Here is a 144,179-nt window from a genome sequence, read left to right on the forward strand (position 1 = left end):
CACTACAAGCCTGACTGTCCAAACCAGAAGTACGGAAGAAGAAGGCCTTGAAGGCAACATGGTCCAAGTCATCGGGGAGAGTCAGATGACTAAGAACACAAGCAAACAAGCTTCCTCACTCTACCAGTACAAGCGTACATTGCCGAAACCAAGTTCGAGTTAGAAACCAACAGCGAATCAGAAATCAAGTTCGAGAGAAGCCATGGATCGGTATCTATTTCCGAAGGGCCTAATCACATTGTAAGCTCTCTAATTTCTGGTACTAACGTAGATGACTTACAAAATTTAGTTTCATATTTATTAAGAAAGTTGGCCAAATCCAACATCCATGTTAAGTCACTCCAAAAGGAGGTAATAGTCCTTAAGGAAGTGACTAACTCGAGTCCTTTGACTGAGCAAGTTAAGGAAGAGAATTTCAATTTAAAAACTCAAGTCAAAGAACTCAAGGACTCATTAGAACGGTTCACTTTGGGTTCTAAGAACCTTTACCTAATTCTTGGAAAACAAAGGGTCGTATACAACCAAACTGGACTTGGATATAAGGCCAAACAAAGATTTAGATCCTACTTATCATTAGTAAATTGATCAAATAGAATCTTAGTCCAAGCATAGGTCCCCAAGTCTAATCTGATTAGTCAAGTTGGACTCAATCAATATTGGATTCCCAATGATCAAATTCATTACCTTGATAAACCTTATCGAGGCTATGATCCAGGGGGAGCCAATAAAAAGATCATTTTTATTATAAAATAGAATTATCTGATGCTTGATTTACTGCTTTTTATTATTCATGCTTAGACTATGATAAATAAGGACTTAGGCTTGATCAACACTTGACTAATTAGACCTAGGAGTTTTAGAAAAGAAATTAAATATTTAATTTCCTTGAGAGACTTTGTCTAGAAGTGGTGGATGATCTCATACCCAAGAAGGCCTAGTACCTCGTCACAGTTTGGAAGTCAATCATTGAAATTGATCCTGTCCGAATCGCTGAACCAACGGACGCTGGGCACGTAGCGCTCCCCTGCTGCTGCTGTGGATCTCCGACTAAATGCACGATGCTACGACGATCCTGCACAGAAGTCGGGCCGGGGAGGTTCCCGGCGACGACCCTCCGACGCTCAAGTCAGGCAAAGCTCACAGCAAGAAAGTGGCTCCAAGAATTATAGAATGCGTAAAAAAAAAACCTCTCTCCGGCGAAGGTCTGCGAGCTCTTATATAGAGCTGGGAAGGAGTGTGTGCACACTGATCGAGGCACACACGTGTCCTCAGCCCATACCCCAGTATGGGCTTGTCAGTGAGCTTACCTGACCCATACTGCTACAGTACCAGCATGTCCCTGATGGGACAACGGAACCTCCTGACATAAGATTCGGAGTATGGCCTGAACATGTTTGCTGTCAAAGAGACGTCCCTTGTCTCTCTCCCTTGCTCCCGACATGGAGTCCGGGCGGCCGGCTTCATAAGAGTCCGGCCGGCCGTATATGGTGATTTACTTGGGGGATTCTTAATAGCGTGTTCTGTGGAGACCAGTAGCAGTATGTTTCCTTGTCTTTGGCCGAGTGTGCCGTCCGCTCGGCCCTGCAATCTGTCCACTGAGCGCCGGAACCCTGACTTCCGTCAGGGCGCCTTTGACCACCGGCCCGACACCGGCTGGCCGGCCGGTCGGACCTACCCTTCTCCGGCCGGACACCGCCCCTTTGACTTCCACGTGGCGTTGACTCCACCGGATGGGGGTCCCCTGTTCTTACCACCGGATCAGAAATAAATATTTAATTGACTAACTGTTAAACCTTAGTCTAATTCAAATATAGATCAATTCTTAGATTTGAATTTAAATTGAAGATTAAATTAATCATCTCATAAAACTATTAAGGTTCCGTGATTGAAAATTTAGAAAATGGTGAGATGGACGTAGGTTTAAAAAGTAGTTAACCAAATCCAAATTAATTAAACTCAATTCAATTAAGTTAACTCAATCAAAAGCTTAATCAATTTCAAAACTATAATAAATTACAAAACTTTAATTAATTTTAAAAGTTTAATTAATTTCACAAGCTTAATCAATTTCAAAATTATAATTAATTACAAAACTATAATTAATTTCAAATGTTTAATTAATTTCAAATGTTTAATTAATTTCAAAAGTTTAATTAATTTCAAAAGCTTAATCAATTTCAAAATTATAATTAATTACAAAACTATAATTAATTCAAAACTATAATTAACTTTCACAATCTAATTAATTTTCAAATATTAATTAACTTTCAAATCTAATTGATTTTCAAATTATAATTAACCTTTGAAATTTTAATTCTTTCCAAATGCTAATTAATCCTTAAATTTTAAATTTACACTTATATTTTAAAATTTAAAATTTGAACTTATTCAAAATCCAAACTTATATTTCAAAATTTAAAATTCAAAGTCATTCAAAATTCACACATATATTTTAAATTCTCAAATTCAGTATTTTTTTTAAAAAATCTAAATTAAACTTAAATTATGTTTGAAATATCATAAATATTTTTCAAAATTATAGATAAAATCATCTTCAAGATTAACGTAACTCCATCTCACACAAACTCAAGGATACCTAGAAGGGATGAGATGAAAAATTAGGAAAATAAATAATAATTTTTATGTTTTACATGCTTGAACTCTAGGATACCTTAAAACTCAAAACACTCATTTTTTGCGTTTATCTTTGAAAGTTAAAATATTCTTTTTCAAATTACAAGTATTTTTAAAAAATAAAATTCAGTTTTTATTTTTTTTTCTCTTCTTTGTGTTTAAATAAAATTATTTTAAAGCTAAAGTATTTTTATTAAAAGTTTTTTTAAGCTAAGTGCTTAACTAAGTTTTTTTTAACTAAGTATTTAACTAAGCTTTTTTTGAAAATCCTTTTTAATCTGAGTATTTAATTGAGCTTTTATCCACATCTCTTAAAGTTAAGTACTTAACTAAGTTTTTTTTTTTTAAAAAAAAAAAGCTAAGTATTTTTGAAAACATTTCTAATTTAGCTAAGTATTTTTCAAAACAATAATTTTCAAAGCTTAAGTTTATCTAAATTTTTTTTGAAAAGCTAAGTCATTTTCAAAAACTAAATCTAGCTAAGGTTTTGGTAAACCCTAAATCACTTTCAAAGCTTAAAAATTTTCTAAGTTCTTAAATTAAAGTCTACTTTCAAAACTACAAACTTGCCAATATTTTTTTTCTCAAGTAAGCTACCTTTCAAGGGGAGCAAGAATTCCTTATCTTTATATCCTTCTCTCTATTTAGTATTTTTGATATATGACAAAGAAGGAGAGAAAAGTGAAAGTTAAGTAATTAAAAAGTGAATAAGTGATTAAGGGGGGAGCTACAACAAGTTGTTCTAAATATTGCATCTTTTTAATTGCACTTGATATTGAATCTTGATATTGCATCTTTTTAACTCGTACGCATTTATGTTCTTATAATCAAGTTATGTTTTACTTAACTTTGAATTTTGTTGTCATAATCAAAAAGGGAGAGATTGTTTGTGCGGGAAGCATCCGACAATGGAACCTGAGTTTTGATAATGGCAAAGGGTTCAAAGTTAATATTATTTGTGGTCTAACAAGTTTGAATGATATTGTAAAAAAGTCCTAAGGGTTCTTAGGCAAAAGCCCTAACTACGGTTAGGCAGGTGGAAAATCCTAGGGGGTGTACTGGCAACCCTAGGTCCTAGGAGGTGGGAACCCTAAGCGGGAAGTCTTGGTGGGTCGAGAGATTCGGGTAAAATCCTAGAGTCGGGGACTCTAGGTTGAAATCCTGGTGTTACGAACCGGGTGGAAGTCTAGGCGGGTCGTGGAGCGGACGTCCAACATGAAGACAGGAAGCTTCAGACGCTGAGTAAAAGTCCAATTGGTATGAAGGATCAATCTGCCAACAAGTAAACTCTCCTGAGAGGAGTAGGTGAGAACGCATTCCCTGTTGAGGGAACAGTATGCGTCGGTTCGACCTAGGGTTTTCGAAGGAAATATGAAGTCAGAACTAGATAGTGCACAGGCTGTCAACTTAATTGTTTAATATTATTTTCTCTATTTGCCTAACTCTGTTTTGTAGGAAACTAATAATTTTGTAGGATCGGATTCAACCTTGATTGGTCAACCGAATGACCTGATCGGACGACCGAACCCCAGTACACAAAGGATCAAAATCCAGCTTTTGGTAAAGGGTTGACCAGAGGGATCAGTCGACTGAACCTCGGAATCGGTCTACTGAACCAAAGATAGACGAGCGAGTTGATCGGATCAGATGAGGCAGAGACCATTGGTTGATCGGTCGACCGAACAGAGGGATTGGTCGACTGAACGCAGGTGCTATCCAGAGAGGCTGCGTTTGGACGGAAGGCCGGGCAAGTTCAGCAGGTTCGGTCGACCGAACCAGGGGATCGGTTGACCGATCCGAGTCGAGTCAAGGCTTGATCCCGAAGATCAGGGGATCTGGATCAGGCTTGAAGCTGCTATAAAAAGGAGTCTCGACCAGCTACTTCAAACAACAATTCTACAAGCAATTTTCGAAGCTGCGCTCTACGCGGAAATGACTCAACGACGCTCAGCTACTGTTCCAACAATCGACGACTACTTCCATAATCTTTATTGTCAGTATAATCTTTTTAAGTTCGGTATTTGTAATTAATCCTGTAAAGATTTCTCGAACTTATAGTGATTGTTCGTCGAAAGTACTCTCACGTGCAGACTTGGAGTCGGAGTCGCCACAGGCTCCGAATCAAGTAAATCATTGGTGTTTGTATTTTGTTTGTCTCTCTCTTATTTCCGCTGCGTATTATTTTGAGTTTACTCAAAACGAACAAATTAACCACGAGCGCTATTCACCTCCCTAGCTCTTTTCAATCCTACAATATATTTTTAAACTTATTAATTTTATTTAATGAGTTATCTAAACGTATTATTTAATTGGCATTTAACTTTTACTAAGTTGATTAAATTCATTTAATGCTTTGAAAGAGAAAAATAATTAAATAGGAAGGGATGCATTTTTTATTACATAATTTAACTTCCATTTCGAAATTTTATATTTTATAAAAAATAAAAACAAATATATTTTTATATTTCGAATCCAATTAGAATCCTATAAAATTCTGCTAGAAATTAATGATTTTGTTTTGTTTTTTTTTAAATAAACTATCTCTTTCAGCAAGTTTTATCTTCAATGTAAACATTTCATATTATAGAAAGACCTTTATAAGTGATACAGTGGTAAAGAGGGATCCTATCTCGTAGAGATACCCCGATAGAGAGGAAAGTTAAGATGGTAAATGTTTAAATATCATCGGCCGATCGGGCGAAGATATCTTGACAGGGAAGAAAGATGCCCATTCCAACCTCGCCTCTGACTTGGATATATGCGCCGAACACCCAACGCTTAATGAAGTAAGGGGCGTCGGACGGAGGAGAAAATGATATGCAGAAATCGGCCCGAGCATAGTAGGACTTGGCATTGGCATAGCGGAACTTCGGCCGAGCGACTATCCTACTCAGCCAGACACCAAGATTCGACATTGGCAGAGCAGAACTTCGACCGAGCGACTATCTCGTTCGGCCAGGCGGTAGGACTCGACATTGTCACATTGGATCTCTGGCCGAGCGAACGAGACACAAGGAATAGTGAGGGGACCTGCCGAGCAGACAACCCGCTCGGCCTAGCAGCATACTCTCTCTGGTATCTAGCGACATCCTTTTGGGAGTTAGTGCCGCCAACACCGAGCATGGACAACCAGAATATCGTACGGCGGAAACTTCCATTATCACTTCAAAGATATGCTCGGCCTGTCAAGGAAAACTTGGGGAAGTGTAATCGCTTTCAGGAGTGTGCACGCGCTACAAGAACTCTATATAAAGGGGAGTCCAAGCATCAACGGAGGTACATGATATATGTAATATTCACGGTTTGTGCTACAGTATTCTTGTTGCTCCGCCTTATACTTCATCGTCGGTGACTGACTTGAGCGTCAGAGGGCCAACGCCGGGAACCCCGTCCCTAGGTCGGCACTGACATCATCTGTATTACAGATTAGAGTGGAGTTTATAAGTGGTCAATGGGAACGTCACATCCTTAACTTTCCATCTCTTTAACTTTTGAACCTGATTAATAAGCATTCCCTTTCAAGTACTCAAATTATTAGCATATTAGTATTTTTTTTGTTATTTAAGAATAAGATACAATCAAATATAAAAATATTATTTAATGTAGTAATTAAATATTTAATATTTCATTAAAATATTAAAATTTATGTTTCTCTAAATTAACAAAGAAAGAGAAAAATTAAACCACTTTATTTAATATTCTGCCTTTAGACTTCAATGACTTTATATCTCAGTAGTTATACATTGGTAGCTTAATTTTTAAGTAGGAGAATACTTAGGATGCGTTTCTGAAGATATAATCAGCCTTGCAATCAAGAGTATATTATAAAATTGATTATTTTATTGAGTATACTTTTAAATCTTTAATATAATCTTTATTATAAAAAATAATAAATTTTTATAATCTAAATTAAAGAATAATAACATGTAATCTGAATTATATTTTAATTTAAAATTTAATATATTAAATATACCCCTAATTTATTTCTTGTACCAATAAATCATCGTCCGTGGCCACGTCTTGATTATAGATACACAAACTAATATAATAATATAATATTAATTAAATTATATTACATTATATTATAAATTTGATTGCATTATTATCACTAAATATCAAAAAATATATCTTTTTTAAAAAGATAGATCCACTCTTTTGGTATCGATCCTACGATAAAGAGAGATAAATATAGATATCCAAACTATATGTACATAATAAGATAAACAGTAAGTCACCCATTTATGAGAATCGACCCCTACGTTACACTAAAAATATCAAACATTTACTATCTGCGCTACGGCGTGCGGCTAACTTTCTTTGAAAAACAATAAGACTTATTCTCGTTTATCTAAAAAAACAAACGAGTACGGAGGAGATTCACACACCAAACTCACATGAACACCATCCACACTACTACTGTTATCCATGAGGACTAGTGTTCAATAAGCAAGCAATTGTCATGGAGACTGAATGACCAGCAAATCCTAATGATCTTGAATCTATTCATCAAACTCCAAGAACATTCTATAGGCGTCTCTTTCTGGGGAGTAGTATTGCTGAATCAATCCATCCATTTGAAAACCAAGCTTTCTGTAAAGTAAAAGAGCAGGACTTCTAGCAGGATCAACATGAAGACAAACCCTCTGGATCTTTCTTGTCCTGCACTTTTCAATGGCTGCTCTCAGTAAAAGCTCTCCATGCCCTTGCCTTCTGTAGTTGTCCTTCACTGAATAATCAAGAACAAGCACCAATGCCAAAGCAGACATTTTGATCCGATTTCGTAAACAACTGTTGCTTAGATTCTCACAAACACAAACCAAAACATCATTTTTGGGCCAGAAACACCTACCAGCAAGTTTGGTGATGGAGGCAGAGAGGGAAGATATCCAGGAGTACATGGCGTAGCCAATGATCTCTTCATCTTTGCCCTTAGAGATCTTGAGGTAGATGAGTCCGTTGTTCTTCTTCCGCAGTTCGTCGTGGAAGGATTTGGAGAGGGATTCGTGCTTGGGGAAGATCTTTCTCTCCAATCTGGCGATCTCCTCTACGACAGAATCCGCGTCTTTGCGGGGATCGAAATCTGAGATTTCTGTCACCGCCGCCGGCGCCGGCGCCTCCATGCTAGGCCAGCTGAGTTAGAACTCGTCTTCGACGGGCAAAGAGCCGGCGGCCGCCAGGCCTGCCGCCCACTTCTACGCGGTTCCGCGCCCTAGCGGTTTATGCGGACATGGGTCGTGTGATCCAAATTCCAATCCATATGTAAACAATTTCGGCCCAATTGATGGATTTTGTCGAGTCCATATATTTTGTATAAATTATTAGTAGTAAATATTTTCGTAAATAGAAATCATTTGTAAAATGTAAAAGTTATATTATTTTACTTAATTTGTAATTTTATTAAATCATGCACTTGAATTTAAAAACATTTTACATTTATTAGAGGTGTAATTATTTTCTAAAATATCTCATCCATTTATTACGATCTCATAATTAAAATAAAATATTTATTTTATTTGAATCGAATTCATAGGAACTTCTAGTCTCTTCTCTCCTCTCCTCTTTTGAGTTTCACTAAAAAAATAAGCCTCCTATTAGTCGGATTGAAAAGTTACCATCATAGTTTGTAAAATTGTGATCCTATGTAAAATCGATTTAGAGTCAGAATCGGATCGTAGAATCGTACGATCCTACCAAAACCTCTTAAAATCTTATCATACATGATTAATAATTAGAAAAAATACCTAAAAACTCATTTACATATAAATAAATAACTAATTATATATATATATAATCATTACTCAGCACCTTAAATTACATTACTACATGTATAAATTCAACTGTCATTCTCACATAGTAATAATATTTATATTTTCATATTATAGAATGAAAGAATATAAAATTTCTATTAATACAATAATAATAACAACACATTTAATGTCAAAAATATTTCCTTGATTTATAAGATAATTCAATTTAAAAGTCAACAAAGCACTTAACGTATATAACAGAAACTATTGAATCTTTTGATTCAAATATGAAAACTAACTTAAAAATAATTAAACAAATGTTTAAATAATTTAAACCCCTAATAAGATGAAAAAAATAAAAAAAAAAACATAAAATCTTCTAGACATCCTAAAAGGATTTAAATGATATTTTTTAGGTTTGGAATATGATGGTTAAGGATAAATTTTGAAATTTATTAAAGATCTCTGAATGAGCTTTGATTTGATATATTATAGGTCTCGTGGTTCAATCCGAGTCAAAAGTTATGACCTTTCAAAACTTTCACCGATCCTGCTCCGATCCGGTTCCGATCCTACCTATTCTGTTCCGATCCTACCGATCGTGTTGCGATCCTACGGCAAAAACGATTCTGCACAATCCTGGATCGATTTTGGGCTTCCGGATCGTAAGATCCTACGATCCGGATCGCGATTTTGCAAACTATGGTTACGACCTCTACAAATATTTTTTAAAAAAGTACTCCCGATTATCTAATTGTCAAAAAAGGATTTTTTTTTCAATTTTTTTTTTAAAAAAAAAACAAATAACATACCATATAAAAATAAATAAATTCAATCGAAAACAAATTATATATATTAAAAATTTCTTTATTAATTTATCAAAATTATTTAAACTTCAAAATTATTTTATAACGATGAAAACCAATATAAAATTATTTTAATAATGATTAATTAAGTATCATAATGTTGTAACACTATTATACTGTTGTAATAGGTCAATTAGTTAAGGGCAGAGTCCCCTATTGTCCTACGCAGGTTTTAGCTTGGGTAAACATGTGAGAGAAAGGAAGATAGCCAGGTTTCAATAAGCCCAGGACTATAACATTTCTAATTTTACCATTGCAATTACGGGTTGCTATACAATTTTTTTATAGTAAATTTCACCATGTTAAAACAATTTTAATGAAGTAATTTTAAATAAGTTAGTAAAAGTTGACAATTGTTATAATATGAGTCTAATCTTTGATAAGATGCGTTTGTATACCACATAAATAATTTTTTTTCCATACTAGTCAACATTATAGTATAGCGTTTACTAGATCAATAGCTATTACATGTAATTATAAGATCAATAACTCCTAAAAAAAAAAATTCCTTCCACTCAATGGTCGACTATAAATTGGTAATATAATTTACCTCATTGATATAGTATAGGGGACGGATTATAATCATTTATTATTATAATAAATATTAAACAATTATAGCAATTATCTCTAATAAATACTAGTCAAGATTATTATATTGTAATAATTATAATTCACAAATACTATAATATAAATAATTTATTTTTATTAAAACTAATCAGTATTATATTATATAAGTTATATGATCTTAATTATTACCATTATACAATTATATAGTTATAGTAATTGTGAAATTATAGTTACCATATATACAGAATTGTAACGGTTATGATAATATTAAAAAAAATAAATTGAGGTGAAATGCGATGTTAATTTTATAATAATGTGATTTTTTATGATATTTTTAAGGGTATTAATCCTAATAAAAGGAAACTAAATGGACCTTTCCTTCCTCTTTGAATAAGGGTCTCGCTTTCCATTTCCCTTTTTCATCTTTGCTTCGGGATTTCCGCTTCCAAGAGAGTGCGAGAGAGAGGGAACACAGATGGCGGTCGCGGAAGCTTGGGAGACGGTGAAGAAGGCAATCGAAGCATACACCGGTCTATCGCCGGCGATCTTCTTCACGGTGCTGGCGATAGCCTGGGCGCTTTACCACTCGTTGGTGGGGTTCCTGGCGCCGCCGCCGCCGCCGCCTCGCTCGAGGGAGCGGGAGGAGGAGCCCCTGCCGCCGCCTCTCCAGCTCGGGGAGATCACCGAGGAGGAGCTCCGAGTCTACGATGGATCCGATCCTAAGAAGCCGCTCCTCATGGCCATCAAGGCTCAGATCTATGACGTCACCCAAAGCAGGTTCGTCGCTTGCTCGATTTCTTGATGTGATTGATATGGTCTTGGTGGATTATTTTTCGATCTTGATTGTTGCCCCTTACTTCCTGAGATTTCTAGGGTTCGAAATTTTACTACCTAACTATTTATTTCTTTTAGGGCATTAGATGTTGGATCAATTGGATGACATAGAACTTCAATCTTAAACGGTCTATTGTGATCGTATAACTATCATGGCATGTTATTGTCGACTCCTGCGACTACCGTAAATACCGAATAAAACTCAATAAATGGCAATAGTGATTTTGTATGTGGTTGTCTCGTCGAGAACTTTGGCACCCAAACCGATGGGAGTATATCGACTTAGATATGCGGCATGGGGTTTTATTTGAGCAATGAACTGGATAATCTGGACAATTGAACAAACATATCCGTGCTAGAACTTCATTATTAACTCTAACCAGGATTTTGCATTATGGAAATTGCAGGAAATTGTATCCTACTATGCAAATCAATTAGTAGAATATTTTTTTACTAAACGCTAGTTTTGGAGGTAAAACCACAGTTGGATTTCATAATCAGCATCCATACTATGCAATGCTAATTCCTATGTCTTTTTTGCGATTCCTAAATTATGGAAACTTAGTTTGGACGCCATTGGGTGAAAATATATCTCTACTTGTTGAAACAATCTAAACCGTTTTTTTTTTTTTTTGCGTGTGAAAAAATGATGAATTTTCAACTCAAAATTAGTCTTTAGCTATCACGAACACTGTGATGATTTGCCTGATTTATTTGATTTCCTATCCCGCTTCAATTAAATTCTTTTTTACATCATTGCATCACATCACGTCACAAATTTTCACACCATATCACATTCGATTTTAGTGCATATTGTTCTGGAACTCTATTCTATAGGCTCAGTGCATGAAAGACTAAGTTTATGCAGTTTGTCGAATGTATATTCTTTTCAAGACTATACTTTCCCTTCACAAGTCACGACTTAGTAGCCGCTTTCTATTCCCTCTCCAAAATATCAGTTCACTGTATCTTTGTTGCTTACCATTCACTAAAAAACCAACCTGAATTATGTTCAAATTCTTTGACCGCTCCTTTCGGTGTAGAAAATGACTTTTGGTTCTTAGTTGTTGCATGTTTTGCTAACCGTGAGCACTAAGTAGTAGCCTTTGGCCTCCACTAACCCAACCTTGTGTTGCTCTGTGGCTAATCGTATCATCTGAACCAACACATTTAGAAAAAATATTCACTTTTCTGCTCGCTTCAACAGGATGTTCTATGGGCCTGGTGGGCCGTATGCTTTATTTGCAGGCAAAGATGCAAGTCGTGCATTGGCAAAGATGTCATTCGAACCAACAGATCTGACCAGTGATATCTCTGATCTAGGTCCTTTCGAGCTTGAGGCTTTGCAGGATTGGGAATACAAATTCATGAGCAAATATGTGAAAGTTGGGACAGTCAAGAAGGCAGTCCCTGAGTCTTCTGACTGTGGCCCTTCTGAAGTAACTGAGGGCACACAACAGGATGTATCCTCTGAAACAGGTGTGAGCAGAGAGCTGCCTGCAGAAACCAAGGAGGCTGATCTTGACGCAGAGCCACAAACGGAGAAGGTTGTGAAATCAGATCATCATGAAGTCGTGGAGCAACTGGCAGAAGTGAATAGATCTGAAGCTGACGACGGTCATGTAGAGGTGAAAGAACTCGGTAGCAGCAAAGATGCCAAAGATTGATTCCCTTCGCCGTTATATTAGCTCTTTCGCGACTCCCTCCACCTTTGCACTAGCATTAGACAACTTGTTATTTTGGGTGCATGATTTTTCATACAATCTTGTTGCAGTTTCCGTGTTGACTCGTATATGCTCTATTTGCGAATAAATGTTGTCTAGTTGCTCTCTTTTCGTAGTGGAATTTGAATGCCGTGGTTGTTCCTTTTTGTTTTTTTTCTTTCGGCTTTGGAGATCAAATAAAGTGCACTTGTTTCTGCTTGGATCCGTAGGTTCAAGCCTGGAATACCTGCAGGGAAGAGCAAAATTGAGCTGGATAAAATGATCCAAATAGAAAAAGTTTGTTTCGTGTCATAGTAATGATTAATTTTGAAAAAATGTTATGTATAAGGGAAAAAATTTAATAAAAATTTTAAGGATGAGATAAAAAAAAAATATATATATATATATATATATATATATATATATGAAATGATGGGTCATATGATTAATTTTGTGCATATGATGGCTCTTAATTTTGAGAAAGTGACGGCGTAGCACGCCAACTAAAGTATTTTTTAAATGTTAGCTTCCTATTAAAACCTCTACCCGCATGGTATTTTCTAAACAATCTGTATTGGTGCGTCATATAGAAATGTACGTTATTCGGAAATTATGCTATTGACTTTTCTCTGTCATCGAACACCGCACCGACTGCTTGCCTACTTCTACAAGTGACAAGCAGTAAGTAAAGGAGTAGACAGTCACTTCCATCCCGCATGGATTTATTTACTCGTCGCTTTCCTTGACGCCGACACAGGCACTCCACAGTAAGTCCAAGCAGAGCACGTTCAATGCACGGGGACAAAGGCCGGTTCGAATCGTTCGACCTTCAGTTACTCCCTCTGAACCAAAGCTTTTTCTCACATTCAATGCGTCAACTCTGCGCTTAAAATCTAGATTTAGCGTTCCAAGGATCAATGAAGAGATAGTCCAAAGACAGCAGCATGTACTCTGCTGTGGAAAATATATGCGCATTGATCTTGACTCTTGAGAGAGCGAAAGCTAACAAAACTCATCATTTCACTTGTTCAGTTCAAGTGCAACGGAGAAGACAAAGGGATCATTGTCATTTATTGACAGAGCAAGAGCAAGAGAGTGCAGTATCCAAAAATGTTAGAGCAAGATAAACAGTTCGTATGATTTTTCTTTTATATATATTTTTCATAAAGTAATCGAAAAAATGTTGTAGAAATAGAATTTAAAAATAAGAATGTAAAAGATAGTTACTAATATAAATAATTTTTTTTATTTGGAGCCTTTAACGACTTATACTCTAAGAACCACACTTTAAGAGTACTTTCGTTGGATAATTACTATTAGTTTGAATAAAATTACATAATTGAAATACAAAAATTATAAAGTAAAGTTACTGACAACAAAGAGAATTAAAAGAACTTGATCGTAGGTTGTCTAAATAGCATTTGAGCGTCGTTGAGAGCTTTCAGAGCAGCGCATAAGTATAAAAGTCATAGAAAATTGTTATCAGATATCGTTGGCCGAGACCCTTTATATAGCACTATTTTGGGTGCATGGACCACCTCCAGACCCCTGGACCGATATGGATACATCTCGGCGAAAGCTTATCTCTGAAAATTTATCCAACTCCGGGCGATTGGAACGGTCCGGGCGCCTGGACCTTGATGTGTATCGACCAATTAGTGAACGCCACCTCAGCTAGTCGCCCGTTGGTTCTCCCGGACGTCAGGGTGCCTTGATTGTGTCTGGGCGCCTGGATCCCCTTTTTACAGCCTTTTGATTTCCTATATCACAAGGTTGACACAACAAGTAAAACATTATAATCGAATTTGACATTCTCGGGATTGTCCAATTCTGACTTTCGGATTTCCATGAAACCCTAAGTCGGACCGACGCCTGCTGTTCCCTCTACAAGGAGCGCATCCTCACCTACTCCTTTTAAGAGAGTTTACCTGATGTCAAACTGGTCCTCCAGACTGTTTGGATTTTTGTTTAGTGATCTTGGCTTGGGAGTTCTGTTTGACGTCCGATCCTCGACCCGTCCAGACTTCCGCCTGATGTCCGTAGCCTCAGAGCTTTCACCTACTATCCACGACCCATAGGATTTTTCGCCTAACATCCTCGATATGCTAAGACTTCCGCTCGGTCCCTCAAACCATGACTTCCTTGTCTAACCACAACTAAGACTTTCCACATATTTGCCTAAACTCACATAAGACTTTCTTGCACACTCAATTAGACTTATTAGAACTAAAATAATCTTTAACTTTAAATCTTTTGTCATTATTAAAACTTGGGTTCGATTATCTGATACTTTCTGTACCAATAATCTCCACTTTTTTATTATCACAATACAGTTCAAGATTAAGTAAAATATAACTAGTTAAGAATACTTGAAGACCTATACAAGAAATAATTTCAATTACATTTTCAAAGTTTAAAATTTCTAAATATAAAAATAGAACTTAAAAAATGTTCATACGTTCAAAGTTAAAATTTCTCTCTAACAAAATTTTAACATTAAGCGAAAAACTTTTTTTCTTTTTAAAAAGTGTTTAGCTTTGAAAATACTTACTTACTTTTGAAAAACTTTTTTTCTTTTTGAAAAATACTCCGCTTTGAAAATACTTAGTTTTTTAAAATAATTTAAACAAACTAACTTAACTTTTAATCTTTTTCAAAGTTTTTCAAAATAAGTTAAACTAACAACTTAACTTTTAATCATTTTCTCCCCTTTTAACATATATCAAAAATAATTTATAAAGAAATATAAAAAAACTATTCCTCAATTAATGCCTTAGTTAAAAAGAAATTTAAACAATTTGAAGATACAAGTGCTTAAATAATTATTTTGTTTAAGAGAAAGGAAAAAAAATTACAAAAGTAAAAATTAGCTAAAGTTAATAGCATGAGTATAACTTTAGAGTCCAATCATGCAAAAATCAAAATAATTTTTGTTAAAAAAATATTAAAAATAATCATTTACTTTCTTTAAAATAAATGTTTAACCTTTAGCTATTAGTTGTTTACCATAAGATAGCAGTGTTCACTTTGTTAGTCAAGTCAAGTAAAATATCCAGTAAGTTATCGACTTAGAAGGATTTACAAAATTTGATCATTATTAATTGGTATTTTTCACCCAAATTTTATGTTGATGCACTATATAAGTATATGAAAATATAGTCAATACCTTAAGCATCTCACACCATTCTAAGTGTTCTCAATACACAATCAAAATAATCATAGTGTGCTTGTGAGATGATAGTTACCTAGAACTATATGTACATATCCCGTAGTAGTTTTTGATGTGGTCAACCTAGTTAAGTTAAGTTTGTGTATTTGATTCTTGTGACTAAGTGTGTAGGAACTTAGAAATATAAGAAGATGAGCGGAAGACTCAACTATTGAGAAGGGTGGCATTGGAAGGGAGTCGACAAATTTGGTGTATCCGAGGGATGAGGTGCTATGGAAGAGTACACCGATGGACGAGAAGGACATGTGCAATGTTCAAGGGACGAGAAGCTGAGAAGGAAGGCTGCTCAAGGAGAAGGTCGGAGTTGGATTTGAGTGACCTCAACTTCGGTTAGCCGGAGCATTACCCATGTGAAAAGATCGTCTAAGGCGCTGATCTGCCTCATGGAAGGCGCCTTCGATGAACAGTATCGAAGGGCCTTCTAGCCTATGGAAGGCGCCTTCCAGTGACCGTTAGCTGAAGATAAAATCTTATCTTTAGCGATAAGATTTCTCTGATTGAAAGCGTCATAAACCTAATTAAAGGCGCCTTCTATCTTCGGATAGAGTTTTCCAAGGATTATAAAAAAACTCCTAGAGTTAAGAAATATTCAACAACTCTTGTATTTATTTCCTAGCATATTTCTGAGCATTCAATGAGTATAAGACACTTCTCCACCTTCAACAAAGGAGACTTTATAGTGCTTTCATTTGTCTTGGATTAACAACCACGTAGGTTGTAATCAAGTAATTTTTCCGCCTCTTTCATTTTTCAGTTGTTCAATTAATTTATTATAATTGTGCTATTAATCTAAGTTGAAAGATCGGGAAAGACTCATTTTTTTTTTATGACAATTCACCCTTTTCTTGCCGACCTACATGGGTTAATAAGTGATATGAGAACCCAATCGCTTCAGAATGACTAACCGTTGATTGAAGCATATAAGAGATGGTCGGAGCTAGCATCTACCCACCAACATTCGAGGGGGAGTTCACGTTTTGGAAGAGACGAATGGAGGTATTCTTTAAGATAGATTTTATATTTTATTAATAATGAAATATAATTTCGAAGCACCAAAGAACACGAACGGAGAAGAACTCGAAGAATACCTTTGGACCAAAAAGTAGCGTGATGCATTTATGGCAAACAGTAAGACTGAATTTCATCTTATAAGCATACTATCGGTTAAGGAACTCTACAAAATTGGCAACTACAAGAGTGTAAAAGAACTTTGGGAAAAGTTCTTGAAGTTCTATGAAGAACCAAAAGAAGCCGAATCCAACTCCTCGATGAACATCAAATCGTCATTAGAAGAATCAGAGAACAAGGAAATTGCCAGAATAACACTTATAACCGAATACCTACCTGAATACAAAGAAAGCTTGTCTGAGATGAGCATGATAAAAGGGGGAGTATCCAACTTCGAACTGTTGGACCCTGTGGTTGTTTTGATGTGATCAACCAAGTTGGTTAGCTCCTGCTTTGTGTTTGATCCCTGTGTCTGAGTGTGCAGGAACTTAGGAGCGCAAGAAGTTGAGCGGAAGACGCAGCTAGCGAGAAGGACGACACGGGAAGGGAGCCGACGGGCTCGGTGCGTCTGAAGGATGAGAGAGATGCGAAAGAGTACACCGGTGGACGAGAAGAACGTGCGTCACGTTCGAGGGACTTAAAGCCGGGACGAAAAATTGCTCGAGGAGAAGGTCGGAAATTGGGTTCGGGTGAGCCCTATTTCGGTTGGTCGGAATCACCCAAAAGAACGGAACTTCGGAAGTCGAAGCAAAGAAGCAAGCTGGAAAAGCTGCCAACTTGGAGGCGCCTCCATAAGGCATTGGAGGGGCCTCCAGCTTGAAGGCGCCTTCAGTCCTTGTTGAAGACGCCTTCAACCAGGTCAAACTGACCGTTTGCATTCGGATAGAGTTCTATCTGATCACTCACTTGGAGGCGCCTTGGACCTTCGGGATAGACTTTTCAGGGGCTATAAAAGGACCCCTGGACCTAGGAATTAACAATCAATTGTTCTTTCAACTCTGTAGTCATTCCTAGCAACTTGTCTGAGCTTTCCATTGTATAGAAGGCTTCTCCGCCTTCAGAAAAGGAGATCTTTTCAGAGTCTTTTCTTCTGCCTTGGATTAACAACCGTCTTGGTTGTAACCAAGTAAATTGTTGAGTTCTTTTTTCTTTATTTCTGTTAAGTTTAATTTTTAATTATTGTTATCTTTTTGAGTTGAAAGACGAGGAGGGTATACTTTATTTTTTCAGACAATTCACCCCCCTCTTGCCGGCCTCCGCTGCACCTACACGAATATGATATGGTAAGTGAGGTATGTCTTCTACCTCTTGATCAACTTATTCTGGAATAACATTAATGTCAAAATCCTTATGTAAACTAAAATTTAATAATAATAAATTTAAAACAAAAAGGAAAATGATGATTTGAAAGGAAAAACAGTTAATGCATGTCCATTAGAATTGTTTGATAAAATTAAATTTAAAAATAATAAATTAAAAGAACAAATCGAATCATTGAAAAATAACTATGGGGTTTAACTCCAAAAGATTTATGAAATTTAAATTTTAGAAATTATAAATGACTCAAGTGGTAAAGCAGGAACTATAGGGGTCAAATTAAAAAAAAAATTGTATAAATTATGTTCCACTAAAATTATTGATTAATCGCGTAGGAAATAATTTATATTAGATTCTTAAATCATACTTAGGATAACTTAAGTTAATTTTATACATGCTTTAAAATTTAATATATTTTATCTTTCATATTATTTAAACCAATTATTTAAATTCCTACTTTTCATATTTAGAGTTGGAAATTTTTACTACGCTATTTGATGATTTGATCTAATTTTTTTTAAAAAAAATTTCGTTAAATTATTTTCTATAAATTTATTAATAAAAATGATATTTTAAAATTTTAAATTATTTTGTACACTTATTTTTAAAAATTTTATTTTTATATTATAAAACATGATATTTTCTATCATAATAAAATTTTTTGATATTTTTTGAATTTTATTTTAATTATTACAAATTATTTTCTAAAAAGTGAATTTTTAATATTAAAAATTCAGAAAAATAGAAATTTAGGAACTTTGATTTTTTGTTAGTATTATACAATATGTTTTTCATTTCCAAGAAAATTAATAGAATTTTTAGAGCAGAAAAATATATTTTTAAATTTATCTTCAAAAATTCTGTTGTTTTGATAAGATAAATTAATTTTGTTCGATAAACAAATTTTTTACTATAAAATTTTTTCTACTAATATAGATTATTCTGTTTAAGTTTAACAAAAATTTTTAGGATTTTTTGAAATCGTAAAGTAATTTTGAAATTATTTTTGTCAAAATAGAAGAGTAATTAGTAATAATAGAATATTTTTGACAATTATTTCTGAAAAATATTAACCAGCTAGTAATTCTTATAATGTACCCCTAGAAAATTATTGTACAATTTTTTTAACTATTTATTTTATTTTTCTCAATTTTTTGATGTGGCCAAAAGGTAGAAATAGGTACAAATTAAGGGTGAGTTAGAGATAATATTTTGAAATTTTAGAATTTTTATCCTTGTACTTAATGAAGTTTTGCAATTTTTTTTTATAATTTCAATTTACTTTATATAATCATGTTATTATATTTTATTTAACTCTAACTTTAACTTGGATTGATGTACATCAAAAAGGGAGAGATTATAAGTATCCCTTGGTAGTTTTTGATATGGTTAACCGAGTTAAGTTAGGTCTTATGTATTTGATCCTTGTGTCTAAGTGTGTAGGAGCTTAGGAATACAAGAAGTCGATCGGAAGACGCGGCTGGTGAGAAGGGTGACACGGGAAGGAAGTTGACAGGCTCGATACATCCAAGGGACGAGGTACTGCGGAAGAGTATACCGATAGATGAGAAGGACGTGAATGACGCTCGAGGGGCGAGAAGCCGGGAAGAAAGCCTACTCAAGGAGAAGTTCGGAGTTGGGTTCAGGTGAACTCAACTTCGGTTTGCCAGAGCATCACCCACGCGAAGAGATAAGCTAAGGAGCTGATCTGCCTCATGGAAGGCGCCTTCCATGGCTTGGAACGCGCCTTCGATGAATAGTATCGAAGGCGCCTTACAACTTATAGAAGACATCTTCAAGTGACCGTTAGCTGAAGATAAAGTCTTATCTTCGACGATAAGATTTCTCTAATTGAATGCGTCTTGAACCCAATTGAAAGCGTATTCCATCTTTGGATAGAGTTTTCTAGGGACTATAAAAAAATCTTTTGCGTTAAGAAATATTCAATAACTCTTGTATTCATTTACTATCATATTTCTGAGTATTTAACGAGTGTAAGAGACTTTTTCTCCTTCAACAAAGAAGACTTTATAGTGCTTTATTTGTTTTGGATTAGCAACCACCTAAATTGTAACTAACTAATTCTTCTGTCTATTTTATTTTAGTTGTTCAATTAACTTATTATAATTGTACTACTAATTTGAGCTGAAAGATCAGGAAAGATTAATTTTTATTTTTCAGGGTAATTCACCCCTCACTTATCGGTCTACTCGCACCAATACTATAAGTACATATTTTCTAAGGAAAAACTTAGTCTAAGTCTATATCTCAATTTAAAAACATTTATTTTGGAGAGATAGAGTTTAAAGTTAAGAACATATTAATTTTAAGAACAAAAATTTTGAAAACATATTTTTAAATTAGAAATTAAAGACTTAAAGATAGGTAATTTATAAAATAACCTATACTACTATGTATATTCCTAACTATTTTTTAAGTGTACTGAATTTAAGTTTCGGTAAGAATTTAATGAAGATATCTACTAGGTTTAATTTCAACTTTAGCCACATGAGCACAATGATATATTGGATTTTTTATTAAGTTGATTGAACTTTTATTATCACTTGATGCTTTTGTATTCTAATTGATAATATTTTAAAGTATACATCAAGTTGAGTTATACATTCCCCTATAATTATTTATTCTACTTCGGTAATGAGTAATGACAACATAATGTCCAAGCTCATTAACATATAAATTAATATAAATTAATTATTTCTATTTAGTTTGTATCAATATAGTCCGGTCGAACTTTTTTTAATGACATCGACTAAAATTAATTAGTTTTAATTAATGGAGTTGTTAAGTGTAATCAAGTAACTTATGTAAATTGGCTAACTATTTTTTAGTAGACTTTTTAAATTAGATCGAATAATTTTAAGATTTAGGTTATTGTATGACGTAATTTGGTTAGATAATAATAATAATAATAATAATAATAATATATAAAGAAAACATAATTTTAATTAAAATTACTGGCATTTATTTTAATTCTAAAAATTATGAAATGCTGGCTATGGGGTTCGAACCTTAGTTTGTATCAATATAGTCCGGTCGAACTTTTTTTAATGACATCGACTAAAATTAATTAGTTTTAATTAATGGAGTTGTTAAGTGTAATCAAGTAACTTATGTAAATTGGCTAACTATTTTTTAGTAGACTTTTTAAATTAGATCGAATAATTTTAAGATTTAGGTTATTGTATGACGTAATTTGGTTAGATAATAATAATAATAATAATAATAATATATAAAGAAAACATAATTTTAATTAAAATTACTGGCATTTATTTTAATTCTAAAAATTATGAAATGCTGGCTATGGGGTTCGAACCCATGCGCATTAGAATGCAGAAGATCTTAAGTCTTCCCCCTTAACCACTCGGGCAAACCAGCAACTGTGATTACAGAATTAAAATATAAGACTTAGTAATATTTTCTATAATTGAGAATATTAGTTTTTACCCTTCTACATTAAACAAATTAAATTAAATTGTTAAACTCTTTCTCCATCCCTACTTTAATATTGTCAACAAATAATTGTTTTTTTTATAAACATTTTAATTCAATTATAATTTACATGGAATTTTTTCATGTATAAAAAATTGATAATTCCACATAATTAAGCTAAAAATTAAGATTTATGCTTAAAGGGATTCACTTTGTCACGTTTCTTTATTTTTATTTTTATTTTTTTACTCCGAAAATATGGTGCAGTGGTAAGGACGCTCAGTTGTTTTTCAAACACTCATGGTATTCCCAACTACGACGTATTCTTAATTTATTTTGGTAATTATTGAAAAGTTTTCGTGAGATCAGATTAATCATCTATATTTAACGTTATTCAATCTGATTAATCATTATATTTTATTTTTTTATCTTTGTTTGCTTTAATTTCTTTTTTTTTTATTACTTTTGCCTTTTACCTTGCCTCTTCTTATACTCTACTAGCTTTTTAAAGATGAGATAAAATTACTTTAATCTTTTAAGATGAGATGAGTTCATATTTATAAATCTAATTATGTTTTATAATATTAACGCCGATAATCATGAATCATCTCATGAGTTATTCATTGATTAAATTGTTTATTTAGTTTACAATGTTTTAAAAATAATTTATAGTACATCAGTCGGCATTTATGAATTAAATATACGAGGAGAAAAGAAAGCACTTTGCTTGTGACTGTGCATCCTCTAACAGCAACTTGACTTGCAAGATAAATTGCCAATACACTGAAACTTTTTTCAACTTCAATTATTTCAATGACAAATAATTAAAATATATCGTGCCACACTACTGATGATGGTTAAGGAGGATCTATCGAAGTTGTTGGCTGGAATATTCCTACAAAGAAAAAAAAACACAAATTTCTGTTTCAATAGAAATTATTTAGTGGTAAGTTAGATTATTTAAAGGATTTTAGTATAACAACATTGTTAAAAAGAAATTTAAACTTGTCACTCTCGAATTACTTTATGATCTAAACTCGACGGTCGTATCTGAGTGTGGTCTAGATCGAATTAGTCGATTCAATCGCCTTCGACTACATGGTTAAGAAACCCTAACACTGAAGCATCCATGCAAATGCACCACCACACATGGACAGAAAAGGTGTCGTTTGAAAGGAACACAAGGCGTGGGAGGAGGTTGTACTATTGCTTTACATGAAGATGAATAATTGAAGGCCTACACAAACTATAAAATCTCTCTTTTGAAAAGGAAGAACAACATCACATGGATACAGAGACAAACACACATGGACTCTGAATTAAGCACATATATATTTCTTCCACTTTTAATTTGTATCTGATCCAGGGGCATGGCTGTTATCGAATCGATGATCAGTAGTAAAGGCTTTGAAGTTATTGTCAAAATTTTGGATAGGGTTTGATTATTCATGACTATCTTTATATATATATATATATATATATATTATATTTTATGAAGAATTCCTGAAGCGATCGACCACCAGCATATGACATTTTCTAGCTCTCCACCTCACACTCGCCCATCAGCCTCTCTACCTAATTACAATACAATTCGTCAATTCTCACTCTATCTTCTCTTCCAATTTTTCCACCTTCTATCCAATCTCTCGCCTCCTCTCCTGTGAGTGACTGAATTATTATACAAACATCAACTAACTCTTTCAGATCTGCCTCTCCTTTTTCTCTTTTAATTTGCCATTTTTTACTCCAAAACATTTCACTTTCCTGGTCGCCATTGCTTGCTCACTTCACTGATCTCCACCAATGAAGAACTGAACAAACCATACCGAATCAAACATGTTCAAGGCTGCAGCAGCTCGATGGAGAAGCAACGACAAGAACAAGCTCAAGGTCGTCTTCAAATTCCAACTGCAAGCGACCCAAGTAAGCGCGGTCGATCGGTACTTTATCAAATTCCTCCTGCAATTCTGGCACTCACATTGTTGAATCGTGCTGTTAGATTCTAGTTTCCGGCACTGCAGCAGGGCTGTCGGTGAGCTTGGTGCCTCTCGACGTCGGGAAGCCGACGTCGGCCGTGAAATCGGAGAAGGTCTCTGGGGGGTGCTGCAGGTGGTCGAGCCCAGTTTATGAAACAGTGAAGTTGGAGCGTGATCCCAAGAGTGGGAAGATCCACGACAAGTTCTATAAGTTTCTGGTTTCTGAATCTGTATGAGAGATTGTTTTGATCATCATTAATTTTTTAGATCGGATCTTTTGGCTCCTGATCAGTTTTCTGCTAATAAACCATTCTTTTTGTGTTTTTTTCAGGGATCAACCAGATCTGGACAGCTTGGAGAAGCCATTGTTAACCTTGCAGATTATGTTGAGTTCTTTAAGCCTTGCTCTCTTTCCCTGCCTCTCAAGGCCGGAACCCTTTTGCACGTAAGCATTTATTGAGCTTTATGAGCAATTTGCTTCTCAGTTCTCAGGTCGTCATAATTATCGTCAAGTTGCATTCATTATATTAATTCCAACTATTTTGGGATGACTACATCGGCATTTGCGGCTTTAGTTTATCTCTTAATTAGTCGTGTTCTTCAATCTTTTCATGAATTTGGTTTGCTTGAATGGCAGGTTACCTTGCAGAGAATGCAGGGCGAGGGAGAAATAAGGTGAAAACAGTCTAAAGAAATTATTTGCATACAATTTTTTCATCTTTAATTTGACAGGCATTTTTCTTCTCTTGATCTTCTTCTTTTGATGATTAGGGAAGCTGAAGAAAATGGAGATGCAACATCAGGGAAACAAGGAAGAACCATGAAGAACCAATTGATCGAGGAAGAAGTCAGAGCTTCTAGTCGCAAGAACGATACTGAGCCCATGAAAGAAAGGGTGAACCTGTCGCGAGATCTTTCATGTCCTGATTGCGTTTCTGAATCAGTCACACTTTTATCTGAACTTGACTTTTGTTCTTCACTGCGATTTTCAGTTTCAAACTTACGATGAGTCTCTCAACCTTGACGCTGCATCAGTGGCTAGTTCCGAGAGCAGCTCAGACCTCATTCATGGAAGCATCCATCGAGACTCCGCGGTGCTCAAGATCAGCTCGGGCGATTCGTCCGGGTCGGCAAACAGCTCGAGCGAGTCAGGATTCGACACCGTCGATAAACTCCGCAGAGAAGTCTTTCTCTTGACGAGGAAGGTGGAAGTGTCGGAGCTAGAGATTCAGACCATGCGAAAGCAAATCGCCAAGGAAAACAGAAGGGCGCAGGAGCTTTCTCAGGAGATCAGCAGCCTCAGAGAGGAGCGAGACGCCCTCAAGTTGTCGCGAAAGGAAACAAGCGAGCCAGACCTTGATGTAGAAGAAGATCCCCTGTCCATGGTGGAAGAAATCAAGCAGGAGTTGGAGCACGAGAAGAATCTGAACTCGAGTCTTCGCTTGCAACTGCAGAAGACGCGCGAAGCTAACTCCGAGCTGCTACTTGCAGTTAGGGATCTCGACGAGCTGGTGGAGCAGAAGGATCGAACTACTGACACCAGCCTCGCATGCTCGCTCAACGACGAGATCGAGCTATATAAGCGAGACCGTGAAAACTTGGAAATGCAGATGGAACAGCTCGCTTTGGACTATGAAATTTTGAAGCAAGAAAACCATGACATCGCTTCTCATCTCGAGCAAACGCGGCTGCGGGAGCAACTAAGAATGCAGTACGAATGCTCAGCGCATTCAGCAATCATCGGCGACCTCGAGTCCCATGTCGAATGCTTAGAGAGGGAGATTCGGCAGCAAGCCGAATCATTCGAGTCGGATGTAGAAGCCATGGCGAACGCGAAGACTGAAGAAGAGAAGAAGGCCCTGCGAGCGGAGGGAGCCCTGCGCAAAGCGAACTGGAACGGCGCCCGAATAGCCGAACGCCTTCGCGAGGAACTCACCCTGCTGTCTTCGCAAGCTTCGTCTGTGTTCTTCGAGAACGAAAAAATAGTCAGGAAAGCACTGGAAGAAGTGAGTGAATTGCAGTCGCAAAGAAGGAATTTGGCGAAAACGTTGGAGAAGAACAAGGAAGATTCGGTATCTCTACAGAGACATTACCAGAGGAATCTCAGACAGCTATTAGATCTTTTACGTTTCAAATCAAAAGAAGCAGAAAGACTGCAGTTGCAGATCAGGAATAAGAAGGAAGAGTTTGAAAGTTGTAACAACTGTCTTGAATCGAGTTTGGAGGAGATTGAAAGGCACAAGACAATGCTTCAAAACCAGAATTCAGAACAGGAAATTCTAAAGAAGGAGATTTCATCGTTGAAGGAAGAAATAATAGAGGTGAGGAATAGAAGAGATGAAAAGGAGAACATGATTGCGATGCTGAACCAGGAGCTAGAAAACCTTGGCTTGAAGCATAAATCACTGTCTGAAGGAGAATTGAGCAAGATGGCTACCGTAGAAGAGAAAAATAAATCAATGGAAGCTGATCTAAAGGAAATGCAAGAAAGATATTCTGAAATAAGCTTGAAGTTTGCCGAGGTGGAAGGAGAAAGGCAACAGCTGGTGATGACAATTCGAACGCTTAAGAATGCCTTGAAGAATTAGATTATGATTTCTCTTTTCTTGTAAACTTTACCAAATGAGTGTTAATAGTGTTCATTGAAGAAGTCTTTATTTTTTTTTTTGAAAGTCCAATTGATTCTTTTGTTGGAAAGACTTTAGATTGCCATTTGGTTTGCTTAAATTTCATGAAGTTGTAATATAGATGTGATTGACCTTTGTTTAAGTGTTTTGCTTAAATTTCACGAAGTTGTAATATAGATGTGATTGACCTTTGTTTAAGTGGATTTTAAAACTCCTGATTTATGTAGGCGTCTATGATTAATAAACTTTGATTAAGGGCACATAATAATAGGTTACAGAAACTTACCTCAATGCCTTTGCTTATTTGTTCGGTTATCACATATTCACATATAAAGATATAAACGTGTAAGCGCCTGCTCCACAGCAGCCATTTTTTTTATTATCCTCCTCGGCTCCACCAACCTCCTCTCGCGCATTCTGTCGAGCACCTCCACTGCTTTACCCGCCCCCCCTTTCAACGCCAGGACGACTCCGATGCCGGCGACGACGACGGCGATCTCATCCATACGGATTCAATAAATGGCTAAGATTCCACTTCCTCCCCATTCCTTCCCCTTCCGCTCTTGTAATCCCAACCGCCTCCTCTTTGCCCCAAGAATCCCACTCACACCCCGCGCTCCTCACATCCTCTGCTCCAGCTCCGATCCGCCGACCGATGCCGAAGCCCCCTCCCTCGTTCGCTTTCTCCGCTCGTTCCCTGACTGGACCGACGCCGTGAAGGAGCTGGGCGTGCGGAAGCGCCGTCACCTGTACACCCCCGACGACTGGCGCGCTCACCGCAGCTCCAGCCGCCACCTTCGCCACCTCCTCTCCAGCCTCTCCTCACGCGTCATCCTCTCCCTCATCCCGCCTGTCTCCGTGCTCACTGCCGTCGCTGCCGCCGTCACTCTCTACAACTCCGCTGTCGCCAACGCCTGGTTACCTCCTGGGTTCTTTCCCCAGCTCCGGTCGTCCGCGTTGCCGTATCAGCTCACGGCACCCGCCCTGGCGCTCTTGCTCGTCTTCAGAACCGAGGCAGCCTACTCGCGGTTCGAGGAGGGGAGAATGGCGTGGATGAGGATCATGGCCGGCGCTAGCGAGCTAGCAGGGATGGTGATGTCGACTAGGGGTGCGGAGGAGGATTCCATAGTGAAGCACTCCTTGTTGAATTACATCATGGCGTTTCCCGTGGCTCTCAAGGTCGAATACTCTATACATTATTATTTCTCTTTCAAAAATGGTATCTTTAATGTGTTCGAATACTTAACTACCACCTTTTCCACTAAATGGACATACTATGTTTGCACCCATATCGCTCAAATCAGAACTAAAGTTATAGACATGGAAAATTTAATATTTTTTGTTCTTTTTACAAAGAATGATTAATTACACTCACTGATTGCAGTATTCTGGGTTATGTGAATTTATTGTTTCCTTTGCTTGCCTGAAGATCCTGCGTCGTCTTCATCTGAACAATAAGTTTTGTTCTGGTGTTTTCGCCCTTAATGAGTGGGCAGCGACTCTTAGTTACTCGTTTTTTTTTTTGGAAAACCCTTCTTAGTTGCACTATGCTTTGTATATGTAGGATTGAAGTTATTGTATCAAACACCTGTACAGACTTCATGAATCATGAGTTTCTTGTTGATGCATGCATTCTAAGGATTTTCTATTTTACTATGGTTAAGGCATGGGAGGTCTCATGGTAGGTAAAGAAGGCCAATGCCCAGTGGTGAAACTGAGATTTTTTCTTAGATAGAGCCCTAAATAAATATGACTAAGTTTATCTTTGCAGTCAATAGGTTCTTCACACCCTCCAACTTGTTCAGCCTATATAGAATATTCATATCTAGTTCCTTGAATACATTCGGCTCATCACTCTTTTGAATTGTCTAACTCATTTGATCCTTTATATATTGCTGGGCCTGCACATGTCTGACTTGTTCTATTTGTTTGATGCATTCTACCCATTGGGTTTTTTGAACCACTACCAATCCTAAATCACTTACACTAGAGTACTATGGGTCCCTTGCCTTTTATTATCTATTGTTGATGAGCATAGTTCTATTGGTTGTGGTTGATATTTTATAATTGTTGAATCTTGCTAAGTTCCTAATTCATATGGTACAACAACTTCATCTTTGTGGCAATGCTTCCTTTATGGTAATTCATTCACCACGTCAATTGGCTTAAACAGTTATTTGTGTTCATCAGCTAATATGTCTGTGAATTTATATTTTACATACTTCAGTTTCTAATATTTCATGTTTATTGGGATTCAAAACTGTCGCTTTCCCTGTCCAAATAAATAGATTCGCTCAGCTTAAGTTGACATAATCATACTAAATTTAACTTAACACTGCAGTGTCATGTCATTAGTGGCTCAGATATCGAAACGGACCTGAATAATTTACTCGAAGTTGAAGATCTAGCTGTAATTTTGAGGTCAAAACATCGTCCGCACTGCATCATAGAGTTTATTTCACAGAGCATTCAGGTCTTACATATTGAAGAACAAAAACGCAACCTCTTGGTATGTTCTTGTTCAAGATGTGTTTGTTATCCTCATGGGGAAGCATTCTTGATGTAATCACCTAACGTATGCTATGCTGTTAGTGATAACATATTTAATCTATTAATGAGGGGAGAACAGTATCTCCTCCCATCGCTCCAACTATCGTACTGCCAATATTTATGTGTTTTTTTTCTTGTTTAAAAATTTATACCGGCGTATGGTGTGTCGTTATTCTTTTATCTCTGTTAATAACTTCATGTACAGTAGTGAGTTAACATGGTGCAGGGAAAATATAGTCACCAGTTCTCATACTATAGACAATAAATTCATAATTGTCTCTTATTAATGTAGGAGTCAAGGCTCTGCTGTTTCCATGAAGGGCTTGGTGTTTGTGAACAGCTCTTGGGTATTCCTATTCCTTTATCTTACACGCGGCTAACATCAAGATTTCTGGTCCTGTGGCACCTTACACTTCCTGTGATACTTTGGGATGATTGCCAATGGATGGTTATTCCGGCCACCTTCATAAGTGCAGCATCTTTGTTCTGCATTGAAGAAGTAAGCGACACATCCTCATGAATTATAGTTTCAATGATCTATGGAAGTGATGATTAGAACTTTCATAGTTAGTAAATTTGAAGTCATTGTGCCTGACCTCTTCTCAAGTTAAGGTTGCATCTTAGTACCAATTAGAAATGTGCATTCTCTTAGGACACAACAAAAGAAAAGTAGCAACTCTTACCATCAAATTTGAAATACCATTACAATGCTGATCAGATTTCATTGACTGGCTGAAAGGGTTTTATTTCAGTCTCTATCAGTGTACTGTGTGTCAATGAGTTGGTGTTGACGATACAAATAACGAGGGGACGAAGAAGACAAGGAAATAGATGAAAGGAGAGGAAGAAAAGACACCTAGGATTCTGATCATCCATTGCTCCTTGAGAACTTTGCTTCCTTGTGCTATGTCACAGGGGAGGCGTCCTTTCTTCCTGCAAACTTGTACATTGTAGCTCTGTCGCTCTGTGACGTGCTTCCAGATGCGTTTTGGGTTGGAGCCATCGTCTTGCTGAGGTTCCATATCTTGGGACTATGGTGGAAACAATAATTAGTCCATGCATGCAATCAGCCAGGGTTTCATATGATATGAGATTATTAAGAAGCATCTGATTTCCAAATAGACACTATATATGATAATATATGGCTTAGCTAAAATTCCGAAGGATACAACAATGCATGGAACGACTAAAAAGCTTCTACTAGTAGCATGTCTCTACTATTATCCACAAGATGATGCTATAAAACCAATAGAGGTAGTCCTCGAAGTTTATTTGTGTCAAATTCTTGTATATTCCAAACCAGTTAGATGGCATTAGGTTCAAAGAGTGACGTTTTTTTTCCTCCTGTGCCATTTTTTCGAAGTTCCTGCTGTGGCTCATATTCATACTTACCAGGTAGAAACTCTTTCAGGTCGGTGTGCTTATCGAAGAGCCATTCCCAATGCTCGCACTCGACGAGTTATGCAAGCAGCTCCAGAACCGCATCCGAGAAGCAATAGCCACAGAGAATTCTGTACATGAACGACTGCTCTGCAAGACAAAGGGCCGTCCAGACGGGCATTCGGTGAACGGATGGCCTAACTCCAAAAACGAAGAGGGATGAGAGCAGGAACACGGCGGGGTCGTCTGTAACTATTCACCCCAATCATGGATGCAAAAGTAGATGGCACCTACCATTCAATGACACATTGAAAGCTTTTTCAGGGCTCGCTTTATAACAACGCCAGTGGTCGTTATCTTTTTCAAGTGTTCGCGCATTGGAAAAGGATGAGAAAGCCGGGTTGATGCAATTACCAATGGAAGAAGCTTAGCTTGCAGGAACACAAATGATGGAATGACAAATTTCAAACTCCTCAAAAATCTATAGGACAAGAGGTGTAGACAGTATATGATAGTTCGATTGCTAGAATATGGACAAGAGTGTCCGTTCTACCCTAATTATGGATCACAGGTCTGTAAATACTCTTCTATATCGAACAAAATTTCAAGCTGTTCTACTTCTTATGTTTCTATCTCATTTCTCTTAAGATTTTGGTTTGTTCAGCTTGTTCAATCCGTCCCTTATTGATAAAGACTGGCGCTATAGTACGAAATTAGGCATTTTTCTTGATTTGAAAAAAATAAAATAAAAACAGACTTGCAGAAAAGTGTACAAACACATGCGAAACGCTAACAAAGGTCTTTCCTTCTAAAATTTTACCTGAGTAAACAAGGAAAGGAAAGGAAACATCTTTGAATTATTGCGTCTCTTTTCTCCCTTGTCCTGGTAGGTATTTTCTTTCATTCACGTGACCTATAAATTGTACACAAAAGTACTTATAAAACAAATGATTTTTGACTCATTTAAAAATGTTTGTATAATTTAAACATAAATTATCTAGCCCGGGTTAATGCAATTCGGATCCTCTGTCCCGAAATTTCTTTGTCCCCATGTCCCACTGTCGATTAGACGGTCCAGATTATATCTTAAGGATGTCTTACACATCACAAGGATACTGCACACATTTTAAAGATACCATGATGTCTTGAGATGTAATCTGGACCGTCTGATCGATAATGAGACATGAGGACAGAGAAATTTTAGGACAGAGAATCCGAACTAGGGTTAATGATAACGATTTTTTAATTTTCAAATATTTAAAAATTAAGTTATATTCAATGAATTAATATAAATTTTTATTAATGACGGTCTAATAACAAATAAATCGGATTGATAATTTTATAGTTAATTAGTATAAATTAGATATATATTGAACGTCAATTGAAAAATAAAATAAAAAAAATAAAAAAAACATAAGTAATCTAGTATTTTTCTTGACAAGAAATCACGATGACGTGGCAGATGTCCTCAGAGTCGTAGCCAGCTCCATTATTGCGTTCCCGTGCGGCGGAAGTCCGCTGTCTCATTCCAGACAGCGAATACCGTGGCAACCAATGATTCATTTGTTTGGAAAAATATCCCATATATATTATTTATTTTCTTTCCATATTGTGGCATTTTATTTTACGGGAAAAAAAAGTTCGGTAATTATCTTATCATCACTCACTGTGTCCACCATTTTGCCTCCCTCACCCTCTTCTCTCGGTAGAAGTAGAAGAAATTGAAGCAAATTTGCGAGCAAGAATGATAAAAATGGCGACTTTTTCTTCTCCTTTCCAGTTCCGCCTCTTGTTTCGACGGAGTTCTCGTCTGATCTGTGGACTGTGGGTTTGATCGCCTCATTTATGAGTTATGACTGAATCGAGCTCTGCCATCTGTGGCTACTGTGACCACTGCTCCGCACAGAGAGAGAAGCTGGGAGGAGAGAGTGAGGGAAGGCGAAGACACGGAGGTAAAGCCTTTCGAGTACCGCTGGGGTCTTAATTGCGCCTATCCCTCTTCCTCTGAAGCTTGCATCGATCCCTTGCGGCTTCTAGGTGGGCTGGTTCTCCCTATTCGCCCCCGGAAAAAAGCAAATTTTGGATGCTTTCCCCCCTCCTGCTATTAAAGAGGGCTGACAAAGTTTGAGAAAGGTGAGGCCTTTTCTTGCTTTTAGTGATCCGGACGAGGGCGAAATGGCATTGAGCTAGGGTTCCACTTCAGGGCTCGCCTTTGTTGATATTTGCTAGGTTGATTGGAACCAGGAGATTTCGGCATCCGTGGTGTTATCTAAAAGCTGCGTTTTTTTTTTTTTGGTTCATCTATGGATGGACGGGAGGCCATGGCGATGCCCGGCGTGGTGCCGTATTACCTAGCTCATAGAGGAATTCCTAGTTCGCTTGCAGCCTCGCAGCCTGGATTGCACTTGGCGGCACATAGTCTGAGCATCCATTCCTCCGGCGTCGGTTCGGGGGCGTTTCAGGTGGAGTCTCCGCCTGCGGCCTCGGCCCACGGCGGCGGCGGCGGTGGTCTGGGCGAAGGTGGAAGCCAAGTGGAACCGGTGAAGCGGAAGAGAGGACGGCCAAGAAAGTATGGGCCAGATGGGACTGTAGCTTTGGCGCTATCGCATAGTTCATCGTCTGCTCCCTCTGGCCCCGTCGGAATCGGGCCTGGGTCAGCTCCGGGGTCTGGCACTCCGGCCCAGAAGCGAGGGAGAGGGCGGCCGCGTGGCTCGGGGAGGAAGCAGCAGTTAGCATCGTTTGGTGGGTTGAAAATCTAAACTTGCCTTTCCTAAATGCTAGAAAAAACTAGCTTTAAGTTTCTGTCTTTATGATCTATGAACTTTTCTCTTGATGTTATATAGAAATATAGTAGAAGAAAAAAAGTAAAGTGTTTAGACAGCTTTTGATTTACTTAAAGTGCTTGAAAGGCTGATTATTTTAATCGTTTCACTAAACTCAAAAGGCTGATTATTTTAGTTGTTTCACTAAACTACTGTTCAGAATTTAAAATATTCAAGTTGAGATTATAAACCTTTGTTTTGTAATGTTTAGAAAACAAGTGCATTTGTTTAGCTGCTGAACTATGACGATTATATCCTAATGGACTAGCACACAACAATTTGATTTCCCCCTCACTATGTTCTTCACTTGTGCATTTAGTTTCATTTAGTTGTGTGGTTGGAGATTGGTGTATTGTTTCACAAACTGAGAAATTATCTCCTCGGTGTGCGGCAGGGGAATGGGTTGCTGGTTCAGCTGGGATGGGGTTTACTCCGCATGTCATAACTATCGCAGTTGGAGAGGTATGCAATTTGGAATGTGGTTTCTTCTCGGGTTACTCCGAAGTGTAGTTATTGCTAGAAATGACAATATTACCATTTTTTTTTTGTCTTAGCAGCATACTACTTTGACCATGTAGGAGTACTGTAACAATTCATTATTATGCCACTTTTTGTTTCTAAGTTGAAATGCTACGAAGGTCACAGTGAAAGATCTCTTTTTCACTGAAACAATGAATTTCTATGCTACATGTCAAATCTATCACAGTCGGAGAGGTATGAAATTTGGAATTGGGTTTCTTCTTAGGAGTCACCAATGGCATATGGTTCTGTTTGTGCATCTTTGTTGCTGTAAATCGACACACTACATATGTTTTTCTCAACGGCATATTACATTGACCATGTAGTACTGAAACAATACATTGTTGTGCCTCTTTGTTAATTGACATGCTATGAAGGTACCTGGGAATGCTTGCTTTTTCCACTGAAACAATTAAGCTGAATCACATCCTATTAAGGATTAGCATTAAATATTAATTATGTATTTACAGGTTACACAATTACAGAATGTGAAACTTATTCTGAGATGTTTAAAGACTAGGCGTCTCACTGTTTTGTAAATTAGAAGCTCATATGTCATGGCACTACATTTCCACACCAACTAACTGAATATTATAGGCTGACATTTGTTAAGAAGCTGCAATATTTAATAGTAATCTCTGATGCACTATGCAGGACATTGCCACAAAGATAATGTCATTTTCACAGCAGGGACCAAGGGTTGTCTGTATCCTCTCAGCAAATGGTGCTGTCTCCACTGTGACCCTTCGACAATCTGGAACTTCTGCAGGCACAGTTACTTATGAGGTTAAAAAAAAATTATTTTAAGAGTTTTTTTTAGCTGTTTTCCAGATTGCAGTGTTTTTTTAGCTTTTAACATTGTTGGCACCTTGAATAACTGATTCAAACTTAAAATATGTATTTGACTAGTCTTTTTCGGCTATATACTTGATCTTTTTGTTCAAAGTAGAAATATGATGAATTTGTTTGGTATTCATGATGGTGGTAGGATGATACCAACACCTTATGACACGGCTAGTCAGTCCCCTTGTCGACTGAGCTAGCTGTTACCTAATAGTGCTGATAGAACTTCATACAGCTACACTATACTCATTTTTCTATTGACATGAAAAGATAGTAAACTTTATGTGCTGTCCACACTGGAATAAAATATTTTTATTTCACATATTTAGATTTGAATGGTTAATTAAGAAAACTAATTAATATTTACCCTTATTTTTACAATTCCACATGCTTCAGTAAAACTTCTTTCTCTGGAGATATCAGCTGAGGTACATTAGATATGTGGTTTTAGAAAGTAGTTTTTTGTAGTTGGTTAGCATACCATAAACATGGTGAGTTCATCCATGAGATGCTGTAAATTGCTCGTGTCCTCGGAGCCACCTTTGCTTTGAATTTATTACTCTCCATTTGTTGAAGTGTAATGCAAAAGAAAGGGCATTCGGGACCTGTGAGCATTCAAACACTAACAAGTTTCAGAATGGCTCTTATGAAGGTTCTTGATAACTTATTATTAAACTTATTATAGAATTAAGATTGAACTTAATGATTTGGCGACTTGTCTTAAGAAGACGTTTGATCACCTCAAAACAGGAGATTTTGTACTGTCAGAAACCCCAGTCTTTACTAAGACTTTTTTTTTTGGCTAAAGCAAACCTAATTCAGTGGTTTGAACCTGATCAGGGCCGTTTTGAAATACTTTGTTTATCTGGTTCATACATGATGACTGACAATGGAGGATCACGGAGCAGAACCGGTGGACTGAGCATCTCTCTTTCAAATACCGATGGTCGGGTAATTGGTGGCAGTGTAGCAGGAGTACTTGTAGCTGCCACCCCCGTACAGGTTTTCCTTCTCGACTAATAGTTTTCACAATAACAAACTGAATTCATCTCATGATGGTTTGCTTAACTCATCTGTCTTCATCAGTTGTTCTATTACATGATTACATATGCTTCTTGTGTATCTGGAAATTAAATTGCTAGTAGTAAGTTTTCATGCTCATGTCAGTGCGGTTCTATGCTCCGGATGTTTGTTCCCTTGTGCTTTTCTTTCCACACTGTAATTTTCAAATGCCGTCCAACGGTTAACACTTTTCTCAATATGCTCCTCGATGTTTTATTAATGTCAAAATTCCCCTTAAATCTAAAACATGAACCTTGGGGGTAGGGGCATTTTGATGATACAACAACAACAACCAAGTCTTTTCTCACTAGGTGGGGTCGGCTGTCGGGGCATTTTGATGATAATAGGATAAAACCACTCGTCCACACATGATGTAATACTTTTTTTTGCCTTTTGCAGGTAATCGTAGGAAGTTTCATTTATGCAGGACCAAAGGCGAAAAAGAAAGCAAAAGCTAGCAGTGAAACAAATCCTGAAGTGGATCAAACTACATTTGTTAGTCTTCCTAATCCAAATCTTACGACTTCACCAATCATCAGGGGGTGGCCTGGGCCGAGGCAGTTGGATATGAGGAATGCTCACATCGATATCGACTTGACTCGAGGGTAGATTATCGTAATCATTGTGGCAATATGTTGTTAATACATGTTGTCAAACAATGAATTGTTCATTAGACTTAAACATGGAAAGAGATTCGTAAGGGTTGCTAACATCATCATGTCTTCAGTTCCATGGATTGCAAATGTGGATGCTTTAATATATTAGAAAAGTTTGTTTTGCCTTTGGAGTTGTATTTAAGAACTGGTTATATATTACGATGTAATGAGTTGCAATGCTCGTTTAGTGATTATATTTATGTCCATTTAAGACCTTGTGTTTAAAGATACTAACACTGTTGAGTTAATATCTTTAGAAGATTGTTAAGGACATCTAGCCAAATATGCTGATAAAAAGAAAGAAAAGAATTTGCAAGTCCACTTGGTACTACTCTTTCAAGCTAAAGAATAAAGGTGTGATGTTCAATTTTATTAATATTAGAATGCCTCATAATTTTTTTCATTTTACTATTAAAATATCGCTTATTTATTGACAAATGAGTAATTTATGTGATAATTTTAAAGGGTAAAATAGCTATTTTAGTTTTAGATAGAGTTATTTGGACAATAAAATACAAATCTGGGGTATATTTGAAAATTAATAAAACCTTAAAGATGTTTCAAACAAGATTTTAAAAATTAGAAGCGTTTGAAAATGGCCCAAAGAAAAAAAAATAGTTAAAATTTCCATAGTATTAAATATTAGGGTAATTTTTTAAATGGCCCAACTTTAGGATTTTTTTTTTCTTCTGAAACTCCTTTCGTTAGAAAATCCATCTTTGTTATTGATCTTGTCCGGAAGTTGAGTCGGATGAAGACGGGTCTTATTGTGCGGAAAGTTGACGAAAAGTCGCTGAAGAGTTGAATCTACCGGGTGCCCCTGGAAAGGTTCGCACGGGCGGCTGATAGAGAAAGATGACCAGGAAGATGACGCTGTCGCTCTGCGCACACTCAGACGAGTCCATGCACCAGTCGTTAGAGACTAGAAACCAGGAAAAAAGTCCCCGGGTCAGGCCCTCCGACGCTCAAGTCAGGTACTTTTTCCCCAGAAATCAGAGAGCAAGGACGAAAAGTAAAGACTAGTGAGAAATGACGAGTAAGCGTACCTGCGTAAGGGACAAGACATCCCTTTTTATACTGCAACGGAAGTTTCTGGGCCTGACGGGTGTCAGGGAATGTCGGCTATCAGACTTTGTCTAGCGGTGGATGACAGGTGACACCTTTTCATAGGCTGGCGATGGAATCAAAAGGGGTAATGAGCCCTGACTGTGAGAATATTCTCTGACATGCTGATTATTTTCTGACATTCTCTGGCAAGTGGTTACGATTTCTTGGGTTGCTTGTCTTGTAGCGTCTGGACGACAGGTTTGTAGTTTGAGATCTGTTCCTCGACCTACCCTTCCTGATCTGCACGTTAGGTCTGTGTCCAGACCTGCCTGTATGCCTGTAATCCTTGGCTTGTATGTTCTGACCTGCTCGCCAGGTCTGTGTCCTGACCTGCCTGTATGCCTGTAATCCTTGGCTTGTGCGTTCCGACCTGCACTCCAAGCCTATGTCCAGACCTGCTTGTATACCTGTAATCCTTGGCTTGTCCATCCCGATCTGTACGCTGGGTCTGTGCCAGACCTCTGATCGTTGGCTTGGATATCCCGACCTGCACTCTGGGTCTGTGTCCAAACCTCTGATCCTTGGCTTGGATGTCCCGACCTGCACGCTGGGTCTGTGTCCAGACCTTTGATCCTTGACTTGGATGTCCCGACCCGCTTCTATTTGTTAATTTTCCATGGCTTGTGCGTCCCGACCTGTACGCCAGGTCTGTCCCAGACCTCTGATCCTTGGCTTGGATGTCCTGACCTGCACGCTGGGTCGGTGTCCAGACCTCTGATCCTTGGCTTGGATGTCCCGACCCGCTTCTATTTGTTAATTCTCCATGGCTTGTGCGCCCCGACATGTACGCTAGGTCTGTGCCAGACCTCTGATCCTTGGCTTGGATGTCCCACCTGCACGCTGGGTCGGTGTCCAAACCTCTGATCCTTGGCTTGAATGTCCCGACCTGCACGTTGGGTCTGTGTCCAGACCTCTGATCCTTGGCTTGGATGTCCCGACCTGCACGCTGGATCTGTGTTCAGACCTGCTTATATCCGCTGTTATTCATGACTAGTACTTCTCGACCTGGTCCATGGGTTGGATCCTTGACCACTATCAGGGCCAGTCTTTGTCCGACATATTATCCCATCTGTTGACCGTCCCATTTGCCGAGACTCCGACCCTATCCATGCAAGCCACTTAAACATATTGTAAAACATCAAAAATGAGGAGATTGTTGGTGCAACTTCCCCAGGGTCAAAGTTGACTAGGTTGATTAAGCTTGAGTTGGCTCAAACTTGAGTCTTGATCCTTCAGTTTTGATGTTTGATAATATATGGAGATTGCTGGTGAATTGTCCATATAGGAGATTGATGGTCAAAGGTTGACTAGAAGTCAAGTAGATCCAAGTTGATCGGATACTTGACTAGAAAAATCTTAAATAGAGGTTAGACAAGGGCAAGACCAATGAGATGGTTGACAGAAGAAGAAAAATCAAGTAGAACATGGAGGACTAGACACTTGGTGTGGAAAGTTCTGGTGAGTGAAGTCAGACAGATGGAAAGTCTTGGTGAGTGAAGATAGACAAATGGAAAATCCTGATGAGTGAAGCCAGGCAGATGAGAAGTCTGTTGGGGATCGGACGGCCGGCTTGAAGGGGGGTTGGATAGACGGCGCCCCCAAATCGTTGCTTCCTACGTATTCGTTAGCACAGCGGAATACAAAGAATACAAATACGAATACTAAAGCTAATCTAAAGACAAGGAAAGAACAAGCAAACCAATGACACGTTCGTTTAACGTGGTTCGGAGATTAGGGCTCCTACTCCACGGCTTGTCCTTGAGGTGGACGATCCCGATCCTTCGGTGGATTACTCCCCGGCAAACTCCGGCTAGCTCACGTAGCTCCTTGTGGGTGGAGAAACCTCACCACAACCCTCACAAGAACTCTTTTGACGCTAGGGCACAAGTAGACTACTAATAGAGATTAACCACCTCTATTTCGTCAACTCAAACCAAGCTCCCAAGCTTTGGTTTTATAGGCCACGGGTTGGAAAACCCCGCCTACCGGTCGATTGCTAAAACATGCAATCGACCGCCCTCTGTGGAAATTCGACCGTTACATCCCAACGGCTCGATTCCACACTTACCGATCGAACAGAGCCATTCGACTGCGCAGTCGACTGCTAAAACATGCAGTCGACTGCTACAGTACTGCTACAGTAACGCTACAGTACTGCTACAGTAAAACCCTAAAAACTAGGATTTTACTCCGAGTACAATCTCTCGTGCACTCGTACCCTCACCCTTATGACTCACTTGATTCTTCCTTTGCAGCTTTGACCTTTTGCCTTCAAGCCTACTTCCTTTGGCTCTCGTCCCTCGGATGCATTCAAGCCCGCGGCTCGTCCCCAATGCCATCCTTCGCGTATGCCTCGAAGTCGCTTCCCTTGGCTCTTGTCCTCGCTGTCTTGTCCACGGTCCCTCGGATGCTCCATCCTTCACCGGACCCGAAGCCATCAACCTGAGTCACATGTGTATCCTGCACAACTCAAATACACATATCAAATACAAGGGTGAACCTAACTTAAACCCTTTGCCCAAACACCAAAACACATGGTCCCGTGGACCATCGGGATTGCTCCAACAATCTCCCCCTTTTTGGTGTTTGGCAATACGTTTAAGTTAGGGAAAACAAATAGCAAGTAAACATGCTAATACAATGGACTTACGATGCCAAGGCTACACACTTGGACTTACTCCGCCGAATGGACTTACGTTGCCAAGGCTACACACTTGGCAACCGCCGAAACAATGCACAAGGCTTTTTAAGAACCTATCCCAAGGCTCCCCCTACACCTAAGCTCCCATTGAGCTAGGATTTTCCACATAAGGCTTTTGAAGGACCTATCCCAAGGCTCCCCCTTTACCTAAGCTCTCCATTGAGCTAGGATTTTTACAACGGGCTTTTTAAGAACCTATCCCAAGGCTCCCCCTACACAAAGGTACTTTCAGGTTTTCCTAACTAAACCTTACTTCTCCCCCTTTGCCTAACATCCAAAAAGTTCTCCAACAATATCCCAATTATTGAAAACTTGTCATCCAAATGACCCTAAACTCATGTATGTATCACCCATGGATCCCATACATCTATATGAGCTGACCCGGTCAAAATCTAGTGCTGAAAACACTTTCAGACTGGTATCAGTCGACTGCAAGAAGTACCAGTCGACTGCCCCCATGAAAACGAGCTTACAGAGACATTCTGTGCTCGTGAACAGTGTTACCAGTCGACTGGTAACTGTACCAGTCGACTGGTACACTATTCATGAAAAAATCAGCCTTTTCTGGCCAACTTCAGAAATGCGCCAGAAATTCCACAGACCTCCAAAAATCCCCAAATTTTGTGGAGAGGTCTATTATATCAATATCTACTTGGGAAAAATATATATAAAAATATATCTATCACCAATCCCAAGATTGACACAAAACACAAAACTAGCTAAAAAGTTCAATTGAACCTTGACCTAAAGTCCTAGTTTTGGCTTCCTCTTGATGTATTTGCCCATACCAACCCACAATGCATCCCTAGCATTGGTTTATATGGCATCTATACTTCCAAAACCAATTATCATGCAATATGACCTCAATTGTCATATTTCATGCATGAAACATAAACCATGTGTGCCAATTCCCTAGGTTTGAGACTCAAGTCCGTCTCTAAACCACTTGGCACACTCCATGGCTCCTCTAGACCCCCAAGTAGAACCCACCTGAGATCCATTGGCCATGGGTCCCAAATTGACTCTTTGAGCTCCCCCTAGAGCTCTTAGCCTTAGCCACCTCCCTAGGTGACTCTTCCACAATGGCTAGGCCACATCGATCCACCCCCGGTGACACTTGGCCTACAAACGTAACTTTCTTAACCTTGGACACCTTGTCCTTGGTTAATTTCTTCTTACCATTAAATGACTTTCCCTTGCCATTAATTGACTTCTCCTTGCTATAGTCATATGCAACCCTAGCATAAGACTTTCCCTTAGCCTTGGAGACCTCTCCCTTGCCATGATCATTTGCCACCCTAGCATATGAACTCTCATTGGCCTTGGAGGGACTAGATCGGTATCCCAAGCCCGATCTATCATTATTGGGTCTTTGGCTACCCAACATCATCCTTAATTCCTTAGATCCAACATTGAATCTCTTAAGGAATTGTTCCAACTTATCAAGCTTTCCCCTTAAAGCTTGATTCTCCTTCTCTAGGTTTCTAACCCTAGAGTTAATTTGTCCAAATTGGACATTCCTAGACCTACCCTTCCTAGGCATGTGTCTCCCCTTCTTGGGATTAATGCCTTGGGTCTCCCTAGGTCTATTGTTTCTAGATTTTTCATGCATAGATTTCCTAGGGTTTTGATCTACATTAACCCTATTCCTATCATGATATTTAAATCCAAAATTTTGCATGGGTAAATTATGAGAATTATTCCTAGCATGCATGGAGGAGTTTAAATTTGACTTCAAATTTAAATTAGGGTTTACCTTACCCTTTACCTTTGGAGCTCCCCCTTGACATGAGCCTCCATTCTTCCTCCACTTCTTCTCCCACATCTTCAATTGCGCAAGCTTCTTGATCTCCCTCTTCTTGGGGCATTTTGTGTGGTAATGTCCCTTCTCCCCACACGTGAAGCATATGATACGCATCCTTTTTCCTTGGATTTCTTTATTCCTACAACCCTTGTTAGTGTTTAAATTAACTTGAACGGGTTTAGGATTTACCTTCTTCTTTCCCATAGGACATCTACTCTTGTAGTGTCCTTTCTCATTGCACCTGAAGCAAATGATATGGTCTTTTGACTTCACTTCGGTGGAGGTGCTTGCTAGGTTGATTTCCAAGACTTCTTCTTCTTCGCTTGTCTTGGATTGTTCTTCAACCTTTGAGGATGTCTCCTCATCCACACTAGTGGATGGCATTTCTTCATCCTTCTCCTCTTTCTCCTCGGAAGTTGAGTGCTCTTCACCTTCCGATTGCTCCTCCTCTACTTGAGCTTCTTCATCCGTTTCTTCGGATTTTTCTTCTTCTTGTGTATGCATAGGTTCTTCCCATTGAGCTTTCTTTATCTTGCTCCATAAATCGTGAGCATTCTCGTATTTACCTACAAGGCTCATTACGTCATAAGGCAAAATATCAATTAATATAGATATTACCTTGTCGTTTGCCTTTGACCGAGAGGTTTGCTCCTCCGTCCAATGTCGTGGTCGGAGCTTCTTCCCTTTCTTGTCCTTCGGGACTTCAAACGGCTCTTTGACCACCATCATGGTGTTCCAATCCGTGTTGAAGAAGACCTCCATCTTCATCATCCAATATGTGATGTCCCATAAGCTTCTACCTTCAAGCTTTGGCGGTTCAATCAAGCCGGTCATCTTTGCTTCCTTGGCGGTTAGTCCAATGGAGAGCGGCCTCGCTCTGATACCACTTGTTGGGGATCGGACGGCCGGCTTGAAGGGGGGTTGGATAGACGGCGCCCCCAAATCGTTGCTTCCTACGTATTCGTTAGCACAGCGGAATACAAAGAATACAAATACGAATACTAAAGCTAATCTAAAGACAAGGAAAGAACAAGCAAACCAATGACACGTTCGTTTAACGTGGTTCGGAGATTAGGGCTCCTACTCCACGGCTTGTCCTTGAGGTGGACGATCCCGATCCTTCGGTGGATTACTCCCCGGCAAACTCCGGCTAGCTCACGTAGCTCCTTGTGGGTGGAGAAACCTCACCACAACCCTCACAAGAACTCTTTTGACGCTAGGGCACAAGTAGACTACTAATAGAGATTAACCACCTCTATTTCGTCAACTCAAACCAAGCTCCCAAGCTTTGGTTTTATAGGCCACGGGTTGAAAACCCCCACTGCTAAAACATGCAATCGACGCCCTCTCTGGAAATTCGACCGTTACATCCCAACGGCTCGATTCCACACTTACCGAGCGATCAGAGACATTCTGATCGCTACCAATCGACTGCTAAAAGATCGACTACTATAGTAGCGCTACAAGATCGCTACAGAACGCTACAGGATCGCTACAATGAAACCCTAAAACTAGGATTTTACTCCGAGTACAATCTCTCGTGCACTCGTACCCTCACCCTTATGACTCACTTGATTCTTCCTTTGCAGCTTTGACCTTTTGCCTTCAAGCCTACTTCCTTTGGCTCTCGTCCCTCGGATGCATTCAAGCCCGCGGCTCGTCCCCAATGCCATCCTTCGCGTATGCCTCGAAGTCGCTTCCCTTGGCTCTTGTCCTCGCTGTCTTGTCCACGGTCCCTCGGATGCTCCATCCTTCACCGGACCCGAAGCCATCAACCTGAGTCACATGTGTATCCTGCACAACTCAAATACACATATCAAATACAAGGGTGAACCTAACTTAAACCCTTTGCCCAAACACCAAAACACATGGTCCCGTGGACCATCGGGATTGCTCCAACAAAGTCTTGGTGAGTGAAGCTAGGAAATTGGAAAGAATCGGCGAGTGAAGTTAGGCAGTGAGTAAGTCCTGGTGAGTGAAGCCATATAGTAGAAAATCTAAGTGGATCAAAGGATTGACCGGACACCTGATGGAAAGTCCAAGTGGATCAAAGATTAACTGGACACCTGATGGAAAGTCCAAATAGGTCAAAAATTGACCGGACACTTGGAACGAGGAGAAAAGTCCAAGTGAATCAAAGGATTGACCAGACAATTGGTGGAAAAGTCTCAGCGGGTCAAAGGTGACTGGATGTTAGGCAAGGAATTCTAGGACTCAGGTTTAGGAACTAGGGTTGCTAAATCGATTGGGACAATCGATTTAGCAGATCTTATGTGATTAAGCTCTAGCTTAATCGTTAAGGCTCAAAATCACGAGAAGAGAAGGGTGCTGAATCGCTTAGAGTAAGCTATTCAGTAGACCTTAAGCGATTAAGGTAATCGCGTAAGAAACTTTCAATTCAAACAGAAGCTAAGGTAAGCAATTAAGCAGGGAAGCTTAATCTCTTATAGTGTTTCTCGTGATCGAGCGGAAGGGAGCGAAATCAATCCGGCTAATCAATTCCACCCTTCTTAAGTGATCAGGGTGATCACTTAAGGTCCTTTCTATGAAGAAATAGAAAGGTTGGTAAGCGATTAAGCAAGGTTGCTTAATCGCTTACGACCCTTTTGTAATCAAACAGAAAGGGGCGTAATCGATTACACCCTACTTAAGTGATTGGGGTAATCACTTAAGGTTCAAAAATATAACTATTTTGAGCAGGTTGCTGATGTGGTAATCGCCTAAGAAATCCTTAAGTGATTAAGGGAACTTGAAGAGCCCTAGAAAAAGGATTGACACGAGCACCGTTTCAGAAGTTACACACACACCTTCTCACTGATTCTCATAACCAATTCTTGAGAGCTTAGGGTTGAAGTGCTGCTACATTTTCAAGCTTACAAGAGGCTTCTACATCAACAAGAGACTAAGCAAGAAGAGTTTTTTTCACTTATAATCTTGTATTTACTTCTTGCATTGTATTGTATTCTTGTTGAATGTGTTGAGAGTGTTGTACGAGATTTCTCCACCTCCAGAGTGTTTCCGAGAAGGAGTGTTTTTGATAGTGCAGAGTATGCTTATGTGTGGATCATTAGATTAGTCACCTCATCTTGAGGTAGATACAAAGTAAATTCTTTTGTTAGTATTGGTGGCGTATATGCTTCAATTTTTCGCTGCAAGATCATCATCAACAAAGGGAGCAAACTATTCACCCCCTCTAGCTCCCAGAGTGTCCTAACAATATGGTGCATAATAGAGGAGCCCTATACAATGGAAAAGTCAATAGTCAAGGCAACATGACGGTTAAAAGTAAAAGATGGGTGGTGGTCAAGGACGGGAAAATCTTGGCCTGGTCCAAAAATGAAGTAACAGTCGAGGTCGGGAAGTTCTTCTGGGACTTAGTTCTCCCACCTCATATGCACAACTCTTGATATGCTCATTTCCTCTTGGGCACCGCTTCAGTCTACACCTAGTCGATTTCTTAGGTGGCCAAGCCCCCAGGGCTTAGTCCTCTCATTTTCCTCCTGGGCACCACCCTAGCCTACACCTGGCCAGCTTCTTAGCTGGTCAAGCCCCGAGAATTCAGTTCCCTCATTTTCTCCTGGGGCATTGCCCTAGTCTACACCCGATCGACTTCTTAGCTGATCGAGCCCCAAGGCTTAGTCACCTCATTTTCTTATGGGCACCGTCCCAATCTACATTTGGTTGGCTTCTTAGATGGTCAGACTATTGTCGTGAGACAATATTGTTAGGGAATCACAACCACTTGTCAGAGAATAACAACTATCCATCAGAGAATATTTTAATACTTTGCCCCCTGCATAGCGCAGAACCTTCCTTTACCCAATAGAAGCCCGCCGTACTTCAGCTATCACCTAACATACCCCGACACCCAACATTCTTTGATGCTTTATCATCACGGAGGTTATGAGAGGCAGTATAAAAAGGGAGGTTCTCTCCGTTAGTTAGGTACCTGTATATATACACGTCTACTACAATACTACTGTTCATTTTCTTCTTTCTGCATTTTTCACTTTGTGCTGCTCTTGATTTTAGTATTGAAGGATCTGCGCCAAGAACCTCTTCTTAATTCTAATTCTAACCCCCATATCCTTTTTCTATGTGTATATAAGCTTACGGGTACCATTGGCTACTTGTCCTCCACCCCACTACGTTAGGCGGGCTGTCAAGTCAATTGAATAGTTAATTTGGTTCAATTATTATTTCAGTAGTTCCTTATTAACGGAGGAAATATTTAAATAACATTCATAAATATTCGAGAAGATATTAAATATTAGGGGGCATCATAAACTATCTTTATTATAACATTCTTCTTTCTTTCTCATCTTATTAATAATAATAATAATAATAATAATAATTAAAAATGAATTTATTTTTATTATGATTTAAAGAATAACAAATTGCCTTAAAAATCTTGGTACGTAAACTCAACTTTTTCATGAGTCACTACATTAGTAAAAATTTATTCTTATTCTTTTATATATTTTATTTATTTTAACTTTTTAATATATACCGATTTATTTAATTACTCTCATTTTTTAAGTAAAAAAAAATTAAAATAAAATATAATTCTTTTAAATTCAACACAATTTAATTAGAACTTAGTATATTTTATATCAAGTTGATAGTTCTGATCAGTTCTCTATCAAGTTGATAGTTCTGATCAATTGAGAACTGAAACCCTCATTGATTTTTTATAGTTATAAAAAGTTTAAATTAAGATATAATTTCTTCTAAATTTAGCATCATTTAATTAGAATCAAGTATATTTTTTATCCAATTGAGCATGACTAATTTTCCTCCCACCAATTGATTGTGAGTTGTACCAATTGATTGAGAGTTATACTAATCGATTGACTTAGGCTGAATCAATTAGAGTTAAGTCAATCGATTAATATAAGTTCTCAATCGATTGGTTAGGTAGAAAATAGTTGTGTACAATTTGATAAAAAATATACTAGATTATAATTTGAATGTGGAAGAAATTATACTTCATTTTATACTTTTTATATTAAAAAATGAGAATAATTACGTAAATTAGTATGTATTAGAAAGTTAAAAGAGAATTAAAGTAAAGAAAAGTTTATATATAGGGAGTGAAGATAAATTTTTTATAACAAAAGGGCTGAAAAGAAAATTAAGTTTATATATAAGGAGTTTAGGACAATTTATCCGCCAAAGAACATTCCCTTTCAAAAAAAGAAAAACAAATAAAGCATGTCTTATGTCAACAACTTTGACCAAATTCATTATACTCAATTCGTAGTAGGCATTAAAAATACCTTCTTAAATATTTGACTTTCTTCCGAAAAATTACTGTGCGTTAAGATAAAATATCCTTTATGATTTGTCTATTTTCAACTTTTCTCCAATTATAATGTTAAACAAAACTGCTTATAACAAACTTGAAATTGTTATATATGAAATATATTTATATTAAAATATTTATTAATTTAATTAACTTCATTAAAATTATAAAATTTTTGATCCAATTATTTAAAATACAAAAATAAAAAATATTTTTGAAAGACAAAATAGGATTATCTTTTTATTTTTTTATGAAATTATTATTATTATATTTATTATTATAGACACCGGCAATATCAAGTGGTTCCCACTGGCCATTCACGTGGAAGCCGAGAAAGAGCAGCGAACCCTCGTCGAGGCTTCACTCCCAAATCCCCGATCCCTTCTCAACTCTGGCAGGATTTCATCTCCTCGACGACTGATCACCGCCGACGCGCTTCAACCCTCGATTCTTTACTCGGTGTTTTCTCCTTCGGTAGATCTTCTCCTCGCGTGCATGCCCCAGATCACCGGTTTCACTTCCCCCGAAATTCCATATCTTCCTCTTGCTTTCCGTGGTCTTGTTTGGTCCCGGCGATATTTTAATCTAGAAAAATGCTTCCTTGACCCGCTCGTAGTTTTTTTGCTCTGTTTTTGGCTTGAAACCCTAGGTTGAGGATATAGAAAGAGTTTCGTCCCGAACAGAATCGGGTCTTTTCCTTCTATTTGTTATGAGATGCCAATGGATTCGCACGCTTTTAAAGTGCACTGGCTTCGTGTCGAGTTTTTTTTTTTTTTTTACCCCTTTCTCAACTGTGATACTATAGATTTACGGCTTTAGTTTTCTTTTGTAAGGAAATCAATGCCCGTGGTAATTGATGTGCGGTGGAAGCTGTGATTTCCCATCACATTTCTGCAGATTTTCCAATGAGCGCTATGTTGAACTAGGAACGATTAGGTGCTTATTTATCTTTTGGGATCAGAGGTATTACTGTGGCAGAAGTATTGATATATTCTGGCGTCACATTTATCTTGTGGAACATTTTAAATGGTTATCTTGATTTCTATTGCCAATGTTTTTTTTTTCTTTTTCATGTTCTCTAGGCTTTATCAGCTTAATTTTAGTTGTCTCTAGTTCCTTATCCGATTGTGAGATTTATTTTCCCCTCAAAGAAAGGGACTATAATGTTATGCTTATTTGCGTCTAATGAGAACTAAGATTTCTGACAATCATCTATCTGTATGAATATTAACTCAAAACTTGGAATTGAAAATGATCTAGGTGAAAGCAAAACAGTTTAGATGATAATAACTTTTGTTTGGTTGAGCTGTACTTTTTTCTTATCCACCTTCTTCTATAACACTTACCTTTTATCTTTAAAAGGTCATCATGGAGGATGTGAATGCAAGCTTGCAGCCAGAGGAAACAACTCAACCGAGTGAAGTTTCAGCTTCTGAGGTGCAGTCTGCAAGTGTCTTTAATAATATGTTTTACAGACTGAACAAGATCATTCGTGCCATTGATATAATCAATTGCAGACTTAGAAGCAGTAGCAACTCTGAACATCAAAGCTTAATCGTTAATGCAGTGTTTATGTGCTCTTTCTATGGTAAACTTTTATGCACATTCTTATCCTGATTTTTGCAGTTTCACAACCTTACCCTAAGGTTGGAGGCCCTTGAATACTCAGTACGCTATCTAGAGGATAATATGAGGACCCGACTTTCCGCTATGGAGGAGAGAGTGGAGGTGTGGACTGTGGATTTCACCTGTTAGTTTTATGTGCTGAGTCTGAACCATTTCTGATCGTCTTAATATGTTTGTTTTTTTGGTAGGAACTGATGAGAAGGATGGATGGGTATAATGCCCTACACAGGAACTGGTCACAACATGTATCATGGGATGTGCCTACTGTGGCACTGAATCAACCAGGAACCCTAACTTCACCACTTGCAGCACCAAGGCAGAGGAAAAAGAAAGGAACCTTGATCGCAAAGAGAGTGATTCGCCGGTACCGGAGGCTTGTTAAGTCCAGTTGGGATAGTAAGACTTGCATAAGGCGTCTCATCAAGAAGATACATAAAAGACGATGTCAAAGAAGTTGAAGGATGCCCCGAACCAGTCATCATCATCATATTTGTTCCAATTATTTGCGATTGGCTACGGGAATACTGCCTGCGATGTCTATGTAAGACTATACCGCTTTGGATATCCAAAGTATACATATCGGCCATGCTAGCTGTGTTTCCCTTCTATAGGATGTTGTTTGATTCAACCTCTAATTTTGATGTGCTGTCTTGAATATAGACAAATCAGTGAGTTATTGACATCAGCTTAGGGTTTATTATTGATCCAACTTGTTCAAAATTTATGATTATTGTATCTTTACTTGCACATGCCTACATCTAAGAAGACTAATCTTGATCCTTGTGGAAGATGATGAACAGCAATAGCTTGTACAAACTCATAAGTCGCCACTCATGAGTTTGACAGTAGCACCATCTAGGATGTCATCCAAGTTGACTTGTTTGATTCTCCTTACTCATTTGGTTTGGTTGCCCCTTTCGGCACCTCGGAAACCATTGAATTATCTTTGCCCGATCAATATGGTCTATTTGTTTGATTGGTCCAAAGTATTTAACTTGGTTTTAGGCTTTAGAATAGGCATGAGATATTATGTGGTAGAAGTGGAGGTAGTCTCGTTCCCACTCATGCCATAGAATGAATCACATGAACTCACCATTCCATTTGAAGAATCATTTTGTCCAAACACTGCATTAGATTGTGCTAAGAATGACATTCCTTTCAACAATCATAGTCTAAAAAGTTACGGATCCATCACAGAGAATGACAAAGAAGACATTGTTATTGTTACAAACCTTGGATCTTATTGTCAGGTATAGTATGCAAGAGGAGAGGAATTAAGAAGAATGATGAGCCCTTCCGATATATATATTATCACTCCAGAATGATGGAGATTGGACTTCTGACCACACTCCTCGTCGGAGAAACCCATCTCAATTGTCCTTCGACAGCCGGTGGCGATGCCCCATAGTCATTCCGCTTGAAACTGATCCTGAAGCTCTTCTTCTCGTTAACCTTCTCGAAGGTTAAGCTTCTCGGAACTACACGTGCAGAAACCACATCGGGCACGTCCAACTTTGCATAGTAAGTCGTTGTTGCCTCGCCGACGTTGGTCACGGTCCTCGTGAAGGTCACTGTCCTTGCCTCGTTCGTCGGCAATCGGACGGTGATGGAAGGATAGTTGAGTTCTCCTTCTGGGATGCTCTTGATCAACGAGCAGTTGACTTTGCGATGGACGATGACCCTCAAGTCGGAGACACTATAGCCAAGGCCGCAAAGGTATGGATAATAGTCCGTCGGAGAGATGTCGTAGACGAGTCCTGGGTTAAGGACCTTTAGAGGCATGACGTGGCCGGCTCCCACCGCGAAGAGGTCAGCTGGAAGGTTCCTCTCATCAGAGATGGGGTTGTTCGTGTTATCTTTTATGTAGGTCGTCGTCATTATGGCGGATTTGATAGCTGCGGGTGACCAGTCGGGATGGACTTTCTTGATAAGGGCAGCGATGCCGGAGAGATGGGGGCAGGACATGGAGGTGCCAGAGATGACATTGAATTTTTGTGTGTTCCAAGCGGCGAGGACGCTGACACCGGGGCCAGTGATGTCGGGCTTGAGGATCCCCGGTGTATTTTGGCTAGGCCCACGGGAGGAGAAGGAAGTTATTGCCGGAGAGTTGGGCACATGGGTAATGGTGCCTTTGAAGACGATGGTGGCCGTCGGGAGGGAGGATGAGTTGATGTAAGCCTTGATCTTAAGTCCAAAAGCATATGGAATGTGCGATGCTGGTAGTGCGTGGAGATCGGCAATAGTACTATAGCTGTCTTTCGGTGCATTGACAAGCACCATGCCGGCACCACCGGCTTGCTTGACTATTTCCCCCTTCTCGATTCGCCCGTTGATGCCGCGGTCGCAAAGCACAATCTTTCCCTTCACGTCAATACCGTCGAGGGAACCATTGAGACATAAGGTTGAAGCACCGCCAGGGAACACGAGAGGATACTTTTTCAATGAGAATCCCTGCGGTTGGTAGATGCTCTCGCCACGGAACTCGCTGCCGTCACCGAGCTTTACGGTGGCCAAGAACTCACGGTCCATAGTGCTAGCGGCCACCGTGAGTAACCACGGTGCCTCATTGGATAGGGTGGAATTAGACGGTCCCGAGTTGCCGGCCGAGCAACTGACGAAGACTCCCTTGCGCATGGCGTTAAAACCACCAATCGCAACTGGGTCACGGTAGAATGGACTAGGGTCACCACCAAGTGAGACTGAGAGCACATCGACACCGTCCTCCACTGCGGCGTCCATCCCAGCAAGAATGTCGTGCCCCTGACACTTGTCATTCGAGCAAACCTTATAAATGGCGAGATGCGCGAGGGGGGCCACTCCAGCAGCCAGTCCCCTGGCTAGCCCGTACACGTTAGCGCGTTTCACAAATGCACCGGCAGCGGTGCTAGACGTGTGAGTACCATGGCCGTCGTTATCAATAGGTGAATCCGTCGATCCGTTCTGGGACCGATTATAGTTGACGAAGGACCGGGCGCCGATGAGCTTATTGTTACAAAATTGCTCGGCCGACAATGACGACATGTTCATGAAGTCGCAGCGGCCCTTCCATTTGGCTGGAGGAGGCGACATGCCATGGTCACTATACGAAGGGTGGCCAGGGGTGACACCGGAGTCGAGGACGCCTATGATGACGCCTTCCCCCATGTTGGTGGTGTTCCACACGCTGTGAGTGCGGTGGCGCAATCCCAAAAATAGGGGCGTGTGGGTGGTCAACGGACGATAAACCAAGCTCGGAACGGCACGCACGAACCAGTCGACCTTCGACATGGCCGCCACATCCCTCTCCGTCAGCATCGCCGAGAAGCCAGTCATAACATTCCGGTAGGTGTGTATAACCCGTGACGCCGCATCATCTTCTTGGATCTCTAATGTTCTAGCTAGAAGGAAGGTGTAGTAGTCTCCAGAATCATACGCTGAAACATCCGGTTGAACTTCGACATGAACAATGTAAGCTTTAAGCTCTTCATCGTCGGCCGCCCCTCTGGTGGACAAGAGAAAAGAAACAAAGAGAAAGAAGAAAAAGATGGAGGTCATTGGTGCAGTAATTGAACGTCACTCTTGTCCTTGTGGATGATTTACAAAAGAGAATAGGTGATTATTTATAGTATCCAATTAGCAACGATTTAGTGTGTGATTTGTTATTTTTGGTTTAATTTGACAACAAATTAGTAAAATTTACTGTAATTGTCAAAACCGACATGTCATTTTAACCGTCATTCTTGTCCTTGTGGATGATTTACAGAAGAGAAGAGATGATTATATATAATTATAGCAACCAGTTAACTATTCATTGAATGATTCTATAATTTTCTTCGATTTTGCAACGATTCATTTTATAATTTGTTATTTCTATTTAATTTGACAATAAATTAGAAAAAATTACTATTAATTAATTGTCAAAATTGAAGCATTATGATCTGTGGGTTTGAAAATAAAATAAGAAGGATTAATTAGAGTACTTTAGAATTTAACTAGAGTACTTTTCAAACTTCCTCATGGTTTAGTTTTCTTTTTAAAATGTGCTCTTATTTTTTTAATGAGTCAGGTGTGTAAATTTTGCTAGATTAATTTTCTTAGTTCACCTATTAGGTAAGTCAAAAGCACAATTTATCTACATTTAGAAGTTAATCACTAAGTTATTTATCTCATTTGATATTTAAGTTATGTTCCTCTAAATGTTTTACTGCACCATATATTTTTTAATTGTTCTGACAATAAAAAGGGAAATTCATAGTCACATTTCTTGCCATCCATCTAGCAAATTGGACTGAAACAGCCTGGTTCAAATCAATCGATCTGCAACTCACAATATCATTCCATTTTTCTTTTAAAAAAATATAACCCAAAATAAAACCAAATCCAAAACAGAATTAAAACGTAGAACCAAAAGAAAAGAACTAAATTCCATAACACAAAATTCAGAACCCATAATTAATAAAATCGTAACATAGAGACTAAAATTTAAAAACTCAAGAATCAAAATACAAAATCCAAAATTTAAAATACAAAATTAGAATCAAAATAGAACTGAATCCGAATATTAATATTCGAGTTTTCTCATAACCTCATGAATTCTAGAATTTTAAAAAAATCGAACAGTGAAAAAATAACCTTAAGCACAAAGATTTAGTTTTATCATATCCATGGCATAACAATTAAAAGAACTGAAAAGTAATAATGTAATCTGAATGCAGCATAATAGTCATGGTTGGTTGTAGAGCGTTGTCCTCTAGATCTCGAGATCGTGCGGTTGTAATTTGCCCTAAAAATGGATCAAACATGATAAATTTCCTCCAAAATATTTGTGGTTATCGCCGTTTTTTTTGTATTCTTCGGAGAAATACGAAAACTTAGAAAAACAAAGTCTATCCTAGGTTTTCTTTCGATCCTTAAGGATCAAATATTATTTTATGTTAGCAAAATTGAATCTAGCATAAAAATACTAAATCGATGAAAAACCTAACTTCATTGCCATAGCATATCATGAAACAACCGTAGCTCTAATACCAATTGATAAGATTAGAGTTTTTTCCTAGCCATAAGAATTCTAGAAATAAAAAAAAAAACTCAAACAAAGAAAAAGCAACCCTAAGCACAAAGATCTAGTTTCATCATATCCATGGCATAACAAGTAAAGGAACTGAAAAACAATGATGGCTTGCTAGAACTAGAGTTTTCTCCTAGCCATGTGAATTCTAGAAACCAAAAGGACTGAATAGAGAAAAAAAGCACAAAGATCTAGTTTCATCATATCCATGGCATAATAATTAAAGGAACTAAAAAATAACAATGGAATTTGAATGTAGCGAAATAGTCATTGTTGTAGAGCATTATCCTCAAGATCCTACCATAGAAGGAGGAGAGGTCTTCCGGAGGAGCTAGGGCGATGAGGTCGCGAATTCTTAATGGTAAATGAGTTCTATCATTATAACTAATTCAACGTGGATCAATTTGATATATAAAGGATCTGCATCCATTATCAGCCTATCATTAATAATAAATGTGGGTAATGGGTTCTACACCTACAAATCCACATCTAATAGCCAAAACCCGAATTAACTTAAGTCAGACCACTTAATGAGTTTGAATTCCTAATGGTATAAATCTGCATGTCTCAAATCACATGTGAGTCCACTAAAAAGAAGATAAAATCCAACGGTTATATCATGAAAATAAATAAATATAGACATGTATATACGTATTTGGGATGATAAAACTAACTAAATAGATTAACATTTTGATTTAATTTAACTCTGAATAATAATATAACTAATAATAATAGGTTAATGAAAATGTAAAATAATAAATTATGAATGGATAAGAATATTTTAAATTTTCTTGTAATTTTTGGAATTTAAATTAAATTTATGGATATTTTAATGGGATCATTCCATTAGGATTTTAGAAAGTATGTTTAGCTACCCTATTTAAGTTGTGAGATTGAATCAATTTATCTTAATTTCATAACCTAAGTTTTCAGCACTCACATCACCCATGCTCGAGCGTTGTTCTGCCACATGCCTAACCCGGTGTTGCCAACCGCTTACAGGCAGCTGATGTCGACGTTGTGCTTTCCCTTCCTTCTTCATCTTCTCCCCATTGCCACCATCAACCATCACTCTGTTTGAGCAGTCGCGTGCTGCTTATGCTAGCCGCTGCCTCCAGTTTTACCTGCTCTAGGCCTCCTCTTAACTTCGTTCAAGGTTACCCCACATGATATCCAGTTTGAACTATGACTCTGATACCGCTTGTTAGGACAAAAAGAATTCACATATCTCTACAATGATAATATATTGTCCACTCCAGGCATTAGCTCTCTTGGATTTATTTTTAGGCTTTACCCAAAAGGTCTCACACCAATGGAGATATCTTTTATCTTTTTTAAACTTATGATCTTTCTCATGTATTTTTAATGTGAGACTTTGATTGTATTCCCAATAATTTATGTTGATTAAGTAGCATTTACTTGCTTACCATTGTTAGACCGTTGGCAGCTGACAAAGGGGAGGGAGGAGTGAATAGCTCTAAAAATGAGTTAGACAAATCTCTTGCTTTTGAACTTAGCAAAGATACAATATTAACTAAAGCAAGTAATTAATATAAAAACAACAACTTAAAGAAAGGTAAGAAGGCTAAGGGTTTTACTTGGTTACAACCTAGGTGGTTGTTAATCCAAGGCAGTTGAAAAAACTTCACTAAAAATTGACTCTATAAAAATGGAGTAGCCTCTTACAAACTTTGAAAGTTCAAGAATTACTAAAGAAATCAATACAATAATTGTTGTTTAACTTCCTATCTCCAGGGTACTATTTATAGCATTCTGGAAAAAGTTATCGTTTACTGACGTGGCATTCGAGGTGCCTCGGATCAGTTGGAGGCGCCTCCAGTTGGATAAAAGCAATATCCATTGTGCAACAGTCAACCAACGATTTTGCTCAAATGGAGGCGCCTTAGTTGATCGGAAGTACCTTAGCAATTGTTCATCTAAGACACCTCTAGACAACTTAGGCACCTTGGGAACTATTAATCCGAGGTGCCTTAGGTCCATCGGAGGCACCTCGGGGCTTGAAATTGGCAAAAGCATTATCGATGATCGAGACGCCTCTAATCCACTTCGAGGCACCTTGAGCACTGTTCATCCGAATGGTCAATTGCAATATTGACCATCCTTTTTCGTGTGCTTGCTTGGGAGATGCTCCGACCATCTAGAGTTGAGCTTACCTGAACCCAACTCCTACATTTTCCTCGAGCATGCTTCCTCCCTGGCCTATCATCTCTTGGATGTGTCGTACACGTCTTTCTCGTCCACCAGTGTACTCTTTCACAAATCATTGTCACTCGAATGCACCAAACTCGTCGACTCACTTTCCATGCCATCCTTCTCTCTCGCTATATCTTCCGCTCGACTTCTTGTATTCCTCAGTCCCTGCACACTCAGATACAAGGCATTAAATACACAAGTTCTAACTTAACTCGGTTGATCACATCAAAACTATCCCATGGTACTTACAACCATGACTCCAATCTATTTTATTTCTTGAATTAATACTTAGTAATTTCTTGTCCTTATTTTTCTCTATTTGATATCCATATAGGCTCGTTATTATCCATGCTATTTATGGACATTTATGCTTATGGAGATGCTTGTTGCTATCTCTATCATGAAAAAATTTTCAACACTTAATCTCTAAAAACCGAAGCTTTCCAATCCAAATGGTGGAGGTGCTTGTGTGTCATACTTGAATCCATCTTGAAAATCCATTTTGAAGTTGTGCTCTCTTAATGATGAGTCCTTTGACTTTCTGAAATTTAGGACTTCAACTTTCATTTTCTTCTTCTTCCTCTAGCTCGTTGCTTCTTCCTGCAATTAGTCTAATGAAGAGCTACTTCACTTTGACATCGCTTATTAGGACATGTAGAGAGATAGAGGGGATGGGGGTGAATAACTTCTATCGCTTCTTTGAACTTGATTTACAGCGGAAAACTTGAAGCAATGTTAACACCTTCATTTTACTTAGTATTTACCTCCTTGAGGTGACTAATCCAAGGGTCTACTCCTCACTCTCACAGATGCACTATGAAAACCTCCTTCCCAGAGATAGAGAAGTCTCGTACAAGCTCAAACACTAGAATACAACCAAGAAACACAAACTAGGTTACAATGGAAATTAAAAATGACTTTACAACATGAACTTTGCTTTGTTTACTCTTTTCTTGCTTTGGATTGCCTTTTGGTAGTGGAAAATACAACAACACTTTTTCTCCAAACACCCAAAAATTGGCCGAAACAAATCTTCTTCAAATCTTTATTGTCAAACATTGAAACAAGTCTTCTTCAAATCTTCTTCAAATTGCTCTTTTCTTGCTTTGGATTGTCATGTTAGCTTGACTATTTAAAACCTATAGAATGACTCTTTTCATCCATTGAATCAATTGGTGAGTCATACCAATCAATTCGACAGCTATAATCTATTGCCCCAATTGATTCTGAAGCTTTATATTCTCGTGAAAATACTGTCTAATCAATTGCCCTAATCGATTGATATTTGTCTTAATCGATTGCCCCCAATCAATTACAAGGCTTTCTGTTTGCGAGAGAATTACTATCCAATTGGTTAGCCTAATTGATTGACAGAGCTAAATCGATTGTCCCATTCAATTCCAAGCCTTTTTGATCTCATGCAAAAACCCCTTAATCGATTGGTCCAATCGATTAATGTGAGGCTTAATCGATTCCCAGACTTACTATGATTCATGAAAAGTATTTAATTGATTGACCTTGGGATAATCGATTGCTCAATCCTAAGCTCTTAACCCGAATTTAGGGTTCTTTTGTCTAACCCTCAAGTCATCCGTGATTCGTTGGGACTTCCCGTTTCATAGCGTTTGGTCAACCTTGACTTGTCAGGCCTTCTGCATCAAGTGCCTGGTCAATCCTTGCCCACTGACTTTCCATCTCTTGCTAATTTTCCGTTGGACTTTCAATCACCAAGTGTCCAGTCAACCTTTGACCCACTTGGAGTTTTCTCTTGCTAGCCTCGCTAGAACTTTAACTACCTAGTTCCCAACTAGGTCTTCATTGTCTAACTCTGCTAGGACTTTCATTGCCTAGTTACCAACTAGGTTTTCACTGCACAACCCTGCTAGACTTTCACTGCATAGTTTCCAACTATGTCTTCATTGCCTAGCCTTGCTAGAACTTCCACTGCCTAGTTCCCCACTAGGTCTTTCCCATTGCTTAACCTCTAGTTAGGACTTCCCATTGCCTAACCTCTAGTTAGGATTTTCCTAGATAAGTATCTAGTCCACCCTTGACCTACTTGACTTCTCTCTCACTTATTGTCAAACATTGAAACTCAAGATTGAGTCAACTCGAGCTTAATCAAACTGGTCAGCCTTGACTCGAGAACTATTGCACTAACATATGTACTACCAATTTATTGTTATACTTTGTTGAGAAAGTTAGTAGCGAGTTATGTTGTTGTTTATACTTTTGCTAGCAAATGATTATATTAGTGTTCTTACTTTGCAGTAAGTATTATTATCTGAGACTTCTTCCTATGATCTCCTTACACTATGTAGTTAATGTACTATCTTTCTTATACCCGCTGAGTCATTATACCCACTACCCTGATTTCTTTTTTCAGGTTAGAAGGTAAAGGATATGTTGTGTCACTTAGAAATCTTGGTTACCGATCCCACTAGAGTTTGGATTCTCTTTTGAGTTGTTTAGTTTATTTTCTGTTGTCTCTATGTTATAGGTTTTATTTCTATATTGAATTTTTGAGTTTTGATTTTAGCTTGTTTAGTTTAGTATATTCACATGTTCATGCATACATACAGACATTATCTTTTAAAAGTTAGCAAGTTTTTATTTTGCATTGATGTCTATCTTGCAAGAACCGAGTTTGGTATTGTATTTCTCATATTATCACTAGAGGACAATGTCCAATTTGGCGGACAAGTATACCCTCGGGTTGCACTTCGCCGTTTCCTCCGGTCTCATCTCCTGACTCTGATATTCCTATTGCACTTCGAAAGGGTATGCGTTCCACTCATAATCCTTCTCCTCACTATGTTTCTTTGAGCTATCATCGTCTTTCTCCATCCTATTATTATTGTCTGTCTTCCTTGCCATCTGTTTCTCTTCCAAAGACTGCAGGTGATGTCTTTGCCGATCCAGGATGGAAACAGGCTATGCTTGATGAAATGAGTGCCTTACAGAGCAGTGGGACTTGGCACCTCGTTCCTCTACCTCCAGGGAAGTCAGTGGTTGGTTGTCGATGGGTGTTTACGGTAAAAGTTGGTGTCGACGACACGGTTGATCGGCCTAAGGCTCGTCTCGTCGCTAAAGGCTATACTCAGGTATTTGGATTGGATTATAGGGACACTTTTTCTCCTGTTGCCAAGATGTCTTCTGTACGTCTTTTCCTGTCTATTGCTGCAATTCGCCATTGGCCCCTTTATCAGTTGGACATCAAAAATGCATTCTTACATGGTGATCTGCTCGAGGAAGTCTACATGGAGCAACCTCCGTGTTTTGTTGGTCAGGGGGAGTCTTCTGGTCTTGTATGTCGCTTGCGGAAATCTTTATATGGTCTCAAGCAGTCACCCAGAGCATGGTTCAGTAGATTTAGTACCGTAATTCAACAGTTTGGCATGACTCGGAGTGAGGCTGATCATTCTGTCTTTTATCGTCACTCATCTTGTCACGCCCAGAGGAGTCCCTGTCCGAGAAAATTTCGGCAGCATCTCCCCTGTACGGTGGACAATTTGAAACTTTTCTACATCCTCACATACCTCAGCCACAGGCGGCTGGAATAATAAAAACAATAAAAATACAACCACACATTCCACGCAGTTTATATAACAGTAAACAGAAAGATAATACCCTGACTCGAAATCAACCCTACTCCACTACACTCGTAAAGCTCAAATTCGATGAACTCACCTCTTCTGCCGTCCAGGCAGGCATATAGTAGAATAAATCCAATTCCAAATCCATTGACATAATAAAATCCATACAATGTCCATAAGTAAAATAATCCAAAACATAACAAGTTCAAAACAGTCTAGAACAGAAAAGAAACCAAAAGAAAACCAATCATATCCTCGAGGTCTGTAGGGACCAGCAACTGGAACTTTCTCCTGACAACATCAACCTAAAAATATCAACAATGGAGGCGGGGTGAGTCCAACACTCAGCAGGTACAATTGATATGCAAAGTAAGAAATAACACCTAGCACTAATCATGCGTACAGTCTCCTGATAAAAATAAAGATAAATGCAAACCGAAGTAGACAGGAGAGAATCTGTACTAACCAGGACCCGGTATAAGGACAAACAGTCTGAAAGGTATAGAAGACCTGTATGCATGTCAAACATAGGTATCCAAACAATATGCAGCATATAAATGCAGCAAACACAATCACAAACAATAAATGCATTATGCATATGATGTCAATGTCATGGTCACCCCTGATGCCAGTCATCCAACTCATAACAAAAGTGGGGCCGAGTGGGTAGAGCTGTGACAACCGTGCACTCTGCATCACTACCCCTGATGAGTGACCGAGTGGACGGGATGCTGTCGGAGTACACACGTACTCCTACCCCAAATCATAAATGGGGGAGCGCAATGCTCTCATCTCCCGGTACGCTATGACGGGGAGGGATCTCTAACGTGCTACACGCTGCGCCACACTACCCATGAGCGGACCAACGGAGCACCGGAAGAGCCAAACTGACGTGTTATCACGCTGTGTCACGCTACCCATGAGCGTCACAACGGAGCACCGAACAGTGATGAAACTGGCAATGTGCTCAACAATAATGGAGCAATCTATCGCACAGCATGCGATCATGCAAATGGTGCATGTCACTAAGCATGGTAATATACTAAACCAACCTCTGGACATATAACAATGGGCACCATAGTGAATAAATCATATCAAGATATACAGATCAATAAGGTATCAAACCTAGGTCCTGAACATGTGAAACATGGTTATATCACTACCCATGAGCATGAAAAATCAGTTACGAGATCAATACGAGATGCAAAAAAACAACCAATCAAACAAGTAACATGTATTGGGCAGTGATTAACGAACAAATAAGAAACACAATTAATGCAACATGTTAATTTCATTACTAAGCATATCAAAGACAATAAGTCAAAAGTACTCGCCTCCGAAAATAGAAAGGTCCAATCTGACTCCGAGATACTCGTCTCGCGTCAAAGTCCTGTGTTAAATCGTACAGTTTAGCTAATTTAATTATAAACAAATAGCTAAACTAATTTCTAATCCACTGACCCGTTAGGGTTAGTTTCATTAACCCCAACTACACCGTTATACAACTTCTAAACCTAAATCAATAATTATTGCTAACACAACTAGCAATAATCTAACACAAAGATCAAAACCATAAACCTTACCTCAAATCAACCGGATCAAGAAGGAGGAAGTGGTGATCGACAACAGCAACTTTCCACAGCAAACAACCTACTGTTGATGCTGGAACCAAGCAAATCCACAGATCTCAACAGAATGGAACAGAACCTCCTCTTTGCTGAATTCTTCCCTACCATTCGGATCAAGGTGAGACCAAGAACACCACAGAACATCATAGTAACCAAAACTCACCTCAATGATCTCAACCATACATACTCAATCAATCAAAATTATTGAAATCTAGATATTTCTCGTCCCTGCTTACCTTGAGGATCGCTGCTAGGACACGGGAACACTGGCGAGATGGTTGGCGTCGGCGCTGTGCCGAAACGCGGCAGAGAGGAAGAAGGGCACAGAGGAGTCGGCCACGCAGTGTGCAGCGGGGAGGAGCGGTGGTGGTGGCTCACGTGAGGAGATCGGCGAGGCAAGGGATCGGCGTTACTCTCGTCTGCCGGCGTCGGCTGTGGTGATCGGGCTGGCTAGGGCACAGAGAATGCCGGCGGCACCTCCGTGGGCAGCGACACGGCTAGGGCACTAGTGGCCAGCGCTAGGAACTCCACGGCAAAGGCTAGGGCTCCGGTTGGTCGACGGTGGCGCCGGCACTGGGGCACTGACGCGCTTGCGGTGGATCGATAGTGGCGTCGGTGTGCTCGGCTAGGGCACCAAGGGGTGCGGCTCAGGAAGAAACCGCCGGGCCGGCGGTTAGGGCAAGGATCCGGAGGAAGGCTTGGCGTCGGCGCGAGTTCGGCAGGGAGAAGGAAGTTTAGGCACGGAAAGAAAAATAAAATAAATGAAAAGAAAAGGAATATGAAATAAATATTTCCTCGCTTAAATGGGTCGCCTAAACAGGCTTTTCTCGGGTCCCGTTTTCATTCCCGTTAACTCGTTCGTACGAGCTCTGAAAAATTCCCAAAAAATTTTCAAAAATTCCGGAAAATTCCCTTATTAATATTCGTATATTTTCGGTATTTTACATTCTCCCCCACTAATAAAAATTTGGTCCCCAAATTTCGTTATCTACCATCAGCAAATACTAACAACAGGTAAAGCGTATAAATGCTGAACAGTAAACTTAATCACATACCTCGAGTGAAAAGGTGGGGATATCGAGCTCGGATCGTATCCTCGAGCTCCCAAGTAACCTCCTCATCTGAATGATGCTGCCATCCGACTTTAACCAGCCGGATAGTCTTGTTCCGCAACTGACGCTCTTTCCGGTCGAGAATCCGTACCGGAACCTCCTCATATGTAATGTCAGGCTGAACTGGAACTGGAATATCTGCCAGCACATGCGTCGGGTCGGGCACGTATCTCCTCAGCATCGACACGTGGAACACATCGTGAACGCCTGCCAGGGACGGTGGTAGTGCCAGTCGGCAAGCTACTGCTCCGATCCTCTCCAAGATCTCGAAAGGGCCAATGTACCACGGAGCTAGCTTACCTCTGAGGCCAAATCTCTTCGCCCCTTTCGTGGGTGAAACTCGCAGAAATGCATGGTCGCCAACAGAGAACTCTAGTGGTCTTCGTCTCCGATCAGCATAACTCTTCTGGTGATCCTGCGCCTCTGACATCCTCCGTCTGATAGTACGGACCAACTCTGCATCCTGCTGAACTCTATGAGGTCCCAACATCTAGGCCTCGCCAACCTCATCCCAGAGGACGGGTGTCCGACAAGGTCTACCATACAACGCCTCAAACGGTGCCATCTGAATAGCCGAATGAAAGCTGTTGTTGTAAGCAAACCCTACTAACGGCAGATGGTCCTCCCAACTGCCTCTGTAATCCATAACACATGACCTCAGCAGGTCCTTTAAAGTCTGAATGGTCCGCTCTGACTGTCCATCTATCTGTGGATGGAAGGCTGTACTAAATCGGAGCTGCGTGCCCAAGGCCTACTGCAGACTCTGCCAGAAACGAGACGTGAACCGGGGGTCTCTATCCGAAGTAATAGTCAACGGAACATCACGTGATCTGATGATCTCCCGGCAAAATAGATCTACCAATCCATCCAGGAAATCAGTCCTCCGGATCGCTAAGAAGTGCGCGAATTTGGTTAATCGATCAACGATTACCCAAATCGCGTCATGGCCTCGTCGTGTCCTCGGCAACCCTACCACAAGTCCATGGTAATGTGATCCCACTTCCACTCAGGAATAGGAATCCGCTGAAGTAACCTTGCAGGTCTCTGATGTTCAGCCTTCACCTGCTGACAGACAAGACATCTAGCTACAAAATCCGCGACGTCTTTCTTCATGCCGTTCCACCAGTAGGAACGCCTCAAGTCTCGATACATACGGGTCCCGCCTGGATGGATCGCAAATCGAGAGTGATGAGCCTCCTGAAGTAGCTCCTGTAAGACCGGATGAGACTGAAGTACGCATAATCTGCCTCAGAAGTGAATAACACCCTCCTCGTCTCGTGTGAACTCGGTCTGCTGCCCGGAAGCTATCTGGCTGCAAATAAATTGCAAATACTGATCAGCAGCCTAGGGCTCTCGTATCCTCGTCCTGATCAACGACTGAGCACCCATGGTAACCAGAGTACCCTGCTCTGTCAGTCCTTACCCCTCAAGGCCCAAACCGGAGAAACCTTAAATCAAGTCTGTGACCACAACTCGGTGGCAAGCTAAAGTCCCTCCGGACTTCCTGCTAAGCGCATCGGCAACCACATTAGCTTTCCCCGGGTGATAGCTAATGGTATAATAAAAAATCCTTCAGGAACTCCATCCATCTCCTCTGTCGGAGATTAAGTTCCTTCCAAGTAAACAGATATTTGAGACTCTTATGGTCAGTGAGAATCTCAAATGTAACGCCATATAAATAATATCGCCAAATCTTCATGGCAAAAATAATGACGACTTGCTCCAGATCATGTACAGGGTAGTTCTTCTCATGTTCCTTCAATCGACGAGAAGCATAGGAGACTACCATATCGTGCTGCATCAGAACAGCGCTCAAACCCTGAACAGATGCGTCGGTGCAGAGGATATATCCGTCCTCTCCAGAAGGCAAAAATTCAAAATCGGAGCCGACACTAGTCTCCGCTTCAGCTCCTAAAAACTGGTCTTGTCATCTTCAGTCCAAGTGAACTTCACACCTTTTTAGGTCAGGCGTGTCAGTGACATAACTATCCGAGAGAAACCCTCAACGTATCTCCGGAAATATCGAGCCAAACAAAGGAAGTTGCGAGCCTCTTCTATAGACTCCGTCTACTTCCAACGGTAACAACCTCGATCTCCTTTGAAACCACGGTATACTCCTACTGGTGACCGTATGTCTCAAACATCTCACAGAAGACAATCAAATTACGCACTACTGATCTTCACATCTAGACGTTTCCATCGAAACATCTCTAGAACTATGCAAAGATAATGTGCGTGATACACCTCAGATCAGGAATAAAACACCACGTCGTCAATAACGATAACGAATTCTGATCCAATATCCTAGGGATACCCAAATCATCTAGTCCATGAAAACATCTAAGGCTCCGCAAGCCCTAATGGTAAAACCAAGACACATAATGTCCGTATCGCCGACATTCCCAATCCATAAGATCCTCGACAATAAACATATCTGATCGCCAATGATATAAATCACCAAAGAATAGATCCTCCAGTGTGAGAGCAACGCTCCATCACAGAAAATACCACATATGTGGGAGCAACGCTCTACCTCAAGAAATTCTCAATATGTAGGAGTAACACTCCACTACAAATAATCTATAACATGTATCTGCAATAGATATGGGAGCAATGCTCCGCTACAAGCAATCCAAAATATCTATATGTGGGAACTCCGCTCCACCACAAACGATCCATAAGTGTCCAAGGCACCTAACTATCCAACTAGAGGCTGCACGAGATCACTCAACCACATATCACTGTAGGCAGCCAAAGGTATAAACAACCTAGTAAACAAATCAAATCCATAGTCAACTCTATCATCATCCTAGTGGGTTGGTCACCCACTAATAGGAGAATTAGTTGACAGGGTTATACAACCAATAACATAATGTAGACACTCAACATTCTACATTCAACATAGGTAGAATCATCATGATGCTACCCACCATACACCTGGTACACATGCACACACAACATATGTATAATCGACATAATCCTCCAATTTGTACACACCAAACACACTCATAGCAAAGGTATAAATCAGTGTGATACCTCCAACAATACCTATCAAACCCGTGTGCATATATCAACATAGGTATAATCAACAATACACCTCAACAACACTCACATGACATATGTACACTTATGCCAAGAGTATAATCAATGTAATACTTCCAACAAATCATAATCGACATGAGTTTACTCTCAAAACAATCATATAATAAACAAGATACCTCAAATATTACACCCAACACATCTGCACATATCACAACTCAGATTAGATCGATAAGATACATCCAATAAAACACTCAAACATATGTGCACATTCCACAACATAATTTTTTAATTGACAAATACCTCCAATAAACAATCAGACATGTATGTCTAACCACTCAGGTATAATCTACTAGAAACCCACAATAATCATATGTATAAAGGTATACGACCCAAAAGATAAAGTCAGAATTCAAGAACATCAAGACACTCTCATTTTTTATCCTCAAAAATATCAGCCCATATAATATCAGATGAATAAGTCTCTACTCCCCATGAGAGCAAGTTAACATTCAAAACATCAAATCATTATTTATCAACATAGTCCAATATCAGAGGAAGTAAACATCAATTTTATCATCCTGTTAACTAACCACAACTAACCAGATTTATTAAAATCTCATAGGCACTCTAAACCATAAACTCTCTAGCACCCGATTTATAATCTGATCACCAACTATAAACATCAAACCTGTAAATATCATACATGACACTCACTATGTCACTATCAACAACAACCCAAATAATAGATCATCAAAATAGTTATCCACTAATAGATCATCAAACAACCACATAACATTTACTCTCACAAATCATTAGAAATCAACACATCACAATATCTGATCTCCCAATATCCCTCAACCTCAAATCATTCTCAACAATGATCAAACATGATAACTCTCCAATGACCAATTTTCATCGTATCGGATACCCTAATATCCAAAAGATACGAGTATAAAAACTCTACTGGCTAAGTCCACAGGAATATATAGGTATCATCCATTACCCAGCTAACAATAGCAGAGGCTGATATGTGCCTCCATCTCCTAATTGTAGTAACAGAAGCTAAAACTACTGATGGTATGATATGAAAAATCACCAGAGACTATAATCCTTGATCTCTATTAGGGTCGACCAAGATTAGTGGCTAACCCATCACATGTAATATGGCTACAACAACCAGACAGGTAATAAAGATAAAGTGCTAATAGATGTCCTAACTATCATAAAATAAACATCATACCTATTTGCCGTCTGGAGATGTTCCATCGCTGTCCAGTCCCCAACTTTTGACCTCAAAATTCCAAACGAGAAAATCGCCGGAAATCCATATAAATCCGAAACATAACCATAACGGAAATCCGTATAAACCGAAATAGACATCCAAAAATCCAGAACACCAAAAGCAGGTATCCATAACCTGCTCTGATACCAATAAATTGGTATCAGATAAATCTCGAAAATCCAAAATACAAAAATCCAACAAGTATCGCCAAACTTGGCGCTCTGATACCATATCAATAGGTATCAGGTTATCCCAAATATCTAAAATACGAAAACAACGATCGTAAAACCTGGGCTCTGATACCACTAAATTGTCACGCCCCAGAGGAGTCCCTGTCCGAGAAAATTTCGGCGGCATCTCCCCTATACGGTGGACAATCTGAAACTTTTCTACATCCTCACATACCTCAGCCACAGGCGGCTGGAATAATAAAAACAATAAAATACAACCACACATTCCACGCAGTTTATATAACAGTAAACAGAAAGATAATACCCTGACTCGAAATCAACCCTACTCCACTACACTCGTAAAGTTTAAATCCGATGAACTCACATCTTTTGCCGTCCAGGCAGGCATGTAGTAGAATAAATCCAAATCCAAATCCATCGACATAATAAAATCCATACAATGTCCATAAGTAAAATAATCCAAAACATAACAAGTTCAAAACAGTCTAGAACAGAAAAGAAACCAAAAGAAAACCAATCATATCCTCGAGGTCTGTAGGGACCAGCAACTGGAACTTTCTCCTGACAACATCAACTTGAAAATATTAACAATGGAGGCGGGGTGAGTCCAACACTCAGCAGGTACAATTGATATGCAAAGTAAAGAAATAACACCCAGCACTAATCATGCGTACAGTCTCCTGATAAAAATAAAGATAAATGCAAACCGAAGTAGACAGGAGAGAATCTGTACTAACCAGGACCCGGTATAAGGACAAACAGTCCGAAAGGTATAGAAGACCTGTATGCATGTCAAACATAGGTATCCAAACAATATGCAGCATATAAATGCAGCAAACACAATCACAAACAATAAATGCATCATGCATATGATGTCAATGTCATGGTCACCCCTGATGCCAGTCATCCAACTCATAACAAAAGTGGGGCCGAGTGGGTAGAGCTGTGACAACCGTGCACTCTGCATCACTACCCCTGATGAGTGACCGAGTGGACGGGATGCTGTCGGAGTACACACGTACTCCTACCCCAAATCATAAATGGGGGAGCGCAATGCTCTCATCTCCCGGTACGCTATGACGGGGAGGGATCTCTAACGTGCTACACGCTGCGTCACACTACCCATGAGCGGACCAACGGAGCACCGGAAGAGCCAAACTGACGTGCTATCACGCTGTGTCATGCTACCCATGAGCGTCACAACGGAGCACCGAACAGTGATGAAACTGGCAATGTGCTCAACAATAATGGAGCAATCTATCGCACAACATGCGATCATGCAAATGGTGCATGTCACTAAGCATGGTAATATACTAAACCAACCTCTGGACATATAACAATGTGCACCATAGTGAATAAATCATATCAAGATATACAGATCAATAAGGTATCAAACCTAGGTCCTGAACATGTGAAACATGGTTATATCACTACCCATGAGCATGAAAAATCAGTTACGAGATCAATACGAGATGCAAACAAACAACCAATCAAACAGGTAACATGTATTGGGCAGTGATTAACCGAACAAATAAGAAACACAATTAATGCAACATGTTAATTTCATTACTAAGCATATCAAAGACAATAAGTCAAAAGTACCCGCCTCCGAAAATAGAAAGGTCCAATCTGACTCCGAGATACTCGTCTCGCGTCAAAGTCCTGTGTTAAATCGCACAGTTTAGCTAATTTAATTATAAATAAATATCTAAACTAATTTCTAATCCACTGACCCGTTAGGGTTAGTTTCATTAACCCCAACTACACCGTTATACAACTTCTAAACCTAAATCAATAATTATTGCTAACACAACTAGCAATAATCTAACACAAAGATCAAAACCATAAACCTTACCTCAAATCAACCGGATCAAGAAGGAGGAAGTGGTGATCGACAACAGCAACTTTCCACAGCAAACAACCTACTGTTGATGCTGGAACCAAGCAAATCCACAGATCTCAACAGAATGGAACAGAACCTCCTCTCTGCTGAATTCTTCCCTACCATTCGGATCAAGGTGAGACCAAGAACACCACAGAACATCATAGTAACCAAAACTCACCTCACTGATCTCAACCATACATACCCAATCAATCAAAATTATTGAAATCTAGAAATTTCTCATCCCTGCTTACCTTGAGGATCGCTGCTAGGACACGGGAACACTGGTGAGATGGTTGGCGTCGGCGCTGTGCCGAAACGCGGCAGAGAGGAAGAAGGGCACAGAGGAGTCGGCCTCGCAGTGTGCAGCGGGGAGGAGCGGTGGTGGTGGCTCACGTGAGGAGATCGACGAGGCAAGGGCTCGGCGTTACTCTCGTCTGCCGGCGTCGGCTGTGGTGATCGGGCTGGCTAGGGCACAGAGAATGCCGGCGGCACCTCCGTGCGGCAGCGGCACGGCTAGGGCACTAGTGGCCAGCGCTAGGAACTCCACGGCAAAGGCTAGGGCTCCGGTTGGTCGACGGTGGCGCCGGCACTGGGGCACTGACGCGCTTGCGGTGGATCGACAGTGGCGTCGGTGTGCTCGGCTAGGGCACCAAGGGGTGCGGCTCAGGAGGAAGAAAATGAAGGAGATGAAGAAGAAGTGGGTGGGCGGCGAGGAAGAAACCGCCGGGCCGGCGGTTAGGGCAAGGATCCGGAGGAAGGCTTGGCGTCGGCGCGAGTTCGGCAGGGAGAAGGAAGTTTAGGCACGGAAAGAAAAAGAAAATAAATGAAAAGAAAAGGAATATGAAATAAATATTTCCTCGCTTAAATGGGTCGCCTAAACAGGCTTTTCTCGGGCCTCGTTTTCATCCCCGTTAACTCGTTCGTACGAGCTCCGAAAAATTTCCGAAATTTTTTCAAAAATTTCAAAAAAATCCCTTATTAATATTCGTATATTTTCGATATTTTACACATCTACTGGTTTCATCTACGTAGTGGTTTATGTTGATGATATTGTCATCACAGTAGTGATCATCTTGGGATTTCACAAGTAAAACAACATCTTTTCAAACATTTCCAGACAAAGTATCTCGGCAAGCTCAAATATTTCCTAGGGATAGAAGTAGCACAGTCTAAAGATGAGATCATTATATCCTAAAGGAAATATGCAATGGATATTCTGGAAGAAACATGAATGTTAAATTCAAAGATAGTCGACAATCCCATGAATCCTAATGTGAAGCTCCTACCAAATCAGGGGGAGCCTTTTTCAGATCCTGAACGATACAGGCGATTAGTAGGGAAACTGAGCTATCTTACTGTCACTCGTCCAAATATCTCATTTGCAATAAGTGTAGTAAGTCAGTTTCTCAACTCTTCGTGCAAAGAACATTGGGATGTCGTGACTCGCATTATTCAATATATCAGGGGTGCACCGGGAAAGGGTCTTCTATATGAAGACAAATGACATACTCGAGTTGTGGGATATGTTGATGCAGATTGGGCAGGATATCCCTCTGATAGAAGATCTACCTCTGGGTTTTGTATTTTTTGTCGGAGGAAACCTTGTTTCTTGGAAAAGCAAAAAGCAGAATGTTGTGGCAAGATCTAGTGCAGAAGCAGAATATTGAGTTATGACTATAGCTAGTCAAGAACTTATATGGCTAAAACAGTTGCTTCAGGAACTAAGATTTGGAGAGGTTACACAAATGACACTCATGTGTGACAACTAGACTGCTATGCATATTGCCTCAAATCCAGTCTTCCATGAGAGAACAAAGCATATTGAAGTTGACTGTCACTTTATCAGAGAAAAAGTCATATCTGGAGAACTATATACTAGTTTTGTCAACTCACATGATCAGCTAGCAGATATATTCACTAAGTCACTAAGAGGTTCCCGAATTGACTACATATGTAACAAGCTTGGTGTATATGATCTATATTCTCCAGCTTGAGGGGGAGTGTTAGAATATGTAAATATATAGGGGTATTTTTGCAATTTGTGTTGTGTTATCTTCTTTCCTATATAAAGGGCCTTACTCGTGGTACCCATGACACGAGGTTTTATTTTAACAGTCACTAGAGGACATTGTCCAATTTGGCGGATAAGTATACCCTCGGGACATGACATTAGGAATCTCTCACTTAGATTGCATATGATTTGTATACAATATACGATAAACCTTAGTTGATGTCAACAACAATGTCAAGCTTTCTGGATATAGAATAACCTTGTAATCAATATGGTCCATTAACCTCATTGGTATAAGACTAAAGAGGTTATAGTTACTATATATAATAGTAAGCACAATACCAATGCTATTAATGACATAGATCAATATGTAGATGTGTAGCATGAGAATTATAAGAAATGTTATTAGTACATGTCAATTTCTAATTTATCCTAATGGCGACCCAATATATATATATCATCACTTGACGACTCTAAACTATTTCTTTAACCGCTAAAAATTTGATATTGATGTGTTTTAACTCCGATAAACTGTCGTTGTTCTTGGTATAAAATTTTATGACTTTATTATTATAGTTGATTCTCAATGGTCTGTCAATGCCATAATGATCAATGCTGTTATGAAATTCTGTAGCCAAATTCTATGATTGGATACTTTATAGTATGCTATCAACTCTACCTCTATAGTAGAAGTGGATACACTACAAGAAAAAGCTAAAAGACAACGTTTTTATGCGTTGCTTATGTGGCTGAAAAAGTATTGTTAAAAATACTTTTGTTAAAAGTATGCTAAAAGACAATACTTAAAAAACGTTATTATTTTTTGTAAAGACAACACTTTTGAAACGCTTAAAAAGCGTTATCATTTTTTTTTGTATGGACAACGCTTTTACAATGTTTAAAAAGTATTATCTTTTTTAAAATACAACCGTTTAACAAAAGATAAATATATTCAAATCGTTGTCTATTATATTTACATCACAAATTACTTAATTAAATCCTTATAAATAATGCCAATTAAAAGATCATAAAAGCATAACTGATCAATCTTCTTATTATTGAATTAAAAATGCATCATATAATTTAAACAAAAAATATGTACATAATCCATAAATTTTGGATCTATGTTAAATCTATATAAAAACAAAAACACTTCTTAGATTGAATCTTTTTGGTAATATTGCGTCTTCTTGGAGAATGATCACAAGTCCTACTTGCTTTGAATCAATGAATCTGGTAATATTGCATCTTCTCATAGAATGATCACAAGTTCGATCTTTTCATCTTTACTTTGAATTTGGATTTAGTCATAAGACGCTATAGTGTGTTTGCAAAATTACCAATCGCTATCAAAACAAGCAATGCTCCACAAATGATGATCTGGAAAAGGAAATCAACGAATACAACGATTATATGGTGCATTTGATCAAAGAAACAAGTTCACAGAGAACTCTTGCCTGCCAGTCCCGGGTCACACGCCAACAATAGCTGTACATAGTAGTAACAAGCCAACATTTGCTTCAAATCCCTAGAGAAAAGAAGTTAATGATAGGGCAACACTAGATACTCCAGAGTTTCTAATTGAATAATTGCGTAAAAGGAGATCATTGTGTGAATTGCAAATTGACTTGTCATTTCCAAATTTATTAAGTCATTTTCCATGATCATGCAATAATTTGAGATAATTATAGAATTTATTATAGAATTTCCAAACGGTTGGTCCCAGTATTTCATGATCAATAATTTGAGATAGATATGAGCTTGTAGAACTCATAAAGCAGTGACTCTTGGAGAATTTGACAAGTACAATTTAGTCCATCCCAAACAAAAGCACTAGGGGAACATGGAACTCCCATCCAATTCCTCTGGATCTGATACCACTCCTTGATCGCTGTCATGGCATTGGCATCAACTATAAAAAGAGAGAAAAATAATCAACAATGGAAGCTAATGACATTGCTTGGAAGAAAAAATAGAAAACAAACACTAAGTATCTTAGTTGCAGCACACCCTAATGCAAATACTAACCAAATAATCAGTAAAGTCCATTGAAATAAAGATTAATCTGGTTAATATTATATATACCTTTCAATCCCAGCACTCATTTCCAATACCAATTATGGAGGTCTTCAAAATTTTTGGTGTTTTTTTCCCTTAACAGGAAGCACAGGGCTGTTTGTTGTAGTTGGAGCTCTCCCAAGGCTAGCTCTTGTGCTCCCAGAAAAAGGATTTGGTCAATTAGGTCATTTTTTCCCTTATAGTTCTGTGTTTTGAAAGACAGTTTTTTTCTCTTCTGATGTTGATCTGAACTTTATTGACAGGGATGATCCGGTAGAGAATTTTTGTCTATGCCAATCAATTTTCTCGTGGATTCTTTATCATTGACCTCTAGAACTTTATTCTTTAATGGGAGGCCAAAGGGTTTGCATTTTATTCTCTTAATCTAAAGGGAGATTGCCATGACCAGCACATAGCACGTTAGGCATTATAATATCTAATCATCTTGAAATGGTCAGCACTTTCTACAACATTAAATTCCTTGCAAAATGTCTTGTATCTATGTAAATATTTGGCATCCTTTAAAATTGAAAAAGTGATACATGGTTTATGCAGGATGCATGTGATCCTGTCTGAGAGTTGAGTCGATGGACGTTGGGACGTGGCACTCTCTGCTGACTCCGCGTAGACTCCGGGCTGACGTGGTCTCCGGTGAACCTGCAACAAAACCGAGTCGGGAAGGGGATCCCGGCGACGACCCTCCGATGCTCAAGTCTGGCGAGGGGAAATCGAAACAGCACAACGAGGCCAAGAGCTACAGTAGATGAGAATGCATACCTCCGTCGAAGGTTGGGGGCCCTTATATAGGGCTCCCTAGAGGCACATGCACGCTCTTCGAAGCGTGTACTCTCCTCAAAGCATACCTAGAAATGGTCGTGTCAGAAAAGTGCACCTCACGCCATACCGCAACCGTCCGAGAATATCTCGGACATGACAGTGGAAACTTCCACCGTACGATTCTCTGTCTAGTCCAACCGTTGACCTTGCTATCTGTCTCCTTTGTCCTTTTTTGCGTCTTGTCTATTCCCGGGTCCGGCTAGGCGCCCAGGTGGTCGGACACATAGGCGTGCCGAATTGAACGGGGAGACCCCCTAGTTGCTCAGATGGGTATACGTTCTTTAGTTGGTCCACAATTGAGCCGAGCGGGCGAGCCGCTTGGCGCAGCAATTCCTTGGTGGGCAGATTGAGCATTGGAAGCCCGACCCATGGTTGAGCTATATTCACGCCGGCTCCGGCGACTCCTGGCAGATCGGACTTTAGATCTGGCCGATCGGACTTTATACCTCTCCGCTCGGCGAAATCTTTAGGTTGGTCATGACCTCCACGCGCCGTTGATCGTCGCCCATGTGAGCTCCTCCCTACGCTTAGCACCGGATCACGTGCCTCCCCCTTGAGTCTAGTCGAAGGAGGCTGTAAGTTCGACTAACTGGACTGGTTTAGTGTTTTTCTGGCCGTTCGGCAGCGATAGTAAAAGGATTGAGGTGGGCTTGGGCGACCCGCTCGGTCGAACCTCCTTTAGCCGGTCGGCGAGGCATGCGCTTGTACTTATTTAAATATTTTTGCTACGCGTTCGAGTCCACTTGTGGTCAGAAGCTATCGTCATCGAGATCCATTTGGAATTTGTGCAAATCCTTCATATTAACAATGAGCACGCGACCACGTCGGATAATGGTCTTCCTTAAATGCTGCCTAGTAACCTGGTGACACGTGGAAACCCCGCCGTCATCGTATGGCAAAGGTGACAGCATCGTTGCGACACGCGATTGTTCAAATTTCACGGCCGGATGCAAGCCTCGATTCTGGTGACCTAAATCGGACGGTTCTGGCTGGCCGGGCTAAACGTTTATAAAACCGCAACGCCAACTTCTGGTCCATCGCTACTGTCTTCGTGCTTTGGTGATTCCTTTCGCTCCCAAGCTCTCCGGCGAATTGTTCATTCGGCGCTTCGGCGAATTCTCAACACCCTTCCCCTTGCGCTTTGCTTCCCTAGTAAGCTTCTTCATTGCTTTACATTATCGCCTTATTCCTTCGTTTTGGTTCTCTCTTTGTTCCTATTCTTGCCGGTTCTTCTCTGTTGAACCACCTGAAAAAACATCGAGTTTTTCCCTCTCCGGTCATGGCCAGTTCTTCTGCCCCCTCTCCCGGCCTTTGGTATCAAACCATGGAGAGTCGGTTTGATTCGGGGGATGCCTTTAAAATGATCAATACCTATGACATCTTTGCTGACCACAAACTGACTTTGACCGAGTCATCCGACCGGTCTCATGACCCGCCGGCCGACACTGTTACCTTCTTCCGCGACCAGTTCATAGGTGGCCTTAGGTTTCCGATCCACCCATTCATCATAGAAGTTTGCAACTATTTTCATATTCCTCTCTACCAGCTCGTGCCCAATTCCTTTAGGCTGCAGTGCGACGTAGTTGTGCTCTTCCGAGTGCACAACATTCCCCTTAAGCCTCAAATTTTTCATTATTTTTACTACCCCAAGCAATCCGAGTTGGACACCTTCTTGTTTCAAGCTCGGATCGGCTTAGTTTTCTTTGATAAAATGCCTACCTCCAACAAGCATTGGAAGGATCATTTCTTCTTTCTGAGTTTTCCCGAGCCGCCACCCTTCCTAACCAAATGGAAAACTTCGTTGCCGACTCCTCCCGACCTAAAAAGGTACCGGACCGAGCCCGCTTTTCTGCACGTGGCTTACTTGCTAGCCGAGCTAAAGCTGGACATCCATAAGCTGCTGCCCGAAGGAATGATGTAGCTATTCGATTTAAGCCCGATCCAAACGCGACTTCCAAACGACCCTGGTAAGGAATAACCTTCTCTCCTTTTCTTTGCGTCTAACTGATTTCTTTTCTCTTTCTTGCGGCCGAGACCATGATGAAATCGGTGGTGTTCGGCATGCTGAAAAGCAAGGCCGCCGAGATAGAGGCGGTTGTAGCGCAGGCGGCAGAGAAACTTGGCCTCACCCCGATCGGCTCGTATGAAGGCGAAAGTGAAGAGGCGCAAACGACGGGCGAGGCGTCTGTCGCTCGGATGGTTACCACTGATGCAGCCGGGGAGATCGCTCCATCAAGTGCGCAACCAGCCTCTTGGCCTGAGGAAGCCAAGTCTACTGACGATGAACTTCCGTTGGTTGGGCGCAAACGCCGCTGAACGGGCACCCCAACCCGCTCAGCCACCTCAGCCGTTCACGTGTCCGAACAGATGGGCGATCCTCCTCTAGCTCCAGCGTCTATGGAAGCGCTGTCGTCCTACCGGACCCTATCTCAAGGAGACTGGCCTTCCGACCCTGTCGTTGCTCAGCCTCTCAGCTCGCTCCCTCCAGCTTGCCAGATAATCAAACGATCTCTCATTCGCTCTGAGCCGGTTGGACAATCTTCTTCCCCTTCCGCGCCCGCTCAGTCTACTCCGAGCCGACACAGAACTATCAAGGCTTTGCTCCACCTACCGACAGAGGAATATTTGCAGAAGGTCGAGCAGCCGTCGAGCCCCGAACACTTGATAACCATTCGGGGACCCCTCGCAAAAGTCTGGGAGGACGCCCGAGTGCGCGTGGGCGTGATGCCCCCTGGGCTGCTCGACAACAGTTATCTGCAACAAACCACCGGGGTAATTCTCCCGAGCCTTTATTTTTACACCCCCGTTCGGCACTAACTATTTTTCTTTTGACTGAGTTGCAGCATTGGGTGGAAAGTATAGCGGTATGCCACCGCTTGGCTTTTCTTGAAGAGGAGTTCAAAAAGCTCAAGGTTTCAGGCGGGGCTCCCCTTCAAGGCTCCTCTTATGCCGAGCTGAAGGCAGATCTGGATAAGACCAACAAGCTATTGGAGGCCGAGCGGCACAAATCTTCTGGCTTGCAAACTATGGTGGACCGGCTTGAGACCCAGGTCTAAACATACGACAAGAAGATCACTTTGGCCACCAACAGGAAGAATCAGGCCATCACCGACCTGGAGGTGAAAAATGCTGTGGCCCGGGCGCTTGAGGCGAAAGTCAACGAGTTGACCGACCTGCTTACTGCTGAGAAGAACAGACGTTCGGCGGAAGTGGCCACTCTTCAGAGTGATCTGAAGACCCTTCAAGACGCACTAGAGGCCTCCCGAGCTACCTTCAAAGAATATCAGGATGCCGAGCCGAGCCGGGTGGCTGTCAAGCAGCAGAACTACATCTGCTCGGAGAAATTCGTGGAGAAAACCTGAGCTTGGCTTGTCCACGCATTTGAGCTAGCCATTACTGCCACGACCGACTACCTGAAGACCAAGGGTCGGTTGCCTGAAGAATTCTCTATTCCCGTCCGCGATCATGCTGACCTTCTGACCACGATTCTGGATGAGATTTTTAATTACTTAGAGTGAAGTCGTGGATGTATATTGGCCGTTCGGCCTATTTCACTTTTTGTACTCGTCGCTCGGCTAATTTGGGTCAATGAACCTTCTATGGCCCTTCCTTGGTTGCCCGTCCAACCGTCGTGTGTAGTCGAGCTGTCTGACTCTTGTGAGTCTTTGCCTCTCAATTTGCAAGTTACCGCTCGGCAGTCGAGTACAAGACCATCACTCTTCCGTAAGTTTCCTTAGGATTACGCGATGCCAAGGCTGGACCCTCCAGCTATCGCTCGGCGATCTACGAGCCGGGGGTTTATAGTCGCCAGTCCGACTCTAAAGTTTACCGTCGCCGCTCGACGGTCTTCTAAGCGGAATATTTATGGTCGCCGCTTCGACCCTAGAGTTTAATGTCGCCGCTCGACGGTCTTCCGAGCGGGGTATTTATGGTCGCCGCTTCGACCCTAGAGTTTAACGTCGCCGCTCGACGGTCTTTAGGCCGGGGGGTTTATAGTCGCCGATTCGACTCTAAAGTTTAACGTCGCCGCTCGACGGTCTTCCGAGCGGGGTATTTATGGTCGCCGCTTTGACCCTAGAGTTTAACGTCGCCGCTCGACGGTCTTCCGAGCGGGATATTTATGGTTGCCGCTTCGACCCTAGAGTTTAACGTCGCCGCTCGACGGTCTTCCGAGCGGGGTATTTATGGTCGCCGCTTTGACCCTAGAGTTTAACGTCACCGCTCGATGGCCTTCCGAGCGGGATATTTATGGTCGCCGCTTCGACCCTAGAGTTTAACGTCGTCACTCGACGGTCTTCCGAGCGGGGTATTTATGGTCGCCACTTCGACCCTAGAGTTTAACGTCGCCGCTCGACGATCTTCAGGCCGGGGGGTTTATAGTCGCCGGCTCGACGATCTTCAGGCCGGGGGGTTTATAGTCGCCGGCTCGACTCTAGAGTTTAACGTCGCCGCTCGACGGTCTTCAGGCCGGGGGGGGTTATAGTCGCCAGTTCAACTTTAGAGTTTAACGTCGCGGCTCGACGGTCTTCAGGCCGGGGGGTTTATAGTCGCCGATTCGACTCTAGAGTTTAACGTCACCGCTCGACGATCTTCCGAGCGGGATATTTATGGTAGCCGCTTCGACCCTAGAGTTTAACGTCGCTGCTCGACGGTCTTCAGGCCGGGGGGTTTATGGTCGCCGGTTCGACTCTAGCTCGGTCGTTCGGCCATAATTTTGCAAAACCTTTTTGATTCCTCTTCCTGTGGTCGAGGAAAATAAAAGATGTTAACAAGTATATCACATATTACATTGGCGCATCTTTCATCCAGCTCGGTATGGCTAGAGGTGGCTTGCATTCCACGGTCGCTCTAGCTTTCGCCCGTCTTCGTCCTTGAGGTAATAGGCTCCCGACCGGAGTTTTTCCACAATCTTGAAGGGCCCGACCCAAGGAGCTCCCAGCTTAGTGACATCACCAACCGGCTTGACTTTCTTCCAAACGAGGTCGCCGACCTGAAAAGATCTAGGAATTACACGCCTGTTGTAGTTTTGCTTCATTCTCTGCCGGTACGCCATTAGTCGGATGGCGGCCTTGGCTCGCATCTCGTCCACCAGGTCCAGCTCCAGGCGCCTCCGCTCGGCATTGCTATCGTCATAGTGTTCGGTCCGATCGGATTCTATCCCGACCTCAACTGGGATGATGGCCTCTCCACCATATACCAAGTGGAATGGGGTCATGCCCGTTCCTTCTTTGGGCATTGTTTGGAGCGCCCACAATACACTGGGCATCTCATTTACCCAACTCCCGCCGTTGTGGTCGAGATGAGCCCGCAGAACTCGCAAGACCTCCCGATTGGCGACTTTAGCTTGCCCATTGCTTTGGGGATACGCGACGGAGGTGAAAGCCTGCTGGATGTCGTACCCCTTGCACCACTCCTTGAGTTGTTGGCCCAAGAACTGCCTTCCATTGTCTGAGATAAGTCGCCGCAGGATGCCGAACCGATAAATGATGTGTTGCCAGATGAATTTTTTGACCATCTGCTCGGTTATTTTAGCCATTGGTTCGACCTTGATCCACTTAGAGAAATAGTCGATCGCTACTAGTAAGAACTTCCGTTGTCCGATCGCCATTGGAAATGGTCCCACAATGTCCATGCCCCATTGATCGAACAGGCAGGACACTGTGGATGTCTTTAATTCTTCCGCGGGACGATGTGAGAAATTGTGGTACTTTTGGCAGGATAAGCACGTGGCGACTGTCCGGGCGGCATCCTCCTGTAAAGTTGGCCAAAAGTAGCCGACCAAAAGAATCTTTCTCGCCAACGATCGGCCGCCCGGATGCCCGCCGCATGAGCCTTGGTGTACTTCTTGCAGAATATAGTCCACATCCTCCGGGCCAACACATTTAAGCAGAGGCCTGGAGAACGCTTTTTTGTAGAGCTGGTCGCCAATGAGGACGAACCGACCAGCTCTCCTTATGAGAAAATGCGCTTCCAACCGATCGAACGACGTTGCTCCTGACTTCAGAAATTCTGTTATAGTCGTCCGCCAGTCATTTGGAAATGTGAGCCCCTCCATCCGGTCGATGTGGGCGACCAGAGATACTTGCTCGATTGGCTGCTGGATGACGATCGGTGATATCGAGCTAGCTAGCTTAGCCAACTCATTCGCAACATGATTCTCCTCTCGGGGGATCTTCTGGATGAGCACCTCTCGAAAACTGTCCTTCAGTTTTTTGAAGGACTCTACATAGAGCTTGAGCCTGACGCTGCTTATCTCGAAAGCTCTCGAAAGTTGTTGAGCAGCCAACTACGAATCGGAATGAATCAAGACCTTGCCGGCTCCCACATGCCTAGCGGCTTGCAGGCCTACTATCAACGCCTCATACTCTGCTTCATTATTGGCCGCTCGATAGTCCAGCCGTACGGACAAATGCATCCATTCACCATGGGGAGAGATCAACAGCACTCCGATCCCGCTTCCTTGTCGATTGGATGATCCGTCCACGTACACCTACCAGGTGGCTTCGGGCTCGGGCTCTTGTACCTCCGTGATAAAATCTGCTAACGAATGTGCCTTGATGGTCGTCCGGGGCTGATACCGTATGTCGAACTCGCTAAGTTCTGTGGTCCATTTGATTAGCCGACCGGACGCCTCTGGATTGAGAAGGACCCTCCCCAGGGGGATGTTTGTCATCACCACGATCGGGTGCGCCAAAAAATAAGGGCAGAGCCTCCGAGCAGCAAGTACCAGCGCAAATGCTAACTTCTCGAGACCAATGTAGCGGGACTCAGCATCCTTTAATATGTGGCTCAAGAAATACACAGGTTGTTCTTCACCGTCTAGCCTCACAAGAGCCGACCCGACGACATATTCAGTTGAGGACAAGTAAACTCTAAGGGCTTCCCCAGTGACCGGCTTGGCTAACACAGGTAAAGAGTTGAGGTATACTTTGATCTCCTCGAAGCCTTTGTCGCACTCTGCGTCCCACTGGAACTTAGTGGCTCGACATAGAATCTTGAAAAAGGGCAAGCTCCGGTCGGCGGTCTTCGAGATGAATCTGGACAGCACAGTTATTCATCCCGTCAGGCGTTGAGCTTCCCTTAGATTTCTGGGAGGCGGCATGTTTTGCAACGCTTTCACTTTACTGGGATTTGCCTCTATGCCCCGCTCGGTCATGATATACCCCAAGAAGCGCCCTCTTTTTGCTCCGAACAGACACTTCTGGGGATTTAGCTTAACCCCGTATATCCTCAGCGTCTCAAATGTTTCCTCTATATCTGCACAAAGGTTGACCGCTCGGACTGATTTAATAAGTATATCATCAACGTATACCTCCAGGTTGACCACTCGGCACTTGATGGTACCCCTGATATGCGTCCAGCATGCATATCAGCTTTCACCCAGCCGTCGAATCCACTATTTGATCAATCTGGGATAGAGGGTAAAAATCCTTCGGACATGCCTTGTTTAGATCTCGGAAGTTGATGCAGACTCTCCACTTGTTACCCGGCTTAGAGACCAGCACCACATTTGCGAGCCAGCTCTGGAATTGCACTTCCCGTATATGGCCGGCTTCCAAAAGCTTCTTGACTTCTGCTCGGATGATGACATTCTACTCCGCGCTAAAGTCCCTATTCCTCTGCTTTACGGGCCGAGTGTCTGGTCGGACATGAAGCTCGTGCTGTGCGACGCTCGGCGAGATGCCTGGTAGCTCGTGTGTTGACCATGCGAAGATGTCATTGTTGCGCTGTAGGCATCTGATCAGCTCCTCCTTCGGGCCGACTTCTAGGTCGGAAGCAATGAAGGTGGTGGCCTCTGGTCAGCCATCCTGGATCTGCACTTCTTCCTTTTATTCATAAACTAAAGTGGGAGGCTTTTTAGTTATAGCATTTACCTCGATCCGGGGAGCCTTCTGAGCGGACTTGGACTCGGCTCGGACCATTTCCACATAGCAGCGCTGCGCTGCCAACTGATTACCTCTGACCTCTCCCACTTGGTCCTCGACAGGGAACTTGATCTTCTGATAGAATGTTGAGACGACAGCCCGGAATTCGCTGAGGGTTGGTCGGCCCAAAATGGCGTTGTACGCCGAGGGCGCGCCCACTACGATGAAGTTAGTGGTCCGCGTCCTTTTGAGCGACTCTTCTCCGAGCGAAATGGCCAATTTCATCTGGCCGACCGGTTGAACCTCGTTACCCGTGAATCCAAACAGGGGCGTTGTCATAGGCAGCAGCTCAGCCCTGTTGATCTGAAGTTGGTCGAACGTGTTGGTGCAATCGACCTCCAAGGTTTTAATGTCAGACAAATATGTTTAAGTATGCTTAAGTATGTTTAAGTATGAAGTTTGATCTAGGGAAGTCCTAGTTGTAGGCTAGGCAAGGGAAGTCCTAGTTGGAGGCTAGGCAAGGAGAGATATCTCGGTATATCGTGGAAGCCAGGTGGATAGGTCTGGAGGACTTGATCCCTGGGTAACCGAATACTGAGTCCTAGTTGTAGGCTAGGTAAGGGAAATCTCGGTATGTCGTGGAAGCCAAGTGGATAGGTCTGGAGGACTTGATCCCTGGGTAGCCGAACACTGAGTCTTGGTGAGTGAAGCCAAGTGGAGGAAATCCTAGGGGGTGGTAACCTTAGGTAACGAGAAGTCTTGGAGGAGTGAACTCCAAGCAAGGTTGATCGGACGCGCTTTCGACCGGACCAGCGGATCTCGGTAAATCTAGGTTTAGGTTTACTATTGTTTCTGTATTACTATTATTGTTGTTGGCTAATATGGTATTGCAGGAAAAGTCTTAGTGGATCAGGCGATCAGACACTGAGCAGACAAAAGACCAAATATGTCTGGAGGATCATGTTTGGCAGGTAAGTTGAAGTATGCACTGGAAGAGCGACAGTGAGGTCTGGTTCCTAAAGGGAACAACCTAAGGTCGCTGAACCAACTAAAGAAATCGGGAAAGTTTCCAAGTTGAGATTAAGACGGTCCTATTTGTTATACTCATGCATTATATATTACTGTGCTAACCTTTGTGTTGTAGGGATACTTTGCTTAATACTGTGTTGCAGGTTTGGCAGGATCGGTCGACCGAACCAGAGGATCGACCGACCGAACCAAGATGACTCAGCACAAATCAGTTTAATAAGCAACGATTAGATGCAAAAGGAAACTACACTGATCGGTTGACCGAACCCGAGGATCGGTCGACCGAACCATCAATATTAAAGGCGCAGTAAATGCAGATCACGGTAAATCTCGACGAACAGGGAAGGAGCATGTTCAGTCGACCGAACAGAGGGATCGGTCGACTGAACCTTTGAAGTCCAGTTAATGCAGAATATCGAGCCAGCGTCAGACTTCAGCTTGAAGGAATCAGAGCTGGTTCGGTCGACCGAATAGAGGGATCGGTCGACCGAACAACCATCATACCTATAAATTGAGGCTCGAAGTCAGAGGCCACGAACAACTTTTCTGATCAAAATTCCTGCTATGCAATCGTCTCGTCTTCATCTGTGCAGCAAGCTACATCATCCGGAAGTGCCGACCTAAGCTAAATCTCCATTTTTATTTGTCGGTAAAATTTATTTAAGCTTGCATTTGTAATTCATTTAAGCAAGATAGTAGGGTGTTACTATCTTGCTCCATTGTACGATCTGATTCTTTCCGAAGAATTTCGGAAAGAAGAGTTATAGTGGTTTGCTCACCGGTGCGGTCAAGGACCGCGAGCCTTCGAGTAGGAGTCGAGCTAAGCTCCGAACGAAGTAAACAATCTGTCTCTTTTTACTTTCCGCTATGCACGACTTTGATATAAAAGAAAAGATTAGTTTTAAAAAAGAGCGATATTCACCCCCCCTCTATCGCTTCAAACGATCTATCAGAACGTCCTCTTGAAGATGATGTTGACTGAGCTCCCTGTGTTAACAAAGATGCGATGAATAGTGTAGTTCGCTATTACCGATCAGATAATGAGGGCGTCGTCGTGAGGCATTTCAACTCCCTCGAGGTTGCCAAGGCCGAAACTAATCTCGGACCCATTCGCCTTCTCTCGGCTGTACCCTACGGCATGGACCTCCAACCGTCGGGTGTACGACTTGCGGGCTCGGTTGGAGTCTCCACTGGTTGGCCCCCCAACGATGATGTTGATTTTCCCACCGAGCGGTGTTGCTTCTATTTTCTTCCTCCCGAGCAGACAGTCTGGACCGTTCTTGGGAGGCTCGGGGGTTGCTTCTTGGTCGGTGTGGATGTCGCTGCTCAGGTGACTGTCTAGCTGTTCGCCGTCCAATGTTTTGATGATTATGATGCCGGTCAAGCAAAGGCGATCGGCGGCGATAGTTCCTTGGCTTAGCGAGCGGGGCGAGACTCCGAAAATCGCGGGTGTTGTGGGTTGCCGACTGATGAAGTGAGCAAAACATGGGAGTCCATACCTTTCCTCGAAGCTTAGGTCGTTCGGCCTCCACATCTCGGACAACGTGCGACCTTGATTCCTGATGCGGCCTCATCCCCTCGACCCGTGGTCCTCTGGGTGGTTGATGAATGGCTTGAGACCGCCGCTCAGCCGGCGCTGCTAACTCTGCCGATGTTTCCTTCTTTCGGGTCGCTTGCGCTTCCTCCACGTTGATGTATTCGCTCGCCTTTTTCAACATATGGTCATAATCACGTGGAGGCTTCCTGATTAGCGAGCAGAAGAAGTCACCATCCATCAGCTCCTGGGTGAAGACGTGCATCATGGTTTTGGATGAGATTGCGGGAATGTCCAGAGCGGCCTGGTTGAATTGCTGGATGTACGATTGGAGAGTCTCTCTGGCCCCTTGCTTCATGGAGAACAGACTAACGCTAGTCTTTTGGTAACGTCTGCTGCTTGCAAAATAGTGGAGAAAAACCGTTTGAAAGTCCTTGAAACTTCGAATCGATCCGTCCGGCAGCCTCTGGAACCAACGTTGTGCGGAGCCAGACAGGGTGGTGAGGAAGACCCTGCATTTTACCCCGTCAGTGTATTGATGAAGAGTGGCAGCGTTGTCAAACTTACCGAGGTGGTCGTCCGGGTCGGTTGTACCATTATATTCTCCGATCGCCAGCGGGGCGTAATGCTTTGGGAGCGGGTCTTGTAGAATCGCCTCAGAGAACTGGTGATTGATCGTCTCGAGAGATGACTCGGATCAAGGCGCCTTTCCTTTCTTAACATCCCACACGGGCGCTTCATCGGATGATCCCTGGTTGGCTTGGGCCAACTTGGATGGAGTCTGGAACAGGGCTCGATGGAAGGGAATAGGGGCAGTGGGCGCTTCTCCTGGCGTGTCGGTCTGCCCTCTATTCTACGCCCACGTGGAAAATTACTCTGGTCGGTCTTCTGGTGCCGCTCGACCCCCTGATGTTGAGGTGGCTTGTTGTGCCAACCGCTCGGCGTGAGTCTTTTGCTGCTGTTCCACTATCTTCACGGCTCGCGCTTGAATGAGCGCGTCGAGCTCTTCCTGGGAGAGCGTCACGGTGTATTGACGTCCAGCTTCTTCCATCACCTCGGCTTCAGATTCAGGTGCGTTCTCATAGACGGCGCCAATTTGATCCTGTCCGAGATTTGAGTCAATGGACGCTGGGGACGTGGCGCTCTCTGCTGACTCCGCGTAGACTCCGGGCTGACGTGGTCTCCGGTGAACCTGCAACAAAACTGAGCTGGGAAGGGGATCCCGGCGATGGCCCTTCGACGCTCAAGTCAGGCGAGGGTAAATCGAAACAGCACAACGAGGCTAAGAGCTACAGTAGATGAGAATGCATACCTCCGTCGAAGGTTGGGGGCCCTTATATAGGGCTCCCCGGAGGCACGTGCACGCTCTTCGAAGCGTGCACGCTCCTCAAAGCATACCTAGAAATGGTCGTATCAGAAAAGTGCGTCTGACGCCATACCGCAACCGTCCGAGCATATCTCTAACGTGACAGTGGAAACTTCCACCGTACGATTCTTTGTCTAGTCTAGCCGCTAACCCTGCTATCTGTCTCCTTTGTCCTTTTTTTGCGTCTTGTCTATTCCCGGGTCCGCCCAGGCGCCCAGGTGGTCGGACACATAGGCGTCTCGAACCGAACGGGGAGACCCCCTAGTTGCTCAGACGAGTATACGTTCTTTAGTTGGTCCACAACTCAGCCGAGCGGACGAGCCGCTCAGCGCAGAAATTCATTGGTGGGCAGATTGAGCGTCGGAAGCCCGACCCATGGTCGAGCTATATTCACGCCGGCTCCGGCGACTCCTGGCCGATCGGACTTTAGATCTGGCCGATCAGACTTTATACATCTCCGCTCGGCGAAATCTTTAGGTTGGTCATGACCTCCACGTGTCGTTGACCGTCGCCCATGTGAGCTCCTCCCTACGCTTACCACCGGATCAATGTCCATGAATTACATTATTATATTTGTGAATATTTGTGTATATTTCATTTATATATAGAAAAATTAGGACTCATAGGTAAGAAGTGTATCTTTATAAGACATTCTAAAACTTCTAAGGATTATGTTTTTATTGGTGAGCGACAAGATGAAACCATCTCTGAAATAGAGTCAAGAGATGCTACTTTTCTTGAACTGAGTTCCCAACATGAGGTGAAGTTGATAAGACAATTTCTCTATATGAAATAGAGGAGATGGATAATGTTCCTTTATCAATAAATCAGGAGATGCCTAAATCTAGTCGACCTAGTGGGAGTAATTTACTACTGAATGAGTCAGTTTCTCAACAGTCTAACCTATGAAGAAATAGTCGTCAGATTATTCCTCGGAGAAGGTTGATATTAAGAATGAGGCATTGATGATTCTCCCAGTTGACGATGAGGAATCTCGAATAGTTGAGGAAGCTTTGAGATGCTCAGTTAGAAAAGAATGGAAAGTTGCAATGGATGAAAAAATGGAGTCAATGAGAAAGAATTAAGTTTGGGATTTAGTCGTTCTTCCTCCGAGCTGAAGGGCTACTGGGAATAAGTGGATTCTCAAAATAAAGAGGAAAGTAGATGAATCAATTAATCGATATAAAGCTCGATTAGTTGCAAAAGGATATACCTAAATGGAGGGTATTGATTTTGAAGAGATATTCTCTCCAGTTGTGAAGTTTATGCCAATACGTGTCATCCTAGCTATAGTAGCACAATTTGACATGAAATTACATCAGATGGATGTAAAAAATGACTTTCCTTAATGGTAATCTTGACGAAGAAATCTATATGGTACAACCAGAAGGTTATGTTGCTGAAGGCCAAGAGAATAGAGTATGTAGACTTAAGAAGTCTATATATGGGCTAAAGCAAGCGTCAAGATAATGAAACAAAAAATTTAATGAAGTCATTTTGTCATATGGTTTCAAAATGATCAATGAGGATCATTGTGTCATTGTGTTTACCTAAGAAAAGAAAAAGAAAAGTTTGTCATTTTATCATTATATGTTGATGATATACTAATAGTTGAAAGTGACATAAAGTGTGTGATAAAACACTACAAGAAAATTGGGATTCTACAATACTTAAACGACAACGCTTTTTATAAAAAGCGTTGTCTATTTCTTTTTAACAACGCTTTTAGTGAAAAGCGTTGTCTATTTCATTATTTTCTTATTAATAGACAACGCTTTTCTAAAAACCGTTGTCTATTAGTGATTTTTACGGATCAAAGACAACGCTTCGTAAAAAGCGTTGTCTATTAGACTTTGTTTTAGTGTCTACGATAATATTTTTTAAAAAGTGTTGTCTATTGTTAAGTTCTCATTTAAATCTTGATTAATACAAACCGTTGGATCTAAGTAAGGAGTAGAAAACCCAAACCCTTCTCCCAACTCCTATCTTCCGATCGTTTTTGATCCCGAACCCTTCTCCCAACTCCTCATCTCACGCGGCCTTCTCCATCCAACTCCTCTCCGATGAACCACTCCTCCGAACTCCTCTCCGTCAAGACCACACCTTCGTCAAGCGACAGATCCCGGTGCTGAGGCGATCAACCATGACAGATCGACCCCTCTCTTCGCCTCCTTCGCCCCCGACGAAGGTATGTTGCTACCGCTATTTTTCTTGGGGCATAAAATCGAAGTCTCGTTAGGGGAATTCGGAACCTTCGGCAGCCTCTCTTCCCTCCGGCGAACGTTCACTACGCTTAGGGTAGAGCAGGCACATCAACTCTCTTCTTCATCTGCATCGCCAAGCTACCCTTTGCTCAGCCGATTCCCTTGCTATTGGGTTCACCTGCAAGTAATCCTCGCGCGCTGATCTCTTCTCGCTATCAGAAGGTCCTTTCTTAGGTTCTTCTCCACTGATTATCTTCTCTTGTCGTTCTTTGTTTACTCGGTAATGTTGAACTTGAGCTCTTGGGGATCTTAGTTAATGGTTGCCTGTGGGTGGGAAAGTTGCTCTTTTTTTGTCTTCTTGTTGTAGTGTTTTAGGGCTTTGTTTCTGAGGTGATGGTTCTTGGTGTTAGGGATTTTTGGTGATCTATTTCCTCCCTTGTGATCGGCAGTTTTGATGGATATACATTGTTTCTTTAATTCTTTCAGGTGTCAGTTAAACTTCGAATTGTAGAGCAAGTTTTCCTTTTAATTCTGTCTATTGTTGGTTCAGGATAGATTCTAAACATGAGCCGTGTCTTTCAAGAGAAGAATGTAAGTGATCAATATAATTGTTCGGATAGATGGGTGAAATTATTTCATCTGCTGTATGATTTTAGATGAGAATGATGGTGGATTTAAGGTCAGTAACCCTCTTCTTTTGGTCAGAGAATCTCCTGGAATTTGATTTCTAGGGTTTCTTTAGATTGCAAAATGTTACTTCTGTTTACAGACTGCAATTGAATTGTGATGCCTTATCTGAGAAAGGTCAAGGTGAGCGTCATAAAGAAAACGTGTAAATGTTAACCACAGAGTAAACACCTTGACTCTCCCAACCACACGCGATCTGCTTGTCAAGTATGCACTGAGGATGGCAATCACTTCCTACTCTAGGAAGAACATGAAACATAGAAAAAGGGGAAAAACTTTGTCCCAAGAAACAAAGGTAGCAGTGATCAAAGGTATGCTCTACTGAAGCCCTCATCAACTTGACTTTTTGATTTCTATGGTTTCTTTAGATTACAAAATGTTTCTTCTATTTACTGAGTACTACAAACCACAATTTATCATATTATAGTTGATTCTCTTGCAAAGTTTCACATTTTGAACTCGTTTATTTTGATTTGAAATGTCTAAAACTTTTACTAATGTTTGATGGTAAAATTTGGTGTTTGGTTCTTTATGCAACTTTTTATTGTTTGCTATGATAACTTTTACTAAGTATTGCAATCATCCATATCTATTCCAAGGTGCAGAACCTGGGCCACCTTATACAAATGGAGAAAACCTTATTACAAATGCAGGTAACTCCAAATTCTTTTGAGGTATTTTTACCTCAGTTGAAGTATGATAATTTTACTATAGTGATAATTCCTTGTTTTCTGAACATATAGTTGTTTTTGCAGGAAAAATGGTTCTGTTAGATAAGCTGTTGCCTAAACTGAAGGAACGAGATTCCAGAGTTCTAATATTTTCACAGGTCTATATCAATTGGGTCTTCAGTTTATCATTTGGAATTACATGCAAAGCCTGCTATTTTCACTTTTAATCTATTTGAAACTTGTGATATTTAATCTTTGTTGTTTACATATCTTGTTTGTCATAATCAAACTGGTTTTGTTCCAACTTGTTTCACATATAGCTGCCCAGTATTTGCTTCTAATGCTTGTTATTTACATATCTTGTTTCTCATAATCAAATTTTTCCCTCTAAATTGTTTCATACATATCTGCCCAGTCTTACTTGCAATACAAGGTAACATATTAGTGTTTTATTGATTTAACACAACTGTTTGTGTTGTAATTTAGATGACCAGACTTCTGGACATACTGGAAGATTACTTGCTGTATCGTGGTTACCAATATTGCCGGATTGATGGGAATACTGGGGGAGAAGAACGGGATGCTTCCGTTGAAACATTTAATCAACCTGGAAGCCAAAAGTTCATTTTCTTACTTTCTACAAGAGCTGGTGGATTGGGAATTAATCTTGCTACAACAGATGTTGTCATTCTCTATGATAGTGACTGGTATTCCTCTTCCATTATGTGAATCCTGTTGCTACATTTATGCTCATCACTAAATTGTTATGGATACCTCTACTAGGAATCTACAAGTTGATTTGCAAGCACGGGATCGTACTCATAGAATTGGGCAAAAGAAAGAAGTTCAAGTGTTCCGTTTCTGTACTGAGGTATCATAATATTTCAATTTAGTTTAACAGTTTAACGATGTTTTTGAATCATTTGACATATCTAAAATGCAGTTTGCAATTGAGGAGAAAGTGATAGAGAGAGCATACAAGAAGCTTGCACTTGATGCCTTGGTTATTCAACAAGGACGATTAGCAGAACAGAAAAGTAATGATTTTTTCAAAGAGCTTACTAATGTGGTTCAAGCAATTTATCCATTATCTATCAGTTTTTTTGTTTCTAATCAATAACTTCCTCGATGTAGCTATTAATAAAGATGAACTTCTACAAATGGTTAGATTTGGTGCTGAAATGGTTTTTAGCTCCAAGGACAGTACAATAACTGATGAGGATATCGATCGTATCATAGCTAAAGGAGAAGAAGCGACTGCTGAACTTGATGTGAAAATGAAAAAGTTTACAGAGGATGCGATAAAGTTTAAGATGGATGACAGTATGCTGATTCCTTTCTGATAGCAATTCCTAGATATTTCCTTGGATGACTTATGTAATTTCTGTTTTTTGTTACAGCTGCTGACTTGTTATGCGGTCAGAATTCTATTATTTTGGTATGAGTTTGAAATCATTAGCTGAGTTGATTATATGTAAAATTCGAATCTAGACATGGTAAAAGAAAAATAATAGTTTCATAAATATAAAAATAATGATTTTTAAATAATTTTTTTTATTTTTTTCTTTAAAACGACAACACTTTTAAAGCATTGCAAAAAGTGTTGTCTTTGTAAAAAAAATAACAACTCTTTTAAAACGTTGTAATAGTGTTGTCTTTGCAAAACATGACTACACTTTTAAAGCGTTGTAAAAGCGTTGTCTTCGCTACAAATGACAACGCTTTAAAAGCGTTGTCGTTGAGCAGACTTTTAACAATAGTGCCTTTAACAACGCTTTTTCTGGCACAAAGACAACGCTTTAAAAGCGTTGTCTATTAGCTTTTTTTCTTGTAGTGAAAGTTAAATCCTGGCTTTCATCATAATTTGACATAATAGATATGGGAGAAGCAGAGCACATCTTAGAAGTGAAAATCATTAGAGATCGATCAAAAAGACTTTTGGATTTGTCTCAAGAAGCTTATATCATTAAGATGCTACAACACTTCAATATGTCAAATTGTAACATTGATCAGACACCTATAGCGAGAGGTACTATTTTGGGCAAAAGTATATATCCCAAGACCCCTGAGAAAATAGCCGAAATGAAGAAAAAATCATATGTCAGTGATATTGATAATTTAATATAATGTACACTATGTTGTGTACTCGTCCTGATATAAGCTATGTTGTTGGCTTAGTTAGTCGTTTCCTGTCAAATCTAGGATCAAGACATTGGAAAGCGGTGAAGAGGATATTCAGATATCTCAAAGGAACAACAGATTATTGCCTCTGTTTCCAAGAATCAGATATGAGCCTAAGTGGCTACGCAGATGCAGATTGGGTGGACCTTGATGACAAAAAAAATCCACATTTGACTATACCTTCTTGTTGAATGGTGGCGCCATCCCATGGAACAGCAAGAAGTAGGCTTGTATAGCTTTATCGACAATGGAAGCTAAGTATGTAGCTTGTGCAGTGGCTGTGCAAGAGGCAGTTTGGCTAAGAAGGTTCCTAAAGCATCTGAAGATTACTTAGGATAGTGGGAGTCCTGTTACAGTGTATTGTGACAGTCAAGGTACAATAGCTTTTTCCAAGGATCCCAAATATCACAGCAAAGGCAAGCATATAGAAATTAAGTATAATTTTGTAAGGGATATTGTTGACAAGAAAAAGATAATTCGTGAGTACATCCCTATACGAAATATGCTTGCTGATCCTTTTACTAAGCCATTGACTAAAGAGTCATTTCATGAACATGTGAAGTCTTTGGGACTTCGAAGAATGTAACTTATTGTAAAGATATTTTGATAAATGAAAATATCATGATATATTCAGCGTATATGTCTTTGTTACATTCGAATAAAAGTCTCGATAAGCATGTTGGCAGATTGAGATTGGTCCACTCACATGAACAATCATCTCTATTTGTTAAGTACAAATAGTGGTAAGATTGTTGCTTATGGGACACCTTATGTAGCTGTGAATAGAGACATACCCATAAGTTAAGGTTGTCTTAATAATTGTGTCAAGATGAGATCATTTATATAATGATTGGAGTAAATGCACTCACCATTTACTGAATCTGCTTAAGGACAAATTAGAATTCATATGTTGAATTCAGGATTAGACATTAGTGTGTTAAGATCGAAATTTGTACGATGTTAAATTTTGAAGAAAAAAAATATGCACTCTTTTTAGTAAAGAGAATAACATCGTAGTATGTGATTCATATCACATATACTATGGCGATAAGAAGGGTAATAGGAGAATGGATCCCTGCTTCTCTACTATGTGAGACCCTTGAGATTATAAGTTAATCTTGATCTTACCCTAAGTGACTATTTAGTTATCTACTTAAAGTTCTGATGAGTGTCTGCTACTTTAGCATGTTTCCTATTGGCTATGGATGATTCAGTCTATAGAGCATAACTAAGAAAGTGGCTGATTAGAATGAATAGATTCTAGCTGAAAATGAATATTAAAATTGATTTATATCTGTGACATTTATTCACTAGTACCAGTTACATTTTTAGTTCAATACATAAAATGTAATCGTGAATAATATGTTTGATTGGAGATGGTGAACATGCTCTTGACATAATAGTCAATATGAGGAATTAGAGATGTTCATATTAATGAAAATAATTTAATCTGGGGTAAAGGTAAGTTTTGATGTCTCTGATTCATTCTATGGAGCAGCTAAGTAAGGTATGATAATCTTCTTAGCAATTGAATGCTCAGTGTGCTTGCTGTCGCACGAACCATTTTCCATAATGTATGGAATGGATGTTCTTATATAGTCTTTGTGATTAATTAATTTATGCTCTGGCCTTCGTGACTTGATCATCATAAAGTCTATGTGACTTATTTGGTCTTTGTGACTAATTAATTTTGCTCTGGTCTTCGTGACTTGATCGTCAAATAGTCTATGTGACTTATTCAGTCTTTGTGACTAATTAATGTTTTACTTTGGGATTGTGACATGATCATCTTGTAGTCTATGTGACTGACATGATCTATGTGACCAAATAATCTTTTTTTGGATTGACTTGAACGAGTGGAAGATGTTGGACATTGCATCAGTTGCAACGTTAGGAAGATGAAGGGGTGCCCATTCACCTTTATCTTCCTCCATTGAATGCCATCAAAGCATCGATTTGTAGCTGATGCTTGCTTCCTATTTATACTAGCGTCCAAGAACAATCGAAGGGAGAAGAAAATCACGGTGATCAAAGTGCACACAACGGAAGTAACGGTGGGCAAAGGAGAACATCCGAGAGGAAAGAGATTTGACTCGTGAAACTCGAAGAGCTTTCTGGTTCATCCGTGATCGCGCTTCCGACAACAAAGACATCCAACGGCTTCTTCGATTTCTTCTCAGAAGATCACTGTGAGTTGTTACCATTTTTATTTTGTATTTGATTCATGCTGTCAAAAAGACAACAAATCACGAGTGACTACTAGTATTTGAAATAATGACTGAGATATGAGAGAAATATTTATCTCAGCTATACTGAGAATCTTAGACCTAATAATGATAACATCTTATGTACAAGTCACTAGACCTGCTTCTTAACTTTTTGTACCTTTTTTTTCTCATGTTTAGGATACACTACTGTGTTACCACGATGGATATTTTGTCAACTTGACCAATGAAAATGAATATTATGATGAGAGATGAAGATGATGTTTCGTGAAACATGTAGGAGTTAGATATCTTAGAAAACATTTCTACACCTTAAAATATTATCAGTGAATTCCAAATATGCAGACAGCATCATTTTTTAAATGTTTTGTGCATGAGTGAAGCTTGGATAAGTTTCTGTGAGTGTTGTCTGATTTACCTATATTATCATTTTTGTCAACTTGTAGTTGCATATTATCATTTTTGTCAACTTGTAGTTGCACTTGTTGATCAATTGCAAAGGGCAACTAAGCATCCACACATGAAGGGGCTTCTACGCCTAAGGTGATTAATCAGATATCTAAGGATCTACGCCCAAGGCTACGGTATAGATCATCCAAATGATTAATCAAATATTTAAGGATCGAATTCGACGTATTATAGAGATTTTATTTTAGTGGAATGACCACCCTAAAAATATTGGTCACTTGGATAAGTTTCAATGAGTGTTGTCTAATTTACCTATATTATCGGTGGACAATTTTTATGGAATCAAATCGGTCATTTACAGAATTAGTTAATTCAAAGAACTAGATACTTAGATTATTAACAAAAATGAAAGGGCGTTCATGATGCCTCTTAGTGTACGGTGTAGTTGTATGACACTTCTATCACAAACAAGTGCCTCACCGTTCAAATTTCACCCCGAAAGTATTTGTCTATAGTAGGATTATGGACCATGAATGTCCGATGTCAGTACTTAATACGAGAATTTCTCATATTTATCTCGATCATCAATAAAAAAGTTTTCGTAAGACTAAATCAATAAAAGTCTGGTCTGATTAGCACATGTCAGACCGAGCCCATCTAATGATCATCTTTATTAGATATTTTGGCTGACTGGTAGCAGTATTGAATTTGCAAGCTATGAAAACCTTTCAATGGTAACATAGAATGATAATGAATTGGTATTATTTTCTTGCATAGTATTGTTCAAAATTTTGTGGATTTTTTTTATTCAACTGGATTCCTATAATTTTGAGTACTTCAGACAAGAAATCTTGTTTTACATTTTTTTATCATATAAATGTTTTACATAAGTGCTTAGGCCTCCTTTATTTATTATTTTCAAATTGGCGGGTTTGAAGAATGAAAATAAAGGGCCACATCCTGGAGATGTATCCGTGGATGTTCACGGAAACCCTGTTTTAAAGGAATACACAGGCAACTGGAGAGCATGCCTCTTCATTCTTGGTATGTACATTTCCAAACTCTTTTTTATTTCCTATATTTAATCAGCTTAAATTTCTACTACTAAAAATACAAATTATATGGAATGAGTGTTGTGAGCGTTCAGCGCACTAAAAAAATATCCAAAATACTGATGGAATATACCGATAGAAAATTATTCTGTCAAAATATATCAACGAAATTGTATTCTGTAGAAAAATTAGAAAGCCTATTGATAGAACCTTATTCCCATCGAAAAATATCAAATATTACCAACAGAAATAAGATTTGGTCGGTAAATTGGGATAACTTAGGGTCGGGAAAGGGATATTTGCCATGACTACTGATCGAATTTTATTTTCGTCCGTAATATTCGATATTTCATGATGGAAATAAGAGTCTGTCAATAAATTGAGCTAGTGACTACCAACGGAATTCTATTTCCGCCGTTAGTAAATTCTAACGGAAATATAATTTCGTTGTCAGTTTCTGACAGAAATATAATTTTGTCGGTAAGTCCCATTGAAAAATTAGGGCACAACAATGATTTTTTCCTTACGTGCACGCTTCTTCCCTTATCTCTTCCAGTGGCTCTGGTGACAGTAAGTTCTCTCCCACATCTCCCCCTCTTCTTGAATCTGTTGTCTCCCCCTCTTCTCGAATCCACCAGCCATGTGCTGGCGGGTTTGCTGTAACGACCCACCTTCTGGGTACTGGCTGTAAGGCCGGTCGCTACAATTATGCTAAACTATACTGTGCGGAAAGCTGGGCTAATTAAAATTTTAGTCTACTAATGACGGATACAACTGCTAAGAAAGGTCTAAAGACCTTCTTTGCTGGTGTACATATGCTAAGGAGGGGAAACTAAACATCCCAACCAACTACAGTCCTGCCGATTGATCCGCAGATCGATCGAAGCTATGGGGCATTCGGTTCCCAACTGGATCGGTCGGGCAGACCGATCCATGTGTGGCTGGATCAGTCGGGCAGACCGATCCAGGTGTGTCTGGATCAGTCGGCCGACCGATCCAGGCACCCGAAACCCCTGGGACGCTACTGTATCGTGCTGGATCAGTCGACTGACCGGTCCAGGAGGATACAGTAGCATACTGTATTTGTCTGGATTGGTCGGCTGACCGATCCAGAAGCCTGGCACACCACTGGATCGGTCGGCAGACCGATCCAGCGTCTGATTTCCTGATACGAAATCAGAAATGCTGATTTCGACACCTTGTCGTGCCAAAACCACCTGCAACCACTCTACCATATACTAATAACTATTCTACCATACTTTGGCAACATTCAAGACATAATATAATGCATGTTCACTAGTTCATACCATTAACCATACTAGAATGCGAAGCATAAGGAAAAGAGAACAAGACTTTAATAACTAGGCTTGCTACAAGTTCTAATGCGTAGTAAAATAAAACTAGATCCCTAGGATCTTTATTCCAGTTCCTGCCACACACATCCTCATCTGCACTGACCTCCAGCCTCCACTGCTAGTCCATTTTCCTTTTACCTGTATCTGCAGTATAAGGAAAATAGTATCTGTAAGCTAAAAAGCTTAGTAAGAAACCATCTACCTCACTAAATCATGCATACGATGCAAATATGCTTTTAAATCATACTGTTTGAAAAACATACTGAATATGCAAGCATGGCATGGCATGGTATCATACAAAGCATGGCATAACATAAGCTGAGCATAAAATAAAACTGATCATAACATGTCTATAACTGTATATGAAGCTATCGTATTTAACAACTGAAATAAGCTGAGTTGATACAAAAGTGAGCTAAGCTGAAGCTGAGCTAATACTGAATTCCATTATATTTTAAAATTGATTTGGAAAAACTATTATAATAAATAGATGAAAATACTAAACATGCTGCTGTAGGGCCCTGGCAACTGTACTTGTTGTGCGCGCATCCCTATCTAAACCCGGGATTGCAAGTTCCGAATCTAGTAGGGTTTACTAGGTTAGCTAAACCTAGGGACGACTATGGGAGTCTAGCCCAGTGGATATCTAATCCAGTACAGTGTCGCTGCTGAAAGTAAAATACTGAAATGCTAATTAGCTGAATCCAGGTTATCTGAACCCAAAACTAGGTTGTCTGAACCTAGAGGCGACTGTGGGAGCCCACCCATTGGACATCTAGTCCCATAAAGCTGGAATAAAACTGATATGCTGTTTTAAATGTTTCTATACACTTAACTATGCTGTTAAAACTGTCTAATGTTGCGCTAAACATTTTTTTATCGAACACCTAAGATACTCTAACTCTTCTCCCTATTAGGTAGACCACCTCTAGGCACCCGACAACGTCTTACCTCCTATCTGAAGAGGGAAAACGTGCCCGGCCCATCTAGAGGTGCTCAACTAAATCCCTAATCTGCGAAGAGAGTTAAACACACTCTAGATATCAATAAAAATCTGCATACATCCTAACTAAAGCATAAAAACTCAAACGGAAGCTATTATACTGCAGGTGAGGGGTTTCTTACCTTGTGTGCTAGATTTCTTACAAATCTAATCGCTAGAAATTCCGGTGGAGACGACTTCTCGACGATCCGCTCGCGTCCACGTGCTCTACTCGCGGAGGGGAACGTCTTCGTGCTGAAATCGTCGCCGGAAAGTGACCTTGGGACCCTAGGGAGAGAACCCTAGGTTGTTTGGGTGTTGGCGCCGAGAGGAGGAGAGGAAGGAGGGGTTGGCGTCGGTGAGGGTTTGGAGAAAAGAATTGGCGTGAGGTTTTGTGAGGAGAGGGCTACCGAACCAAATTAAACCAAACCAACACTTAAGTTTTTCCTATTTATATTAAGCGAATAACTATGCCCAACTTAAATATAAATATAGTTGATTCTCCTTTCCTTTCAGCACGGCCCTGCTGGGTTCACCGGTTACTAAGGCTAACTAAAGGTTTAGCGGACCCGAGAGGTCCCGGGTTCGATTCCCGCTTAAACCATTTTACTTTTTTATTAGTTTTGCTACCTCCGCTACTCGGAAAATTCCGGAAAAATATCTAAAAATTCCAGAAAAATCACAGAATAATTCTAATGCAAGTTTGAGAATTTTCGGGCGTTACAATCCCCCATACCTTATAAAAAGTTCGTCCTTGAACTTAGAACAATTCTGGGTACTTCTGTCTCATGCTGGCTTCTGTCTCCCAAGTTGCCTCTTCTGCTGTGTGACTGTGCCAAATGACTTTGACTAATGGTACTTTCTTGTTCCGCAATTTCTTAACTGCTCGGTCTATTATCTGAATAGGCCGACTATCATAGCTGAGGTCCTCGCGGATCTGTACCGACTGGGGCTCAATCACCTGGGTGGCATCTGGGGTATGCTTCTTCAGCATAAAGACATGAAATACGTTGTGGACAGCTGACATTTCCTGGGGTAGCTCTAACTCATATGCTACCTTGCCCACTCTTCTGCTGATAAGGTATGGTCCCACATATCTGGGTCTTAGCTTGCCCTTCTTCCCAAAACGCATTACTCCCTTCATGGGAGCTACTCTGAGGAACACCGAATCCCCAACTGAAAACTCTAAGGGTCTGCGCCGTGTATCCACATAGCTCTTCTGGCGGCTCTGAGCTATCTCTATCCTCTGGCGGATCTGCTGTATAGCTGCTGTGGTATCTGCTACTAGATCTGTCTGAAGCTCTAGTTCTTTCTGTTCACCACTCTCATACCAGCAGATTGGAGATCTACCCCTCCGCCCATAGAGAGCCTCGTAAGGTGCCATGCCGATAGTGGCCTGATAGCTGTTGTTGTATGCAAATTCTGCTAAACTCAGATATTTGCACCAACTTCCCTTGAAGTCTAGGGCACACGCTCGGAGCATATCTTCGAGTACTTGATTCACTCGCTCCGTCTGACCATCTGTCTGAGGATAGAATGCTGTGCTGAACTTTAACTTACTCCCAGAAGTGTGATGTGAATCTGCTGTCTCTGTCCGAAATGATGGTTCGTGGGACTCCATGAAGTCTGACAATCTCCTGGAGATATAACTGAGCTAGCTTCTCCATGGAATAGGATATCTTAATAGCTAAGAAGTGGGCTGACTTAGTCAACCTGTCGACTATGACCCAGATGGCGTCAAAACCATTCGTGGTTCTGGGCAGTCCCACTATGAAATCCATAGAGATATCCTCCCACTTCCATTCTGGAATCTGTATAGGCTGCAGAACTCCTCCTGGTCGCTGATGTTCTGCCTTGACCCTCTGACAAGTGAGGCAGATGCTAACATATCTGGCGATGTCTCGCTTCATCCCGGGCCACCAAAAATGGTTCTTTAGGTCTTGATACATTTTGGTGGAACCTGGATGCATCGCATAGGGAGTCTTGTGAGCCTCATCTAAAATCTGTCTCCGTAGCTCCTCCTGATCTGGAACACAGAGTCTGTCACCAAAATACAACACTCTGAATTCTCTACTTTCTGATTCTACTAGCCCTTGCTTGATTTTCTGAATTTCAGGGTCCTGCTCCTGAGCTGACTGAATATTACCAAGCAAGGTAGACTCTAAGGTCATAGTAGAGAGCTGTCCAACGATGAGTTCGAGACCGAAATCTACGATCTCCTTCTGTAGGGGCGGTGACATGGCTGTAAGAGATGATAAGGTAGCACTGGATTTTCTGCTGAGTGCGTCGGCGACCTTATTGGCTTTCCCTGGATGGTAGAGGATGTCTATATCGTAGTCTTTGACCAGCTCAAGCCATCTGCGCTGTCACATGTTCAGATCCTTCTGAGTGAAGAAGTACTTGACTCGATGATCTATACACTCTGCACTGAGCTCCATATAAGTAATGTCTCCAAATTTTGAGAGCGAACACTACTGCTGCAAGCTCAAGGTCATGAGTAGGGTAGTTCTTCTCATAATCCTTGAGTTGTCTGGAGGCATAGGCGATCACCTTGCCGTTTTGCATCAGTACTGCTCTTAGTCCCAACTTGGAGGCATCACTATAGATGTCAAGGCTGCTGGTGTTGTCTGGTAGAGCCAAAATGGGAGCACTGGTCAATCTCCTTTTTAGCTCGCTGAAGCTGTTCTCACAGTCCTCTGGCCACTGAAATTTCCTGTTCTTTCTGGTAAGAGCTGTCAGTGGGGAGGCTATCCTGGAGAAGTCCTCTACAAACTTTCTGTAATATCCTGCTAATCCCAGAAAGCTCCTGATTTCAATGGCGTTCCTTGGTCTTTTCCAGTTACTTACTGCTTCTATTTTGCTGGGGTCTACCATGACACCATCCCTTGAGATGATGTGACCTAGGAAAGACACCTGATCAAGCCAGAATTCACATTTCGTGAACTTGGCATATAGCTGGTTCTGCTGAAGTGTCTGTAGTACTGTCTTCAGGTGCTCTGCATGTTCTTCCTGAGTTCCTGAGTAGATAAGAATGTCATCGATAAACACAATAACAAACTTATCTAAATACTCCCTGAATACCCTGTTCATGAGATCCATGAATGTAGCTGGAGCATTGGTCACGCCAAAGGGCATGACTACGAACTCGTAGTGTTCGTATCTGGTTCTGAATGCTGTCTTCGGTATATCACCCTCCTTGACTCTGACTTGGTGATATCCTGATCTGAGATCAATCTTAGAGAACACCGCTCCCTTTAATCGGTCGAACAGTCATCTATTCGGGAAGAGGATACTGTTCTTGATCGTGACTGATTCAGCTCCGTAGTCTATGCATAGCCGCATGCTTCCATCCTTCTTCTTCACGAGCAGAGCGCCCCATGGTGAGTGACTAGGCGCTGGATTGTCCTCACGCCTCAGAGTTGTTGCTGAAGTTCCTTCAGTTCTGCTGGAGCCATGCGATATGGCGCTTTGGAAATAGGATTGGTGCCGGGGAAGAGCTCTATCTCAAATTCAATCTCCCGGTGCTAGGCCTGGTAACTCTTCGGGAAGACTGCTGGGTAGTCACATACAACTCGGACCCCTGCTAGCTGTTGGTCCTTGTCCTGGCTGGTATTGACTACATGTGCTAGGTACCCCGTACAACCCGAATCCATCAACTTCTGTGCCTTCATAGCTGAGAGAAATTTTCTGGCTTTTCTCTTTGGTTCTCCGATGTACTCGAACTGTATTTCTGCTTCGGGTTGGAATACGACTTTCTATTTACAGCACTCTATGGAAGCACCGTATCTGATCAGGAAGTCCATTCCAAGGATGACGTCGTAGTCAGTCATTTCCAGCAGGATCAGATCACAAAAGAGTTCCCTGTCTGCTATAATGACCGGCACTGCTCTGAGCCAGTGCGTGGATGCCATGATCTCTCCTGAAGGTAGTGCTGTCAAAAACTGACCACTGAGTACCTCTGAGAGTATTTCTAATTTTCGGAGAACACCCTGGCTATATATGAATGAGTTGCCCTAGTATCAAATAGAACAGTAGCACTATACTGAAAAATGCTAATCTGACCTGTGACCACTGTCGAGGCATTGGCTACGTCCTCTCTGGTGAGTGAGTAGATCCTCGCATTCGCCGTAGCTGGAGGGGCTTCTAATCTGCCCTGACTGATAAGTGGACCTTCTAGAGCGGCCTGCATCTGATATAACTGAGCTGGCTGGCCTGCATACTGAATCTGCTGTGGCTGAGGAAGACCAGTCTTGTTCGGGCACTGCTTGGCCATGTGCCCTTCTTGTCCACATTCAAAGCATCCTCGTGTGCCCTTGCGACAAACCCCTGGGTGAAATTTCCCACAAGTAGCACACTTTGGATAACTGGGTCGTTTGCTAGATGGTCCTCCTTTTGGGTCACTCCCTGATTTGCGCTTGCTGTTGGAGTTCCCTTTCCAGTTAGAGCTGTGGCCTTGCTGTTTTTGAGTGTGAGAGTTTCCTTGGCCTTTGGACTCTGAGGAGACTTGCTTCTGCTGCTTTATGCTGTTCTGGTAATGCTCTGTGGTCAAGGCACTGCTCACTAACTCCTCTGTGGTTTGTGGCCTATGTATGCCACCAGCCACGTTCACTGCTATCTCTGGCCTCAGCATCTTGAGCATCAACCGGATTCGTTCCTTCTCTGTGCTGACTAGCTCTGGGCATAGACGAGCCAACCTGTTGAATTTCTTCACAGCTTCCTCAACTGAAAGGTTGCCCTGACGAAACTCAGTGAACTCGTCGTAGTGGCGGTTTGTGACCCGTATGTGAAAGAACTCCTCGAAAAACTCCTTCTCGAAGTCAGCCCATAACATCTGGTTTACTGGGTGCTTCGTTCTGATTCTTTCCCACCACATGCGTGCGTCTCCTGTCAAGCAGAAGGAGGCACACTTCACCTTCTCGTGTTCTGGCCAGTCCAGAAGCTCCATCGTGCTCTCCAGTGTTTTGAACCAGGCTTGTGCATCCCATGGTTCACTAGTGCCTGAGAAGTTCTCTGGCTTGACTCGCTGCCACTGGATCAGATAGGCTTCCTTTCTTGGCTCAGCTGCTGGGGCTGCTGGTGCTGGTGCTGTAGGCTGAGCTGGTGGAACCTCTAAGACTACTGGAGTCGTCAGATTTGGTTCCGGGGTAACTGTGGGGGTATTATGCTAATTCCTATTGCTGTTCAGCTAGCTGCTGCTGTAACTGAGCCACTAATGCTGTAAGGTCAGGAGGAGGCACTGAACTGCCTGCCTCTTGCTGGGGCTCAGTAGCTAGTGCCCTTCTAGCTGGGCGTCCTCGTGCCATTTCTAAAGACATAGAGAACATAACATAACTAATGTAATCACAGTTATATAACTACTGATATCATGTTTAAAAACTATCACATACCAACAAGCAGTAGGCATATAAACATGAACTGTAATAACAAAACAAGGAACATAAATTAAGTATAGGTATTCTTACTTGGAAGCTGCAGGTTCAATGCTGATGTGTGTGTAGGAAGTATGGAACACTGCTCTGATACCACTCTGTAACGACCCACCTTCTGGGTACTGGCTGTTGTTAGAGTGTATACTAAAAGTCTAGTTTTTGGTATAAACATTTATCTAAAAACAAGAATCACATTGGTCAAATGTCTACATTTATGATAAATGTAGTTGTTCAATTAATTTATATTGTAGATAACATGGTGTGTGGTGTCACACACAGAGGATCATGTTATCAGTACCTTATAAATTATAAACAGTAACTCACGACCATAATGGAAAGGAACAAACCATTGGAAGGTCGTAGTGTAATTAGGTATTAGTTTATCTTAACTATATAATTACACTAGTACACTTAGAGTGTATTGAGTAGGACCATTAGAGGTCGTTTCTTTTATACTGACTTTATAAAGAAACAAAGACCTCAGTTGTTATGGAAGTGTGTGCTCTTAATCCTAATATAATAACAAGCACATATATTTGATATTTATTTCTTTAATTTATCAATGAGTGAGATTTAGTTCGATGAATCAATAAGCCCGATAAGTTGGGAAATGATATCACTTATAGTGTGTGTTGTTGATTATAAAAGGAAACTGTGTCCTAGTGATCTAGGTTGAGAATGTCCCCAAGAGGAGCTCATAAGGATTGTCCTGTTAAACCCTGCAGGTGGACATAGTCCGACATGACGATGAAGTTGAGTGGTACTACTCTTGGAGCTAGATATTAATTAAGTGAGTTGTCAGTAACTTACTTAATTAGTGGACATTTGTTATCTTAAACACAGGGAGACTAACACACTCATAATAAGAAGGAACCCAAAATATAATTTGGGATTGGTGCGGTAGTTCAATAATAGTTCTTTAGTGGAATGAATTATTATTGATGAAATTAAGTTGTGTGTTCGGGGCGAACACGGGATGCTTAATTTCATCGGGAGACCAAAACCAATTCCTCCTCTCGGTCCCTATCGTAGCCTCTAGTATATAGAGATTTATACCCACCGCATACCCACCTTCTTACCCATCCAATGGGGCCGGCCAATCTAGCTTGGAACCCAAGCTAGGGCCAGCCAAGACCAAGTGGATGAGTCATGTAGGTGGCCGGCCAAAGCTTGGGTCCCAAGCTTAGGTGGCCGGCCACTAGAATATTAAAAGGATTTTTATTAAAATTATTTCTTATGTGGATATCATGATTTTAAAAGAGAGTTTAAAAATTAAAAATTTCCTTTTATAACTTTCTACAAAAGATTAAGAAAAGAGATTAATCTCTTTCCTTATTTGTAGATTAAAAGGATGGTTTTAATTTTTGGTAAAAACTTTCCTTATTTGTAAATCATCTACATGTTTAAAAGAGAGTTTAAAATTTGAAATCTTTCCTTATTTGTTGATTAAAGGAGGATTTTAAATTTTAAGAAAACTTTCCTTTTTAACCATGTTCATGATTTAAAAGAAAGTTTAAAAATTAATAATTCTCTTTTATTAGTTTCTACAAAAGATTAAGAAAAGATTTGATATCTTTCCTTATTTGTAGATTAAAAGAGATTTTAATTTTTAGAGATAACTTTCTTTTTATCCACATGTTTAAAAGAAAGATTTTAATTTATTAAATTTCTTTTTTATAAACCAATCATGAAGGGATTAAATTATTGAAGAAATTTTATAAATTTCTGGAGACAAATTAGGAAGTTTTAATTAATTAAGACTCTCCTTGTTTGTAGCTTTGGTGTGGCCGGCCATGTAAATTGAGAAAAGGAAAATTGTTTTAATTAAATAAATTTTCCTTTTCATGGCAAAAGAATTAAGGAAGTTTTAATTAAATTTCCTTATTTGCCAAGACCAAAGATTATAAAAGAGGGGGTAGAGAAGGCTTCATGGTGAACAACTCTATTCTATTTTCTCCCTCTTTTCTTCCTTGGTGTGGCCGGCCAACCTCTCTTCCTCTCTTCTCTTTGGTGGCCGAACCTCATCCTTCTTGTGGAGCTTCTTGTGGTGGCCGGATCAACTTTGGAGAAGAAGAAGAAGAAGGAGAGAAAGCTTGTATCCCTTGGAGCTTGGTTGGTGTTTTTTCTTCGTCCTTGGTGAAGCTTCTTTGTGTTGGCGAACCTAGCTAGGAGGAGAAGAAGGTGCTTGGTGGTTTCTCATCTCGGAAGATCGTTGCCCACACAACGTCCGAGGTTAGAAGAGGAATACGGTAGAAGATCAAGAGGTCTTTCTAAAAGGTATAACTAGTAATTTTCTTTCCGCATCATGCTAGTTATTTATGGAAATAATACCAAATACAAGAGGCTTACGATTCTAGTATTTCGAATATGTTTTTCGAGGTTGTGTTCTTTTGTTTTATTTTTCCTTGTGATTTGATTGTTCTTTTCGGTTAACCTAAAGTTATTTTAGGAAATTAAATATTAGATTTCTATAAAAGGTTTTGTCTAGTCGGTGGTGGTTGCTCCCATATCCAAGAAGGCCATGTGCCTCGCCACGTCAGTACTGGGAACCAATTATGGAAATTAATATTTAATGGAATTAATAACTTAAGGTGATTTGGGTCGAACGTGTTAAGTTCCGCAGGAGATCCAAGTCAAAACCTAAAAGAACAAATAGATTAAGTTTTGGATCAAACGTGTTAAGTTCCGCAGGCGATCCAAAATTTAATTTAAAAGAACACATGGTAGCTAGGAAAAGGTTCAGACCTTTGTACAAAATTTTTGTACAGTGGAACCTCTAGGCTTTCCGAGTAGCAACCAACAGCTGTAAGGTCGGTCGCTACAATTATGCTAAACTATACTGTGCGGAAAGATGGGCTAATTAAAATTTTAGTCTACTAATGACGGATACAACTGCTAAGAAAGGTCTAAAGACCTTCTTTGCTGGTGTACATATGCTAAGGAGGGGAAACTGAACATCCCAACCAACTACAGTCCTGCCGATCGATCCGCAGATCGATCGAAGCTATGGGGCATTCGGTTCCCAACTGGATCGGTCGGGCAGACCGATCCATGTGTGGCTGGATCGGTCGGGCAGACCGATCCAGGTGTGTCTGGATCGGTCGGCCGACCGATCCAGGCACCCGAAACCCCTGGGACGCTACTGTATCATGCTGGATTGGTCGGCTGACCGGTCCAGGAGGATACAGTAGCATACTGTATTTGTCTGGATCGGTCGGCTAACCGATCCAGAAGCCTGGCACACCACTGGATCGGTCGGCAAACCGATCCAGCGTCTGATTTCCTGATACGAAATCAGAAATGCTGATTTCGACACATTGTCGTGCCAAAACCACCTGCAACCACTCTACCATATACTAATAACTATTCTACCATACTTTGGCAACATTCAAGACATAATATAATGCATGTTCACTAGTTCATACCATTAACCATACTAGAATGCGAAGCATAAGGAAAAGAGAACAAGACTTTAATAACTAGGCTTGCTACAAGTTCTAATGCGTAGTAAAATAAAACTAGATCCCTAGGATCTTTATTCCAGTTCCTACCACACACATCCTCATCTGCACTGACCTCCAGCCTCCACTGCTAGTCCATTTTCCTTTTACCTGTATCTGCAGTATAAGGAAAATAGTATCTGTAAGCTAAAAAGCTTAGTAAGAAACCATCTACCTCACTAAATCATGCATACGATGCAAATATGCTTTTAAATCATGCTGTTTGAAAAACATACTGAATATGCAAGCATGGCATGACATGGTATCATACAAAGCATGACATAACATAAGCTGAGCATAAAATAAAACTGATCATAACATGTCTATAACTGTATATGAAGCTATCGTATTTAACAACTGAAATAAGCTGAGTTGATACAAAAGTGAGCTAAGCTGAAGCTGAGCTAATACTGAATTCCATTATGTTTTAAAACTGATTTGGAAAAACTATTATAATAAATAGATGAAAATACTAAACATGCTGCTGTAGGGCCCTGGCAACTGTATTTGTTGTGCCCGCATCCCTATCTAAACCCGGGATTGCAAGTTCCGAATCTAGTAGGGTTTACTAGGTTAGCTAAACCTAGGGATGACTATGGGAGTCCAGCCCAGTGGATATCTAATCCAGTACAGTGTCGCTGCTGAAAGTAAAATACTGAAATGCTAATTAGCTGAATCCAGGTTATCTGAACCCAAAACTAGGTTGTCTGAACCTAGAGGCGACTGTGGGAGCCCACCCATTGGACATCTAGTCCCATAAAGCTGGAATAAAACTGATATGTTGTTTTAAATGTTTCTATACATTTAACTATGCTGTTAAAACTGTCTAATGTTGCGCTAAACATTTTTTTATCGAACACCTAGGATACTCTAACTCTTCTCCCTATTAGGTAGACCACCTCTAGGCACCCGACAACGTCTAACCTCCTATCTGAAGAGGGAAAACGTGCCCGGCCCATCTAGAGGTGCTCAACTAAATCCCTAATCTGCGAAGAGAGTTAAACACACCCTAGATATCAATAAAAATCTGCATACATCCTAACTAAAGCATAAAAACTCAAACGGAAGCTATTATACTGCAGGTGAGGGGTTTCTTACCTTGTGTGCTAGATTTCTTACAAATCTAATCGCTAGAAATTCCGGTGGAGACGACTTCTCAACGATCCGCTCGCGTCCACGTGCTCTACTATCGGAGGGGAACGTCCTCGTGCTGAAATCGTCGCCGGAAAGTGACCTTGGGACCCTAGGGAGAGAACCCTAGGTTGTTTGGGTGTTGGCACCGAGAGGAGGAGAGGAGGAGAGGAAGGAGGGGTTGGCGTCGGTGAGGGTTTGGAGAAAAGAATTGGCGTGAGGTTTTGTGAGGAGAGGGCTACCGAACCAAATTAAACCAAACCAACACTTAAGTTTTTCCTATTTATATTAAGCGGATAACTATGCCCAACTTAAATATAAATATATTTGATTCTCCTTTCCTTTCAGCACGGCCCTGCTGGGTTCACCGGTTACTAAGGCTAACTAAAGGTTTAGCGGACCCGAGAGGTCCCGGGTTCGATTCCCGCTTAAACCATTTTACTTTTCTATTAGTTTTGCTACCTCCGTTACTCGGAAAATTCCGGAAAAATATCTAAAAATTCCAGAAAAATCACAGAATAATTCTAATGCAAGTTTGAGAATTTTTGGGCATTACATTTGCTGACCTCTAGCATGCAGCTGGCGGTTTTGCTGGTAGTGAAAATATGGCCAGTGACTTGGTTGACCGCTAGCTCGCGGCCGCCAGTTGTTGGCCATGAACTTGGTCGTGTGGCCAACCGCCAGAATGCTTCCAGCAGCTTAGCTGGCCACTAGCTCGCGACCGACAGCTTGTCTTGTCGTGAGCCTGGGCGGCCGGCAACTTGGTCGTGGGCCCGTGGATAGCAGTGTGGCCAGCCACCAACAAATGATCGACATCTTAGTCGATCACTAGCTCACGGCTTGCGGCTTGGTCGGCTGTGAGCCTACCACTGCAAGCCTGGTCCTGCTGTTAACTTGGTCGGCTACCAACTTGCGGTTATGAGCTCGGTCTGCCACCAACTCATAGCTAGAAGATCCGTCTATCGCAAGCTCAACTGCTCCTTTGTTATGATTGTTTGTGATTAAGTTTAGCTATTTTTTTAAATTTGTAGTATACTGTAGTTGATGCTCCTCTTCGGCTGGACTATTCATCTTCAGGTATAATTTATTAAATAGTACATATATGCTATTTTACATAGTTGAATTTAGATGTAGATTAATTTAGTATTTTGATCTATAAGATGATATAATCATTTTGATATTTTAGTGTTGGTATATTTACCTCTATGTTAATTTTAGAGCTCATTATCTTTGGTTAGAATATGAAAGATAGTATAGTTTGTTATTTGTTTGATATGAAATCTAGGTTTCTTGTGATTTAGGTTGAAACATATTACAAGTTCAATATGTGGGAAAACAAATTATATTTTTAATTCTCAATTTAATAGTTTTAGCAACCTATATACTTTGTAACAAGTTGTAAGAAATCATATTATCATTAGATAATAATATATGAACAAACCTTGGATGTACAATCGATTAGAAAATAAATTTATTAGAGATAATTTTATTGTTGAAGTTGGACAGTTTATGAGCTTTGCTAAGAGTCATTCAGAATATGTGAATGGTGTCGAGTTATGATGTCCGTGTAATCATTGTAAATGTAGAAATAAAACTTTCCATGATGAGGATATCATGAAAGTACATATATGTAGAAATGATTTTGTGCCAAATTACTATAATTTGTACTATCATGGAGAGCTTTATTTGTATGAAGCAATTAGGCCTTCTGGTGGTTCGTCATCTGACACAACTATTGTTGGAGAATCATCAACTAATGATATAACAATGCAATTAATAGTTCATGATGTGATAAATGCAGTTGATTATTCCAATATAGATGAAATATCAACACCTGAATATTAGCAAGTATATGAAATATTAAAGCCTAGTGAAAAAAGAGTGGGAAGACATTTCTTCTTGTCATTCCCAACTATCAGCTACTATAATGTTATTGAATATGAAAGCAGAACATCATTTTTCATAAAGATGTTACGATGACATATGTCAATTGATGTTAGAGTTGCTCCCTTCTGATATCATAATGGTTGATAGTTTCTATAGTATAAAGAAATTAGTTAGAGGTTTAGATTTACCTGTAGAAAAGATTGATTGTTGTATAAAAAATTTCACGATATTTTGGAATGAAAACAACAAACTGATTGAATGCAAAATCCATACTTACCCTCGTTATAAGCATCACACTCACACACTAGGGAAGAAGAAGAAAAATATTACTTGGAAAGTGATGTATTACTTTCTATTAACTGTTATCTGCTACTACAACTTGTCACATGATGTGACATCATGAGCATGAGCACGAAGACGAAGGAGGTATAATGTGTTATCCTTGTGATTCCTTTGTATGGAAACAACTTGATACTGTATTTTCCTCCATTGTAATAGAACCACGTAATGTGAGATTGGGATTTTCCTTGAAAGAATTTCAGCCATTTGGTCAATTGAGACAACAATATTCATATTGGCCAGTTATATTAACACCATATAATTTACCGCCATAGATGTACATGAAAGATGAATTTATGTTCCTTACTGTGCTTATTTCTGGTCCAACCAATCCCAAAGACAAGATAGATATTTTCTTACAACCTCTGATTGTCAAGTCGAATGAATTATGGAATGTAGGGTCAGTGGATTATGATATTACAAGTAAAAATTTTAGATTGCATGCTGCATTATTATGGATGATTAGTGATTTTCCAACATACTCAGTATTGTTGGGATAGAGCACGGTTGGTAAATTAGCATGCCCACACTACATGACAAAGTTTGATGGATTTTTATTACCTTGCAGTGAGAAGGTGTCTTGGTTTAATAATCGCCATGAATTTTTATCAGTTGATTACCTTTCAGGCAAAATAAAAAATTTCCTAAAGAATGTTGTAGTCAGGAAACTTCCTCCAACAGTTCATTCTTTAGATGAAGAAATCATTAAACAAATAGACAGTTATGAATTTCTACCAGTATCTCAACCTGGTTTAGATAAGATAAATAAATACATTGTTAGGATGTGTAAGTGTGGTTGGAAGAAAATAAGCATTTTTGGGAGCCACTGTATTGAAAATATCTACTCATTCGACATAATTTAAATGTAATACATGTTGAGAAAAATTTCTTTATAATATCTTCAATATTATAATGAATGTGTCTGGAAGAACTAAAAACGCTATAAAATCACATGAGGAATTAAAAGAACTAATCAACAGACCAGGATTATATTAGAACGAAACAACCAATAAATTTCTATAGCCTTGTTATACATTGGACAAAGATGGTAAGTAAACTTTATGTAGTTAGTTGAAAAAAATCAAATTTTCAGATGGATATGCATTGAATATGGCTCGATGCATGGATATGAATAAGTTAAAGATGTTTAGAATAAAAAGTCATGACTGTCACATGTTCATGCAAAAACTTGATTCAATAGCTTTTCATGATTTACTTCCAATAATGTTTGGCAAGTATTACGGAATTGAGTCTATTTTTCAGAGATTTGACAGTGAGGTGTATTATGACAGTCGATATGCTTCAGCTAGAAATAGACATTTCTCTTATACTATGTAAGCCGAAGCATATATTTCCACTCAGGTTTTTTGATTAAATGGAACATTTATCAAGACATTTACCATATGAGGCATAAATAGATGGTTCTATACAGTATAGATGGATATATTTATTAGAACATTTTTTAAGAAAATTAAAGAATAATGTTCATAACAAAGTAAGAGTTAAGGGGTTAATATGTAATACTTATCTGGTTGAAGAAGCATCTTCTTTCTGCTCCTATTATTTTGTTGATAATGTGAAAATCATATATCACAAGTGTCCTAGAAATTCTAATGATATTTAGCCGATAGACCCATTGATGCTTTCTATTTCTAAGTTTCTTGGTAAGCCAATGGGTGCATCTATTTCAAGATGGTTAACTCAAGAAAAATATCATGTTACAAGAACATACATACTCTTAAACTGTGATGAGGTCAAATCATATATAAAGTAAGTTGACTTCTCTAATCAAACATTTATCCCTCATTTAATTTGTTTACCTGATATACCAATTGTCTTAAAATTACCCTCTTTCCCAGCTTGTACGAAGAAAAAATATATCTATAAAATCCATCAATGGGTGAAAGTGATGTAACTACAAAGTTAGAAGCCGAATTTGCATTATGGTTTTAAATATATGTAAGTTAGAGAATTTGTGAAATTAGTTCATATATGTTAAAAAATGTTCTAATTTATATCATAACTATTTTTACAAGTGAAAGATCATAGAATATCACATGTGCAAGATGATAGAATAATGAATCTTACATCAGGACCCCTCTATAAAATAAAGATATACTCAAGTTATTATATTAATGGCCTAAATTCCATGTGGCACAATGAGATTCATGAAGATTAACTTATAATTTTAGTGTTTGCGTTAAAGGATCTATGGACAACAGTAACACTGAGTTTGATTACTATGATAGACTTTATGAAATCAAAGAGGTCGAATATTCTGCATTACCTATAAAAAATGTGTGTTATTCGAATGTTCATGGTATGATTCGATCCCAATAACAGGTACCAGAATACATCCAAACTATAATTTAGTTGAGGTTAATGTAAACAAAATGTTCAATAAATTTGAACCTTCTATTTTCGGAGTACAAGCGGGGTCAAGTTTTTTATCTTGAATACCCTACGAAGAAAAGATCTAGTGAATGATTATCTATTTAGTGAATGAAGCCTTGCTCAACTATAGAAATGTCGAACACCATCACTGCTCAAAACCATGATGCATTTCAGAATGACGAAATGGAGAGACATTCAGTTGATTCACAACTCCATTCCACATCTCAATTACTTATAGAAGATAGATGATGGAGAGATATCTAGTAGTGAAGATCTTGTTAAACTAATAGAGTCTAACAATGGGGACTTAAAAATTATTACTATTGATTAGTCAGATATTAATAATGATTAAATATTAGCATTATTGTTCATCAAGTAAGTTATACTTTTATATTATTTTGTATTTATACTATCATGTTAGTAAACTTTATTATAATGTATTGTAATGTTATTTTACAGACATTATTATGGTAGAGCAATAAACAGTAGCACTCAGTGACTATAAGGTGCTTAGAATTGTTGGAGACTTGTAAGTATTTTTTTTTTTTATTAGTAATACAAGTTCATATATAACTTTATTTATAACATATTTCTCATATCTTAATATTTTTTCATGCATGTTTACTCCTGATAGCCACCAGTAGCCACCTATATTATAGGAAAATTTAAAGAAAAAGTTTGCGCTTTTGGTACTACATGGAGACATGTAGACTAAGAGACAAAGACTTTTTATTATAATGAATTTTTGATAAGTAAATTTAATATATTAGGTATTCTATAATATATTTATCCTTTAATATACTAAGATTTTAACTTATAATTATAGAAAAAATATACATGGAAGAAAGGACACGAGGAACAATTTACAAAAAGAAGGGAACGAGGTCGACATATGTTTCAGACGAGATATGAGGTGCATGGACAACCACCTGGGCTACAAAAAGGTGGCAGAAAAATACTGAAAAGGCTCAAACAAATAGAAATACTAAGCCAGGTGGCCTGAGCACCAGAACCACTCGGCATACGTTAGGATTCAGATATATTGTTGAGCAAGTCATGGATCTGGTGAGTTTAATTTAAAATTATATAAGAAAATTTTGTATTTATTATCGAACTTGTATAATTTTGTCCCAAATTATTTTTGTATGCAGGAACGTGATCTAGCCTGACAACCCACTTGTATGTGTAGGATCAATGACACATGAGATGAGGGGTGAATCAAGTGTATTTAAAAAAAATATTTCTTTTTTGAACTTAAAAAGCAAGTGGGAAGAGAGAACAAGATACACCGATTTATTTGGTTCGGAGCCTTCAGTGATTTTTACTTCAAAACCTAGACCCTTTGGACGTTTCCGATAGGTAATTCACTAAATTTGAATTTCAAATACAAAATATGAGGAAAGTGTAACATCCTCCACTTTTCTTTTGCAAGTATATTAAGTATGCACAATAAGAAATTTGTTACCAACACAAAGATGTTGAAATGGATGCGCTCATATGTTGGTGTCGGTTTGATTGCAACGATCGGGAGTAGTATAGTAGCAACACAGCAGTATTGCAAAGATGAAGCAACCGGACAGTCAAGAATGAGAGTAGAAAAGTGTTGTCTAACCTCTTGGTCGAACCTTCCTTTTAAACACTGTTGGAGGAACCTCCAATGGTCCAAGGCACCTCTAATGGTGCTTATTTGATCTGAAGATTTTGTTCTTTATTCGTGCGAGGGTACCTCCATCAACTCTGAGGCACCTCCAATGCGCTCTGAGGTGCCTCCAATCCCCTATAAGGTGCCTCCCCTCAACAAAAGTATGTCTTAGAAACTTATCTATGCGAGGGCGTCTTTGCCCTGTCCAGGGTGCCTCCAATCAACTTCGAGGTGCCTTGAGCACTATTCATCCAAGACTAAATTTTTCACTTTACTCCTATAAAACACATTAGTCTAAACAATAAAAGATAACCTACAAAACAAAGTTAACACATTAAAAATAAGATGACATAAAATTATTAATTAGATCATATATTACCAAGACCAGAATCTAATCATGATTTTAATTTAGACTTCTAAAATAGATCTAAGTTGGACCAGCTCCTACAGCCCCACCGGAGCTCATCCTCACTGGATCTCTTGTTGGTGCAATCGACCTCCAAGGTTTTAATGTCCAACAAATATGTTTAATAGAGTTTGATCAAGGGGAGTCCTAATTGTGGCTAGGCAAGGGTGAGAAGTCAATCGAGTGACTAGTCCTAACTGCGGTTAGGCAATGGAAGTCCTAGTTACTACTAGGCAAGGGAAATCTTTACAGATCGCGGAAGCCAGGTGGAAGGATTTGATAAGTCTAGAGGACCCGATATTAAATCCTTGGTAGACTGATCTAATGCTGAGTCCTAGTGAGTGAAGTCAGGTGGAGAAAATCCTAGAGGGAGGTAACTCTAGGTTCTGGTGAGTGAAGCCAGATGGAGAAAATTATAGGGGGAGGTAACCTTAGGTAACGAGAAGTCGTGGAGGAGTAACCTCCAAGCAAGGTTGATCGGATGATTTTCGGTCGACCGGACTAGTAGATCTTGGTAAATCTAAGTTTAGTTTTACTATATTGTTCTGTATTAATATTATTGCTCTTGACTAATATAGTGTTACAGGAAAAGTCTTAGTGGATAGGGATTAGACACTGAGCAGAGAAAGTCTAAACATGTCTGGAGGACCAATGTTTGGCAGGTAAGTTGAGGTATGCAACTAGAGGAGCGACAGTAAGGTCGTGTTCCAGAAAGGAATAAACCCTAGGTCGCTAGTCCAACTGAAGAAACCGAAAAGATTTTCAAGTTGAGATCAAGATAGTTCTACTATCTTTTACTACTCATGTATCTTATAGTACGGTCCTAACTTTGTTTTGCATGAATATTTTATTTTACACTATTTTGCAAGAAATGGCTTAATCGGTCGACTGAACCCATGGATTAGTTGACCTAACAAGATTAATATAGATCAAAAGATAAGATCGCACCAAAGCCAATATAGAAGTAAGGTTGATTGGTCGACTGAACCCAAGGATCGGTTAACCGAACCTAGGGATCGGTCAACCGAATGATTACTGCATTAATGAAGAATTAATGGTGAATCTTGGCGAATAGGAAAACTACACTGTTCGATTGACTGAACAAGGTGATCGGTCGACCAATTGATTAATGCTCATAAATGTGTGAAGATTAGATCTCAGGAAAGAAGGAATTCATGGGGTTCTATCAACCGATGGGAGGATTAGTCGACCAAATGATTTTTCAGTTGACCGAACGAGACTTATAAAAGAGGTGCTTGAGGTCCGAGCAGAAGTAACTCTGCCATCTATTCAGAATCAGTTCTTTGTTCATGCTCTTGCTATTCTGTACTCCATCTTCACAAGCAAGCTGCTCCATCAAGAAGTGCCAACGAGCTTCGCTTCTTATTCTTTGTTAATATATTTTATTAGCTTGCATTGCTTTAATTTCAAGAAGATAGTAGTGTGTTACTATCTTTTAGTTGCATTGTACGAATTGCTTCTTTTCGAAGATTTTGAAAAGAAGAGTTATAGTGAATTTCCCAATGTTGCGATCAAGGATCGCGGGTCTTGGAGTAGGAGTCAACATAGGCTCCGAACCAAGTAACCACTTGAGTCTATCGCTTCATTTTGATCCTTCATCTCTCTCCTCCCATGCTTATCTCACTTACCAATTATAGACTAACTCAACTCTTGACCGACCAGATCTTCCTGCCAAATGCCCCATCTAGATTTTAGCTAGTTGTCAAATCTCGTGGATCCAATTCGACTTCCTGCCAGATATCAACCTATCTAGGCTTCTTGTGAGTTATCAAGTCCTCCATACCTAACTGGACTTCAGTCTGGTGTCAGGTTCCATCAAGTCTTTTAGTCCTGCACACTTGGTAAATAACTAACTTTAACCATTTATTATACATCAAAACACCCGAGTTTGATTATTAATGTTGGATCGTGAAACGTCGATAGAGGGGGGGGGGGGTGAATATCGGTTCGAAAAACAACGAGTATAAAAGAGTTAAGCGCAGCGGAAATAAAACAGCTTAGACAGATGAACACGATGTTTTTTACTTCGTTCGGAGCCTATGACGACTCCTACTCGAAGGCCCGTACTCCTTGAGTACTTTCGTTGGGCAATCACTAGCAGTTCGAATATTATTATAATTTAAAGTACAGAAATGCTAATGAAAATAAAACAAATACCGACAAGAATTAAAGACGAGGAAAAGAGCGTATTGTCGGATCTTCGTTAGCGTCGTAGGAGCACAGAGCAGTAGATCAAGCAGTCTAAGAGTTCTGAGTTAATTCTGATCTCTACCTCCGCCCCATCTTTTATATGAAGCTCGGGGCGCCCTGGATCCCTTCCAGGCGCTCTGGTGAGACGTGGCAAGTCCAACCAGCGAGCTCCAAGTGGCGACACGCGGTCAGGATAATTTTTGCCTCCAGGGCGCCCGGGTGCCTCCCGGGTGCCTCCCGGGCGCCCGGACCTCCCGGCGCCCGGACCACCTTTTTCCAGCGAACAACTTTCCTGCAAAACAAGGTTAGTCCGAGACAAATAGATCCTGCGAAATAAAGTGTTTAGCACAGTTTATGAGTTTAGTATAAGAAGTATGACTTAGCAAAACTGAGTATGACCTAGATTCCGTCTTTTCGAAATCGGAATCTAGTCACGATCTCGACTTAGATATCCGAAATGGATCTAAGTCGGATCGACACCTAATGTTCCCTTCCCGGGAACGCGTCCTTGCAGTCACTCCCCTCCAGTGACTTACCTTACTTACCTGCCAGACATCCGGTCAGCCCTTCGACCCGTCTGAACTTCTCGCCAACTATCCGGTCAGCCCGTCGACCTAGCTGGTCTTCTCGCCAAGCGTCCGGTCAGCCCGTCGACCCGCTTGGACTTCTCGCCAGCTATCCGGTCAGCCCGTCGACCTAGCTGGGCTTCGTGCCAGACATCCGGTCAGCCCGTCGACCTGTCTGGACTTCTCCTGCACACTCGATCAGAGTGTTTAGACAACAACAGACTAACTTAACCTGATTTGTCATTCATCAAAACCTGGGTTAAATCGTTAGTGCTAACCGCACCAACAATCTCCCCCTTTTTGATAGAATGACAACCTGGTTAAGTTAGTGAAAACATATGCAAGAAACAACATGCATTTATGTGATTTTAAAGTTAGTTTGTATTTTCAAGTTGGTCAAATTGGTTTAGCTAACTTAACCACCTAACCCTCCCCCTTTGGCATTCATCAAAAAAAATAAGTATGGATTAAGTAAGCATCAACATAGACTTCAGACAAAGTAAGAAATAATGTCAAGTTAATCTGGGGGAGTTAAACTTTTGAAAACTTGTTTAAAGCATTAGTTATTTAGAAAAATAGCTAAGTTTAGATAGTCTGATTTTCAAACATAATTGTATAAGTTCTAAATTTCAATATCAAGTTTAAATTTTCAAAACAAGTTTCAACTTTGAAACGCTTTTCAAACATAAGTTTACAAATTCAAAATTCTAAAACTAAGTTTTAGATTTAAGGAAACAATCAGTTTTAAAACTTTGAAATTTATTTTTCAACAAAAAGATTCAATTTTGAAAATTAAGGAAAAATAATTTTGTAAACTTAAGTTTTTTTTAAAAAAAAAAATCTAATTTTCACAATTTTCAATATCAAAACAATTTTTACAACTAATTTAAATCAAATTGTCAAAATTAAGTAAAATCAAATTTTAAGAACTAGATTTTTAAATTCAATTTTCAAAACTAAGTTAAATCTAATTTTTAAAATCAATTTTCAATAAAAATCCAATCCTTAAAAATAGCTTAGTTTTTCAAAAATAGGTTTAAGAAGTTTTTAATAAAATATTTTTCAAACACAAATTTTTAAAATAAAGGGAAAATTTTAATTAATACCTCCCCCTGAACCTGACATAAAATTTTGAAAATATTTGCTAAGAATATTCAAAGTAGAATTTTTTTTTTTGTTTTTTAAAATGAGGTAGAATTTTCTAGAGAGATTTTAAAAAGAAGATTAAAAAATAACACTTAATAAGATAATTAAAAAATAAACCTCCCCCTGAATTTGATTTAATTTATTAGTCCTCCTTATTTGTTACTCCCCCTTAATATAATGCTAAGGTTTGAGTGTGTTAAATTTCAAGCTCTAACACATTTGTCTACCTAAATGTTCTAGGGGATTTGGTAACACTTATATTATTTACATATTTATCTCTGTATCCTTGATATAATTGTTTATTTGAGTTTGATTAATCAATAATTAATATTAGATTCAGGCGCTTAAGCTTCAGTTTAAGGTTTAATAAGATAAACTTTATTAAATCAAAAATAGTTGGCCATTATCAATAATTTATTGATTAAATTTTACTTGATGTAACAATTTAATACTTAATAAAATAATTCAAATTTCATATTAATTGATTGAGTTGGTTAATGAAAGTGTTAGTTATAATTATTTTTTTTATTTACTTCCTTTTAAGTGGGATTAGTTTAGTTTGAAGTTAGTATTAAGTTTTATTTACTTCCTTTTTTTATTTACTTCCTTTCAAATTTCATATTAATTGATTGAGTTGGTCAATGAAAGTTTTACTTATTAATTACATAATTAAGTTTAAAGTTAAAGTTAATGGAATTTAAGTTTTTAAGTTAGGTGTCTAAGTTTTAAATGAATTTAAAAGAATTATTATTATTATTATTATTAAGGGATTTCTAAAACAGTGTTTAAAAGGATTTTAAAATGATTTTTTTTAAAGTTTTTAAAATAATTTTTAAAATAATTTTTTTTAAAAAGTTTTTTAAATAATTTTTAAAATGATTTTTTAAAGTTTTTTTTTTTAAAAAAATAATTTTTAAAAGATTTTTAACATAGTTTTTTAAGGAATTTTTAAAATAGTCTTTTAAAGAATTTTTAAATAGTTTTTTTAAAGAATTTTTAAAATAGTTTTTTTTTTAAAGAATTTTTAAAATAGTTTTTAAAGAATTTTTAAAATAGTTTTTAAAGAATTTTTAAAATAGTTTTTTTTAAAGAATTTTTTAAAATAGTTTTTTTTAAAGAATTTTTAAAATAGTTTTTAAAGAATTTTTTTTAAAATAGTTTTTAAAGAATTTTTAAAATAATTTTTAAAGAATTTTTAAAATAGTTTGTAAAGAATTTTTAAAATAGTTTTTAAAGTAATTGATTAAAAAGTCTTTAAAAGAACTTTTTAATTTTTTTAAATGATTTTTAAAAGAATAATTTTTAAAAGATTTTAAACTAATTTTTAAAAGAATTTTTAAAGTTTTTTTTAAATGATTTTTAAAAGAGTTTTTAAAATAGTTTCCAAAGAATTTTGAAAATAATTTTAAAAAAAATTTTAAGTTTAGAATAAAATTTTTAAGTTAAATATAAAAATTTTTAAAGTTAAATTTTTAGTTAAATATTTAAAATAATTTTTAAGTTCAAAATAATTTTTAAAGTTAAATTTTAAAATAATTTTTAAAGTTAATTTATTTTTAAAAGAATTTTTTTTAAAGTTAATTTAATTTTTAAAAGTTAATTTAATTTTTAAAATAATTTTTTTTAAAAGTTAATTTTAAAATAATTTTTAAAGTTAATTTAATTTTTAAAATAATTTTTAAAGTTAATTTAATTTTAAAATAATTTTTAAAGTTGATTTAATTTTTAAAATAATTTTTAAAGTTAATTTAATTTTTTTAAAAAAATAATTTTTAAAGTTGATTTAATTTTTAAAATAATTTTTAAAGTTAATTTAATTTTTAAAATAAACTTTTTTTAAAGTTGATTTAATTTTAAAATAATTTAGTTTTAATTCGAAATTTAATTTTAATTTGAAATTCAAAATTTAATTTTAATTTGAAATTTGAAATTTGAAATTTATTTTTAATTTGAAATTCAAATTTTAATTTTAATTAATTTTAATTTAATTAGAAATTTGAATTTTACTTTGAATTTGATTTTGATCCTTAATTATCTCACCCGTTCTAAGTTTTCAATCAGGGAATCCTATAATTTTGTGAGGTGAATTGGATTTTTAATTATGGAGTTTTGGTTTAACTTGTGTTAGATTCAGGTTTAGATTTGGTATCTACAAACAGGCATTCTTCGGATAAACTTCTTAGCTTGGTGAGTCACATGGACGTCATTAGAAGTAACCAACCTTTCGAGGTTTTCCGAATAGTCCTATCCACGGAGCTTAGTACTAAACCTTGGTCTAACTGGTTAGGATTCATTTAAGGGTAGCTTCGGTCAGTTCCACTTGGCCAAATGCACCAGATCGAAACCATATCTTTCTAGACATGCGATGCCCAAGCTTCCCTAACGTACTATCATCCAAAAACTTCACCAGTACCATGATTCAAGTTAAACTTGGCCTTCTTTTTAACTAATCCTAATTACCCTGCCGGGTTAGTTTGTTTAGGTTACCCTGTCGGGTAAGTTAGTTTTGAAGGTGCCAGCTATTCTGGAGTCTCCCCCTGAATTATTGGCATTTAGTTTAAATTTTCGTTTTAGGTTTGTGTCGATTTATTTTATAGTTATAATTAGCTTGATGATAATTTATATTTTGTTGAGTTTTAATATTTTTAAATTTTGATTTCTTTGATTTGTGTTTTGGTTTTTGATTTAGTTTATTTGAGTTTATATAATATATTTTTTCTTTAGATATGTAATATTGATTAATTCCTACTTGCGTGGTCAAACACGCTTTCGGAACCCAAGCTTGATTAGTTGATTTGTATTGGGTTATTAATGACTTAAAGGTTTTATTTGAGTTCGACTTGTATCCAACTCCGGTTTTATTACAACATGCTTTTTGATTGTTTAGGATTAAGTCTAGATTTTTTGATCTTGTAGTGAATTTTTCTAGTATTTCTTTTAAGTTACTAATTTCTGATTTTAATGATGAATTCTCTTCAAGTATTAGATCTTGAGTTGGATTTAAATTTTTTATTTGTTCCTTGAGGTCTTGATTTTCCTCAAGGAGTGATTTATTTTCATTTTCTATTTTAATTAACTTACTATTTAAGCAAGAAATAATTTTAATGAATTTTTTGTTTAAATTAAAATATACCTTATTCGGGCCTTCGGAAACGAGTACGGACTCGTGGCTTGATTCGGGTTCAGACCCGTCTTCATCTTCCGACTCGTCTTCTGTTTCAGCTTCGCGGGCCATCAGCGCGAGATGGCTCTGGTGTTTCTGCTCTTCTGCATCCGATTCGTCCGAGGAGTCGTCCCACGTTGCTTTGAGGGCCTTCTTTTTGGTTGGCTTCGGTTTGTCGAACTTCAGTCTTGGGTATTCATTCTTGTAGTGCCCCTTTTTATTGCACCCGAAGCACGTTACATTCTTTTGTTTCGAGGGAGAACTGATCTTTTGAAGGTCCTTCTTGCTGAAGCTTCTTTTTCTCCTGGTGAACATTTTTCTTACCAGGTTCACCTGGTGTTCTTCGTCTTCGGTATCTTGATCAGAATCTTCTTCAGATTCAGGCTTGTTCTTCTTTTCTTTGGATGAGCCTGCAAATAAAGCAATACATTTCTCGGCTCCAGCATTAGTTTGTTCATGTAATTCTAACTCACAAAAAAGCTCGTCTAATTTTAACTTAGATAAATTTTTCGAAATTTTGTAGGCATCTACGATTGATGCCCACAAGCTATTACGAGGAAAGGCATTTAGTGCGTACCTTATTAAATCTCTGTTTTCCATCTGGTGGCCTATCGCGTGGAGTCCGTTGAGAACGTCCTTGATTCTTGCATGCAGTTGACTTGCCATTTCCCCTTCCTGTATTTTTATATTAAATATTTTATTTAAAAGTAGGTCTCTTTTTGTTACCTTCGCGTCGCTTGTTCCTTCGTGCAACTCGATCAGTTTGTCCCACAATTCTTTAGCATTCTGATGTGGTCCGACGCGATTCAGCTCTTCTCGTGTTAGGCCGCAATGTAGCGTGTTGATTGCCTTGTTTTCTGTTGATGCCTTTTTCCTCATGTCCGGAGTCCACTGTTCCGGGTCTAGTGGATTTCCGGAGTTGTCGACTGGAGTTCGGTACACCTTTATAACGCTGAACCATTGATCGTAGTCTATCTTTAGGTACACCTCCATTCTTTTCTTCCAGTACGAGAAGTCATCCCCGTTGAATAGGGGAGGACGTACTGTGCTAAAGCCTTCTAGTTGAGACATCCTGCACACAAGTAAATAAGGAAAAAAAAATATTCCAAGACTTGGTCTTGGATTAGCAGTGTTGGAGAAAAATAGTATTTCACTGATTTTAAAAAAATATTAATATTAATAAAATATTAATAAAAAATATTATTTCAAATTTTTGAAAATGTAATATTTTGTCAATATTAAGCACTGGTGAAAAGATGACGATGTATTTTTCAAAACCAGTTTTGGAGGGAAAAAAAACGATATCTAATTTTTCTTTTAAAAGACCCCCCTTTGTCTGATTGGTGGTTGCACCAAATCAGAGCGGTACCTGCTCTGATACCACTTGTTGGATCGTGAAACGTCGATAGAGGGGGGGTGAATATCGGTTCGAAAAACAACGAGTATAAAAGAGTTAAGCGCAGCGGAAATAAAACAGCTTAGACAGATGAACACGATGTTTTTTACTTCGTTTGGAGCCTGTGACGACTCTTACTCGAAGGCCCGTACTCCTTGAGTACTTTCGTTGGGCAATCACTAGCAGTTCGAATATTATTACAATTTAAAGTACAAAAATGCTAATGAAAATAAAACAAATACCGACAAGAATTAAAGACGAGGAAAAGAGCGTATTGTCGGATCTTCGTTAGCGTCGCAGGAGCACAGAGCAGTAGACCAAGCAGTCTAAGAGTTCTGAGTTAATTCTGATCTCTACCTCCGCCCCATCTTTTATATGAAGCTCGGGGCGCCCTGGATCCCTTCCAGGCGCCCTGGTGAGACGTGGCAAGTCCAACCAGCGAGCTCCAAGTGGCGACGCACGGTCAGGATAATTTTTGCCTCCAGGGCGCCCAGGTGCCTCCACGGCGCCCGGGTGCCTCCCGGGCGCCCGGACCTCCGGGCGCCCGGATCACCTTTTTCCAGCGAACAACTTTCCTGCAAAACAAGGTTAGTCCGAGACAAATAGATCCTGCGAAATAAAGTGTTTAGCACAGTTTATGAGTTTAGTATAAGAAGTATGACTTAGCAAAACTGAGTATGACCTAGATTCCATCTTTTCGAGACCGGAATCTAGTCACGATCTCGACTTAGATATCCGAAATGGATCTAAGCCGGATCGACGCCTAATGTTCCCTTCCCGGGAACGCGTCCTCGCAGTCACTCCCCTCCACTGACTTACCTTACTTACCTGCCAGACGTCCGGTCAGCTCTTCGACCCGTCTGGACTTCTCGCCAACTATCCGGTCAGCCCGTCGACCTAGCTGGTCTTCTCGCCAAGCGTCCGGTCTGCCCGTTGACCCGCTTAGACTTCTCGCCAGCTATCCGGTCAGCCCGTCAACCTAGCTGGGCTTCGTGCCAGACATCCGGTCAGCCCGTCGACCTGTCTGGACTTCTCCTGCACACTCGATCAGAGTGTTTAGACAACAACATACTAACTTAACCTGATTTGTCATTCATCAAAACCTGGGTTAAATCGTTAGTGCTAACCGCACCAACAATTAATACTGGCGACACAAACAATCTTCCCCTTTTTGATGTAATAGAAACCTGGGTTAAAGTTAAAAAAATAACAGAAAAATAACAGCATGAATAATGTTTAAGAGAAAAATAATAGTAAGTATGATGTTATTATTCTCTTAAGTATTGTTTAATTTTGGGTTACGATTTTTCTTTTCTTAAACCCATCACTACTCTCCCCTTTGACATTCATCAAAACATGCAAGGTATAAGGAACAAGTAGAAAGCAAAACATCATCAATTTTGAAAACATCTAGAATAATATAAGCTAAAGCATTTATTTTCAAAAACAATGTTTGAAATAATAATATTCCTTTTTAGGTTTTATAGTTCAAAACATATAAAGGAATTTTGAAAAATTATTTCAAAAAAGTTTCAAATGGTTTTCAAATATGTATATATTTTTTCAAGAATTTGTAAAAAATTTAAAAAATATATAGATATTTCAATCAAGTCTCCCCTCAATCTGACTAACTCTTAGGAACCCTTGTTAACTACAAGGCAAACTCCCTATGTGTCTTATGGTTTATTTTAATCAATATAGGAGGGTTACTATATTTTTCTAACTTAAGTTTCGTCTCCTCCTTTGTCACGTATTAAAAAGATGTACCAATTATATAAAGAGTTACATTGGTCTAAAGTTATTTCCTAACCCTTTTTGAAAGTTTTTCAAGAACATTTGTCAAAATATTTTTAAAATTTTGGAAGATGATTTTGAAAAGAAATTTTGAAAATGTGAAAACAAATTTCATGGTAAAAATGTTAGTGCAATATCCCCTGGGTTAGGTTGATCAGGTTGACTAAGCTTGAGTTGGCCCAAGCTTGAGTCTTGATGTTTGGGTTTTGATGTTTGACAATACATGGAGATTGCAAATACAATTATCTGATTGGGAAGATTGTTGATACAATCCCCCTCTGGTTAAGGACTGACTAGGTTGATGTGAAGAAGAGTCAAGTAGGTCAAAGGGTTGACTAGATACTTGACTGAGAAAGTCCTAACTGGAGGTTAGGCAAGTGGAAATCCTGATAAGTGAAGTTAGGTGAAAGACCTAGTGAGTGTCCCGGTGAGTGAAGCCAAACAGTGTGAAAATCCTAGTGAGTGAAGCTAGGTGAAAGTCCTGGTGAGTGAAGCCAGAAAGATGGAAATCCTGATAAGTGAAGCCAGGTGAAAAACCTAGTGAGTGAAGCTAGGCAGATGGAAAGACTTGGTGAGTGAAGCCAAGCGGATTGAAAGACCTGATGAGTGAAGTCAGACACGTGGAGATCCAGGTGGGTCAAGGTTGACCAGACACTTGGTGTTGGGAAGCCCAAGTAGGTCAAAGGATTGACCGGATACTTGGCACGAGGAAATCCAGATGGGTCAAGGGTGATCAGACATCTTGTGGAATTCCAAGTGGGTTATAGAGGACCGAACACTTGCCACGAGACGGTAAGTCCAAGTGGGTCAAGGTTGACCAAACACTTGGCACAAGGAGAAAAATCCAAGTGGGTCAAAGGGTTGATCGGACACTTGGCGAAAAGGTCTCGATAGGTCAAGGTTGACCGGATGCTAGGCATGAGAAGTTCCAATAGGTCACAGTTGACCAGATGTTGGAATTGGGGACCCTTGAGCTTGAGTTGAGCAAGTCAAGGGTGGTCAATTGATCAGCCGATCGATTGAACCAAAGCCCAATCAATCAACTGATCGATTGGGAGAGTGCTGCGATAAACAACAGCCCAGTCGATCGGGTGATCGATTGAGAGCCTAAATCGCGAGCATAGAATGCATCCCAATCAATCAACCGATCGATTGGGCACCACCAATCAATCGGCTGATCGATTGGGGAGCTGGAAATCACGCGAAGTCACGATAAAGGCTGAATCGATCGGGCGATCGATTTAGGCCTTTTCCAGCGAGCACATAGGCGTTCTGAATCGATCAACAGATCGATTCAAGTCTCCCTAATCAATTGGTCAATCGATTGAGATGTGATCGTTGCGCAGGTTAAAGTCATTGGTGAGCGATTTCTTCGACACGACTTTACGAACTTCTTTATGATCTTCACGCAAGTTTTCTCCACTGAACTCACCGACACACACCAGATCTTGGAGGCTTAGAGAGGAGTGTTGTTGCACTTTCAAGCAAGTCAAGAGGTTTCAACCAAGAAGAAAAGCAAGCTAGGGTTTCTACCGTGTAAATCTTGTAAGATTTGATATTGTATTAGCTTGTATTTTGCTCTTCTTGTATATCTTTGTATGTGAGCTTGTACAAAGCTTCTCCGCCTTCGGTAGTTACTGAGAATGAGTGTTTTTATTAATGGAGTGTGTGTCGCGTGTGGATCCTTGGATTAGTCACCTCTTCTTGATGTGGATACCAAGTAAATCCTTTGTGTTAGCGTTAGAAGTTTGCTTCGAGTTCATTCCGCTGCATATCATCGTCGTCACGAAATAAGACAATGACCGTGACGAACTATTCACCCTCCAACACAATTGATCCTAAAAAAAAAACTTTCAAGATGACTTTTTAAAGAAAAGGATTTATTAAAGTAGTTTTCAAGGTATATTTTTAAAGTATGGTTTTCATAAAGAGTTTTTAGGATAATCATTTTTCAGAATACTGTATTTATTTTTAAAAAATTCTTTTATTTTGATAAAACAATATTTTCTAAACAAATACTATCTTTTTTAAAGAAGATTTTAAAGATAGCATTTTCAAAACTCTTTTTGAAAATATAGTTTTTAAAATATTTAAACCTTTTCAAAATAAAAAATTGTCAGTAGAATCTCCCTCTTAACTTAATATTCTTTTTTTTTTTCTAGTGTTTAAGTAAATTATCTTGTGTTCAGGCATGCATATATTTATCAAAAATATCAAAATATTTGTAATTAATTTATTTCTCATCTAAATCTTTAACACATGGTTATTTTATGAGTTTTAAGATATGCTTAATTTAATGATTTGGCTAAGGTGGAATTTTGATTCTTAATTATTTTCACATTAAATTAGAGTTTTCAAGTTAGTTTTATCTTAAACATTTTTGGTTAATTAATTTACTTTTGAATTTATGATTAAAATTTTTTATTTTGAATTGATTAAGTCATATTTTTCAAATTCAGATTTTAATTAAGTTTGATTAATTCATTTTGTATTAATTTAGTAAACATAAAATTGTTTGAGTCTAATTTAAATTTATTTGAGCTTAAAATTGTTTGAGTCAATCTGGGATTAGTTAACTTAAAAGGAATATTATTAATTAGTAATTGAGTTAATTTTAGATTAAATTTGGATTAGTTTGATTAGTTAATTAAAATTGATTAATTTTTTTTATTAAATTATCACTTTCGGATTTACTATTAATGATTAATATTAATTAATCTTCGGTTATTAAGTTGGTATTAATTGGATTATGATTAATGGATTAAAATAAAATTGATTAAATTAATATTGATTAATTAATTATTAATTAAATTAGGATTAATTAACTATAATTTAATTTAATTATAAGTTACTTTAATTTTAAATTTTAATTTAAGTTTAATTAAGTTTTAACTTAATTTTAGTTGAAGTTTTAAATTTCAGATTTAATTGAAGTTTAATTAAGTTTTAATTTAAATTTTAATTAAATTTACTTTAATTTTAAAGTAATTTCAGATTTAGTTGAAGTATTAAGTTTTAAGTTACTTTAATTTTAAATTTTAATTTAAGTTTAATCGTTGATCAATTAAATGTACATTTCATAAATTGACTTCCAGGCTATAACAAGTCATAGGGGTCTTCTTGGGTATCAAAGTAATGCCCACTTCTAGATAAATTTTTTTTTTAAAGAAATTGGGCATTTAACCTTCCTATTAAAAAACATTGGTCTAACTAGTTTAGGATGTGGTGAAGTAACTTCAATTAGCTCTTCTTAACTAAGTAGACTAAGTAGAGTACATCTTACCCTATTTGACTTTCTTGACCAAGCTTCTCTAACGTATTATCATCTCGCCCCACCCTGGTACTATTTTGGACAAGAATCAAAACATCTTATTCTTATCTAGTCCTAATTACCTAAGTGGGTAGGTTATGTTTTTAATGTTTCAACTAATTTGAAGCCTCCTTCTGAATCATATATTCTATGTTTTAAGTTTATATAATGAATTTCATTTTTAGATACATAGTATTAGTTTTGCCATACTTTCTTAGTTAGGTAAGCTTTCGGAACTCATGCTTTGATTTGTTTCTTGTGTTGGTTAACCAATGAAATGAAAGTTTTATTTATTGAGCTAGATTTGTATCTTACTCTGTACTTGTTATATACAGCTATTTGAGATCCAAGTATTAAGTCTAGATTTTTGGATCTTATTGTAAATTTTTCTAGTAGTCCTTTAAAATTATAAACTTCACATTTCAATACAAAGTTATCTTCCTCAAGTCTTGCAACTTGAGTTGGGTCTCCATTTTGAACTTGTTTAGTTAAGGAGTTTAGGTTAAGTTGTTCCTTAAGGTTTTGATTTTTTTTTTAAGGAGCAATTTAACTTGGTTTTAAGATTCAATCAATTTTCTATCACTACAAAAAAAATGTCCATATAGGAACGGTTGTTTAGGAGTGATTTTAATACTGCTCTTGAAAATCGACTAACTAAATCAGTTTGAACTAAATCATTTATATTGCTTGACCTTTGTAGAACAATTTGAAACCTTCTTATTGAATAGCTTTAGCATCGATTTGAAAAAACTACTGCTATAAACCGCTCTTAATGATATAACTATCAGAAGCAATATTAAAACTGCCGATATTAGTTACTTTTAGTAGCAGTTATGAGTCAAACACTGCTACCAACCGTTTTTATTACTCTAACTTCTAGAAGCAGTTTTCAAACTGCTCATATTAGATTTTTGGAATAGAAGTTTCTATAAAGTGCTATTATAAACTGCGTCTATTGCTCTAATGGTTTAGAATTGGTTTTTAAACTACATCTATTGCATAGTTTTAACGTTGATTTACATAAACTATTGATGTAGAACACTCTTATTGATACAACTATTAGAAACAATATTGAAACTGTTAATTTTGGGTACTTTTGACAGTGATTCTGTGTCAAACGCTCCTACTAACTATTTTTTTTCATTTAACTTCTAGGAGCATTTTACAAACTGCTCACATACATCCAGACTCCCAGTTCACCTACGGATGCCCCACACACTCGGTCGAGCATGGAAGTCGGACAACATAGCATTACTCTCTATCTCTCTCATATATATAAGGATGTGCCTAGATGGTTTGTTTTTTTAATCTTCAAAATACCACTTATAATAATATCCTAAAATACTCATTTCTTTATCCAATAGAATCATCTTAACCATGTGATTTTTACTATCTTTATCTCTGGGATAAAAATCAAATTTAAATAAAAAGTTTTTAAAAAAAACTTATTAAAAATAAGAAAAATTTATTTTTTTTTAAATAAGAGTATTTATATAAAAAAATTGACCATGCACCTAGTATTTGAAAATAGTATAAATTATTTAATATTTAATATAGTTATAGATACTTATATATTTATATTATTTTTCTTTTATTCAGATTAAATTAATCATATATGACAAAAAAATATTATTTTAATATACAAAATGTAATGCAAACAAAAAGAGAGGGGTGTTTTGCTTAAAATTTAAAAATACAAGGTTTTATTTGATCATTTAAAAATATTTCATCTAAATCGATAAAGTAAAAGAAATGGAGGTGCACTTGTTGATGATGAAATAATACAAGTTGAGGTAATAATTGTTTTGATTTTTCAAAATAACTTTTCAATATGCTATTTATTTTATTGACACAATTTTTATATTAGGATGAATTAAATATAGTTGTGCCTCCATGACAAGCCTGACGGCTGAGGGAACACAAATAATAGAAGTGCATGAGGATGTATTTTGATATCCATTTAGAATTTTATTTTTATTAAAATTACTATATATTGTATAATATTAATTATATGTTTTTTATTCAGTGAGATTTTTTGGTTAGAACATTCTGGTTAAGTTCAATGTTTAGGAGTTGGTGTATTATCTAGCTAAGTATTCCTAGAGCAGTGTAATTGAAGAATAATTTTTTGACAAGGTAATCTTCTTACTTCTGATGTTATTGATAAGTTGTGAGAAATGGAAGAAAAAAATGAAAGATATGGAAGCATAGAGGCAAGCAGAAATGGAGCGGATGAGACAGATGCATGAACATCAAATTCAAAATTTTATCAATGTCATCCAAAGTATGATATCTGGAACTACTAAGGAGATCTCATGGACCTTAGTTTTTGCCTACATAAGTAGTCACATATTGAATACAAATGTTCAAAAATACTTATACAGAAGTATGATATTTTAAATTAAATTTATTTTTTAGATGACAACTATCTTCACAGATATTATACAGTAACATATAAATTCTTCATCAAATACACATGAAAGTGATCACAAATCTCCACCACTATTTGAGTCAGATAAAAAATTAGATAGAATTTTGAAAAAAAAAGTTTTATTTGTCTGTTGTTAGTGCTTTTAGTTATCTATTGAATTTAGAATATTTTTATTTATTTTATATTAGTAATTAGAGTATGCTTGTTATTGTTTTGAAGGATAATTGTTTAATTGTGTTATATATTGATTTTATTATTTAATCATTATGAATTTAGAAGAGTTTTGGGATGTTACGGAAGTTAATAAACTCAAATTTTATTGAGATGACTTATTGGAAAGCTATCAGGTTATAAAATTTTTGTACTTTTAAAGTGCTTTATTTAATAATATTTGAATGAGTTATTATAATGCTATTATTATTATTATTATTTAATACTTAATGAATTCTCTAATTAATTTCGATGCTACTCGCCTGTAGGCTGTAGCGGTGAAAAGGCTTGACGCCCGAGCAGTTGTTTGCTGACATGACAAGTTGAGGCTCACCACTCGAGGCAAGGAACTTCATGACATATGTCATTAAAATTATTTTTTTTAAATGAGTAGGAGGTCTATTAAATTGTAATAGTTAAAATATCTTAATATTAATAATGGTCAAAATCATTTTACCCTTTATACATTTCAGATATTTTACTATCTAACACTCTATTTACGTGACAATCATGCATTGGATAAAACAAATGCTACAGATGAAGCTCTGATTGTGATTTTGATTCTACTGACCGTTTGGATTAGAGTCAATTTAATGATTGAATATTATTATCCATTCCATCGCTCCAACTTTGAGAAATATGCCTTGCCATTTCTTTCTTAATTCAACCATCGTCTCTTTTCATCGCATCTCCAATCCTAATCTGGCATTCTTCTATAGACGCACAATGATGATCTAGATGGATCCCACGGGTCATCCGAATTAGTAAGTGGAGGTATGCTTGTCACATGAGGTCGTGGGTCGAACTACAGGGTTGTCAGGGTGTAAATCCCGAGACCCTGTGCACCTCACCCCACCACCACTTGCCCACTCGGCTACCGTGATTTACCTCTCTCATGATGGCCTGGGGTCGGGTGCGACGGGAGCGCTGGGGCGAGCGATTTCACTTTTTGCCACAATGATGATCTAGATGAAGCAGATGGTGTGGAAGTCTACTAGTGGCAAGACACCGAGGAAGTTGGCCCCTGCAACTGGCAGTGTGAAGAAGCCCCACCGCTTCTGTTTGGGCATGGTGGCGCTGAGGGAGAGATCCAGAAGTACTAGAATAACACAGAATTACTGATCCAAAAGTTGTCGTTCCAACGCTTGGTGCATGAGATCGCGTAGGATTTCAAGAGAAGATGAAGCATATGCTACAATTTCAACCGCCCCATGAAGTTGAACACCGGCAACTCTTAGCACCAGCCATGCCTCTATGCCACAATCTGCATGATCTCACAGGTGAGCCTGACTTTCTCCATCAAATTGTAACTCAATCACAAGACATTAATCTTGTTGCAACCCTGACTCCATTGCTCTCTCCCGTGCTAGGGAAAAGATTCATGTCCTTATCGGGGATCGGTAATGCAAGCGATGATGTCATGACGTTGCAAAGGTTGAGGATGATCTCTGATGACGACATGCAAGCAAGGGAGAAGAGGAGGCAGTTGAACATGGAACAAGTGAGGACACTAGAGAGGAACTTCGAGCTATAGGGAAATAAATTGGAATCAGAGAGGAAACTGCAATTGATCGTTGTGCTTGGGCTGCATCCAAGGCAAATGGCCATTTGGCTCCAGAACAGGAGGGCTAGGTGCAAGACTAAGCAGCTGGAGATGGATTATGAGCTGATCATGATCTAATTAGATTTGAGTAGAGATATATGAGGAACATACAATTAGACTTTCTTCTTCAATGAGTTGAAAATTATTTTTTACATCTATTAGACTCTAGTTGAAAATTGTTTATATATCTAATGGGTTATAGAACTATAGTGATTTGAATTGTTTCTAAATTTTAGCTTTAATAATGGTTTGAAGTTTTCTTATACTCATGGCATTTAGGTGCAGTTTTAAATTACTTTTAAATTTCAAGAATCAACAATGTTTCAAAATCGCTCTTTAACAACGTTTGAAGTACTCCTGTATCCATGGCATTTAAGAGTGATTTGAACTTATTTCTAAATTTTTAACATTAATAGTGTTTTGAAATCACTCATATAGAAGCAACTTAAATTGTTTTTACACCTAATGTATTCTAGAACGGTTTGAACAACTTCTAAATTTTAAGCTTTAATAGTGTTTTGATGTATTCCTATACCCACATTTAGGAGTGGTTTAAAATCATTCTTTAATTTCTAGCATTAATAGCGTTTCAAATTGCTCTTATATCTTTGGCATATAGAAGAGGTTTAAAATCATTCTAACACCTAAAGGATTTGAGAGTAGTTTGAACTATTCCTGAATTTATAGTTGTAGAATCAGTTTGAAATCGTTGTTATATATACCACATGTACAATTAGTTTCAAACCATACCTATAAAATATAATAGGAGTGGTTTTTCAACTTTTATCAATGGTTATGAAAGCTGCTTCTATAAGATATAGGGGTGGTAACAAGAGAAGCGGTTTTTAAATCGGTGGTATAAGTGTAGGGGTGGTTAAAAACTACTCTTGAAAGTAAAAAAAAAAAAAAAACTGCTCCTATACGAGTGCTCTTTTGTAATGTATTTAAGAATGAAATTACTTTAAAGAACTTAACATTTAAAATAGATATTACTTCATTGAAACTTTCGGATACAAGTATGGACTCATGACTTGATTCATCTTCTTGGTCTAATTCACTTTCTAACTCAAGTCTGGCTGCCATTACTGTGAGATAGCAAGCTTGCTTTCGATCTTCTACATCTGATTCTTCTAAGGAAGATTCATCCCAGTGGCTTGTAGCACCTTCTTCTTCTTCTACTTTGTATTCTTGGATTTGTCTTCCTTTCGGTTTGGACACTCGTGCTCCAAATGTCCCTACTTGTTGCATCCAAAGCAAGTAATATTTGCCTTTGCATTGTTGGATGTGGATTCGATCACCTTTTGTAGATCATTCTTTGTAAAGTTCTTCTTTCTTTTAGTGAACATTTTTTTTTATCATGTTCATTAGTTGATCTTCTTCGTCTGATTCTGAGTCAGATTCATCTTCTGACTTGGGCTTAGTTCAGGTTCTTGTTTTCACCTCCTTTATCGAACCTGCAAGAAAAATTATACCTTCTCAACCTATTTTAGTTAATATGCTTATAAAGTTCTAACTCACAAAATAGTTCATCTAATTTTAATTTAGACAATTTTTTTAAAACTTCATAGGCATCAACTATATGTGCTCACAGTGTATTTTGAGAAAATAAATTTAGAGCATACCTGATTATGTTTCTATTTTCTAATTGGTGGCCAATTAGATGTAGATAGTTAAGGATATCCTGTTGAAACTCCAAGGTTATTTTGATGTGATCAAACAAGTTAAGTTAGGTCATGTTGATTTTTGATCCCTGTATCTAAGTGTGCAGGAGCACAGGAAGTCGAGCGGAAGACACGGCTAGCGAGAAGGACGGCACAGGAGAGAGGCGACGGGCTCGGTGCGTCTAAGGGATGGGTGCCGCGGAAGAGTACATCGGTGGACGAGAAGAACATACGCGGCGTTCGAGAGACGAGAAGCCGGAGTGGAAGGAGAAGGCCGAAACTGGGTTCGGGTGAGCCTTATTTCGATTGGCCGAAATCACCCAAGCATGCGAAGCCGGAGCGGAAGACCCGGACCGAGGCGAGCAACACTGGAGCAGAGAGCCCGGATCGAAAAAGTCAACCATGTTAACTTTAAGGGTCCGAGCGCCCGAACCAGTCTGGGCGCCCGAAGCGATTCCGGGAGCTCGGAATGTGATTCTATCCAGATCGTGTTTGATCATGATATGTTGCGAAGCGGATAAAATTTTATCCCCCTCAAGGCGCCTCGACCATGGCTATAAATACAACCTTTGTCCAGAAGTTTAAACAATAACAAGCAATTTGATTTCCAACACTTGTGCGCTTTACTTTATTAGTTTAGCTTCATCCTTTTGTGCTTTCACTTTTGTAAGAGGATTCTCCACCTGAATGAGATACTTGGTGCAATTCATTTCCTTGGATTAACAACCTCTCCAGTTGTAATCAAGTAAAATCTGTGAGGCTCGTCTTTTAGTTTATTTTCTTTATTTTATTTTATGCAAGTATTTTTTTTTAAGTTCGAGAAGGGTTTTTATTTATTTTGTGCAGGGCTATTCAACCCCCCTTCTAGCCGGCCACCGGGTCCCAATATATCATTGATCCTTGCTTGAAGTTGACTTGTCGTTTCTCTGTCTTGCATTTTTATGTTAAATAAACTATTTAATAGTAAATTTCACTTAGTTATCTTGGGGTCCTTTGTGTCTTCATGTAGCTCAATTAGCTTATCCCAAAGGTCCTTCGAGTTATTGAATGATCTGACATGGTTGAGTTTTTTCCTTCATTAGTTTGCATTGGAGGGTGTTTATTGCTATGGAATCTATTTGTACTTTCTTATTCTCTTCTAGGCTCCATTTTTCTAGGTCGAGGAGCACACCAGATACATTATCTACCGGAGTCGTGTACCCTCGTCGAGTGCTCGGTCATTGTTTAATATTCATCTTCAGATACACCTCCATTCTCCACTTCCAGTATGAAAAATTATCTCCATTGAAGAGTAGGGGGCGAGCAGTACTATATCCCTCAATTTGGACCATAAAAAAAACAGCACACAACAAAAAGAAAGAGAAAAAATATGTCCTAAGACTAGATTTTGGATTAGTAGTATGGAAGAGAACAAAGAAAACAGAATGATTCGAGTAGTGTTGCACCAATTTCAAGCAATACCATTTGGTCATGATATTTTGATTTATATAAGCATACCATTTGATCTTCTCATGTGTTAATTCCATGCTTATATCATACTTCATGAGTTATTTTCATTTATGGACTTAATTACAAATTATATCATATTTGCGGTATGCAATGCTAATATTTTGATATATTATTTATAAGTATCAAAAGATCATAGATCCAGATCAGATTAGACCCAAGTGAGCTCAAATTTGGGTTTAAATGAGGAGATCAAGCTCTGAAACCATCTGAACCGTTCATTCAAGATCAAGAGTGATCTGAGACATACATCAAAGATCTACTCCATCCAAGCCAAGAGAAAGTAGATCACAGCCATCGATCAAGATCCAAAGCTTTTGATCTATATCTGAATTGATTTGACCGTTGATCAAGATCCGAAGTATTCTGGATCGTCTATTCAGATCTTAGATGAGTTTAAATGAGAAGCTACAGTGTTGATTCTTGGGGGGTCACTTCTACAGGCAAAGCGCGATCACGGAAACCAGAGGAGGGGCAATCCTCTTCCTTCCGACTCCACTCTGCTAGCCACCGGAGCTCATCCACCTTCATCCATCAAGGTTAAGGGGTTCTCCTTCCTCGTCCATCGACATCTGGAGAAGCAAGGGAATTCCCTACTTCCTCTGAGTGCCATCACTGAGCTTTGTCTGCCTACCTTCATCTTCTTCAATCTAACGCCATCTTCACCTCAAGCTTTCACCAGAGAAGAAAGGGGTTTCCCTCCTTCAAATGGAGATTCATCGACCATCTTCATCTTCCATTGTCGGTTCTTCTTCATCATCCATCTACATCCTTAGCTGCACACCAGATCGCCGCTAATCCAAATGATCGCTAGCCATCGGAGCTTGTGAAGAAACAAGGGGATTCCCTACTCCTTAACAAGACCCGAATTCATCCTTCTTCCATTCAACCAGCCATCAATTCCATCTCGATTGGAGTTTTTCCGATTGTCATCATCACCGAGCTTTCTTCTCTTGTTTCGATTCAGAGAATTCTTAGGGATGCCCTAGTTTGATATGTGAGCAATTAATTTGGTTGTCAATTTTTCCCATCTTTTCTGTTTCGAATGATTTCATTGTGATACAAAGTTGTTTAAATTCTGGTTGTTATTGAATGTTACATTGATCATTTAGTTGTTTGATTGATTACATGCTTTTGCTTAGGTTAGTTGTCATTTCTTTGTTCCCTTCAATGCAGTAAGGTTAGTTGATTTCATGCTTCCAATGTTACAAGTTGATTGGTTTGATTTCTATGGTTTCCTATTCCATTCAAGTAGGTGTTAGGTTTCATTAATTGCTTTGTGCCTCTTTAATTTGTCACAATCATAGTTTAGGTTAGATTACATTGTTCTTCCTTAATTATCTTTAGCATTTAGTTTCAAAACTCAAAATCCCAACTCTGAATAAATTCAATCCTAAGATTAGAATTCACTTGCTACATTCCTGGTGAGAGATGACTCGGGCCATACCCTATACTGCATTATGTAGTTTGGAGATTTGGTATTTTATTTGTACACATTTCACGATAAAATTAGATTTATCATCTATATCCCTCAATTTGGACCATAAAAAAAATTGCATACAACAAAAATAAAGAGAAAACATATGTTTCAAGATTATGTCTTGGATTAGTAGTGTGGGAGAGAATAAAGCGAAAAGAATGATTCAAGTAGTGTTGTATCAATTTTGAGCAATTTGTAAAATAAAAGCGAAAACTTGTCCAAAGAGGTATTGTTTGCTCAAAGAAAATATTTTTTTTTCTTGAAAAAGAAACACAATGCTCTTATGGTGGTTTTACCAATTCAGAACGACTCTGCTCTGATACCACTTGTGGGATCGATGACACTTGGGGGGGGGGAGGTAATCATGTATATTTAACAATTATTTCTTTCTAGAACTTAAAAAATAATTGGGCAATGAAAATCAAAATAGTTAAGTAAGAAAGAAGAGAGAGCAAGACACACCAATTTACTTGGTTGGCGACTCCTACTTTATGACCCAGATCCTTTGGATTTTTTCGATAGGTAATCCACTAAATTTGAATCTCAAATACAAAAACATGGAAAGTGTAACACCCTACACTTCTCTTTTGTAAGTATATTAAGTATGCACAATAAGAAATTCGTTACCAATACAAAGATGTCAAAATGGATGCGCTCGTGTGTTGGTGTCGGTCTAACTACAACAATCGTGCATAGTATAGTAGCAGCACAATAGTATTATGAATATGAAGCAATCGGATGGTCAAGAATGAGCGTAAAAAAGTATTTCAAACCTCCTGGCCTAACTCTCCTTTTAAACACTGTTGGAAGCACCTCCAACGGTTTAGGACACCTCTAACAACGCTTATATGATTTGAAAACTTTGGTCTTTATCTGGGTGAGGGTGCCTCTATCAGCTCTGAGCATCTCCAATGTGCTCCGAGGGGCCTCCGGTTCACTCTGAGATGTCGCCCCACAACTAAACTTTATCTATGAAACTTATCTACGTGAGGGTGCCTCCACTTGTCCAGGATGCCTCTAATCTGCTCTGAGGCACCTCGAGCACTGTTCATCCAATACTAAATTTTACAATTTACTCCTGCAAAACATGTTAGTCCAAATAATAAAAGGTAACCTGTAAAACAGAGTTAACATATTAAAAATAAGATGAAATAAAAGTATTAATTAGATCTTGTCTTATCAAGACTAGGATTTAGTCATGATCTCAACTTGATATTTAAAATGGATTTAAATTGGATCAGCACCTACAATCCCAATGAAGCTCGTCCTCACTGGATATGTCTCCTCCAATACTATCTCACTTATCAATTGCAGACTTAGTCAACTCTTGACCTACTAAGTCTTCTTGCCAGATGTCCCATCTGGACTTCAGCCAGTTGTCAGGTCCTATGGATCTAACTAAATTTCATTTTAAATATCAACCTATTTGGGCTTCCTGCTAGTTATTAAGTCCTCCAGACCTAATTGGACTTTAGTCTGGTGTTAGATCCCATCAAATCTTTTAGTCCTATACACTTGATAAATAACTTAGAACACAACAACTAACTTTAACCATTTTACATACATTAAAACACTTGAGTTTGATTATTATTGATGACTGCACCAATAGTATGGAGGTCTTTATTAAGACCCACAAGAAGAAGGATGATGCATTTGTCAATCCACGATCTTAGGTCATACACGTAAAATTATTAACTTTATTGCATTTAACCATTTCTATCTTGATTAAGTTTAGTAATTATGGTCAAATTGGATATTAATCATATTATATCTTTCCACACAAGAGCAAATAACAAATAGAGTAGCTCAGGCATCTCAACCACCAGTAGAAAGGAGAGTTACAACCTTTATTCATCGAGGTAATAAATGAGATATATTCTGATGTTGTCGGTGGAAGGATAAAAAATCTCCACACTCTACGACCTTGGCTCCCAAGCCAAAGTTGTATTTGATTGCTAAGGAGTTCTAGGGCCCGTATTAGTTTCTCTTCTTCTACTGAGGTGCAGTCTTTAATACGCAAAAATCAAGAACTGTGCACTTAACTAAACTCAATAGATCAGAGGATGCCCCATAGGGATCAGTGGATGGTTGTTAAGGACCAAAGGAGGGTTGCAAATGAGCAGCGGAGAGCCGTTGAGGATCAGAGGAGAGCCGAGAAGGGTGAAAAGAGGGTTGAACGGGATGTGCATCAAGAAGCTTTCTTGGCCCATATGCAATCAATTATTGTCTCTTAGACCTCAGCACCACATGATTTTGTGTCACAGGAGACTCAAGATCTATCAGACCATGTTGATTAGCTTTTTCTAAGGTTTGTTAAACTATAACTTAGTTTTTTATTTATCATACATAAACCATATAAAATATATTTATTCTATTTTTATATTCTAATGTGCTCATTTCTAAATATTATATTACTATATATACCAAAAGTCCATATTAACATATTGATTACCATCATTATCTGTTTATTTCTATGCAGGTATCTTTTTTATTAAATGTAAACTTAGTTATACATATATGTAAAATTTTTAATTATACAATAATCTAATCATAATTTATCATATTTGACTTAGCTTTTTGCGTGATTTTATATTACTACTCTATGGATGTATTATTTGATGTATTTTCTATCATGGTATGGTATGTATTTAGATATTTGATTATGTAAATTTGGATTTAGATATGGATATTCACGGATAGTTTAGTTTGTTTTTATTATTGTGTTTGTGATTTATTTAGATTGTGTTTGTTTTAGATGATCGTGTTTGTTTTATTATGGAAATTTGATACTTTCTATTAGTTTATTTTCATAATTTAGTATATTTGTTTGTATGGATGTTTATTTGTTTATATGTATGTTAGTTTATTTATGTTTATAATATTATGGTTCTTTGTTTGTATGAATTGTTATATGAAATGTGATTATATATATATATATATATATATATAGATACTATGGAATATCTACACATCTTGTCACTTAGTTGAAAAACAAACTGCATCAGGGAAATGCCTCAGCTGCAAGAAACGTCACGACATGGCAAGGTACCTGGTATATTATTCCACTGATTGGAGCAATTTTAGTCGATGCATATTGGTGAAGATATTGGACAATTGCAGTATTTTCAACAGTATACTTCCTTGTAAGTATTACTCAGTGCAACATTATCTTGTCCTTGTCGTTCAATTCGATTTAGGGTGATAAGATCAATTTTCCTTTTGTCAAGATGATTAGTGCTGTTTATTACTCATAGGGAATGGCTACATTGACCCTTTCAGCTTCAGTTCCTGCGTTTAAGCCTCCAGCCTGTATAGATTGGATCATTTTGCTCAGTAGCAAGTGCATTTCAATATGCTATCTTTTTCCGTGGAATCTACCTGATTTCACTAGGGACGGGTGGGATTAGTCTTGAATACGTTAATGGACCTCCAGCCTGTAAAATTAGTCTTGAATACGTTAATGGACTTCTGCTTCTACAGCGAGGTAATTAAGACCAGACTGGTACTTCTACGGGGAGATAAGAAATCTTAGGTGACTCCTTCCTTTGTCAAGTTTATTCATCGGAGAGATGTTGTTTCTTTGACCGATTAAAAGTAAATAAATATTTCTCCTCGTATCACTCTAGTGCAAAGTATTTTATAATATATTTTTTTTAAGAGTGGGATGATAAATGAATTAAATGTTGGTTAATAAGTTTGATAAGAATTGCTTATGTTAGTTTATGATATGATGCGTAAAAGAGGGGTCCGATAAGATAAGAAAGTCAAAAATTAAGAGGATGTGATAGTCAATAGTCAAGAAAAGACGGAAGTTAGACCGTCTCATGTCATCAGCTACATAATTCCTGGTCGGACATAATCATGGTAGGTCCCCAGATCTAAGATATAAGATGAAGTTTGGACTAGTTTCTGATCTCCCCTCGACTGATTGGATTTCCCTAGCTCGGACTTTGTAAATGGTCCTGGTACTTTTGCTAAGATAACTCTCGACTTGCTCTTTAATGGTTAAATCGTGAAGGATGAGTCCCTCGCCACAATCTCATATAAAACTCGGTCTATTCACCACACCTCATCCTCTTCATCAAGGCTCAATCCTGGTGGTACATCTGAGTGGTCATCCCGAGCTATTTGTAACTGAACCCAGGCAGGACAAAAAGAACTAAGCGACAATAATGTCAAGGAATCATAACCTCTTGTCAGAGAATAACTGTCATACGTCAGAGAATATTCTAGTGATTTGCTGCTCCCTGAGAGTGGAACACTCCTTCCCCTAATAGGAAGTCGTTGTACATCCTCTCTCACCCAATATGTCCTGACACACGACATTCTTTTTGGCAGCGATCAAACTCAACAGATATACAGAGTCATATAAAAAGGGAAGTCCTCTTCCTTGGCTAGGGATACACACATCCTGTACTTGTCTTCAACGGTTCTTTTTTTTTCCATCGTACACTGCTTTTCCGAGGGAAAAGAACCTGACTTGAGCGTCGGAGGGCTTGCGTCGGAGACTTTTTCCTTTGTTTTTGATATCTAACACTCCGGGTGTTTGTCTGAGTGTGTGTAGAGTCTAAGTACCATAAGTTCTCTTACCACAGACTTAGGGTTCCACATGTGGGTTCATCTCTTTGACGTGCGTACATAGGGTATGTCAAAATCACCTCTCTGTCAACAACAATGTTCAGTAAATACATATCAGTTTAATACATATAAAATCAATTAAATGAATAAGTTAGAATATTTGTTAAATTAAATAAATTTTTTTGAACATATATGTTTAGTAAATATATTTGTGAACAATATTTATAATAATATTAATCAATATAATTTTTATCAAAATATTAAGTAAATAAAAATAAAAAAATAAATTTCTATTATTAAACTCAATAACTAATCAACAAATTTAAAATATAAAAATTTCAAACAAAATTCAATTAAGAGCAACGAAGCCTTTAGTTAAACTTAAATCAAGCTTATGTTAAAAAGAAAATAAAGTCAAATTTAAATAATCATTTTAATTACTTAATTTATTTAGATTTAACTTAACTCAAGATAAAAACTATTTAACAAAACCAAAGCAACAACACATCTATATATATCCACAGTTCAGATAAATAAGAATTAATTACAAATAAAACCAAGATGGATCATAATTTATTAATTTAATTTTTCAAATCCTTTGATTCATTATTCCAGAATTATGGAGATTGGACTCCTGACCACACGCCTAGTCGGAGAAACCCACCTCAACTGCCCTTCGACCGCCGGTGTCGACGCGCCTTGGTGACTCCGTTGGAAACTGATCCTAAAGCTCTTCTTCGCCTTAACCTTCTCGAAGGTTAACATTCTTGGAACCACGCTGGCCGAAACTACGTCAGGCACGTCCAACTTCGCGTAGTACGTTGCTGTCGCCTCACCGACGTTGGTCACCGTCCTCGTGAAGGTCACTGTCCTTGTCTGGTTCGCCGGCAATCGAACGGTGATGGAAGGGTAGTTGAGCTCTCCTTCCGGAATGTTCTTGATCGACGAGCAGTTGATATTGCGGTGGACAATGACACGCACGTCGGAGTCAGTGTAGCCGAGTCCGCAGAGGTAAGAATAATAATCCTCCGGAGAGATGTCGTAGACGAGCCCTGGGTTGAGGACCTTTAGCGGCTTGACGTGGCCAGAGCCGACCGCGAAAAGGTCGGCTGGAAGATTCCTCTCGTCGGAGATGGAGTTGTTAGTGTTGTCTTTCACATAGGCGGTCGTCATTATGGCGGATTTGATGGCGGCAGGCGACCAATCGGGATGGACTTTCTTAATAAGTGCGGCGATGCCGGAGAGATGGGGGCAGGACATGGAGGTGCCGGAGATGACGTTGAATTTTTGTGTGTTCCAAGCGGCGAGGACGCTGACACCGGGGCCGGTGATATCGGGCTTGAGGATTCCCGGCGTGATCTGGCTGGGCCCGCGGGAGGAAAATGAAGTTATCGCCGGAGAGCGGGGCGCATGTGTAATGGTGCCGTTGAAGACGATGGTGGCCGTCGGGTTCGAGGAGGAGTTGATGTAAGCCTTGATCTTAAGTCCATAGGCGTAGGGAATATGCGACGCCGGCAACGCGTGAACATCTGCAAGAGTGCTGTAGCCGTCTTGCGGTTGATTGACGAGCACCATGCCAACACCGCCGGCTTGCTTGACGACTTCCCCCTTCTCGATCCGTCCGTTGACGCCGCGGTCGCAGAGCACAATCTTTCCCTTCACGTTGATACCGTCAAGGGAACCTTTGAGACACAAGAAGGTGGAAGCGCCGCCAGGGAACACGAGAGGATACTTCTTCGATGAGAATCCCTGCGGCTGGTAGATGCTTTCCCCACGGAACTCGCTGCCGTCGCCGAGCTTTACGGTGGCCAAGAACTCACGGTCCATGGTGCTAGCCGCCACCGTGAGCAACCACGGCGCGTCATTGGATACGGTGGAATTAGACGGCCCCGAGTTGCCCGCCGAACAGCTGACAAAGACTCCCCTAGTCATGGCGTTAAAACCGCCGATCGCGATAGGGTCCAAGTAGAATGGCCTAGGGTCGCCACCGAGCGAGAGTGAGAGCACATCGACACCGTCCTCCACCGCGGCGTCCATGCCGGCGAGAATGTCCTGCCCCTGACACTCGTCCTCTGAGCAAACCTTATAAATGGCTAGATGCGCGCGGGGGGCCATCCCGGCGGCTAGTCCCTTGGCCTCCCCGTACACGTTAGCACCCTTCACGAATGCCCCGGCGGCGGTGCTCGACGTGTGAGTACCGTGGCCGTCCTTATCAATAGGTGAATCCGTCGATGCAGACCCTTTATAGCTGATGAAGGACCGGGCACCGATAAGCTTGTTGTTGCAGAACTTCTTCGCCGACGATGACGCGTTCCCGAAGTCGCAACGGCCTTTCCACTTGGCAGGAGGAGGCGGCATGCCGCGGTCACTATACGAAGGGTGGCCGGGGGTGACGCCGGAATCGAGGACGCCTATGATGACGCCTTCCCCCATGTTGGTGGCGTTCCACACGCTGTGGGTACGGTGGCGCAATCCCAAGAACAGGGGCGAGTGGGTGGTCAACGGACGGTAAACCAAGCTTGGAACGGCGCGCAAGAGCCAGTCGACCTTCGAAATGGCCGCCACCTCGCTCTCCGTCAGCATCGCTGAGAAACCGGTCATAACATTCCGGTAGGAGTGTATGACCCGCGACGCCGCATCATCTTCTTCGATCTCTAAAGTTCCGGCGACGCTCTTCAGGAGTAAGGAGTAGTCTCCAAAATCATGCGAGGAAACACCCGATGGGACTTCAACGTGAATAATGTAAGCTTTACGCTCTTGGTCGGAGGCTGCGCCGCCGCCGCAGTAGAAGAGAAAAGAAACAAAGAGGAAGAAGAAACAGATCGACGCCATTGGTGCAGTAATCGAACGTCAGTCCTTGTCAAAGTTTTCCTGGAGAGATGGTTATTTATAGCAACTAATGTCCGTTCGTTGAATTATTCAATGTTTGATTTGGTATTTTCCTTCGATTTGGCGATATATAAGGATCATTAACGGTATCCAGTTGGCAATATTCGCTGTTTAATTTGGTATTTCCGTTTAATTTGTCAACAACTAATTAAAAAAAAGTTATCATTACTTGCCAAAACTGAGGCATTATGACCTGTCGTTTTGAAAAATAAAATAAAATAAAATTTTGAGTATTTTACAAACGTCCTGAAGGTTTAATTTCGTTTTTTTTTAAACGCGCTTTTTTAGTTTCGTTAATTTCCAAACACCTTACGATTTATTTTATTATTAAAATAATATTCTAACGTCAAAATATCCGATTTTTCCTTTTTTTAGTCGCTAACGTACGATTTTTAAGGTTTTAAACGCTCATTCTGGTTTATCCAATTATCAATGATACTTACAGGTGAAATAACAAAACTTTTAAAATATTTTAATAATTTTTATTAAGATGAACTAATTTATTTTAATTATAATAATCTTACAATAAGCTTTTCAGGACTTATTTTTAAAATTTTTTTAAAGAAAATATCTGCTGACCGTAATCCATCGCAAGGAGAGTTGACGATAGAATTCACACATATTATTAATGATAGCATATGATATTTATATATACCATTACAAGTGAAAATAAGAAAATACATAAATTAGGAAAATAATAAGTATTTCCTAA

The 144,179-nt window shown here is 39.2% G+C and overlaps 9 protein-coding genes and 1 non-coding gene across 19 annotated transcripts; 6 read left to right on the forward strand and 4 right to left on the reverse strand.

The window, feature by feature from the left end:
• Positions 1-6,846: 6,846 nt before the first annotated feature.
• Positions 6,847-7,887, reverse strand: LOC121990489 (putative [ribosomal protein S18]-alanine N-acetyltransferase). The gene is made up of 2 exons (XM_042544610.1): positions 7,484-7,887; positions 6,847-7,360 (listed from the first exon to the last, which is right to left on the reverse strand). Exons 1-2 carry the CDS (start codon positions 7,752-7,754, stop codon positions 7,134-7,136), a joined length of 498 nt encoding a protein of 165 aa, XP_042400544.1. The 5' UTR covers positions 7,755-7,887; the 3' UTR covers positions 6,847-7,133.
• A 2,304-nt stretch (positions 7,888-10,191) lies between these two features.
• On the forward strand, positions 10,192-12,483 carry LOC121988557 (membrane steroid-binding protein 1-like). Its single transcript, XM_042542033.1, has 2 exons — positions 10,192-10,591; positions 11,856-12,483. Exons 1-2 carry the CDS (start codon positions 10,290-10,292, stop codon positions 12,313-12,315), a joined length of 762 nt encoding a protein of 253 aa, XP_042397967.1. The 5' UTR covers positions 10,192-10,289; the 3' UTR covers positions 12,316-12,483.
• Positions 12,484-21,218: 8,735 nt separating this feature from the next.
• On the reverse strand, positions 21,219-21,301 carry TRNAL-UAA. The gene has a single exon. It is a non-coding gene; the product is annotated as a tRNA-Leu (tRNA).
• A 1,559-nt stretch (positions 21,302-22,860) lies between these two features.
• LOC121988558 (A-kinase anchor protein 9-like) lies at positions 22,861-26,076 on the forward strand. Its single transcript, XM_042542034.1, has 6 exons — positions 22,861-23,278; positions 23,355-23,561; positions 23,663-23,776; positions 23,969-24,006; positions 24,103-24,226; positions 24,324-26,076. Exons 1-6 carry the CDS (start codon positions 23,192-23,194, stop codon positions 25,917-25,919), a joined length of 2,166 nt encoding a protein of 721 aa, XP_042397968.1. The 5' UTR covers positions 22,861-23,191; the 3' UTR covers positions 25,920-26,076.
• A 221-nt stretch (positions 26,077-26,297) lies between these two features.
• On the forward strand, positions 26,298-30,520 carry LOC121988559 (UPF0187 protein At3g61320, chloroplastic-like). 2 transcript variants are annotated; one of them, XM_042542035.1, is made up of 4 exons: positions 26,298-27,137; positions 28,300-28,467; positions 28,801-29,007; positions 29,920-30,520. In XM_042542035.1, exons 1-4 carry the CDS (start codon positions 26,478-26,480, stop codon positions 30,109-30,111), a joined length of 1,227 nt encoding a protein of 408 aa, XP_042397969.1. In that variant the 5' UTR covers positions 26,298-26,477; the 3' UTR covers positions 30,112-30,520. The 2 variants fall into 2 exon arrangements, with proteins under 2 accessions (XP_042397969.1, XP_042397970.1); XM_042542036.1 differs by lacking the exon at positions 28,300-28,467.
• Positions 30,521-31,543: 1,023 nt separating this feature from the next.
• Positions 31,544-35,917, forward strand: LOC121988562 (AT-hook motif nuclear-localized protein 9-like). Of its 2 annotated transcripts, XM_042542038.1 has the most exons (6): positions 31,544-32,021; positions 32,118-32,630; positions 33,105-33,172; positions 33,884-34,015; positions 34,913-35,074; positions 35,534-35,917. In XM_042542038.1, the coding sequence occupies exons 2-6, from the start codon at positions 32,192-32,194 to the stop codon at positions 35,741-35,743; spliced, it is 1,011 nt and encodes a 336-aa protein (XP_042397972.1). In that variant the 5' UTR covers positions 31,544-32,021; positions 32,118-32,191; the 3' UTR covers positions 35,744-35,917. The 2 variants fall into 2 exon arrangements, with proteins under 2 accessions (XP_042397972.1, XP_042397971.1); XM_042542037.1 differs by having other exon boundaries at positions 31,544-32,630.
• Positions 35,918-47,006: 11,089 nt separating this feature from the next.
• Positions 47,007-49,121, forward strand: LOC121988563. The gene is made up of 4 exons (XM_042542039.1): positions 47,007-47,181; positions 48,070-48,144; positions 48,334-48,435; positions 48,522-49,121. The coding sequence occupies exons 2-4, from the start codon at positions 48,076-48,078 to the stop codon at positions 48,789-48,791; spliced, it is 441 nt and encodes a 146-aa protein (XP_042397973.1). The 5' UTR covers positions 47,007-47,181; positions 48,070-48,075; the 3' UTR covers positions 48,792-49,121.
• A 523-nt stretch (positions 49,122-49,644) lies between these two features.
• On the reverse strand, positions 49,645-51,867 carry LOC121991299 (subtilisin-like protease 4). Its single transcript, XM_042545313.1, has one exon. The coding sequence runs from the start codon at positions 51,865-51,867 to the stop codon at positions 49,645-49,647; it is 2,223 nt and encodes a 740-aa protein (XP_042401247.1).
• Positions 51,868-87,003: 35,136 nt separating this feature from the next.
• LOC121988564 (ISWI chromatin-remodeling complex ATPase CHR11-like) lies at positions 87,004-90,093 on the forward strand. 8 transcript variants are annotated; one of them, XM_042542046.1, is made up of 10 exons: positions 87,004-87,456; positions 87,790-87,913; positions 88,004-88,232; positions 88,521-88,574; positions 88,677-88,750; positions 89,079-89,299; positions 89,376-89,463; positions 89,536-89,629; positions 89,727-89,915; positions 89,993-90,093. In XM_042542046.1, exons 3-10 carry the CDS (start codon positions 88,142-88,144, stop codon positions 90,034-90,036), a joined length of 855 nt encoding a protein of 284 aa, XP_042397980.1. In that variant the 5' UTR covers positions 87,004-87,456; positions 87,790-87,913; positions 88,004-88,141; the 3' UTR covers positions 90,037-90,093. The 8 variants fall into 8 exon arrangements, with proteins under 8 accessions (XP_042397980.1, XP_042397975.1, XP_042397977.1 ...); XM_042542041.1 differs by having other exon boundaries at positions 87,004-87,913; XM_042542043.1 differs by having other exon boundaries at positions 87,785-88,232.
• A 51,091-nt stretch (positions 90,094-141,184) lies between these two features.
• Positions 141,185-143,410, reverse strand: LOC121991300 (subtilisin-like protease 4). The gene has a single exon (XM_042545314.1). It carries the CDS (start codon positions 143,408-143,410, stop codon positions 141,185-141,187), a length of 2,226 nt encoding a protein of 741 aa, XP_042401248.1.
• Between the last annotated feature and the right edge of the window lie 769 nt (positions 143,411-144,179).

This window comes from Zingiber officinale, chromosome 6B, assembly GCF_018446385.1.
Source record: "Zingiber officinale cultivar Zhangliang chromosome 6B, Zo_v1.1, whole genome shotgun sequence".
In the NCBI taxonomy this organism is placed as follows: Eukaryota; Viridiplantae; Streptophyta; class Magnoliopsida; order Zingiberales; family Zingiberaceae; genus Zingiber; species Zingiber officinale.

Bases quoted from the DNA above. Each gene is read 5' to 3' on its own strand.
- LOC121988562 (XM_042542037.1), top strand. From the start codon at position 32,192: ATGGATGGACGGGAGGCCATGGCGATGCCCGGCGTGGTGCCGTATTAC. The intron at 32,631-33,104 runs GTGGGTTGAAAA...GGTGTGCGGCAG, and splicing joins GCAGCAGTTAGCATCGTTTG to GGGAATGGGTTGCTGGTTCA. The intron at 34,016-34,912 runs GTTAAAAAAAAA...GAACCTGATCAG, and splicing joins CAGGCACAGTTACTTATGAG to GGCCGTTTTGAAATACTTTG.
- LOC121991299 (XM_042545313.1), bottom strand. From the start codon at position 51,867: ATGACCTCCATCTTTTTCTTCTTTCTCTTTGTTTCTTTTCTCTTGTCC.
- LOC121988559 (XM_042542035.1), top strand. From the start codon at position 26,478: ATGGCTAAGATTCCACTTCCTCCCCATTCCTTCCCCTTCCGCTCTTGT. The intron at 27,138-28,299 runs GTCGAATACTCT...TTAACACTGCAG, and splicing joins CGTTTCCCGTGGCTCTCAAG to TGTCATGTCATTAGTGGCTC. The intron at 29,008-29,919 runs GTAAGCGACACA...AAACTCTTTCAG, and splicing joins CTTTGTTCTGCATTGAAGAA to GTCGGTGTGCTTATCGAAGA.
- LOC121988558 (XM_042542034.1), top strand. From the start codon at position 23,192: ATGTTCAAGGCTGCAGCAGCTCGATGGAGAAGCAACGACAAGAACAAG. The intron at 23,777-23,968 runs GTAAGCATTTAT...CTTGAATGGCAG, and splicing joins AGGCCGGAACCCTTTTGCAC to GTTACCTTGCAGAGAATGCA. The intron at 24,227-24,323 runs GTGAACCTGTCG...TGCGATTTTCAG, and splicing joins CTGAGCCCATGAAAGAAAGG to TTTCAAACTTACGATGAGTC.
- LOC121991300 (XM_042545314.1), bottom strand. From the start codon at position 143,410: ATGGCGTCGATCTGTTTCTTCTTCCTCTTTGTTTCTTTTCTCTTCTAC.
- LOC121988564 (XM_042542041.1), top strand. From the start codon at position 88,142: ATGGCAATCACTTCCTACTCTAGGAAGAACATGAAACATAGAAAAAGG. The intron at 88,233-88,520 runs GTATGCTCTACT...ATCTATTCCAAG, and splicing joins AAAGGTAGCAGTGATCAAAG to GTGCAGAACCTGGGCCACCT. The intron at 89,916-89,992 runs GTATGCTGATTC...TTTTTGTTACAG, and splicing joins AAAGTTTAAGATGGATGACA to CTGCTGACTTGTTATGCGGT.
- LOC121990489 (XM_042544610.1), bottom strand. From the start codon at position 7,754: ATGGAGGCGCCGGCGCCGGCGGCGGTGACAGAAATCTCAGATTTCGAT. The intron at 7,361-7,483 runs GTAGGTGTTTCT...TTGATTATTCAG, and splicing joins CTCCATCACCAAACTTGCTG to TGAAGGACAACTACAGAAGG.
- LOC121988563 (XM_042542039.1), top strand. From the start codon at position 48,076: ATGGAGGATGTGAATGCAAGCTTGCAGCCAGAGGAAACAACTCAACCG. The intron at 48,145-48,333 runs GTGCAGTCTGCA...TGATTTTTGCAG, and splicing joins GTGAAGTTTCAGCTTCTGAG to TTTCACAACCTTACCCTAAG. The intron at 48,436-48,521 runs GTGTGGACTGTG...TTTTTTTGGTAG, and splicing joins CTATGGAGGAGAGAGTGGAG to GAACTGATGAGAAGGATGGA.
- LOC121988557 (XM_042542033.1), top strand. From the start codon at position 10,290: ATGGCGGTCGCGGAAGCTTGGGAGACGGTGAAGAAGGCAATCGAAGCA. The intron at 10,592-11,855 runs GTTCGTCGCTTG...TCGCTTCAACAG, and splicing joins TATGACGTCACCCAAAGCAG to GATGTTCTATGGGCCTGGTG.